Genomic DNA, 144179 nt, shown 5'->3' with positions numbered 1-144179 from the left:
ATGTGAATAGAACATGTTTCAAGAATGGAGGTGGGGCGATGACATTAAGAAAGTCAGAAAAAAAATCAGCAATTTCTTTTTGGATGTGCTATTTTTGTGCTACATAATGGATATCCCAATGGAAAAAGGTAAAGTAGGCAGTACATTATTAGAAAATGTATCAAACAATTTAGTAGAATAAAGAACAAAAGAATAAAGTCATTTTAGAATCTCAACAGGTGTAGAAGAAGCATTTCTTAAAGCACTTACCTATGAAAAAAAAGTGAGTTTTTTTTTTAGAAAGTCAAGTATGGGAGAGTACTTTATTAATCTGCAAATAATATATTCCAAAAACCTACTGTGAATATAACCCTTAGGTTAGTTTCTTTAAATTTTATAATTGTCATAAATGTCTGCTTTCTTAGATGTTTTTTGCATTATAATGGAAATCATGGCCAACAAAATGAGAAAAGGAAAAGGAACAAATGGTGTAAGAATTAAAAAGTAAGAGATAAACCATTAGTACTGACAACCCTTCAGAATGACCACATAATACAAGATCAATAGAGTGCCTCTACTCCATGTGCTGGCACACTTTTTCTGTAAAAAACAAGTTAGTCAATATTTTCACCTTTGCAAGCCATAAGTCTCCATCACAACTATTCAACTCTGCCATTGTGGTGTGAAAGAAAGCAGCCATAGACAATATGTAAGTGACCGGATGTAATTGAGTTTTAATAAAACTGTGCTTACTTACGAAAACAGGTTGGTGGGCCAGATTTGGCCCCTCAGTCATAGTTTGCCAATGTTATACCTTCTCTATACCAACGTTACCAACCAGAAAAGGGAATCAAAAATGATATACCTTTCTCGATAGCAGCAAAAACTGTGAGGCATTTAGGAATTAATTTAAACAATATGGCACAATACCTTTACAGAGAACATTTTAAAATACTCTCAAGGATATTGAAAAAGACTTGAATAAGTGGAGAAATATACTGTGTTCACAAATGGGAAATTTCATTGTGAAGGTATCACCATTTCCCAGATTAATCTCTAAATTAATGTAATCCAAATGGAAATTTTAGCCACATTTCGAAAATATGAAAACACTTTTTCTAGAATTTATATGGAATATAAAAACCACAAATAACAAACTCAATAAGGCAAAAATAAGAGCAAAGTAGGTTGCGTCTTCTACTATATTTTAAAGCTTTAAAGGCTTAGTAATAGAAACAAAATTATATTGGTGGAGAACAAACTAATGAAACTTAGGAGAGACAATATGCATGCATGCATATATATCCTATATATACATATACATATGTATTAAAACTATATGAGAAAAGGAGCATCAAAACCAGTGAGGAGACAATTCCTCATTTAGTAGATTACAATGGAAAAATCTCATTCAGTATACAGAGCAAAATAAACTAGATACCAATTTTGTTCGTTGTTTGTTTGAGACAGGATCTCCTGTCCCCTTTCGCTCAGGCTGGAGTGCAGTGGTGCAATCACTGCTCACTGCAGCCTTGACTTCCTGGACTCAGGTGATTCTCCTGCCTCATCCTCTTGAGTAGCTGGGACCAGAGGTGTGCACCACCACACATGGCTAATTTTTTTTGTTTTTTTTGTATTTTTAGTAGAGATGGGGTTTCTCCATGTTACCCAGCCTCATCTTGAACTCCTTGGACTCAAGCAATCGCCCACCTCAGCCTCCCAAAGTGCTGAGATTACAGGCATGAGCCACCGTGCCCGGCCTAGATCTTTACTTTACAAAATATACTATAATGAAAGCCAGATTAAAGACATTAATTTAAAATTAGAAAGTCAAAATAGTAAATATAGCGGAATATCTTTATAATCTTGTAATGGAAAAGAGATATATTTACACGAAACACACAAGATATGCTTATCAATTTGACAAAAATTAGAGACATCTTTTTTACAAATAATATTCTAGGCAAAGTTAGCAAACATGACAGAATGGCAGAGGATATCAGTAATATCTGAAACAGTCAAGGGATTAATATCTTAATAACAGGAAACTCTTGCACATCAAAAGAAAAGAAAATAGACAAGTACTGGAATAGAAATCACACAAAAAAAGGAAAACTGAATGGATTAGAGATCTTAAAACTCATCAGTAACCAAAGAAATGCAAATCAACAATATCTCTTTAGAACCATCAAATTAGCAAATTTTTAAAATTCAGATACTGCCCAATGCTGCTGAGAATGTAAGTCAACTGGAAGCTTCACGCCTAATTGATGAATAGATTTGAGTCACTCTGAAAAGCAGTCTGACAGTTCTTAATGAAACCTATTGTGAAAAAAGCCTGTGACTCAGCAGTCTCATTCTTGGGTATAAATCTCAGAGACATGCTCTCAAAGTCCATTATGTGATATTTGCAAGGATATTCATTGCAGCATTATTTGTGTTTCCTGGAAATACGAGGTAACTTATACAACAAAATGCCACATATGTACATTTAAAACTCTTGTAAATATCATGTTTTAGAAGGGTGCATACATATCCAAAAAGCTGATGTCTACTAGAGAAGGGAATGTGTTTACGAGTCAGGAATAAAGGGAATTAAGAAAAGGGGACAAGAGAAAGGTCTTAATTGCACTGAGAGTGATGGAGCTTCATAAACTGAGTGTATGATCAATTCTACACATGAGGCTCAAATAGAGAAATGTCTTGCTTCTATATTGCAACCAAAAATTGTTGAAAATCATAACCAAGAATCATGCAAAAATACAGACATACAAGGAAGTAATGTAGAAAAAAGCAAAGATTGGTGTGTCTGAATGATAAAATTATGTGAAAAAAATTTTCCTTTGTTGTTACAATGTTGTTAATGAAATTTCTCTTTAAACACAATACAAGGGAAACCCTAACAATGATGCTTGTCGTCAGTGCTGAACATTTTCCAGGGGCAGTGGATAAGCAAAATTAATAGTCTGAGTAAAAGTACTACTTAGTTATTTATTTGGAGCTCTGTTAATTTTTTTTAACCTCATAATACCATGGTAAGTATTTTGGCTATTTCTAATATGTCACAATAACTTAGTTTCATTCGTTTATGTAGCACATTTTTGTTCGGTTTTAATTGCTGAGTATGGTAGCCTCCGGTAATAAGCTTTGGGATTAAGGAAAGGCAGTGGGGCTCTGCTTCAACATCCACTGGCAGATAAGTCTTGACAGTGGGAAGACTTTGAATCCTGTACATGACCTCCTAAACCAAGAGCTGCAAACCCCTAGTCTAAGTTTTTCTTGATAAACCCAAAAACATGAAAGGACTCAGTCAAATCCACTACAACCTGTTCTTGTTAAATCCTCACAGAGTGGACTCACATATCCTTAGCCATCTATATCTAAGAACATTTGCCTCCCTCTCTACCTCATATTTTTTTGTTTTTTTGTTCTCCTTTTCTCCTGACCAATTTTGATTGCTATAACATATAAAACCTCTGTTCACTACCAGCCAGGGTTGTCCCACTTTGGGAATGACCTTCCTGCTAGCAGCAAATAAAGGTTTTCATGTGGTTGCTCCCTGTGGCAGTCTTTAGTTTAGGACCTTTCTAGAGTGGCCAATCCTGACATAAAGCTCTGGAATTCAGTCTATACCTATTGTGGCACACTTTTATAAACTTCGGAAAGTCTACCCTTAGGACCAACAGGTTTCAGACCAAATAGTCTTTTTGGACCAATAAGTTTTCAGTATGTCTACCATTCTGTGGCTTCTAAGTCTTGAAAAAGAGCAGATAATTTTTTTTCTTAAAGGGAGAGAAAGTGATTTTCAGGCCCATTGTGGCTTTCACTCTCCTCTTCTCTAAACTAATGGTCAAGCCTGAGCCTAAAGCCAGATGACTGAGTTGCAATACCATTTCCACCCCTTACTATCTGTGTCCTCTTGGGTAAGTTACTTGGGTAAGTTACTCTTGGGTAAGTTAACCTTTCTGTGTCTCAGTTTCCTCATATGCAAATTGGAGAAAATAGTAATAATCTCATAAATTTGATGTGAGGATTAATTGAGCACCTAAGTAAGTACTCATTGCATTTCTTCTATTATCATTGTTACTATATGCCAGCCACTTCAGGCTCTGTGCTAGGTTTGCCATGCTGAATCAGACATAATCTCTGTTCTCATATTGCATCTATCTTAACAAGAGTCATCAGTCTGTTATTTAGCAGCAAGTTTCCATTGACTAAAAGGCAAGGCCCTAGTTGCATATCACAAACACTAGGATTCTTTGTGCCTCCAACTACCCTCTTCTACTTCATCTGTTGGGAACAGAGCTTTCAGGGATTCCTATCCGCTAATCTCTCATTTGTTGTTTCTCAGCCTTCAGGGGTTCTTAATATCATAGCCATCTGTTCCAATATCCCCACTGTCTAGAAGGGCAGACCTAGGTATATAAGAAAGAGAACACCAGGAAGAAAGTTGTGAGCCTGTTTGTAAATAGAGCAAAGGCAACACCCTTATAGCCCCTGTAATGATAAGTCCACAACTTATGTTGCAATTGAAATCTTCCTCATTGGATTTATGTTAATGTGTCAATGAGGAAAGAGATTAAATGTAGTACCAAGGGTGAATTAAGAGTAGAAAACTTTTATGAGAAATTACAAATTTAGGCTGGGTGTGGTGGCTCACGCCTCTAATCCTAACATTTTGAGAGGCCAAGGAAGGTGGATTGTTTGAGGCCAGGAGTTAGAGACCAGCCTGACTAACAGGGTGAAACTCAGTCTACAAAAAAATACAAAACTTAGCCAGGTGTGGTGGTATGTGCCTGTAGTCCCAGCTACTCAGGAGGCTGAGGCACAAAAATCTCCTAAACCTAGGAGGTGGAAGTTGCAGTGAGCTAGGAGCATGCCACTGCACTCCAGCCTAGGCAACAGAGCAAGACTCTGTCTCAGAGAAAGAAAAAAAAAAAAAAAGAAATTACAAATTTAAATTTGGCCCAAGAAAAGCTGAAAGGCAAGTAGTCCAATCAGCTTGGCTACAATATGTGATCTAGGCAAGGCTCCATCTGATTTAGATGCATCCAGGTGTAAACCTAGTAACAAAAAATAAAACTAAACAATACTGTAGTACAACTGATAAGCTAGCTTCATCACAGATGAGAGATGCAGAAAAGAAAATTGATTATTGGGAAGAAGACACTGAATAATTCCAGTGAAGACTTGACAGCTGCAAAGGTTTATTCAATCCCTCTGGGCTTATGAAAATAAATCTCTAAGGCATATTATTAACACTTCAACCCAAATGGACCTTGCTTACCCACTGCTCTCCCTTGGAAACTACACAGAACAGGTGTAGTATGTGTGAGAGGGTTGTGTATGTGTGTATATAAATTTAGTAATGGAATAAGTAATGCAATCAAGACTTTAAAATTTGAAACTTGGATATCTTGGTGAATTATTCTAAACCTTATCCACCTCCCAACATGTCTTACACTTATAAAGTTACTATTTGCCTTTTACTTGCAAGAGGATAAAATTTGGAATCTTAGACTTCATTATGCTGAAAGGAAGCATCTAGATAGACTGATAGGATGGTGATGTGGTTGGGATATTATCCCCTTCAAATCTCATGTTGAAATGTGATCCCCGATGTTGGAGGTGGGCCTAGTGGGAGGTGATCTGGTCATAATGATGGATACCTTATGAATAACTGGGTGCCTCATGAATTGCCCCTCTCTCGTCGTGTAACAGGCCTACTCCCCCTTTGTCTTCCACCATGATTGTAAGCTTCCTGTGGCCTCACCAGAAGCTGAGCAGCTCCAAGCACCAGGCTTGTACAGCCTGCAAAACCATGAGCCAAAAAATCTCTTTTTAAAATAAATCATTCAGCCTCAGGTGTTCCTTTATAGCAACACAAAATGAACTAATATAGATGTCCTGTCCTTAGGGGAAATTTATCTAGGTCCTAGGATTAGAAATATATTTTCAATAACCTAGCCTCTGGAACAAATTATATCTAAAATGTAAAATATTTGAAGTTAGTTGAATCTAGAATCTGGTAGGTAGATAGACCTAGTGGGCCGAGAGGAGGCCCAAAGTGTGCAACTCATTTCTTTGATTAATGAGGTACTAATGGCTAAATGGTGTTCTAGAATCATATGTCTCCAGTCCTGCCTGAGGCAGGACTGTATAATGTATATATACTCATGCCTGAGTGTACTGTCCAACCAACAACAAAACAAACTGCTACATTTAAATGCTAACTTCTGCAGATATACAAATGACCACACACTGACAGTCAAATATTTATTCTTATTAATAATAAATCTCAAAGTCTAGAGTACTGGTACAGACACCCTGTTTATTTAAAAATATTCCAAGATAAAGCCACTGCTCCTCTTGCAAATATATGTGCTACTTTGTTGAATAATTTGATAGGAATTTTAGGTTAAATGACTATTACCTTTCCTCCCAGGCCGAGTTGCCCTTTACTGATTTAAATGTTGACTACAGCAAGTGGAAAGCATAAAAAATATAATGATATAGCCCTATAAAAAAATCAAGAAAGGAGAGGCACAGTCCTGCCTGAACAAATATCATTAAGCCTAACCATACCTAGAGAGCAGGGATTTGTGTCAGTTTTGCGTCTCCGGCGTCTAAGAGAATGCTTACAAGCTGGAGACACAAAATACATATTTCTTAAATGAATGGTCTTCAATTTTTAAATTCTTTTCCATTTCCAATTATAAACTCTACATCTCATTCTCTCATTTATTTTATTCCACTTTCTCCTTTGTATGTGTCATTCCTTCAGTATCTCTAATAAGCACATCTCTGTCTATCCCCAAGACACATGCTAAGCAGCTTAATGTGATGCCTATGCATCTCCAAGGCTTTTCCTAAGGGAAAAGGGAGATTTTGGAATCTTGCAGGATCAGATTTTGTTCTTCGGAAATGATGACTGAGTAGATGAAAATCTGTAAGACAATCACTCTTTAAAACATTTACTACCTTGGAAGACCGGGAGGAATGAGGGTTGAGTCAAGAACAAGCATCCTTACTAAACATATTTTATTTAAATAAGAAAGCTTTTGACCACCAACAAAATTGTTTTTAAAAATACAGCAACAACAACAAAAACCAGTGATCCTGTGAGATGTAATTACACCTCAGGACACCACATAATTTTAATTATGCCAGAATATGTTGGAATATGGTGAAATGTATAGAAAACGTGTCCATCTGAAACCCTTTACTGGGCGAAAATGTATTTCACAATAGCAAGCTCAAGCAGTAATGACACCTGCAGTGTATCAGGATGACCTTTCAGACTGTGCCAATATTGACAAAATCAAGGAACTCTTTGGAAACCTAGATAGGACAAGCAAATAAGAAACGCCAAGAGATCACACTACATATTTAAGTCAACCAAACCAAGTTTGTTTGCAACTTGACAATATTCCTATGAATCAGAAATTATAATGCCTTTAAAAAATGTGTTGGAGTTCTAAATTTTAAATTCGATCTCTTGGAATTGTTCATGTTATTTTTAAGAAATTCCCAGACTAGCAATTAGCTCAAATAGCTTTTTAAAAATCAACTTGCATTAAAATTAGTCAGCATTAAAATATTCTATATTATTGAAATATGTCAAAGCCACTTCAGGTGTTTGCCTGGAAATCATGGAATCATATGTATGCAAATGGTTATGTATGCATGTGTATGTATATGCATGTTTATGTATATGTATATTTATGTGTGTATATACCTATATATGTCTGTGTATATATGTGTGTGTATGTGTATAATGTTTAAATATCTTTAAGTATAAAAACAACAAAAAATTCCAACTCAGTGCTTGTTTAGGGCAAAATTAAATGCAGATTCTCAAGCCTTAGCATATTAATGCTCTCCAGCTCAAAAGATCAAATGTCAGCATCCACAGTACTTGTAGCAGATTTAAGACAACAGGGAACAAGAATCCCAGATGCTTTGCCTTATCAGCAAATCTTTTTCAGGTAACTAATCCTTAGATCATTATGCAGTTTTGCCACCTAAGAGATTTCTTTTACTCCCTCTCTTAAGTGTCTGTCTGATTGCATTTGTTCTAACAACTTAACTGCAGTGTCCTGTCATTATTACCTGATTTATTAAGTAGCCAAGGGTCAAACATGCTTGAATGTCTACAGTAGGTTTCAACAATGTGGGCAGCATAATAAAATGTGATCCAAATAAATGACTGTGTTATAAATATTTTATATTAGTGAAAAAAATGGTAGAAGCTTTTGGGCTTCTCTGAGTCCTTCTGAAAGGACGTGGTTTTTAAACAACAGAGCCACTTCAAAACCAAACTCTAATTTTAATTCAAAGATGATGTCTCTCAGTGTTCCACACCTGAACTCCAGTTGGTATGTAATTCCTAATAAAATTTCTAGGTAAAGGACATCACTGTTTTTGTCACTGGATAATGTTCTGAATACCATTTCCATCTCAGCAGCCTCTATTTGGCAGCTTAATAGTGCTGTGAAGTGAAAGGCATGAAAGAGGACTACAGTGCTGGTGTTTGGGGAATGAAGAATATTTTTAAAGCAGTTAAGGCAGGAAAGAATAGTCTGGGTCTAGGGAAAATAACTTATTCAAGATTATTTGAAAAAAAAATGCAGATAGCATCACAAATCTAAGTCTCCTGCTTTCATGTTAAGGATGAAGGATATTTCTTAGCAATTCTGAAAGTCAGCCAGCCTTTAGTTCTTTTGCATTATAATGAGCCACTTCCTTATTCCCTGTGTATGCACCCTGTTGTCCTTACTGACCTTCATTTCTTTCTATAATTGTGGTAACATTTAACATGAGCTCTACCCTTTAAATAAATTTTTGAGTGCACAATAAAGTATTGTCATCTACAGGTGCAATGTTCTACAGCTGATCTCTAGAGCGTTATTCATCTTGCCAGACTAAGACTTTATGCCCATTGATTAGTCATTATTTCCTCCTCCTCCCAGCCCCTGGCCACTATCATCCAACTTTTTCTATGAGTTTGACTACTTTAGATACCTGATCTAACTGGAATAACGAAGTATTTGTCTTTCACCCTGGCTTATTTCACTTAGCACAATGCCCTCATTGTCACATATGGCAGGATTTCATTCTTTCTTTAAGGCTTAATAATATTCCATTTTTTGATATATATCACATTTTGTTTATTTACTCATCCTTCAGTAGACATTAAGGTTGTTTCCACTCTTGGCTATTGTGGATAATGCTGCAATGAACTTAGTAGTGCAAATATCTCTTCAAGATCCTGATGTCAATTTTTTTTAATAAATACCCAGAGGTGGAATTGCTGGATAATAAGGAAGTTTATTTCCACACTTGCTCTCATCTTCATCAGGGTTATCCCTATTCACTCATCAGATCACATCTTAGCTGTCACTTCCCAAAAGAAACCTGTCTGGCCCCGCCCTCTCACAATTGTATTTCTTGACTACAAAGTGTCACAACTCAATAAGCATAGACCCAAGGTCACCACACTTCACCAAGCCTTCTTATCTCCTTCTGTGTTCCTCCCTCAGGGAATGGCTCCACATTCATGCAGTAAATCCATCCATCCGTGCAGAGGCCCAAGACAGAAATGTGGATGCCATCTTGGTTCCCCTGTTTTTGTTCCCAATATCAACTTGGTAAATAAGGTTCTCAGTCAAATCTGCCCACTTCTCACCATGCCTACTCTGACTCCTCCAATTCAGGTCACCATCATCATCTCTTACTTGCTTGATGGCAACCTCAAAGCTTCCTGTTCTTGGCTCCCTGATATCTGTTCTCTACTTTACTGTCAGCCATCCTTCTAACATGTGAATCTAATCATTTATTCTTCAGTGCTACCCATTTACTAGTCTCCACTGCCTTCAGGATATAATCTAAACTTCTCATCTCGATTTACAAGGTATTTCATAATCCCTAATCCATAATCTGTGTGGTAGATATTATCACCCTTAGATTGATTATACAGAGATACACCCTTGATTATACAGAGATAATCAAATTAGAGTCTCCATGATACTGAAAACCTTGATTAGTATCATACAGCCAGGAATTGGTGGTGTTAGAGGTGAATTCATAGTATAAGCTTGAATAATGCATTCAAGTTTGATTCATATTTAGAAGTTTTAATTTATTTTTTGCCCAGCAAGATATACATTCTAGGGTCCCACTTAACATACTTATGATTTTATACACAGAATAGCATTGTTAAATTTCATTAGAATGTTACTTGTGTGTAAGTTTTTAGACAACCCTTACTTGTTATGTTAGTTGGGTTCTCCTCAAAACAGAATCTGTTAAAGGATTTGTATGCAGGTAATTTACTTGGGAGGTGATCCCAGGGAGCAGGAGTGGGGAGGATTATGAGCCAGAGAAGGAGAAATATTCAACAGAAGTGTGTGTTAAGGAATGCCAATGCTATGACATTGGGGCTTAATTTTGTAAGGACCTCGTAAGAAGTGTCCTGGATGCCTCCCAGAATTCCTACCTGAGGGACAGAAAATGGAGAACTTTCCATCAGCTTCTGGCCTCATTGGCCAAGAGTAGCCTCAGGGGTATTAACTTCCCCCAAGGTTCTAAGCTGCACATATGCAACAACCAAGCAAGATCCTGCCAGCTCCTGGGATCTGCAGAACTCCAGGTCGGAAAGCAAAAACAGGCAGCACACATATAGTCTCTCTGCCAGAATGATGTGAATTGAAGGCCACACAGACCTGTCTAAAACAAAATCCAAGATGGTGGCCTTGAGGGTAAATCTGGGCACCAGGCATCTAAAACATCCATCTCAAGAATGAAATAATTTAGAAATAGAATGCTATTTACTAATATTTCTAGACTCAGAACAAATTTCAAGTTCAAATCATTGGTTATGGATTAACACAAATACATTTTTCACTGATTTTTCTCTGCAGAAAATAAGTATAACTGAATTATGTGTATGTGGTCTTGTTAAATGATTCATTTATTGCAAATAAGCACTAGGTATTTAGCTGCAAAGCTGGGGCTAATCAAGAAATCATTCTTTCTAGAAAAGGAACAGAATTCTCCACTATAATAGTCCATTTATGGAAATATTAAATATTAAAAACTCTAGGCCCTAAATTTTTCACACAGAAAATGGTTTTAACCATTGGTAAGAGCCTTTGAAGTCATATGACTGACATTGTTCCTTCTTTTTATTCTCAGTCAGTTCTCAAGGTTCTTTGCTGACATGTATTAGGGCATTAAGAATTATGTCAGGATCATCTATAACATTCAAAAATGAAATATTTCACATATTTTTGGAACATGAACTCTTTATATCTATTTCACTTCATTTAAAAATGTATGTTAATATATCCCTAGGCAGGGATAGGAACAAGATAGGAATAGGATGTAATTTAACATAATAACAAAAGTGACTGCTTGATGTTGGAATTAAAGGAATTTTATTTTCTTCCTTGTGTTATTTCTGGATTTTCTATAGGTCTTACACAATTTTTTGTAATATGAGACAATCCTAAACTATACATTTTTTGAAAGTTAAATTAAAAAGAAAATACTTTAGTAACCACTTTTAACTCAAATGTGGCCCAAGATACTTTTTATGAAAAACTCACCACATAAGCTCAAGTAGAAAAGTTTCCCTTGCTATGAAAAAGTCTCAACCATTTGATTATGTACTGAGTTAACTTATTTCCCATTTGTCAGAGATGTTAATATCTTTGGTTTGGAGCCCATGCAGAAAGGGCCTGAGAGGTGATGAACGATATGTATACAGAAGTGGGAGCTACAGTGGGGAAAAACCACAGTGTCCTTTTTGTAAGATAGGTTGCAGCAGAGCCTTCCAGGCAGGAATGAGGGAAGAACTGCAATATCCCCCTGGCCTTAATTTTGACTAGATAGGGACACATATAGCATTGTGCCATTTGTCATTTCATGTCATGCCTTTCTGGGTTGGTGATGACCTTGCAGTTTCTGGATAGATTTATCCATATGCTCCTGTTAGGAAGGTTCTTCTGGATATATTCCACTGTATTTCTCCTCCTGTGTTAATGGAAAATTCTGGGAAAGAACCAGAAACTTTTTACCTAAGGGAGCTGGTGAGCCCATTAATCATTAACCACTGTAATCACACCAAACCAGCCAGAAAAATAGGCTGATAGGCATAGCCAATAATTGCGTCAGGCTCACTGCTTACCACTGGCAAATCCTAGGTGGATCTTTATGTTGTTAACCATGAGTCACTTCCGAGGCTCTCCTTTTCCACAAATTCCTGACATTGGTCAGCTGTCGCAGCATTTCTAGAGCTGCAGCACCTTGTCCTTCTCTTCTCCACGACTGGCTGCGGAGTGGAGCTCTGCCTTTCTCCTCTGCCATGTCACTTTCAAAGACAGTCACATAGGCCCTTCAAGTTTGTCAGAGTTTTTGGTTTTTGTTTTTGGGGGGTTTGTTTGTTTGTTGCTTTGCATCATGAAAAAAAATGGGCATAACTGAAATAACAAACAAGGAACAAAATCTAGTTTCTGGTCATCATAGCCGTCATGCTACAATGCTGATGCATTACTGAGATGGTATCTAGTTCCAGTCTCTACTTTCATTCTTCAAGTTGTTGTTTCCCAAATATCCCATCATTTTCTGACCTCCTCATTAGAGAAAGGAATGCAGAGTCTTTCCTATTCAAAGTTTTTTTATTCTGTGTATGTTGGCAAGGAAAGAAACCAGGACAAAACAAATGTGCCCTTTTTCTTTAGTGATTGATTTGCCGCTCTGTGAATGTCCATACTAGACATTAGAGAGGCTTTACCTAATTCCCAATCTCCCCACCAATATATGCTCTCTAAATACTACGTATTTTCCCTTTACAGCAGAGTTTCTCAACCTTGGCACTGTTGACATTTTGGGCTGGATGATTCTTTGTTATGCAGGGCTGGACTATGCATTTTAAGATGCTTTGCAGCATCCCTGGACTCGACCCACTAGATGTTAGTAGCACCACCCCACCCCTTATCCTGGTCATTCGTTCCTCAAGTTGGTGCTCTCCAAACATCCCGATTCCGACCTTCTCATTAGAGAAGGGAATGCAGAGTGTTCCCTACTTGAAGTCTTTACTTCTGTGTATGTTGGCAAGCAAAGAAAACAGGACAAAACAAATGTGCCCTTTATCTTTAGTGGTTAATTTATGACAACCAAAAATGTTGCCAGACATTGCCAAAAGTCTTCTGAGGGGGAGGGGGCAAAATTACTCCTGCTTGAGAGTAAAAACCACGGCTCTAGAGAATTTATTAAATTTGTAATTATATGTTTATTTGTGTAATTTTAAGTAATTACTGTCTCTTCTACTAGACCGTAAATTCCAGAAGGCTAGGACCATCTCTATTCTAAAACATGCCTGACTTATCTTCCTGGCACATAGTAGCTATATATTAAATATATATTGACTTAGCTAATGAATAAATGATATGGTCCATTTTATGAGCGATTACAATAATTCTGAAAGATCCAGGATTAGTGTCTACATCACATTTCATGAGAAAAATGACTATTCTTGCTATGCAACATAAATTATATTTACAAACTTTAACGAGATATAAGGGGCATGACATTTGAGACATATGAGTAACTTTTTTCTTATATTATTATTTGAAAAACTTACAAGTAGAAGAGTTTAAAATTTTTTCAAAAATTGATTTGAATTTTAATTTATGTTGTATTTCTCCACAAATTATATCTGAATGTTTGTGAGTATGTAAGTACATTTATTAATGCTGATGGCAGAATAATTGTTTAGTTCTCTTAAAACATTTTATTAACTGTGTGTGGTGGCTCACGCCTGTAATCCCAACACTCTGGGAGGCTGAGGCGGGCAAATCACTTGAGGTCAGGAGTTCAAGACCAGCCTGGTCAATATGGTGAAACTCCGTCTCTACTAAAAATACAAAAATTAGCTTGGCATATGGCATGTGCCTGTAGTCCCAGCTACTCAGGGAGGCTGACGCAGGAGAATCTCTTGAACCCAAGAGGCAGAGGTTGCAGTGAGCTGAGATTGCGCCACTGCACTCCAGCTTGGAAAACAGAGCAAGGCTCTGTCTCAAAAAAAAAAATGTTAAATGTATTATAATTTTAAAAATTTTAATTACAAAATTAATATTCACACACTCTAAAAAAGTAATTTAAAAGAATTTGATAAAGTAAATCCCTTGACTGTTTCACAAACTAGTGTTGCCCTCCTAGTTGAAAACTGTAGTTTTGTTTTTTAATAAGTATTAAGATATTAAGGTTTCTTCCCCATATACACATTTATTTCCTGGCTCTTGACTCCATACAGTTAGCAGCATTCATCACCTTGGAGGAGAGCTAGCACACTCAAATGAACCAAACAGCAAGTCTAGTTCTTACATTTCTAAGCAAACTTTTAAAAATCATGACAAAAACCATAGTCTTGAACACTTTTTTAAAATTTTTGATTACAAATATGGTGTTTTTGGTTTTGTTTTGAGTTTTGAGACTCAAAAGTAAAATTTGGGCAGAGCTGAGTAAAAGGGAAAAAAGCCACAAACAGTAGCTTGAAAAGAGAATAGCTGAAGATTCAGAATAACTACCCCACCTCCATCCCTTCCCCCACCAGCATAGTAGATAATACCAGCCCTGGGAATGGAGAGAGAGCAACAGTCAGACGTCCATGTAGGTCTTGGGAAAGAGAAGACTTTGACCAGGTGCTACAAAATTGATAGAAGGAGGGCTGTTGCAATGATCTATTACTACATTACAAATTACCATGAAATTTTAATGGTTCAAAACAAAAGTAATTATTTTATTACCTCTCAAAGTTTCTGTTAATTAAGAATTCAAGAAGAGCTGGGCTGGGTGGTTCTGGCTCTGAGAAGCCTATATATTCATTGTCCATTCCCTGAGAATGGTATAATACCCCTGTCTGTGTGGGCAGACACCAAGTGGAGACCATTCCCAAACGTGATGGCCCTTTAGCACCTGTGAATGTACATGACAGCTAAGGTAAGAGAAAGTCCTGAATTGATATCTGGAAGTGACCAGATTAAGTTTTCTACCATCAGTCCACATTGGAGCTCAATATATAATCTCTATGTTGATTTACAGAAAAATAAAGAATGCTATTAATTTCATTTTCATATGATACCCACTATATTACTATTCCCTCTTGGGTGAACATTTAGATTGCTTCCAATTGTTTACCATAGAAATTATGCTGCAATGACAACTTGTACATGCTTATATGTGTACATGTCTATTTCTCTAGAAAAGATAAAATTCAAATAAAAATTCAACAGATTCTTTGTGCTTTTCCACAAAGAATTATCCTGCCCAACCGTTCATTGTATTACTAGAATGTGAGCTACTTGAGGACAGGGATTTTTGTGTGTTCTGTGAATATTATTTGTACAATAAACTTACGTTGAACACAGTTATCCTTTATGTATCAAATAACTCTATTCTTTCTTCTCAATATGTTTATCTTTGGAATAATCTCATCAGCCCTTTTTCTCTGAGAGCTCCGTGTTTCCTGAATAAAACTAATGCCACAAGCAGTCTTACAAACCAGCTAAGGAAGACTGAGTAGGAGTTTGAGTAGGAAGCTCGCTAGGGGACACTTGCTCAAGAATATCAACCCTGTCATCTTTGAAGTTGTAATTTTTACAGCATAATTGTTAAGGGTCTTGAGGAGGTTTGATCCTCTACTAAATGCAAGTATTCTCAGTAGATAATAAATCTTCTGCCCCCACCCATCACCACTAATAAATTTTACCATAATTATCAGCTGGTAATTTAAACATGGCTTGACAGAAACAAAGAGGACCAATTTTAATTGAGATTTTTTAAAAATAAGAAGACCAAAAAGAAGGACACCAAATACATAAAATCTCCTAACTTCATTTTGCCTGGAGCCCACTTTGCCTGGGATTAGAGATGACAAAAGTTTATACTTAGAGAACTTCAGTTGCTTGACAGTTACATTTCATTTGTGAATGTCACTCACTCTTTACTTCTCAGGTTTTCTTTTACCAATGTAAATCCACTGGATAAGTGCTATACCTACTTCTACTTAATGTATGAAGAAGGTTGCATTATTAGACATCAATAAGCATCTGCAATGTCACAATGCTGTCATTAAAATGTTCAGGTTTTATTTCTCTTTTCACACAGGACAGCCCAGGCAAGTAGAACAATAGTGTTCGCTCTCTCATCCACACAGCACCACCATAGTGGATATCGGGTTTTTAAAATCCCAAACAAGTCTGGGTGCGGTGGCTCACGCCTGTAATCCCAGCACTTTGGGAGGCTGAGGCGGGAGGATCACGAGGTCAGGAGTTCGAGACCAGCCTGGCCAACATGGTGAAACCCCGTCTCTACTAAGGATACAAAAATTAGCCAGGCATGGTGGTGCACGCCTGTAATCCCAGCTACTCAGGAGGCTGAGGCAGGAGAATTGCTTGAACCTGGGAGGCAGAGGTTGCAGTGAGCCAAGATCGCACCACTGCACTCCAGCCTGGCGACAGAGCAAGACTCTTGTCTCAAAAAAAAAAAAAAAAAAAAAAAAAGAAAGAAAGAAATCTCAAATAAATGACTAAACAGGAAAAATGCAGACCAAGGCTCTTTCTGGGAGATCTTAAAACTGTTGATAACTTTTGTCAGTCAGCTTCAGATTTACACTCTTAGCTAAATATAATTGTGGAATGAATAGACCTTTGGAAAAAGACAGGTGGGAGGGAAAGGGAGATTGCTCATGCACCCTCAAGGATGTTCTTGAGACTTTCAGGATTACAAAAGGCATTGTTTTCTACTTCTCTAAATCAACCAATAGCAAACGTTTCACATAAAAATGTTCTTGGGAAAAAAGCAAGACTAGTAAAACAAATAAAATAAAAATCTATATGAAAAGAATTATTTTTCATTCTTATTTCCCTTTGTCAATTGACTAATGATCAGTTAGAAAATGAGGATATGATAGCTCCACTGGCAGTCTAATAATTTAATTTTTTTTCTGAACTTGGCTTCCATGTGTGTTTCTAGAGAAGGAAGCTCTTGGCATTTCAAAAGAGTATTAATAACCCAAGACTTCATCGGATTGAACAGACCTGGATGATTCCTTCTCTTCCTTTGGCTCATTCTTAGCTGATCTTCGAATGTCATTTAGATGACATTCAACAGCTATTGTATGTCCATGCATATTGAATATTCACTGTGTGCCTCATAATTTATGCAGCTATCACATTTAATTATCATAACAACTTTATGACTTGAACACCAATGTTAACCCCGTTTTGGAGTAGAGAATGGAGGTGCACGGTGCTAAAGTCATATGTGTTTAGCTCTGTGTATAGGATTAAAATGCAGGTAGCCTGACCCTGAGGCCTATGCTTAACCTTCATGCAATCAATCCTTCAATCTGGCTATATGCTTTCCTATATGCGCCCATGGATCCAAGTGCCTACACTATCCTTGAACTTTTAAAATATCACTGTGGCTGCCTGCTAAATTGCCTGTCTCTCCTACAAGATTACAAGCAACTTGAAGGCATAAATATTTTCAGTCATAGTCATATTCCCAGTGCCTAGCACATTGCCTGACACATAAACAAAAGCATTTCAAATGAATATTTTTCCCTCTAGTGATAATAATAGTGAATAGCTTTAACAACTAATCTACCTGGATTCAAATCTTGGTGCTGATAGTTACTTGCTATGTTGACCATGGAAAAATCATTAACCTCTTGGTATCTGCTTCCTTAGAGATGGTAATAGTCTGCTTCATAATATTGCTGTATAGATTAAATGTTAAAATTAGAGAAATTAAAATAGTGCTTGGCACATAGGAATTCAATTCACAGACATTTTCTTTTAATGAAGAAGACAATACACTGACATTAAAGAAATAAAAGAAATTATATTATTAAAAAGAGTCTATTAAGATTCAAAGGAGGATCACATGCTAACGAATGAAAGACAAGATTGATATCTTACACAACAGACGATTATTCTTTGCAATTTAGCTATAATTAGAATTTTACATATTGGACAAATATTATCCTTGGCTGCACTTCATGCTTCGGAATTATGGTTATTGACCTCTAAAAACAACTACCCATAAATCTCAAAGCATTACCTCTAATAGTTCCTCAAAGTGGCTGATCATAAGAATAACTTGGGAGTTAAAACACACACACACACATACACACACAGACACGTTTCCTAGCCTTACCCCTAGAAAGTCTGATTCTTCAGAACTAAAGTGGGACCAGAGTTTGCATTTGGAGTGTTGTATTGATCTTTTTTCAATCTACGAGTCATTGATTCAAGAGAGTTCTACTCGGGTTAGCTACAATATGCTCCCTTCTTGACCCTGTTTTTCAAGAAATACCAGCAGAAATCAGGCCACAGCTGAGAGATCATGCTGCTCCAAACTCCATCCTGGATTTTCCTGATGGTGTTGCTCTACCCCGTTCAAGGATTTCCCACCAACCACATTTTGCCTCTTTTGCTGGGATTTACTAAATACTGAAGATTTTTTAAATACTTTTTAAGAAATGTATTGGAACCTAATATTTCATTTTGTCAGTAATTAAAACTGTCGTTGAAATTATTGACTAAAAAAACACATTTTTTTGGTAAACACTATATTTTTTCAAACAATTAAAGCAGGAAAATTATTCATTTCCATGAAATAATAAAGATACTAACATTACTGAGCATCTACCCTGTCTCAGACACAAGCTGATTTTACTCTTTATAATAACCCTGCAAAGTAGGCATGATTTTACTGTCTTGTTGATTAGGAAATTGACATTCAGTTCAGTTGAGTAACTTGTTCAAGATCCCATGGCCAGTAAAAGGCTGAGCTCAGGTTCCAATCCGGATTTCTGATTCCACATTCACAGCCATTTCCTCCTTCACTGGCCAGTAGGGGGGCTTCTCCCTTCTGCAGTGAAAATTACATTCAATTAGGTTTTTAAAAAATGTAATGCATTGTCAACATATAATAACATTTTTGGTAACCTTACTTTTTAATAGGCAATGTCTTTTTTGTTAGAATTACTCCACAGTGCACTGTGAATAGGCTGTGAAAATTGGCAGCACAGGTCAGAATCTGATTTAGTCAAACATCAATCTACTTGTAAAAGTTCTCAGAAAACAAAAAAATGCCTTTAACACTTTGCCAAGCAGTGGAGAGGAGGCTGGCTTGAGGGTTACATGTGCTTTCTTCCCACAGTTCAGAACAGTCTACTTCACACCTTCAAACATCAGTACATATATTTTTCCTCTTGTTTGATCACTTTGAGTACACTTGGAAATGCATTTGCTCCATAAGACACACGAAACTGCCAGGTAGCCCTCTGGGTGCCCACAGGTGCCCAAAACCCATCATTTTGGGCTAGGTGCCCTTCTCAGCTTGGTCAATTTGCTGCTAACAGGAAGGGAAACGTTCGCATCCTCTGAGTGGGCAGCCACTGCTCCCAACACCTGTTCCAAGACCTTTGTCTTTCTTCATTTAAAGCCTTTTCCCAAAGTTCCTTGGCTGAGCAAGATGAGGAAAATCTCCTCAAAATAGATGACTGAGCATTTATAACCCAGTTTAAAAATCTTGTATGGCTGAGGTGGGCTAGTGACTTGGGGTCATTTTCCAGCTTTATCCCATTTTCATTTACTCATTTATTCACTCATTCATTTATTCAATGCTTTTTAAGGGGCAGCTGTGCGCCATGTGCTCTGTAAGCACTAGGGATGATTAGTTATCCACTCTCCCTCCTCAAGAAGCTGCCTGAGAGATGTTTCATAAAAGGCAGCCTTATAAGTCCAGTGATGGAGGAATGTGCAAGGCACTGTGGGAGGAACAGAAAAGGTTTATCCATCTCAGCGAGAGGGAGGTGGGCCGAGGGTGAGGGAAAGCTTCCCGGGGAGGCAACCCCTTAGTTCATTCTGACAGGATGAGTGGGAGGAATCCATCTGGGGTGGGAGACTGGGACTTGCTGAGGGGCATTATGAACAATGAGGACAACATGAGCCTAGACTTTAAGGAGGTCACTCTGTGTATGTGTGTGTGTGTGTGTGTTTGCACCTGTATGTGGGAGCTGTGGGGATGCGTGTGGTACAATGTGTGTTGGGGAGGAGCAGGGCTGCAGCAGCTCTGCATGTCTAGGGTGGAGGCTGAGGTGAGAAGCCCCAGCAGATGAGTCTGGAAAGACAGGAGGTGAGGCCACCCTGGTGCTCCAGAGACAGTTAATGAAGTCAGTTCATCGTGTCATCAGGGAGTGGAACAAAAAAGTTAAGAATGAAAGACTATACTCATAGCTGCCTTGTTATTCCTCTGTAGTTACTGATCCGAAATTCTGAAGTGTTCCAAGATCTAACAGCTTCCGAAAGCATGAAAATTAAGACTGACACTCCGGAGGACCCTTTGCAGCTCTTCCTCAAAGGGCTTCTCTGGGCTTTCGTTTCTTAAGTGGGGAAGTGAAGAACCAGAATTCTGGAGTGATGATGCACGAAGGCTCTGAGGTTGACTGCGTTGGTCTGCATCCTCACTCCAATAGCAAGTTCTATAAGCTGAGGCCAATTACTTAAATCTCTTTGCCTCAGTTTCCTTGTTTATAAAATAAGGAAGATTATGGTTTTTATCTTTGAGTTGCCCTATTCACAAAATATTCATAAAGAGCTTAGAAGCTTACCTGGCACAAAAGAAGCACTCGGTGAATGTCCACTATTACTATAATTGTTGCTATAGAGACTCATCTTAAATCTAATACTTTAGGACTCCCCAGTTATCTCAGATATTTACTACATAATTTTCATTGTAAAAGTTTAGCAAAGGTTTAGAGAAAGAAAAAGATTTGTGGGCTAGAGTGTCATAAACTGCCACATTATAACTATGGAAGCATTTTTTGCCTGTTTTCTTATTGAAAATATAATTATAATACCAAAGCTCATTATACCTATATGTAATTCATATAGTTATTTTAGGATTAAATAAAAAGAAGTATGTAAGGATGCTGAAACGCTTGGTATAGGCATCTGGTATACATATTCAATATGAAATAAATAATTATATTCCCCTTTATACAAACATAAATAGTTACTATTTCCATTAGAGGAGAAAGAATATAAAGAATACAGCATATGTAACTTTTTGATAAGTCCTGCAAATGTAAGGACAAGAAGACACATGAAATTATAGGTATTTTATCAAAAACAAACAAGGTGGAAATACTTTTACAGCCACCTGTGGAATTGGGGTTATTGATAGCCACAGATACATATTTAATAACAGTGCTTTATGGATATCAGTGACATCCATGAGTGCTTTATGGATATCCGTGACATCAACATCATGCAAGCTGAGTGATGGCAATGACAGTATAAAACCTTCGGATGTACACCTGGAGGGTGCAGAAGAAATCCTCCCTCAATACAAAGCAAGAGGGTGGAGACTTATAAAACAAACTAAAAACAGGGGTGATCAAAAAGGTGTTCTTGGAAATGTTAATACTAACCATGATGCAACAGATATATTAAGAAAAAGTCATCTTGTAAATAGCATAGAATTATGTATTGAATAGAACCAATGCATATATTTACGTACATGATTAAGCTAAAAGAAGAGTTTTTAAGTGGGATCTGGATAGAAGGAAAAATAATCATGATGAGGCTTCCCCACACTGTCACTGAGGGTCCTGTGGGTGACAACAGCTCCCAGCATATGCTGAGAGAGTGGCAACTAATTATTTGCCAAACCTGTTCCCATGCCTCAGCCTTCTCTTACATCAGCCACTCCTTCTATTCCATTCCCTCACTTAAAAGTTACTTTCAAGACCCCTGCAATGAAGCAGACTAGGAAAATACTAACTTATTCTCTTCCTCATAGAGGCAGCCTCCAGTCCTGCCAGCCACAATAATGGGACACTTTTTTATTTAAATTACCAAACCCATACAGTCAATCAATAAATATCTGGTGTTTTCCCAGGAAGTTTCCCAGGGAGCATCTAGGACTCATGGAGATGGCAAAAAAATACATTTCATTGATGATGCCATCAGTTATAAGGTAAACAATAATTTTATATCAACTCAGAAGGGAGAAACACTTCCAACTAACTGATGACACAATGCCATACTGACAGTATGTATGCATGCATGAGTTGGTCATAACAACTTTCATTGAGTTACATGTTTTTCATCTATTAAGAGGTAATTAGCAATTTCTCCTTTTTTCATCACCTTGCCTTGCATATGATAAGCAGTCTTTTTGCCCGCATTTTAATAAAAAGTGTAACAAAGCTTCAACCACTTATGAATCTCTTTCTTAGGTCATGTAAAGCACTTCATAATTGCTTTGCAAGAAAACATGAAATTGCAGTCATCCCTCCAATCACTAATATCTGCTTCATTACATTACATGTATGCCCCCACTTTTCTATTTCTGCATCTTGCTATGTAGAAATCACTTTCATTTCATTACTGGATTATAATGTATTCTTTCTATATTCATTTTAAGTGGCAATTAAATTCAACACGTGGAGTATCAACAATGCCTCAACAGATGTGATGATATTGTTGAGAGCTACGACCAAGTTCACCCATGCGCAGGCAATGACAGCTCTGTCACCATGATGATGGTAACAATCCATAAATTATAAGACACATCCTGCTTTCAGAGATGCTAAAATATGGAGGTCTTGGATAAGCTCATCTTAGAGTGGATAAAATGTAATAATAAGCTTGATTCCTGTCTCCCAAATGTCCATACACCATAATTTGTAAATAAGACATAGGCATATAATATGACACCCACAAGTCAGTGACTTGCATAATTTCCAAAAGGCTGTCACAGACAGTAAGTTCTCTAATTTTTCAGTGCAGAAAGAAAATACTTAATATTGATTTAGATTCCTTCCAAAGGAAAGGATGGAGACCCAATTCTCTTTAGTATTTTCATTTCCTGTTGTCCTATTCCTACATGCCAAAATAGTGTACAGTAATATTTTATGCAAGGTAATCTGACACCTCCACCTTAATTCCCAGGCATTAAAGAGGTGTAGAGTGTTATAACACAATCCAGAGTGCAGCAAACATATATCACACAGGCGTTAGTGCAGCAAATAAAGAGGAATGGGGAGTGTGTGTTTTGAAGGTCAAAGTCTCTACACAGACCTCCTGCCAGGCAGGCCCAGGTGCTGTCTCCATTAGAGTTGGCATATATGTGGATCTGTACATATTTATTCTCAAACCATGTCCCCAACTCAAATATTCTTACCTAGCCTCAAACCACCGATCATTTAAAGAAAGCTCAACTTAAATCCTCAATAAGAAAAAATGAGGTTTGAGGATTACTGGCCACAGGAGGGTGATCAGGGCACTGGAAGAGAACAGATGGACCATTACCAATGGTATCACCCAGAGGACATTCAGCATCTACCAGGGCAGCAACCATCCATCCTCTTCCCATTCAAGCCCTTCAGCCTGCTTCCATAGAAGAAAACATTTAAATTTGTAAACCAAAGGGTATAGTCCTTAAATCTGAGCATAATACCTTTTTTGCATTTTGTGGTTATTTTGAAAGATGTGTAGCCAGCATGTTATGGGTGGAATTGTATCTCCAAAAAAGATAGGCTGAAGTCCCACACCCAGTACCTCAGAATGTGAGAATGTGACCTTATTTGGAAATAGTCTCTATAGAGGTAATCAAGTTAAAACGAGGTCATTAGGGTGGCCCAAATCCAATAGCACTGGTGTTATCATAAAAAGGGGAAATTCAAACACAGAGATGGATACACACAAAGGAAAAATGTTGTGAAGATACAGAGAGAGAATGCCATGTGAGGATAGAAGGTTAGAATGATGGTTTTACAAACCACGGAACCCCATAGACTGCTGGCAAATCATCAGAGGCTAAGAAGAGGCAAGGAAGGATCCTCTTTTTCAGGTTTCAGAGTAAACATGGCAATGACAACACCTTGACTCATGACTTTGAGTTTACAGAATTATGAAACAATAAATTTCTATTGTTTTAAGCCACCCAGTTTATGGTACTTCCCTCTGGCAGCCCTCCCTGGGAAATGAATACAGCATGATACAATCTTTTTTCTTTTTTTTTTTTTTCTGAGGCAGAGTCTTGCTCTGTTGCCCAGGCTGGAGTGCCCTGGTGCAATCTCAGTTCACTGCAACCTCCACCTCCCGGGTTCAAGCAATTCTCGTGCCTCAGCCTCCAGAGTAGCTGGGATTACAGGTGCACACCACCATGCCTGACTAATTTTTTTTTGTATTTTTTAGTAGAGATGGGGTTTTGCCATGTTGTCCAGGCTGGTCTTGAACTCTTGGCCTCAAGTGACCTGCCCGCCGTGGCCTCCCAAAGTGCTGGGATTACAGGCATGAGCCACCACCCCTGGCAATACAATCTTTTACTTAGTGGGCTTCTAAGAATGATAAAATGTCAACACTTCATCATTTGTTCAAAATATTTTTAAACACAGAGGAAAAGTGTGGAAAAGAGGAGCCAAAATACATCTATTTGTTTGTTACAAGCTACCAGAGTCCAATGAATGCAGTAGATAGCAACATTTTTGCCCGTGCTGTTTCCAATAGCTACCATAGGAAGTGCTGATGTAAATTTGGCTAAGTGGCTGTTTCCCACTGGAATGTGATTAAAACAAAAGCAATGCTAGACCACACCAAGGATTTCAGGCAAGGTGCCAGCTTTTCCAAGGGAGAAAGTTGAAAAGTACTTCAGTGGTTCAGAAACTGTGACAAACCAAACACGTCACTGTTGCTCTGAAAAGGAAAGGTCACAAGCATGGTGTTCCAGTGTTGAGGAATTGTGGATGTAGCTGCAAGTTGGTTCCCTGGGAATAAAAGATTTTTTAAATTGAAAAGCTTGTGACTGAAACCTAACACCCAATACCAAAAGCTAATGGATTTATTGTTAGGGTATCCATATCGTATTAACTACTTGAGCATTTTCTAGACTCTAATAGCAACCCAAAATTCATTAAACCTTTCTATAATTCAAAGAAACACAAAATCTGAGATATACAGGTTTCAAATGACAATCAAAGTATGCTATAACTTAAAACACTCTCAAAATATGAAGTTTCACCTTAATCCAAAAGATGCCAATTTTTCCAGCAAATGTAGCAAGATCTACAGATGTATATACTCTGTTTTTTGATAATACCAAAGATGAAATATACAGTAGGTTTTTTTAAAGAAAAATGTTATCATTCAAATATTTGTTAAGATGACATTTTAATCAAGTATCTTGAGAAATATACCAAAATCAGATTTTATTAACTGATATTTCAAAGCAGAAATGTATTTCAGTATTAAAGAATTACACAGCATGGAGACACTATAAATTCTCTTTAGAAGATAAAATGTTATTCAAGTTTTCACATATCTAAAATAGCACAAGGAATAGTTCCCTATAGGTTTAATAAGATGCTAAATAAAACTTAGTTTGTGTTTTAATACTGATTAAAAAGAAAATGGTAGATTGTCTATAACTGTCTCAATTCAGAACACTTCTTTCATTTGTTTCATTAGGATTTGTCACTACTTGGGAAAGGAACACTTTCACTTTCCGTTTTTTCCCTACCTGAAACTCTCCTGGACTTCTTTTGGTCATTACATTCAAGCCCAAATTGTTTATTCATTCACCATTTCTGTCTTCACTCTACAAACTCTTTATGTCATCAAAGCCATGTAGGAGTCTTTAGGTGTAACTAAAAGGAAGATGAAAAATTACTAATTTTTAACAGGTAGTAATAAAGTCTTCTTTAACCAAAATTCCAAAATTTGCCTCTTATCCCAAACAGCTTTTCTTCTATGTCTTATAGAGCAACTGAGGCAATGAGTTACTGCTCAGCCCTGTGTTTTCTTGGAGTCCTAATAAAGATCACAGTGATGCAGAGGCATGCAGTGTCATGGCTCTTGCTTTCTTCTTAGGAGCTAGCTTGTAGGTCCTCCTTCTGTGCTAAATAACTTTCAATGATTATTGCAAGGGCTGTGCACAAGTTTGGATGACACATGAAATCAATTTGTTAATTTTCACTTGTTTCCCAAAGAATAATTAATCTCTGTGATAGAACCAACTTAACACTTCCATTTTGAGGGTCCGTTACCTGAACCATGTCAATACAGAGATTATTTTCAAAGTTACTGAGTCAGTTTTTTAAGGGCCACTGGATAGGTTTTAATCATCATGACTTTTAAAGTCAATTAATTACAAGTAACTCAGATGTGTTCCGTTCTGAGACTGTTTCCACACGTTCGTTAAAATTGATTCCCCTTTGGGATCAGGTTGTACTTGCTTTGTTCCTGCTGAAATCAACATTTTGGACTCAATGAGTTTTCTTGAGTCCTCTTATTTTCAGAAACTTTGCTGTGGAAGAATTGCTTTCTCTAACACTCAGAGTTGAGATTCCATGAGACTGAGTATAACACATCCCCTACCTTCATCTACCCAAGTCAGGATTTACGCTGGGATCTGAAACTCATACCATCGCTCAGTTCAAAACATTGGTTTTCCCCAGAAGAATATTTAGGAGTCATGGAGTCAGAAGAGATTAGCACAAGGGAGGCAGAGGATGATGGCAGTGTGATCCTAAGAGGAATCTCAAAGGGCTCCTTCTCCAAAGGTCTCAAGTTTTACACCAATGATTGCCTGAACATGTGGGTAGAGTTGATTAAAAACTGGAATGAAAAATATGTTATTCTTAAGGAACCAGGAGACCCAATTTACATCTGGTAGGGCCTGGATACCATTTATATTCAGGAATAGAACAGCAACTATTTTTAGATGTAATTATTCATAATAATAAAAGGTAGCCTTATTATGTTCTTCACAGATTATACTCATACTTCTTTAGTTCAACCAAATCTAAAATGCATATATTATCACTTCGTATTCAATGTCATTAGTTTTTCCTCATGTTTAGTTACTGTATTGCAATAACATTGCTTGCTTTATTATCCCTTTCATTTTAGATGAACAATTCCACAACCATATTAAACACTTAATAATCTTTTGCTTGTTATTTTGGAAAACCAACCACCACGTATACAATTTCTGTTAGAATGTGCATTGTAATTTCAAATAAAAGATTTTAAAACAAAACTTTTCAGTATATCCATTTATGAACTGGGTCCTGATGGTCCTAACAGCTGAGTCCAAGAGAACTGCCAGAAGGGGAGAGTCAGTAGGGAAGGATGATGTGGCGGACCACAGAGATGAACTTCTTTTTATACGGAGACACATTTTTTTTTTCTTTTTTTTTTATTATTATTATTATACTTTAGGTTTTATGGTACATGTGCGCAATGTGCAGGTAAGTTACATATGTATACATGTGCCATGCTGGTGCGCTGCACCCACTAACTCGTCATCTAGCATTAGGTATATCTCCCAGTGCTATCCCTCCCCCCTCCCCCCACCCCACAACAGTCCCTGAAGTGTGATGTTCCCCTTCCTGTGTCCATGTGCTCTCATTGTTCAATTCTCACCTATGAGTGAGAATATGCGGTGTTTGATTTTTTGTTCTTGCGATAGTTTACTGAGAATGATGATTTCCAATTTCATCCATGTCCCTACAAAGGACATGAACTCATCATTTTTTATGGCTGCATAGTATTCCATGGTGTATATGTGCCACATTTTCTTAATCCAGTCTATCATTGTTGGACATTTGGGTTGGTTCCAAGTCTTTGCTATTGTGAATAATGCCACAATAAACATACGTGTGCATGTGTCTTTATAGCAGCATTATTTATAGTCCTTTGGGTATATACCCAGTAATGGGATGGCTGGGTCGAATGGAATTTCTAGTTCTAGATCCCTGAGGAATCGCCACACTGACTTCCACAAGGGTTGAACTAGTTTACAGTCCCACCAACAGTGTAAAAGTGTTCCTATTTCTCCACATCCTCTCCAGCACCTGTTGTTTCCTGACTTTTTAATGATCGCCATTCTAACTGGTGTGAGATGGTATCTCATTGTGGTTTTGATTTGCATTTCTCTGATGGCCAGTGATGGTGAGCATTTTTTCATGTGTTTTTTGGCTGCATAAATGTCTTCTTTTGAGAAGTGTCTGTTCATGTCCTTCGCCCACTTTTTGATGGGGTTGTTTGTTTTTTTCTTGTAAATTTGTTGGAGTTCATTGTAGATTCTGTATATTAGCCCTTTGTCAGATGAGTAGTTTGCGAAAATTTTCTCCCATTTTGTAGGTTGCCTGTTTACTCTGATGGTAGTTTCCTTTGCTGTGCAGAAGCTCTTTAGTTTAATTAGATCCCATTTGTCAATTTTGGCTTTTGTTGCCATTGCTTTTGGTGTTTTAGACATGAAGTCCTTGCCCATGCCTATGTCCTGAATGGTAATGCCTAGGTTTTCTTCTAGGGTTTTTATGGTTTTAGGTCTAACATTTAAGTCTTTAATCCATCTTGAATTGATTTTTGTATAAGGTGTAAGGAAGGGATCCAGTTTTAGCTTTCTACATATGGCTAGCCAGTTTTCCCAGCACCATTTATTAAATAGGGAATCCTTTCCCCATTTCTTGTTTTTGTCAGGTTTGTCAAAGATCAGATAGTTGTAGATATGTGGCATTATTTCTGACGGCTCTGTTCTGTTCCATTGATCTATATCTCTGTTTCGGTACAAGTACCATGCTGTTTTGGTTACTGTAGCCTTGTAGTATAGTTTGAAGTCAGGTAGTGTGATGCCTCCAGCTTTGTTCTTTTGGCTTAGGATTGACTTGGCGATGCGGGCTCTTTTTTGGTTCCATATGAACTTTAAAGTAGTTTTTTCCAATTCTGTGAAGAAAGTCATTGGTAGCTTGATGGGATGGCATTGAATCTATAAATTACCTTGGGAAGGATGGCCATTTTCACGATATTGATTCTTCCTACCCATGAGCATGGAATGTTCTTCCATTTGTTTGTATCCTCTTTTATTTCCTTGAGCAGTGGTTTACAGTTCTCCTTGAAGAGGTCTTTCACATCCCTTGTAAGTTGGATTCCTAGGTATTTTATTCTCTTTGAAGCAATTGTGAATGGGAGTTCACTAATGATTTGGCTCTCTGTTTGTCTGTTATTGATGTATAAGAATGCTTGTGACTTTTGTACATTGATTTTGTATCCTGAGACTTTGCTGAAGTTGCTTAACAGCTTAAGGAGATTTTGGGCTGAGACAATGGGGTTTTCTAGATATACAATCATGTCATCTGCAAACAGGGACAATTTGAGTTCCTCTTTTCCTAATTGAATACCCTTTATTTCCTTCTCTTGCCTAATTGCCCTGGCCAGAACTTCCAACACTATGTTGAATAGAAGTGGTGAGAGAGGGCATCCCTGTCTTGTGCCAGTTTTCAAAGGGAATGCTTCCAGTTTTTGCCCATTCAGTATGATATTGGCTGTGGGTTTGTCATAGATAGCTCTTATTATTTTGAGATACATCCCATCAGTACCTAATTTATTGAGAGTTTTTAGCATGAAGGGTTGTTGAATTTTGTCAAAGGCCTTTTCTGCATCTATTGAGATAATCATGTGGTTTTTGTCTTTGGTTCTGTTTATATGCTGGATTACATTTATTGATTTGCGTATATTGAACCAGTCTTGCATCCCAGGGATGAAGCCCACTTGATCATGGTGGATAAGCTTTTTGATGTGCTGCTGGATTCTGTTTGCCAGTATTTTATTGAGGATTTTTGCATCAATGTTCATCAAGGATATTGGTCTAAAATTCTCCTTTTTTGTTGTGTCTCTGCCAGGCTTTGGTATCAGGATGATGCTGGCCTCATAAAATGAGTTAGGGAGGATTCCCTCTTTTTCTATTGATTGGAATAGTTTCAGAAGGAATGGTACCAGCTCCTCCTTGTACCTCTGGTAGAATTCGGCTGTGAACCCATCTGGTCCTGGACTTTTTTTGGTTGGTAAGCTATTGGTTATTGCCACAATTTCAGCTCCTGTTATTGGTCTATTCAGAGATTCAACTTCTTCCTGGTTTAGTCTTGGGAGGGTGTATGTGTTGAGGAATTTATCCATTTCTTCTAGATTTTCTAGTTTATTTGCATAGAGGTGTTTGTAATATTCTCTGATGGTAGTTTGTATTTCTGTGGGATCGGTGGTGATATCCCCTTTATCATTTTTTATTGCATCTATTTGATTCGTTTCTCTTTTTTTCTTTATTAATCTTGCTAGCGGTCTATCAATTTTGTTGATCCTTTCAAAAAACCAGCTCCTGGATTCATTTATTTTTTGAAGGGGTTTTTGTGTCTCTATTTCCTTCAGTTCTGCTCTGATTTTAGTTATTTCTTGCCTTCTGCTAGCTTTTGAATGTGTTTGCTCTTGCTTTTCTAGTTCTTTAAATTGTGATGTTAGGGTGTCAATTTTGGATCTTTCCTGCTTTCTCTTGTGGGCATTTAGTGCTATAAATTTCCTTCTACACACTGCTTTGAATGCATCCCAGAGATTCTGGTATGTTGTGTCTTTATTCTCGTTGGTTTCAAAGAACATCTTTATTTCTGCCTTCATTTCGTTATGTACCCAGTAGTCATTCAGGAGCAGGTTGTTCAGTTTCCACGTAGTTGAGCGGTTTTGAGTGAGATTCTTAATCCTGAGTTCTAGCTTGATTGCACTGTGATCTGAGAGATAGTTTGTTATAATTTCTGTTCCTTTACATTTATTGAGGAGAGCTTTACTTTCAAGTATGTGGTCAATTTTGGAATAGGTGTGGTGTGGTGCTGAAAAAAATGTATATTCTGTTGATTTGGGGTGGAGAGTTCTGTAGATGTCTATTAGGTCCGCTTGGTGCAGAGCTGAGTTCAATTCCTGGGTATCCTTGTTGACTTTCTGTCTCATTGATCTGTCTAATGTTGACAGTGGGGTGTTAAAGTCTCCCATTATTAATGTGTGGGAGTCTAAGTCTCTTTGTAGGTCACTCAGGACTTGCTTTATGAATCTGGGTGCTCCTGTATCGGGTGCATATATATTTAGGATAGTTAGCTCTTCTTGTTGAATTAATCCCTTTACCATTATGTAATGGCCTTCTTTGTCTCTTTTCATCTTTGTTGGTTTAAAGTCTGTTTTATCAGAGACTAGGATTGCAACCCCTGCCTTTTTTTGTTTTCCATTTGCTTGGTAGATCTTCCTCCATCCTTTTATTTTGAGCCTATGTGTGTCTCTGCACGTGAGATGGGTTTCCTGAATACAGCACACTGATGGGTCTTGAGTCTTTATCCAATTTGCCAGTCTGTGTCTTTTAATTGGAGCATTTAGTCCATTTACATTTAAAGTTAATATTGTTATGTGTGAATTTGATCCTGTCATTATGATGTTAGCTGGTTATTTTGCTCGTTAGTTGATGCAGTCTCTTCCTAGTCTCGATGGTCTTTACATTTTGGTATGATTTTGCAGTGGCTGGTACCGGTTGTGCCTTTCCATGTTTAGCACTTCCTTCAGGAGCTCTTTTAGGGCAGGCCTGGTGGTGACAAAATCTCTCAGCATTTGCTTGTCTGTAAAGTATTTTATTTCTCCTTCACTTATGAAGATTAGTTTGGCTGGATATGAAATTCTGGGTTGAAGATTCTTTCTTTAAGAATGTTGAATATTGGCCCCCACTCTCTTCTGGCTTGTAGGGTTTCTGCCGAGAGATCCGCTGTTAGTCTGATGGGCTTCCCTTTGATGGTAACCCGACCTTTCTCTCTGGCTGCCCTTAACATTTTTTCCTTCATTTCAACTTTGGTGAATCTGACAATTATGTGTCTTGGAGTTGCTCTTCTCAAGGAGTATCTTTGTGGAGTTCTCTGTATTTCCTGAATCTGAATGTTGGCCTGCCTTGCTAGATTGGGGAAGTTCTCCTGGATAATATCCTGCAGAGTGTTTTCCAACTTGTTTCCATTCTCCCCATCACTTTCAGGTACATCAATCAGACGTAGATTTGGTCTTTTCACATAGTCCCACATTTCTTGGAGGCTTTGCTCGTTTCTTTTTATTCTTTTTTCTCTAAACTTCCCTTCTCGCTTCATTTCATTCATTTCATCTTCCAGGGCTGTTACCCTTTCTTCCATTTGATCGCATCGGCTCCTGAGGCTTCTGCATTCTTCACGTAGTTCTCGAGCCTTGGTTTTCAGCTCCATCAGCTCCTTTAAGCACTTCTCTGTATTGGTTATTCTAGTTATACATTCTTCTAAATTTTTTTCAAAGTTTTCAACTTCTTTGCCTTTGGTTTGAATATCCTCCTGTAGCTCAGAGTAATTTGATCGTCTGAAGCCTTCTTCTCTCAGCTCGTCAAAGTCATTCTCTGTCCAGCTTTGTTCCATTGCCGGTGAGGAACTGCGTTCCTTTGGAGGAGGAGAGGTACTCTGCTTTTTAGAGTTTCCAGTTTTTCTGCTCTGTTTTTTCCCCATCTTTGTGGTTTTATCTACTTTTGGTCTTTGATGATGGTGATGTACAGATGGGTTTTTGGTGTGGATGTCCTTTCTGTTAGTTTTCCTTCTAACAGACAGGACCCTCAGCTGCAGGTCTGTTGGAATACCTGGCTGGCCGTGTGAGGTGTCAGTCTGCCCCTGCTGGGGGGTGCCTCCCAGTTAGGCTGCTCGGGGGTCAGGGGTCAGGGACCCACTTGAGGAGGCAGTCTGCCCGTTCTCAGATCTCCAGCTGCGTGCTGGGAGAACCACTGCTCTCCTCAAAGCTGTCAGACAGGGACATTTAAGTCTGCAGAGGTTACTGCTGTCTTTTTGTTTGTCTGTGCCCTGCCCCCAGAAGTGGAGCCTACAGAGGCAGGCAGGCATCCTTGAGCTGTGGTGGGCTCCACCCAGTTCAAGCTTCCTGGCTGCTTTGTTTACCTAAGCGAGCCTGGGCAATGGCGGGCGCCCCTCCCCCAGCCTCGCTGCAGACTTGCTGTTTGATCTCAGACTGCTGTGCTAGCAATCAGCGAGACTCCGTGGGCGTAGGACCCTCTGAGCCAGGTGTGGGCTATACTCTCCTCAGGCACCGTTTCCTAAGCCCGTCGTAAAAGCACAGTATTCGGGTGGGAGTGGCCCAATTTTCAAGGTGCTGTCTGTCACCCCTGGAAAGGGAACTCCCTGACCCCTTGCGCTTCCCGAGTGAGGCAATGCCTCGCCCCTGCTTCGGCTGGCGCAGGGTGCACTCACCCACTGACCTGCGCCCACTGTCTGGCACTCCCTAGTGAGATGAACAGGGTACCTCAGATGGAAATGCAGAAATCACCCGTCTTCTGCGTCGCCCACGCTGGGAGCTATAGACCGGAGCTGTTCCTATTCGGCCATCTTGGCTGATTCTCCTATGTGCCCAGGGAGATACATTTAAAGAGGGTAGTAATTAGACTGGGTACGGTGGCTCACACCTGTAATCTCAGGACTTTGGGAGGCCAAGGTGGGCAGATCACATGAGGTCAGGAATTCAAGACCAGCTTGACCAACATGGAGAAACCCCATCTCTACTAAAAATACAAAAAATTAGCCAGGCGTGGTGGTGCATGCCTGTAATCCCAACCACTCGGGAGGCTGAAGAAGGAGAATCGCTTGAACCTAGGAGGCAGAGGTTGTGGTGAGCCGAGATTGTGCCCTTGCACACTCCAGCCTGGGCAACGAGAGTGAAACTCCATCTCAAAAAAAAAAAAAAAAAAAAGCAGGTAGTAATCGGTGAGGGAGTTTGGGGTTAGTGCTGATAAAGAGAAATTTATTGTGTTGAAGGAGAACCATAGATTAAATATGTGTTGTCAGTGAATTCTGAAGAACATATTTCTCAGCAAGACATTGAGACAAACAAACTAGATAAAGAGACTGTAGAATGTTTATATTCTTCTGACCAACCAAAGTAAGGCAGGCCAAGTTTATGGTTGGAATTACTCCAAATGGAGAGAGGTTCCAGCTACATTCAAAGCACTGGCACCTCTCCCAGTTGCTCTAGTGATTGAGCCCCTCCTAACCTTAATGATTTTATAATATAAGGTAACATACAAGCAAAATAAGTCTCACGTAGGAGTAAGGTCTGGGGAGGAGAGTGTATGGGTGAAGGATGAGATCGTGAGGGAAGACGCTTAGGTGATCTACACGGAATACTGTCACCCTGAGTGCTACAGCTTCTCACGTTTTAATGCACACACACATCACCTAGAGGTCTGGTTGAAATGCATATTCTGGCTCAGTAAGTCTAGGGTGGAGCCTGGGACTCTTGCATTTCTAAAAGACTGCTGCTGGTCCATAGGTCACATACCCTAGACGTCTTGCCTCTCCCTCTGGCATCAGTGTCAATAAATTATTCATTTCTGAATCCATCTCAACTGTTCTACTGTGTAGAATTGGTGTCCAGTAGGAAGTCCTGGAAGTGGGAAACAGTGGGAATCTTTCTCCCTGGGACTTTTGTGAACTGGCTTGACTGTTAGCTGTGGCCACTTGCTGTCTTCGCCAGTTCCTTGGCTTTTGCTGTCATCAAACTCATCCAAACGGGTTAGGAAAAGTAGAAGCAGGCCCCAATGGGAATATTATTTATTAAGTAAAAAATAATTTTGCTTGGATGAACAAGACACACAATATGATATTGCTAAGAGTAAAAAGATTTATCAGGGCCTCCAAGTCCTAAGAAACTTTTGGTTTAGTACAGAGGTTCTCATCCTCTGGGGAAAGGGAAGCTTCTATATTTATGTCATTAGCCATTAACTGAGATGTACTACTTCTTTCCAGTATGAAAGTATGTATTACCATGATATTAGAAGAATCTACAACTCCATCATTAATGGAAATCTCAGATATTTTTATACTACATTATTGTTGCAAATGTCTCTCTTTATATATGTGTATATATAGAGAAAGACTAATGACAATTCCATCACTGTTTTGGAATTGCAGTCATTATTATACTGACATCAGGGTTCACATGATTCTAGTCTTTCTGCCCACAAATGCTATTGTAATATAAGTCGGCCAACTATTGGGCAGTTTTGAAATTCATTTTGATCAGCCACCTGACAGTGAAGTCATGTGTAATACCTTGGTGACCTCAACATCCACATTTCTTTCCCCATCTACAATTTCGAATTAGTCAGTATGTGGAAAGAGATGGGTCAAGGACCACTCCACAGTTTGATAATCTTACTTTAGCTAAGCTACGGTAGCTGATGTTTTAAAAAATAAAACTAACTTGCTGACACTTTAAATGTCGTTTTTTTTCTTCAATGTGTTAACAAAAACATATGTACACTACTATAACACAAATTTTTTTTTTAATGTTTTGATTTTGATAACTGTATTTCACTATTTTAAATAATTTCTTTTATAATCGCATGCATTATATTTCATGCATTAAAAAATTACTTTGAGAAGGGGGCTGTAGGCTTATTGACTGCAAAAGGTGTCTATGGCCCAGAAAAATGTTCAGAACCCTTGATCTGGTAGAATAATGCCCATTTGAATAGTTCATTACCATAAAAAATACTTTTTTCATAGAGGTAAGCTAGTGACTAGAGCTACTCCAAGGTACTGGGCAGCTCTTTTGTTAAAAATTCTGCAAGAGGCCAGGCGCAGTGGCTCATCACGCCTGTAATCCCAGCACTGTGGGAGGCCAAGGTGGGTGGATCACGAGGTCAGGAGTTCAAGACCAGCTTGGCCAACAGGTGAAACCCCACCTCTATTAAAAATACAAAAATTAGCTAGGCACATGCCTGTAATCCCAGCTACTTGGGAGGCTGAGGCAGGAGAATTGCTTGAACCTGGGAGGCAGAGGTTGCAGAGAGCCAAGATAGCACCACTGCACTCCAGCCTGGGTGACAAGAGTGAGATTCTGTCTCGAAAAACAAAAAAAATCCACAGGAAACAGACACTGAGACATTAAGTTCTTGCCTATAATGTGGCGTAGAGTTATCCAGGGAGAAACTGGTTCTGTCTCCAAGGGATCTAGTTCATCCATTTTTTTTTTTTTTTTGAGACAGAGTCACTGTGTCACCCAGGCTGGAGTGCCGTGGTGCAATCTCTGCTCACTGCAATGTCTGCCTCCCAAATTCAAGTGATTCTCCTGCCTCAGCCTCCTCAGTAGCTAGGATTACAGGCACATGCCACCACACCCAGCTAATTGTTTGTATTTTTAGTAGACACAGGATTTTACCATGTTGGCCAGGCTGGTCTTGAACTCCTGACCTCAAGTGATCCGCTCACCTCGGCCTCCCAAAGTGGTGGGATTACAGGCATAAGCCAATGCACCCAGCCTCATTCATTTATTTATTTTTGGCTGGTCATGTGGCTCATGCCTATAGTCCTAGCACTTTGGGAGGCCGAGGCAGGCCGATTGCTTGAGCCTAGGAGTTTGAGACTAGCCTGAGCAACATGGCAAAACCCCATCTCTATAAAAATACAAAAAAAGAAAGAAAGAAAGAGGGAGAAAGAAAGAAAGAAAGAAAGAAGGAAGGAAGGAAGGAAGGAAGGAAGGAAGGAAGAAAGAAAGAAAAAGAAAGAAAGAGAGAAAGGGAGAAAGAAAGAAAGAAAGAAAAAGGAAGAAAGAAAGAAAGAAAGGGAGAAAGAAAGAAAGAGAGAAAGAGAGAAAGAATTAGCCAGGTATAATGGTGCATGTCTATGGTCCCAGCTACTTGGAAAGCTGAGGTGGGAGGATCACTTCAGCCCAGGAGGTCGAGGCTGCAGGGAACCAAGATCAAGCCACTGCACTCCAGCCTGGGCAATGGGGTGAGACCCTGTCTCAAAAAACCAAAACAAACAAAACAAAGGTTTCTTAGTTCCTACCTACCACATGCCAGGAACAATTCTGCCTGTTGGGGATAATAACAATAACAAAACAAAAAGACAAACAAAAATGCTATCTCCTGAAGCTTATATTCTAATGGGTCATCTTTCCTCCACTGCAGATACCTCAGATAAAGAAACCACACTTAAGAAAAACAGTGAGAAGGCAGGAGATAGAGACACAAACTTCAGCTAACAACCAAATAAGCAATACTCTTTTTGAAACAGCAAGAGACTATAATTTATTGCTTTCTTCATTCAAAGTGTCTTGTATTTTAAAAAGTTTCACTTTGGTCCTTTCAAAATAATTTATAATTATTTAAAATGAATAAGCAGAACACTAGAGTCAGGATATTTTCATGAGTTTTAGGTTTCTAGGGCATAATAATTGCAATAAATTTATCTGAGATAATTTGATATTTATACTACCTGAAATTATATTTTCTATGGGCACCTTTTTCTGAAATATTCCAGTGGCCACATAAATAATCTTTGCAACCTTCACCTTGAAAACTTCCAGGCCAAGTTGTTTGAAGTGATGATGTGTAACCCAGAACTTTGGGGACTTAGTCATTAGTGACCTACACACTGGAGCAGCAGGAGCAGTGTTTTCTGAGGAAGATCTTGTCCCGGCATCTAGGCAGTAGCTTCGCCCACCTTTCTGCTACTGTAGGGTGGCCATTCCTTTCAGGCATGTGTCTTAGTAACAGACTTTACCCCTACCCTCTGTTTCTTCCATATCTGCACTGCAGGTTCTTGGCAGAAATGACAACTTCAACCATTTGTTGTATAACGTCTCAATAATAGCCTCATTATGAGAACTAGTAAATGTGTAGAAATACTTGAAGAACATATTCAATTCTCCAGTGATTCTAAATGTTTTCTTCAGACCAAAACAGAAAATGAAAATAAAAACAACTGTTCTTTGAACACTTATTCCATATCACTGGCTAAGACATTTACTTAATTGTGTACTAATAACAATGCCATGTGTAGCTATTAATTATCTTTATTTTGCAGATAAGGCACAACGAAGTGATCTGCCTGAGGCTGTACAGCTAGTAAATGGACTACTATTCATATCAGTCTGTCTAATCATAAAGAGAGTTACCTTTATCACAGTAAAAGTTTCCACATTAGAGTACTACATGCTTAAATTATGTTGCTTCAGATCTTTATGAATTATTTTTACTTAAATATGGGTTAGCCTTCCTTTACCAGATGTCATTGCAAAGTGCTCCAATACATATCCATACAAACTGGCAATGTTGATGATTATTGTTGCATAAATGAGGACACATCAGAAATTATTCCCGAGGGTATTGATCAAATAAGTTTAAGATAATTCTGAATAACTTTTTTTTTAATCTTAAGGATACGGAATGTCATGTAACTGATCATGTTTTCTTCTTTACTTTGGCTACTAGGATGCACAAAGACAATTGATGCCAATCTCTAGCAACTGTACATATGCATTTCAAAATGTCAGTTTTACCATAGATATATTATTTTTCTACTCATACTTTTCCTTTATCCTAGTTCTCTCACTTATTTATTTTACGTATTTTTTATTGCATGTATTTTTAAGCCTACTCAAATCCTTGGTGAAAATAGGCATAGTAGATTAAGTGAATAAATGCAGCATATTCAAAGTGATTCTAATTACTGTATTAGACAAGAATTTATTAAGTGCTTACTATATTACCAAAACTATTCTAGGCACTGCATTTATATTGAAACCTAAAAACCAAAAAGCCTATATATTATTCTGATGTTTAAAATATAACTCCTACTTCTTATTTTACTACCCAAGCAAATGTCTGGCCAAAAATAAAAAACATGGACTAATAAAAACTTCCTAATTCTGGTATTCTGCTTTCTTGTACTATAATGTACAATGACCTTTTAAATTTTTTTTTTTTTTTTTACAGTTTCGCTCTGTCACCCAGGCTGGAGTGCGGTGGCACAATCTTGGCTCACTGCAACCTATACCTCCCATGCTCAAGTGATTCTCCTTCCTCCTGAGTAGCTGGGATCACAGGCACCCACCACCACACCCTGCTAATTTTTTTATTTTTAGTAGGGATGGAGCTTCACCATGTTGGCCAGGCTGGTCTCGAACTCCTGGCCTCAAGTGATCCAGCCTCGGCATCTCAAAGTTCTGGGATTACAGGCGTGAGCCACTGCGCCTAACCTTAATATGTACTTTTTTTTTTTTTAACTATATTGAATATTATCAGCTTGAGCAGTGTAATGGATAAGGCATGCAGATCATTTACAACCGAAACATATTCATGAATGAAGCTACAGTAGAGGAAAGCAAAAATAGAGTTTCTTTGACATCTTAACAACCATTAATTAATACTCAAAACTACTTTTTCTCAGCTAGATAATGTTCTTGCACCTCTAGGCCTGAGAAGAGCAATGCATTATGCTTTATATAACCTTTTCCATGAGATGAAAATGAAATGCAATAGCAGAACCCAGATGTAAGCCAGAGTTGCCTGTTATGACTACTAATCTTATTTTACAGAGAAAAGAAGAAATAAACTAAGAAAATTAGTCAAGATTACCCAAAACAGACATGTGTAATTCAGTTTTGTTATCCTTAAAGTTTATCTCACTGAGTGTTCTGACCACCTTTGAAAAAGTGAATTAATTATTAAGCAATTTCCGTAAGGCTACTTGGTCAGCTTTTTCCTCCCACCTCAAGAGCAATAATGCACACAAATGTATCACAGAGTGGGAGGCAATTAAACCTTCAATTGATTTCAATTATCGACAATACTTCAGTTAAATTAGGGGTTTAGGATTTCCTTCCCTGGCTATCTTTTATTTCCTAGAAAAGTGAGAAAATAGATGTTTTAAACTTCTTGGCCATTTACTTATAAAACACATATTTTAATGTTTTTTCAATACAGTAACTATTATCCACTGTTCTTTTATGAATAGAAACTTCTCTAATTAATGGACTTACTGATTTTTCATAGTTATTTCCAGAGAAGATTGCTACTTAATTCTGTCAAGACAAAACCATGTTCCTAAAAGGTCTTGAGAAAAGACAATGAAAATAACAAGCTAATATTATAATTATTGACCTCTAGACATATCTTCAATAATTGTTGAAATGTTCTGACTTTATCTGTGGTAGCCTGGTACAATGACTTTAGAATTAGATAAAATACATTTTTATTTTAAGAACAAAACTGAGATATACTTAGGAACTCAATTAAAAAATCTTTTTCTTATGTGCAGAATTCTATGTCAAAGTTATCAAATATTAAATAATGATCCACTCAAGGTAGGGTTTACTGTTGAAACAAAAACGTTTCTGTAGATTCATTTGGGCAACTCTTTATGATTAGCGTTATTGACAAATGAAAATTTAAAACGGTTTTTTGTTTGTTTGTTTCTTTTTTCGTTTTTTTGAGACAGAATCTTGCTCTGTGCCCCAGGTTGGAGTGCAGTGGCCCAGGCTGGACTGCAATAGTACGATCTCAGCTCACTGCCACCTCCACCTCCACCTCCCGGACTCAAGTGATTACCACCTCAGCCTCCCAAGTAGCTTAGACTACAGACGTGTGCGTCCATGCCCGACTAATTTTTGTATTTTTTGTAGAGGCAGGGTTTCGCCATATTGCCCAGTTGGTCTCAAACTCCTGGGCTCAAGCGCTCCTCCCTCTTCGGCCTCCCAAAGTGCTGAGATTACAGGCGTGAGCCACCCCACCTGGCCTAAAACAGGATTTTAATCACAGTTAAAACATACGCTGTTTGGGTTGTTTTCCGTTGTGGGTCTCCGACAACGCTTTCCAAACTCGCTTGAACAGTAACAAGAGGTTGATTGGCCCCAATAACTGACGTCTGCCGGTGCTGGGGCTTCAGCGTTTCCATGCCACTTTCTCGGGTTCCTTCAGCTGTGTCCTCTGCTGGGTTTTGGCATTGTCTTTAGATGGAACTCCTATCATGGAGACAAGATGGCTCTGATGTTCCAGACATAATATTCGTGGACCACAACATCCAGGAAGAGATCATTTCTTTGAGTAGCTTTCTCTAAAGAGAAGCAAGGGCCTCCGTGACCAAAGCTCACATCTCATGAGTTTGAACTGAGTCACTTACCCATGGGGCGGGGCTGCCCTGACGGGCGTGACCCAATCACAGCTCCTCACAGGGCGTGACGAGGGGCGACGCCCACCCAGACCACAGGCTGCCACGCGGGCCCAGGCAGGTTGGATGCCAAGCAGACAACTGCAGGGACCACTCCAGCCTCTAAACTTCTTTCTGCCTTCTTTCGTTCTACTTTATTTAAGGGTAGTGGGGGTTGGGGGCTATAATATGAAACCCAAGCATACCAAGAGAAGCTAAAAATAATTCTCATAGAGAGAAGCCTAGACATCATGTGAGTCCTGACTTTCCACTTGTGACATTTTACCAAAGACCCAAACACCGAAATTTACTTAATTCTAGATCAAAGTAAATGTGACTTTTCATAGTATTTTCTCACCATTCTTAAGAGAAACGTTACTGGCAAGACTTTACTGCAACTGGCTCCTGGGGTGCCTTTTTTTTGGGAAAAAGCAGCAGGCATGAGGATTCCCATCTCCTTAACAACTTCCTGGGAAAGGCTGCTGCTCGGTGACATCTCGATGTGAGAGTCCAACGGCAAAGAAGCTGCTAAGTGAGCCGGAGCCCGGAGTTAGGTGATATGTCCTTGTCATGAGCACAGAGACAAAGAGGCCTGCTGAGCCAGCAACTCCTCTTCAACAGCACTGGAAAATAGAAAGAATAGACATGTTGAAGAATGTATCTAAACAAATCTGTAAATGAGTCCACAGGGGCAAATCATTTCTGAAATAAAAACAATCAACTGTGCCACTAAACTTTATCACTGAATTTTATATATCTTAGCGACTGTTAGAAAAGACAACAGCAGTATCTAGGCATCTACTGAAGGATTCTAGTATCTCTCTTGAAAAGAAAAAGATATTGTATTCTAACCAAAATAATAAATAAATTTAGGAATTTGTCCATAGGAGTACGCATTACCTATTCATGTGACAAGTTGTCCTTTAAAACAATAGCATTCACAGTGTTTTCTATTTTGATTCTTTCATTTTTAAGTCTCTTAAAATTGAGTTACTAATAAATTCTGTCAGCTTCACAAAAAACACATCACACCCAATTAATGAAATTCCTGTCAGTGGCCAAGCAGCAGATCTGTTAGTGCCTAGAGGAAGCCAGAGAAGTGATCCATCTTGATTTAGGCAAAGCTTTAGACAGTCCCATTTGGCATGTACTGGAATAATCTAGGAAAATATGCTCTCTAGAATTCCACTGACTGCAGAATGGAATCTGTTCATTGATTTATTCATTTAGTCAGTCAGTCAACAAGCATAACTTGTGCACCTATTGCATGCCAGGCACTGGGCTTGGTGCAGTGGTCTCCAACTTCACCCCTCCCAGAACCAAATGGAAGTTGCAAGAGAAGATAGTGAGGGATGGAAAAAATTGGGGGCAGGAGAGAGGGAATAAGAAAGAGAAGAAGAGAATGAAGAAATAACAGGAGAGAAGAAGGAAGAAGAAAAATGTATCTATTAATGACCAATTAATGTTGCTGGCCAGACTTGTTTCCTGGCCAAGCCTTTGTTTAGTGAGAGTGAACAGGAGAAAAGGGAGAATGGGGTGGAGGCAAAATGTGAAGGGGAGGAAGACCTGCCTTAGAGGTCTCTACCACACCCATTCATTAAGTCTCAGTGTCATTCTTAATTCTCACATCAACCCACCTCCTAGATTCAGTGTCATGCCTCTAACACTGGTTACCTTATCCCAGATTGTTGGGAAGACAACTCTAGTGCCTTGAAACCATCAGTGATGAAACAGAAGATGTAGGCCTATCTCCTTGAGGCATAAATCTGAGCAAATATTCCAGTGACATCAGCTAGAGTCTCTATTACAGCATACAGTAGTCCTGTAGAGTTATTCTTTAATTCATTCACTCATGCATTGAAGATCTACTATTTCCAGTCACTGTTTCAGGCTATTGAAGGCAATGGTGAACAAGACTTTCCCTCTTATGAAACTTACCTATTAGCTGGGGACGCATAGAATGCACAAGGAAATTAACAAGAGAATATCAGGTGGTAGGTTTTTTTTTGAGTTATGCAAAGAATGGAAACATGATAACATGTTTAATAGAATGATTAGGTGGCTAATCTACACTGGGTGTCAGAGTAGGTTTCAGTAGGTGTCAGTAGCTAGGCTGAGTCTACTAAGCAGGTGCACCCAGTGACATTTTTCTTAATGTCTGGAGGAGAAGGAGTCAGAGAATTGCATTCTAAGTGAGAAAACAACTTAGGCAAATGCCTTAAGGTGAGAATAAATCTGACTTATTCAAGAATCTTGTGGAAGACCAGTGTGACTGGAGCACAGACGGTTAGGGGAGAGTGGTATGAGGTGAGGTCTGCAAGGAGGCAGAGGATGCCTCATGAAGGACATCATGGGATAGGGCAAGGGATTTGAGCTTTACTCCTAGGGTAAGAGGAGAGTATTGCAGTACGCTGGCATTGTACACCTTTAGCATTGTCCGTACATACTGCAAACATACAACATGCTAAAGAGGTTTGTGGGCTTTTCTGGGGTCCAAACCACCATATGAAAAATTGTTTCTATGAGAAATGCTTTCTGAATGCCAAACAAAAATTCTCACAATTTATTCAAAGCCTGATCAATTTATCATCAGTGCTGAGATCTTTTTCTAATATGTCTTGGGCATTATTTCAATATTGCTTTTATTCCTGATGATAAATTTGGAAAATGGAGAACTGCTGTTTGAATCTTCCAGGCCTCAAGAAGAAGGTGGCTTGTCATTTATCTGTCTCTTCCAGTGTACAACAAGGCTTACCACTTGCAGAATCCGTTTCGGGATGGTCCTTTATATTATCTACTACTGAGTCTACAATTCTTAGGCCATTTAGTTTGTATTTGAAATGTTTTCTGACAAAAAATTTAATTCACAGCATCTTCTCCTTCTTGATCTTAATTAAACCAACTTTCACTTTGAATTTTTCTGTAAGCCTTTTTGACCTAAAAAATATTAGAAGTAAATCTTTACCATTTTGAAAATTTCATTAGTAAGCAAAATGTGAAATGCAATTATATGTTTAGTTATTTGTGAAAATTATTCTCTAGGGTTCAATTATTTTATTTTGGGAAATACGTTTCTTCTAGGATAAGAGATTACTCTAGTATACATCATGGGCCACATCAAATAATTTGAAACAAGTTGGAACTTAAATAAATATATAAATGTAAAATGGTGTTTTCCACTAAGTCAATGACTATGTCACGCACAAAAGACTTCCCTTCAAGCAAGTTACTAGGACAGAAAATGATTATGTTTTTTATTATCATCTTAAATTGAAGCTCACTGTATCCTTACTGTAAATTACTTTCTGTGGGAAGAGATTTTGAGGAGTGTTTTTAAGACCTTAGATGGAGCCTTATAATGGAAGCTTACCATGTAAATTTCACAGACCCAAAAATCCAGAGGCTAAATAAATTGATCAAGTAATATAATAAAATTAAAATAAATTGTATTTTCCAGTTATGGATACTCACCACACAATATTATCAAAATACTTCTTTTAAACTTCATTTTATGGAAAAGTTCAAACACTTCCAAAAGTAGAAAAAATAGTATAGTGAACCCTCATTTATAAACCGTCCAGTTTCCATAATTATCAGCATATTGTCCATTTCTTTTAGTAACTCCTCAACTTTTGAGAACACTATTAAGAGCTGAAAATAATTATATGCATAAATTGGTCGTTAGTTTGAAGTTAACTACAAGATCACTCTGTTTCCTAACACCATATATCTCTTTATGGTTTTTCTATTTTTAATCATAATTATTAGATTTAGTTTTAATTTCTTAAGCAAAAATATGGTCTTTAGTGACTTCCTGTCATAGTTTTTCAGAGCATCACATCTTTCAGTGCCTCGTGGGAATTCAGTAAAAAATAAACATTAATGGTTTTGGTGTTTCAGAGCCATAGTGCTTAGGTTAGCAACAGAGCAAAGGTGTGAAATAATACCTGAAAAGGACAAAACAGGAACTCCTTTTTGTTTGATAATTGTTGAGTTTAGGCCGTGACGGCGTTAATGACAGGAGAGCAATCTCACGAAATGAGAATCAATGTAAAAGAATGTAATCTTCTTTTGTGCTTTTGCCTAATGAATAATCTTAGATTTGTTTCCCATACAGTAGAATCCAGTTTAATAAATCTTCACCTCTGCAGCATTATTTTATTTAGGATTTCTGTTATTTCTGCCTTGCAGCTCTGTGATTGACTCTCCCAACACCAGTACATTTTTGCATACTATGTACCTTGAGTCGGGGAAAATATTTATAAAACTCAATTTCAAACATGTTGAAATCCTGCAGAGGTTCCTTATTGACTTCAGGGTAACAGCCATCATTTTAGCATGACTTAGGTGAACATTTCAAATCTGACTCCAATTTCTCTGTCTGCCATCATAATATGTTGAACTTGTTGCATGAACTGGAATGACTGTCCAGAATGCCCCTTTCGGGTGAAAACTAATCACATCATCTATTTATTCTTCAGGTATTCCTTCATTTAGGGGCCCTGAGTCGTCATCTGTATGAAGTGCTCCTCCTCTGCTCTCACAGAACTGAGCAGGTTACGTTTGTTTGTTTTTTGAGACAGAGTCTCGCTCTGTCACCAGGCTGGAGTGCAGTGGTGCGATCTCGGCTCACTGCAACCTCTGCTTCCTGGGTTCGAGCGATTCTCCTACCTCAGCCTCCCGAGTAGCTGGGACTACAGGCATGCACCACCACGCCCAGCTAATTTTTTGTATTTTTAGTAGAGACGGGGTTTCACCATGTTGGCCAGGATGGTCTCGATCTCTTGACCTCGTGATCCACCCACCTCAGCCTCCCAAAGTGCTGAAATTACAGGCGTGAGCCACCGCGCCTGGCTCTGAGCAGGTTATGTTTTAAATGTCCATTTACGTCTTCATTCCCGACCACATAAAATACTCCCTGAGGCCAGAGATGGTGTTGTACTCATCTTTACATCCTCAGTGTGTTTCCCATTGCTCTGCATGTACTAAATATACAATAAAGAGTTGTTTAATAAATGGCTGAAGTAATGAATGAAAGATGCACAATTCTACTTTTATTTAGTAAAAGCATTTTACCAAAAGGAAAATGGAAAAGTCATCATTTGGAGTGTCATTTTCTGCCATAAAAGTTATGGTGGCAAGTTACTTCTAGGCAAGTATAGGATTCTAGATCTATTTCTTAAATATACCTATTCCAGATCTATAATCCTAAAATATTATTCATTGATATCAGATCCATGTTAACAATGTACCCCGTCAAGATTTCAACAGCACATGTGAGTTTAATAAAAGTCCTCTGCTCTCTCATATCACATGGGTTGGTGAGCCACAACCCAGATAGCTACAGGTTCCCTAAGAGAGCTCCAAGGAAACAACAATGAATAAGAAGAAGTTGAGTCTATTTTTTCCCTCAAGAAAGCAAGCAGACCTTTCCTAGAAACTGATAGACAAAAGTTACTTAGGTTTCTTGTGGGATTTATTGAGTTATGTTAGGAGTGTGTATCATTGCAAATTTAAGCCATGTATATTTTTATACACTGTCTCAAGTCCTTTCAGAAACAGACAGGAGCATAAATTTAAAATAAATAACAGTACAACTTAATCTATATATAACTACAAAATTGTTGTCACATGCTACATGATATGCTGGCATACTCGTTTCATATTTGTAAGATTAAATTGATCAGTGTTATTACCTGCATTATGGCTATATTGCTTTGCTTTATTTCTAAGAGATTTGAACCTTATTACTTTAAATAGAAAATGTGACTGCATCATTTAAATTGCTCTGATCGTAACCCAATGCAATGCATAACAGAAAAAAAGAGTTGAAAAACTGTACCCTTTTTAAGAACCCAGGGAATATGTAATTCTTTCCAATACATTTAAGAATAGTTTGTCTTGAATGTTGTAATTCAAGTTACAATTTATTCTTATTCTTTCTTATATGCCTTGTACAAAAAAAAATAAAAACAGTTTGCATCTGTCTCTAACAATGTGTGTTTATAATAAGGCTATGAAAGAACTTTCAGATTTAAAGTACACAATATTTTTTTAAAGTTCTCTAATCTTTGTTTTTTGTTTTGCTGTGTTTTGTTTTTGTTTGGAGACAGGGTCCTAACTCTGTTGCCCAGGCTGGAGTGCAGTGGTGTAATCACGGCTCACTGCAGCAGCGACGTCCCCAGCTGAAGCGATCCTCCCACCTCAGTCTCCCGAGTGGCTGCGACTATCAATGTGGGCCACCACGCCCAGCTAATTTTCTGTACTTCTTGTAGAGAAGAAGTTTTGCTATGTTGCCCAGGCTACTCTTGAACTCCTGGGCTCAAGCCATCCTCCTACGCTGGCCTCCCACAATGCTGGGATTACCGGCATGAGCCACCACACTTGGCCTTAATTCTCCAATCTTAGTCTAAGAATAATAGGAAGAATTATACGATTCAGATTCAGATTCCACAAACATTTATTGAGAAGCTACTACAGGCTGGGCACAGTGGCTCACGCCTGTAACCCCAGCACTTTGGGGAGCCGAGGTACAAGGATCACCTGAGCCTGGAAGACTGAAGCGGCAGTAAGCCATGATCCTGCCACTGCACTCTGGCCTGGGTGAAAGAGTGAGAATCTGTCTCAAAAAAAAAAAAAAAAAACCTACTACATGCCAGCCACTGCACCCAGTTCTTCCTATGGTATCTCATTTGCTCTTCATAACAATGTGGTGAGGAAGGTATTACTACCGTCTCTATTTTATAGATGGGCGATTGAGACTCATGCGGTAAGATGCTTACTATCACACAGGTAGAATGGAAAACACCCAGGAAACAGTCCAGTGCACAGTAGGCATCAGTAAATGTTTGCTGAATCTGAAAATACACTGCTTTTTAAGACAAATTTACTGCTTTTCAGCATTCTTAGATCCTATCACAGTGGGTGAACAAACATGAGGTTTGACAATCATTTTGGCTTTTTGTGTATTTATTTTTATACGTGTTTTCTTTATCTGAACAGGTTATTAAATTGTCTGCCAAATGTTTTACACTCTTTAAACATGTTCGAATTCAACCTTTTCAAATTATATTGTATTATTAACCCACTACATTACTCTGCCTTGTTGTTTTATAGAGTATCTAAGAAATTGAAGTAAAGTACTTTGAGTTTATTTTGATAAATCTGGGAAAACATCCCCTTATGTTCAATCAATGTTTATATGTTCTAACATTACAATTTGGACATGAAAATGGCAAATTGCTTTAAGGCCAACCTTTACGTTTTACTAATTTCTTGTCCCCTCAGCACATACCACAGTGCCTGGTACATTATAAATATTCAATATGTTTATTTATCAGATAACTAAAATAATGAATGAACAACTCTTATGTTGAATGCCACCTACATAGAAAACAAGTAATTCTTTCCTGCAATGTTTGTTTTGCTTGCATTCAATCTGGCTATTTAAAGACAATGTTCAAACTCTGCCACTTACTAGCTGTGGAAACTTGATCAAATCATAGAAAGAGAGTAAGCCCCAATTTTCTCCTCTTTAAAATGGGGACAATAAACTCTATTTGCAGAATAAATTATGAAAGTTGATGGAAGGTAGTTTTGAAGTTTGTACCTGTTGTGGATTGAATTGTACACTCCCCACAAGAATCGTATGTTGAAGTCCTAACCTAGATTACTTCAAAAGGTGACCTCACTCAGAGATAGGATCTTTACAGAGGTAATGAAGTTACAATGAGACTAATATAGTGGGTCCTAATCCAAAGTGCCTCGTGTCCTTACTCAAAGGGAAGTTTGGAAACAGGTGCACGCGCACACACACACACACACACACACACACACACACAGAGAATGCCATGTGAACATGAAGGCAGAGATTGGAGTGATGCGTCTAGATGCCAAAGAATATCAAAGATTACCCCAAAACCACTAAAAGGTAGGGAAGAAACATTGAACAGATTCTTCCTCACTGCCTCAAAAACGAATCAACTCTCCTCACACTGGATCTTCGACTCCTAGGCTCCAGAATTGTGAGACAATAAGTATGTTGTTTAAGCCACTTAGTTTGTCACATTTTGTTCCAGAAGCTCTAGGAAAGTAACACAGTGTCTGATTATGATTATTTCCTGAGTTAGGAAGTTATAATCGCCAGGTGCAGTGGCTCAAGCCTGTAATCCCAGCACTTTGGGAGGCCGAGGCGGGCGGATCACTTGAGGTCACGAGTTCGAGATCAGCCTGGCCAACATGGCGAAAACCCATCTCTACTAAAAATACAAAAATTAGCTGGGTGTGGTGGCAGGCGCCAGAAAGCCCAGCTACTGGGGAGGCTGAGGCAGGAGAATCACTTGAGCCTGGGAGGCGGAGGTTGTGGTCAGCTGAGATTGTGCCATGGCACTCCAGCCTAGGTGATAGAGTGAGACTCAGTCTCAAAAAAAAAGAAGTTAAAATCACCTTCTGGGAGGAAGGAGTTGGCATAGAGCTAAAAGCTTTAGAAGAGAGACTCGTTCTACCTGTAGTTACTGGACATCTCCCATGCGTCAGCTACTATGCTTTGTCACCAGAGATATAACTGTGACTAAGAGTCATGGCTACTACCTTCACAGAGCTGATTGCCCAGCAAAGATTTGAAAGTGCTGTGGTGGAGAACAGGTAAAGGAGGCAACTTGGGTTGAGTAAACTAATTGTTAAACCTTACCAAGCTCAAACTGTTGATAGTCACAACCTTTTATGACTTAGATTTTACCTGCTTCTTTGACTTCATTTTCAACCTTCAATTGATTTCTTCTCCATCACTCCACATATTGTGTACATACGTGCTTGTGCACATGTGCACACAGATGCGCACACACACGCGCACACACACACACACACAGAAGTTATGCTGCCACCACACTTACTTGCATTTCCCAAAACTCCAATATTTTTTGTCTGTCACCTTTGCACATTCCATTCTCTCTGCCTGAAAGTCCCCTCTCCCATTTTATTTACTTGGCAGGTTACCAAGTTTTCCTGTGTTCTAAACTCAAGCGTTATCCTCACATTTTAAATTTTCTGACCAGAGCCTGAGTTAGAGGTGTCTCTTCTGCTTCCATAACACCAGACACTCATTATTATACTGGATTGCAATTGGCTGTTGGTTTGTTTGAAACTAAAGGCTGGGTGTTTTTCATCTCTCGCCTTCATGCTGAGCACAGTACCCAGAACAACATAGATATGCAAAGCACATTTCTTGAATCAAATGAATAATTAATTAATGCAGAAAAATGTCATATGCAAAGCTATTCAGCAACCCATATACACATGGCAAAATACCCCTAGGGCTGATTTTTGGTATCACAGGCACCTGTTCCCTGATCCTGTTTCACTCTGTCCTGCAGGCTTCTGCACCCACCCTCCACATCCTCATCCACCACAAAGGTACCTCTCACCATTAGCCCAGCTTGCCATCAGGTGCTGAATGTGTGTCTCCACCCTTCACCATTCACTAGAAAAGCCTCTGGAATGCTAGCATTTATCTTTTGAAAAGTTGCCAAGCACAACAGTAAAGCTGTGTGGTATTTTTCAACTGTGCAACTTTAGCATGTCTCAAGGAGGCTCTGAAAAAGTCGTAAAGTATTAAGTCCCTCCTTAGTGATATTTCAATCCCTTTGGAAATAAGTAAATGTGTAAAAATAAAAGGAAAATAAAGTCTGTTGAAAGATTTCAATTGTTTTCTTTATTTTTAAAAATTTATTTTATTTTACTTTTAATTGACAAATAATTGTAGATATGTATGATTATAGTGTGATTGTTTTGATATATGTATATATTATACCACCACATATCTTCAGTGGTAGATACAAACAAGCATTTCCTAAAACAGTCATGCGAGAATTAAGAACCGTAAATCCTAATTTTTTACTCTGCCTCCTCATTGGATTGTGACTTGGCTTTAATCTCTTACATTTAGAAAATTTGGATTTTCTCCTGTTTATAAAATAATTCAGGTATTTCTCCTACAATGCATGTTCACCTCTGCAAAATTGGACACTAAAAATAAGAGAGCTTATGGAAAGAATAGAATTGGGGCATATTCCTTGTAAGCTATGGAATTTTGCAACCAAGACACTAATGAGAATAATTAACCCTCCTAATAGAAATACCAGCATTGTTAAGTCTCTCTTTGTATTTATGTCCAATCAGTTAATCTTCGCAATTTTAACTCCTGGTTCTAGTGATTTCGCTTTGAAGGAGAGATCCTAGAGGACACTCTCTTCTAGTAGATTATTTAACAAATATTAGAAATCTTATCCAGAGTGTAACTTTTTTTTAATAAAAGGGAAATGTCATTGCAGCTTTGTTATCTGCAGTAACAGTTTACCCAAGAAGCTTGGCATAGTAGAAAGTGTAGCAATTCTTGAAGCCACTAACCTAGTCTCCACCTGCAGTTCTGCAGATTTCCAGAGTTCATTCACAGATTGCTAAGGCTCTTTCTTTAGTTGTAAGAAAGCCTACTCTGACCACTTTAAAACATTAACCTGCTGGAAAAAAAATTATACGTGAACTAAGACACAACTGCTGTGTTATGTAGACATTATTCTCCTATTATCTCCTATTTGCACGTGGGAAGCAGTATCAATGAAACAGCTTTAAAGTAGAACAGATTGTAGTTCTAAACACTTACTTAGTTTATGAACAAAATAATTAACATGGCTTAATAAGATCATGTCAGAAAACTCTCTAAATTCCATGAGACAAATCTACTATGTAGCAATCGGTATCTCTTTGGAGCCTCACAAATAATAATTGCTACAATCACTTCCACTTTCACATTTAAAGGAAATGTATTTTTAGCTAGGGCAACTCCTACCTCGGCTACCTTCCCAGAAAGTTGTGTGTTAAATATATTGAGGCAAAAACAATGAAGACTTGGTCAATTTTTGCTGTTGAAGTTCTTTTGGGCTTTTCCAACAGGTACCTTACTGACCAAATGATTTGGAGGACACAGTTCTAAATTCTGCAGCTCAAAATACTTCCATTGTAGTCTATCATTTTGTTTCCCTCTGGAATAAGGACATTTAAGTACCATTGGAAAGGAATTGTGCTGAATCTGGCATAAATATAAGTCATCTCTTTCTAAGCCTACCAACTCGACTCAAAAACTGCTGAAATATAAGCAAGAATGATACTGGAGTGCATTGGTACAAAATGAAAAGAAGTGTTTCATTACAGCAGGGATACTTTTAATTTTGCGTTTTAGTCTGAAACTAGGTTACGCTTCTGGAAATTGGATGGTAACTTTATGTAGTATTCTTCTGTGAGGCTACTGTTTCAGAATAGGTATTTAGCATTTTTATCCTTCTGCATTGATCCTAGGTGAGTTTCTATAATATTAGATATATGTACTCACAATTCATCTACTCAGAGTTACAGATGTGCAGAATGTTAGAATAGATTGGATCTTAGAAGTCAGTTAGATCATCTGTAGTAGCTTCCTTTCATAGGCCACAACATTGAGAGTCACACAGAAGAAATGAATGGTGGGATATTATAATATTTCTTACAATATTTTCTGGATTTTTTGAGGGGTAAGGGTGGGAAGAAATTATTATCAGCTGGCAAAAAGGAGAGTGATAATGTGTGGTTTTCTGGTGTGTATATTAAAGCTTATGAATAAAACTACTAGGTATAAGAACTTACCCAACACGCAGTGAACCTCAAAGGAGATGGTTGCCCATCTGGTTTCAATTTGATTAAGTTTGTGTTCTATTTGATGCTTATTACATTGAAGACACTGAGCTAGGTGGTTGGCATACAAAGATAAGCAAGAGAGGCAAACATAATAACACTGTTTCTTGAAATTAGTCTTAACTTACTTTGAGATCCAGCTCTACCACCTATTAATTTATTATTAACTTATTATTAATCTTGGGCAAATCACTTAATCCCTTAGACTTTCCATTCGATTTATCTGCAAAACTAAGATCCAGTTTGTAAAGTTTGGTTTAAGCAATTAAATATCTCGTATGCAGTCGCTTAGCACAGTGTCAGGTATCCAAGAAGTATTTGTCTCCCCTAGATCTAGAGCCAGAAGCCTTAACTTTAAGGAACTCATAATCCAATAGAGACATGAATAGTGCCTTACCAATGCTGAAGAACAGGCATATAATGAATATATGGGAGCACATATGCAAGAGAGCGTGTTTCTGATGGAGAAGGATTAAATGTTGGAGAATAACAAAGAAGTGTTAGGGAAAGAAACCGAGGGATTTCTGATACGGAAATAGGCAGGAGATGGAAATATTTGGGACAGATTCAACACTGATGGAATAAATGCTGGTAGGACATAGACTACTTACATAGAGTACATCTACTTTGTTGAAAATTGGAAACTTTTAGATTAATAGAGAACAAAGAATTATGATTTGTATTATTTCATTTATGCTGATTTCATTCATTCTTTTCACAAATAGCTTCTACGTGTCAAGCAGTATACTAGGCACTGGATATCCAGAGGTAAGCAAAAGAAGACAGTTCTTATTTTCTTGTAACTTACAGTACTGAAGGACAAAGAGATCACTGAATTGATAAGTGCTGATAAAATGCAAAGTGCTGTGAAGGAAATGAAGATGCTGTTACGGCCCCCTTGGTAGAACAAAAGGATTTAGATAAAAGATGGAGGAATACCTTCCTAAGCAATGATGAATCCTGAAGGGAAAGAAGTAGCTAGCTACACTGAATCAGGGAAGAAAATTCCAGGCAGAGAGACCAGCAGGAGAGATGTAGAACTGGAAATATGTGTTGGTTCTAGAATACGTATACTGTATTGCTGAGAACTTCAGCACAATGCCTGGAATGTGCTAGATACTCCACACTTGTTGACTAAATGAGTGAACGAATGAATGAATTCTAAAAAGACTGATTAGTTAACAAAGCTGTTGAGCAGGAAAATGACATAATCAGATCAATACTTTAGAAAAAGCAATTCTACAGCCATCACCAATTAAGATAATTTTGCAATAGCACGAGATTAGAAAGACTGAGAGTATATCTAGGACAGTGTTTGTGAGAGACCGGAAGTGAAACAGTTGGGATGGAAATGACAAATAGCTTGATATTCCTACCAATGAAAGGCTAGCTCGGCCATGGTGATAGTGGTAGATCATGGAGGTCCTATGTGTGTTGCTTCAGGCCCTAAACTTTATCTTGTGGAAAACAGAAAGATTTTGAAGAGTTTTTAAGCAGGGGTGTAACTGCTTACAATTGTATTTTAGATAGGGCATTCTGTGACAGTATGGAAGATAAATTTGAAAGCTCCTCAGATGAAAGGAGGGTAGAAGGCTATTGTAATATTCCTGTGAGAAATAATAAATTAGATTAGTGGGAAGTAAGCAAATGTAGGAGGCTATTGTAATATTCCAGGTAAGAGAAACCATGAGTAAATGAAAGAAAGCTGTATATATCAGGTAGAAAAAAAGAGCATTGACTCAAACTACTTTGGAAGCAGAATACTCATTTTATTTTGTTTATTTTCTTATTTTTGAGATGGAGTCTCGCTCTGTCACTCAGGCTGGAGTGCAGTGGTGCTATCTCAGCTCACTGCATCCTCCATCTCCCAGGTTCAAGAGATTCTCCCATTTCAGCCTCCTGAGTAGCTGGGATTTCGGGCACCTGCCCCATCATGCCCAGCTAACTTTTTTATTTTTAGTAGAGACAGTGTTTCGCCATGTGGGCCAGGTTGGTCTTGAATTCCTGACCTCAGGTGATTCACCTGCCTCGGCCTCCCAAAGTGCTGGGATTACAGGCGTGAGCCACTGTGCCCGGCAGAATATTCAGTTTAGTGCTTAATTGGGTGTGCAGGGAGGAAGGAGTAAGAGGAGTTCAGGGCGATTCACAAGTGTATGACTGGGGTGATTGTGCCATTGAATGAGCGAGAAAACCAGGAGGAAGAGCTGGTCAGGATAGGAAAAGGTCATGGGGGTGAGAGTGAGATGTAAAGTCTGAGGAGCCTGTGGTATGTCCAAGCGAAGATGCTCATGAAGCGTTTGGATATTCAAGTTTATATCCCAGATGTGAGGGCAATGCTATAAAGATAGATGGATGGATAGACAGATAGATACATAGATAGGCAGATACCTAGATAGAGAGGATAGATACATACATATGATGGATGATAGATAGAGTCATCTTCATATGAGAGTTGCTTAAACCACGTGAATCACCCAGAAAGACCTGTTGAATGGAAGAGCAATGGGTAAGAACAGAACCTGGAGAAGCAATAGCTTCAGAGGGCAGGGTTAAAGGCCCATGTACCATAGTAAGAAGGAACGAGAAAAGAAACCAGAGGATGACCAGGGCGGACAATTTTTATGATAAACAAGAAAGTTAAGAGTTTTTATTTAAGAAAAAAAAAGATGGACAACACCATCAAATGCTACAAAGTGGTCAGGTAAGATGAGGGCTGAAGATAATCCAGACGTATTTGCAAGAATAAGGACTGAACATTTTGGAGACTATGGCCAGAGTAGGATAATGGAATTGAAGATTTCTAATAGGAATTAGTCTAGTTGGTGACCAAGTCCCAGGTGAAAGTATGACTGTATGTGGGACTGAGGAGGAGGGACAGTCAAGATCCTTAGAGAAGAGGAAGTCAGGGGACTGTGAGGGTCAGGATTTCAGACGGGACATCTACATGACCACTGAGGTCACCGATATGTTGGCAGAACATGAGGTACAAAAAAAGACAATTTTCCACATCCTTTATGTTTGAGAAGTGAGTAGGAGACCAACTGAAGAATTTATACTAAAGACAATGATGTTTTACACAGGGAAAAAGAAGCAATTGAGTTTTCTTAAATCAAGTGTAGTCTAAAGATGCCTCCTTGCGTATTTTAAGTTTGGCCTAAAGATTTCTCTGTACATCATGAACTATAACCTAAATGAAGTTGTATACAGACTGTAGTCTACTCTTGTGCCAATCACCAAGTTTTGGCCAATCAAAGGTGGCCAACCATTCAAACCATGTTCAAATAAGGCAAATGCTGAGCTGTAACCAACCTGGCTGTTTCTGTACCTCGCTTCCATTTTCTGTGTGTCACTTTTCTTTTTCTGTCCATAGATCTCCCACCACCTGGCTGCGCTGGAGTCTCTGACCCTACTCTGGCTCAGGAGGCTGCCCAATCTGTGAATCATTCTTTGCTCAGTTAAACTCTCTTAAATTTAATTTGGCTAAAGTTTTTCTTTTAACAATTTTGATACAAGAACTGGCATTTAAGAGATTATTCACTCCACTTTGTAATCTCATAGTTCATGAGGCCCTCATGATATATGAGTTCAGGATTGGACTGAAAAGGAAAAATGAAATATTGGCCATAAATAGGAGGCACAGAACAGCATAGGTTGAGATCAGAGACAAGCCAGATGGTTTACATTTAAGGAGACTTATCGAGGGCTAGTGAAGAGCTTTCAGGACAGCAAGAATTAGTGAGGACAAAAAATTAAACCGTGGTCCCTACCCTCAAGGAATATATACTATTGGGGATAGATGTTATCAAAGACTCGATACATGTAAGGTTATAGCAAGATAAGGGATAGGAAGGAAGTGAACATGGGATGGGAAAGCAGGTTATAGGAGGGGTTGGTCTGCTTAGGGAGGAGAGGCTTCCTGAGAAGTAATAATTATGCTGGGTTCTGAAGGAGCTAGTGGTCTGGGGAGAGGGCGCGCTAAGGGGAGGGAGTGGACTGGAGTAAGACAATAGTGCATGCAAAGGCCTGTGGTAGGAGGACCAGGAGCATTCCATGTGGGGTGGGGCACACAGCACAGCGAGCATGTGCCATGGAGTGAAAAGCTGGAGTTAATCATGCCAGGCCTTAGCAGCTTCCAGGAAGGGTGGTCTTTATCTAAGGGCATGTTTTGTCCCTGTGACAAGAATCCCCAAACTATCCCTGTAAGGCAGATGGGGAAGCCCAAACACATCCTATTTGTTCTGATTGACAAGTCAGTTGGCAAGCACAGAGAAAAAAATTTATCCTTTGCTCCAGTGAAGGCTATTGTGATGCTCACAGTTGACACTTCTTCAAAAGGATTATAATATCTTGGGGATCTTACACAGTTGGTTCTTTGTATCCACAGGTTCCACATTGGTGCATTCAGCCAACCACAGATCTAAAATATTTTTTAAACAGCAATAAATTATTAACAATAAAAAATAATAGAAATAAAATACAATACACTGTAACCACTATTTACATAGCATATACATTGGATTAGGTATTATAAACTAATGTAGAGATCATTTAAAGAATATGGAAGGATATGCATAGGTTATGTGAAAATACTACACCATTTTATTAAAGGGATGTGAGCATCCAAGGATTTTAGCATTAGTCCAGGAACCATTCTCTGCTCTGTGAATACCAACTGTACTTGTGAACAAAGCAGACAGTTTAAAGTGTCACGTGAGCCCATTCTCCCCACGCCGCTTCCTGTCTCTCTCCCCTTCATGGGTAAAACAGCTTCTTTTGCCTGGACAGTGGTGGAGGGGGGAAGTGAATTAGAAGATGACAGAGATGTAAGATGCCTTTTGATAGAGCAGTTTCAAGAAAATTGTGTGCATAAAAATCAAGTTGCTGAAGGTAAACAAGGAACTAAAAGTGTTTAGCTAGACAGTTATTTCCAAAAATGTCAAGAGAATGAGAGGGAGAGAGATGAAAATGAACCCTGAAGAGAAATGAGGTTAAAGGAAACATACTTGTTCATATGGCCTTTTGCAATAACTCTTTGAAGAAAAAAGTTCAAACATACACAAAAGTAGAAACAATAGTAAAATGAACCATCGTGATTCACTCAGACTAAACAGTTATCAACAATCAGATTGCTACTTTTGCAACATTTTTCTTTTCTCCTGCTCTTTGTGAAACTGCCTTTGCAAAATTATGACAGGTTGAGAAATCTGACATGACTGACTCCATGTTGCTTCTCTCTTTACAGGCTGGCTGTTGTCATTCATTCCTGGACGTACACCAAGCTAACTTTGGGGAAAATTTAGTTTACAGTTTAAATGATAATAGGCCTTTCCAAAAACTAAACTACCCTTGTAAAACTAAAGAAAGGCCACAAAGTTACAAGGATGAGAGGGTCCTGAACTGTACTACAATGTAGGCACAGTTAAATAATTACCAGTCATTATTCTGGAGGTCCCAAGACTTGTGTCTTCCCCAATTACTCCTGCAGATAGCATCATTACTGTAGAACCTAAGACTGGCTTTTTGAGATGTCTTTTCAGGCTTTTGCATTTCTGACAACCAAATGGCCCCACTGGGACTCACGAGTAGTCCTGTGGCCCCACCCAGGAACCAAATCAGCGCAATTGAACAGCTTCAACTCCCTGTGATTTCATCTCCTACCCAATGAATTCCCAGCTCCCTACCCACCAAACTATCTTTGAAAAACCCTTAACCTCTGAGACTTTGGTGAGATTGATTTGAGTAATAATTCCATCTCCCACAAGTCATGGCCAGCCTCCCGTCAATTAAACTCCTTCTTTACTGCAATGCCATGGTCTCTGAATTGATTTTATTTGTGCAGCAGGCAGGAAGAACCCAACAGGAAATTATATCTTTTCCCTAAGTATTTTATGGCAAATCCCAGACATCATGAAATTTAACGTAATCTTCATATTCTTACCTATGCTTCACTAAAAATATATTTTTTCTTATATAAATATAATGCTATTGTTACGTCCAACCAAGTTACCAATAATTCCTTGTCACAACCGATACTCAATTCATATTCAAAATTCTTTCATTGTCTCAAAAAATATCCTTTTACAACGAGCTTATTGGAATCAAGATTCAAACATGTCCCAAGTATTATATTGGATTGCTATGTCTCTTTTAAGTTTCCTGCCATCTAAAATAGCCCCTTCTTATTAGTTTTTTTTGTTGTTGTTGGTTTTTCATGCCTTGGATTACCTGATAAAACCAGTCAGTTTTTCTACCTCCATATTTTTTATAAATAAAAGTTAGCTTTAAAGCCTTCATGGGTGGATTTCATTGGTTTGTTTGTTTTTAGTGATGAGGAGGGCTTAAATATGTCAAACACAGAGTAAAATAAAAAAGTCGAACATAGAAGGAAAGGCAAAATAATTTTTAGTGCAAAATGATGAGGAGGTGAGACATAAAAGTTACTGTTGGACTGAAATCAAAATTTTCTTTTTCTGAAACAAGAGAGAGATAAAAATGAATAAATATATTGGTAAATTTTGAAATGGTAACAGATGTGATAGTCAAAATATTGATTAATAAGCACAATAGTGATAGTCAAAATCAGCTTGGAAACGAATTGAATTACACAAATCAGTCTTATGCAGACTGGTCCTCGTTATGAAACAGCATGCTGGCAACTTCACAGCATCCAGCTAGTTCCAGCAGATTTGGGAGGCCTGCCAGTTCCTACACACAAGTCCCTTGTAGACTAAAAGACGTAGAACATTCCTCTTGTGGGCCCCTCTCACCTCTCCACACCAGAATGCCTGCCATGTTTGACATGGACTTCAATCATATGAAACAGATTGATGCAAACAACCCATGTATGTAAAGGTATTGGTTCACATCCATTACATATCAGTTCTCAGTGATGGGAAGGAACATTGATATTTGTGTCTAATGGCCTTTATTTTCTCATTGAAATAGAAAGTTAAGTTATTGGATCAAAGGGAAAGTTAGGGTATGGTTGGAATTTTTACAGGTGGGTATTTGGGGTGACTGTAGTAGTGAATGAGAAAGTATATTAGCCAAGGATGAGGTAAAGAGTTCCTATCAAAATCAAAGACCCAGAGAGAACAATTCAGTTTTGGGTCTTGAAGGTACTTGGTTGACTGGTTATAGAGACAAAGTGAGTGAAGTTATTAACATTGGTGAAAAGGTATCCAGGAATCAACAAAAACAATATGACTTGCATATATACAAACCTTACTGGTGTTGTTTTTTAAATTAGTAACTGAGGAGAAAAGACAAAGCAAAAATAATTAAATATTAACAAGTGTTAGGGCCTGGCACAGTGGCTCACGCTTGTGATTCTAGCACTTTGGGAGGCAAAGGCAGGCGGATCGCTCCATCACTCCAGCTCAGGAGTTCCAGACCAGCCTGGGCAACCTGGTGAAACCCTGTCTCTACAAAAAATACAAAAATTAGCCAGATGTGGTGGCACACGCTTGGAGTCCCAGCTACTCAGAAGACTGAGGTGGGAGGATCACTTGAGCCCAGGAGGCAGAAGTTGCTCTGAGCTGAGATCATATCACTGCACTCCAGCCTGAGAGACAGAGCGAGACCCTGTCTAAACAAAACAATATGAAGGAAACCAATTGTTAGTAGAAGATGATGAGATATGGGTATTTATTATATTTTGAATACTTTTCTAGTTTTCACTATTTATAAAATCTTTAAATAATTGACAGATGAAAGCTAGATTACTAGACATACAAAGTTGAACTAAAAATCAGCTTTAATGAAAATTATTATGAATATGTACTTCTGTTTTTTAAATTAGATACTCATAATAAAAATATAAATAATTAAAGAAAGTTAGAAGTTAGAGAAAAAGGAAAAAAACAGCCAAAGCATCATAATATTAGCACCCCAGTTTATGTATTTCTATTCTCACTTCTTAAATGGATTTTCATTTGGGGAGGGGCACTCAGTGTAGCACAAGTTTGTGTAAGTTTTTATTTTAAGAATATATAATTACAATTTCCATATTATTGTATACATTTTGTAGCAATTTTTCTTACAGTTTTGTCATAATTTTAACTATTTTTAAGGAAATAGTTAACTATTTTTAATTAAATATTGTACTTAACTATTACCCTGTTGAGGTTGCTTTTAGATTTATACTCTTATAAATAAGTGAATATCTTTTTTGTTAAGTTTATTTTCTGAAAATATAGATTTTTTTGGATATTTATGAGTCAAAGGATATGAAAATTACTAAGGTCCTTCATAACAGGTTTAAAGTCTTGCTCCACAAAGCCCAATTGCTTTCTAAGAGGATTTACATTTCTACCAGCAATGTATGAGACTGTCTATTTCACCATACCCAATTCAGCATTAAATAGCATTTACTACTATCTAATGGATAGCTAATTTTCTAGAAGAAAATTTACATTTTAATAACTACGATGGCTAACATTTATAGAGTACCACTCTATAAGTACAGTTAAACACTTTACAAACATTCATAAGCTATGCCTTGCTACTGTCTGGATCTTACAGAGAATTAAAGCATCCAGTCAGCCAGCCAACAACTACAAATGAAAGAAGCTCCTGCTAAGTGCCAGACACTGTTCTGCGTACTGGTAATACAAGGATCTCACATAGCACAGGTCAGAGAAACAACATAAACAAAACATGTAAATAAGTACAATAATATCAAATAACAGTAGGTGCTTTGCAGAAAATAAAATAGAATGATACACAAGAAAGTGATGGAGGTAGGGCACTGGGGGAGCTATTTTTACTAGGATAGTAAAGTAAAATCTTAATAAAATGGCATCATTTCAGCTGAGACCTCAAATGAGAGGGAATAGCCATTTGAAAATCTCAGGGAAAATCATTCCAAGGAGAAAGAATAGCAAGTGTAAAGCCCTTGAGGCTCTGGAATGCAGGGAAAGAGAGGAGGTCAAAATGTTTAAAGACGAAGGCTGGTCAGATCATGTAAGGCCTTGGGGGCAGGGGAAAGAGTTTGGATTTCCTTATTGATTCAATGGGAAGCCACTGAAAGCTATCATGGAGGGGAGTATATGATTTGATTAATGCTTGTTTGAGGTCTCTGCCTCCTGTGTAGAAAATAAACTTCAGAGTAGCCAGAGTAGAGGGAGAGAGACATGCTGAGTTGTTATTGCAGTAGTTCACGGAAGATATAATGATAGTTTGGATAGGGTTGCATGAAGAATGTTAGACAGAGAGAGGAATCAGATGTGATTTGCAAGTGTTTGGCTTCAGAAACTGGATGGAAGATGATGCAATTTACTGACTTGAAGAACGTTGAGAATGAAGAAGATTGCACAGACAAGCTCAGTTGGTCTTCTTTGGTCATATTAAAGTCTAAGATGCCTCTTAGACATCCCAGTGGCAAAGCTGAATAGACAATTGGACATGAGAGGCTGTGGTTCAGCAGGGAGGAAGGATACAAATGTGACAGTCTTCAACATGCAGGTGGCATTTGAAATGGAAATCCTGGATCACTCAGGTAGACAGTGTAGCTAGAGGAGGAACAACAAAGAGTAGGTGCATAGGGAACTCCATTGGTAGGAGGTCTGGCAGAGAAGGAAAAGCCAGGAAAGTGGGTAGCAAACCAGAAACTAGATAATGAAGCCACTGAAAAAACATTTAAACACAGAAAAAGCAGGGGTGATGAGCTGTATCAGTTGCATCATGATGTCAAGTAAGATTAGGACACAGAAGGGAGAGTTTGCTTCATTTAGATCTTTGTGATTTTTGTGTGTAGGTCTTTGTGATCTTAAATTAGTGCTATTTCAATGGTCTAGCAGAGACAAAATGCTGATTGAAGTGAACCAAGGAAAGAAGAGAATGGGGAAGTTGAGACAGCAAGTATGAGCAACACTTTCGAGGAGATTTGCTGTGAACAATGACATGGATTTATAGGTGAACTGGTTGACATAACTTGTCCAGGTGTGCACAGAGAGCAAGCCTTCAGATCTTTACTTGGAAGCAAAAATGTTCTGACAAGCTCTTAACCAAATATACTGTTTTGATTTGTATCTAAAGAGCACTTTCTAAAAGTATTTACTTAACTGTTTCTTTAATTTTTAGAAAATGATATTACTATAGTCATTGAGACAGTTGCCTGATGTTGAGATGCTGCCAATTCCTAGATAAGAAGTCTGGAAATACTAGATAGCTGGGAGAGGCCCAAAGAATGCCAGAGTGTGGCGCAGATTGTATCACTGAAGAGATCCATGTCTGTCACAGGAAGATTTAAATGTATATTGTACACTATTGGCTTCCAATTTCCAAAAGAGAAATAATTCCCACTTCCCAACTGCATGCAATACTTTATTGTAGAAAAAGTAGAGCTAAAAATGATTTCATCATACTTTGTCTGAAAGCTTTTGTATGACCAAGAAAATGATTGCTCTTCAGTTTGTATTTAAGGTCTGCCAGTTATACGTGACACAGGAAGTGAACATCACATGAAGTGGGACTGACTCAGAATAATAAAAATATATGGCATCTAGGTTTGGGGATGTGATTCTTGATGTAAAACTTAAAAGGAGACTTTAAGACTGCATGTGGCTTTACTGATAAAAAGAATTGAAAGGAGGAAGGGAAGGAGGGAGGGAGCAAAGGAAATTAACCAACAGTTATTGATTAGTCATGTGCCCCAGCACTATGCTAAGTACTTAAAAATGCATTATCCTTTTCAGTCCTCACAAAAGACCTTTTAAAGTTACTATCTACATTTTTCAGTGTGGTAAAATTGAGGCTCAGGGAGGTTAATTCCCTAAAACCACATAGGTGAATTAAAGAGCCAATGCATGGTCTAACTAAATTCTAGTTCCAGCAATTAAATATAATACCATCATACACTAGCAAAAACTTTGTCAATCATCTATGGCGTATTACGTTATTTCTTGTTCAAGTTTATTTTGAAAAAGAAAAATAATGGCTGGAATTCTTAGAACGGTATTCAACAATGTTCCATTCAACCTTAGATGTAATTGCTTGTCATGTGCTGTTCGTGGGAACATGTCACATAAGGGAAGAAATCCTTGCACCCCTGGCTCACAATGGGCTTGTAATTCATTCACAAAATCTTTCTGGAACACAGAAATAGAGACTGAGTACAGTTTTGCTAATAGAAGAGACAAATTTAAGTGGTCTCTTATATCGATTTTTAAAAAATTAATTAAAAAATTTCTTCTGTGTACTCCAGGAATACTGGAAATCTCCAGCGCAGAGCCCAGCACCTAATGGGTAGTGGGGATGGGAGGAAGGATCTCGGTAAATATTCATGGAGATAATGTGGTCTCTGATTATGCATATGTAGACACTTTGGATTATTTAAAGGAAATAATAAGTCAGGCCACCTTAAGAGATGGGAGGCTAAGAATTTACATAAACAGATCAGACAGAAACAAAGAGCTGTCAGAGAGACACAGACAGCTCTGAGGACTAGCTTCTTCATCCTCCCTTCTGAGTTTTGGGGGTTTTGTCTTGAAGCCTCCCTGTGCTGTGTTGTTTTCCCTTCTTTGTTACACCATCCTCTTTGTAGCCTTCAGGCTGTTTGTAAAGGAAGACTACCTGATAGGCTCACCTATTCATTGTTCTCTTCTGGGGAGAGATCTTGATTTCAAGTCACTTCTTGGTCCAAATTTGAGTTAGGTCTCTTCCACAATCCAATAAGTGGTCAATGGTGCTCAGAGAAGAGCAGACCACTGCTTTCCTGAAATTATTGAGAAACAACTTTAGCTGGAAGGGGGCCTGGCCAGGTGACTATGACCAATTGTGGAGGCTAATGCAACTCCATCTTGGATGCTAATCTGCCATGTTGGCTTCTGATCAACCTCTGTTCCTGGAGGGCCTCTAAGATTTCCAGTTTATCCATTGCTTCTTGCGTAAGCAGAGGTATTTACCGTAAATCTTACCCTTAGGTCAAACAACCTAATATACTTCAGTTATCATAATTCAGATGTCCTACACATCCTTTTGGAATTATCCTTTCCCTGTGGTATATAAGCCCTGGGTTGGTGGGGTAATAGCATGAGGTTCCACCATCTTGTCCCACCACCTCCTGAGATACAGACCAGACACAGCTTCTGATCATAAGTTCCTATTAACTGTTTCTTTCTAAGAAACTGATCTGTCACTCCTCTTTTGGCCTCTCAGTTTCCTCGAATTTTGGGGTTGGTTTGCATAGACCTGCCCAACATGGAATACCACAGCATTAGTTTCTATGATCTCTAACCTAATGATCTGATTTAATTTGCATCAACAGCAAGGAGTTTGCCTAACTCTCTGCCCAAAGCCTTTTCAATACAAGTCTAACTCATTTTTTTCCAGTCTTTGAAGAACAATGGAAAATTATATGAAGTGTTGCTTCAGAATTCTTTAAAAAAAACATAATATTTGAACTTCAGATGTGCCAGAGTAGTAGTTACTGAAGAAAAAAGCTTGAAAGTGAATTGTTTCTGTGTATAGAATCGATGAGTTGACACAAAACCCAATTCATGCTTACTTTATACAAAAAGTACTTTTGTCACCTAACAAGACTGTGACAGCTTTATTTTACTAAAGATTAAAGAAATTTGATGCACTGATAACAATGTCATGTTCTGACATGTATAGAAATAGCTTTGCAGCCAGGCGCTGTGGTTCACGCCTGTAATCTCAGCACTTTGGGAGACCGGGGCGGGTGAATCACCTGAGGTCAGGAGTTTGAGACCAGCTTGGCCAACATGGTGAAACCTCATCTCTACTAAAAATACAAAAATTTGCTGGGTGTGGTGGCAGGCACCTGTAATCCCAGCTACTTGGGAGGCAGAGATAGGAGAGTTGCTTGAACCCGGGAGGTGGAGGTTGCAGTGAGCAAAGATGGCGCCACTGCACTCCAGCCTGGGTGACAAGAGCTAAACTCCTCTCAAAAAAAAAAGGAAGTAACTTTGCTCTCATTGTAAAAGAACAAGTCTTATAACTATAACTTTATATGGATAACAAACACACAGGTGAAACACAGGACATGAATGAGACGCACATTGCTTCCTGAAAAATGAGGTTTGTAACAACATACATTTGAAGACATCAGGGACATGAGTGCAGCTTGATAAAGTGTTTAATATTTCTAACTTGGCACCTCCACAAATATTCCGTAAAAATTTTCGCCAATCGTGAAAGATTTACATATAGTATAAACACATGGTACATTAAAATGTGCTTTTTTTCTCCTTTTAAAATTTATATTGAATCTGTCACAGTAATTAAAACATGCCATATATATTTTATGATGTTTTTTAACAGGAAGCAACAATGAAATAAAGTGTAGGCCCAATTAAGACACGTTTAGCAATTAGTGAAGAATAAAGTTTCCCTTTGTCATGTAACACAAATTTTTGTGTGGAAGATATTTTGAATGGTGTTAAGGGTTGAATTGTGTCTCTCCCCTCAAAATAATATAATGTTAGAGTCCTACTCATTGCCGATGGAATTAGTTAAGATGAGCTCATCTTAAGTAATGGAGTAGAGTGGGCTTTCCATAGTATAATCCAATATGACTGGTGTCTATAAAAAGAGGAAATTTGGACATAGATACACAGGGAGCATGCCCTGTGGAAATTGGTGGTATGCTGCCACAAATCAAGAAACTGCCAGAAACTAGGAGACAAGTCTGGAACAGAGCCTTCTCTAGCACTTTCACAGACCTGGTCAACACCTTCATCTTGGTCCCAGGGTACAGAGTTGCAAGACAATAAACTATTGTTTAAGCCACTCAGTTTGTGGTACATTGTTACAGACACTCTAGCAAACTAATACATGGTCAACCACAGTTGGTAAGAGAATATAGGAATCCCCTCTCACTCAGTGAATCCGTAAGAAGGTTAAGCTTATATGCTGAGGAGGAGCAGAGTTAGACAATAGCCCAAGCGTCTGTTAGAATGAATTAGTGTATATAAGAGCTGAAAATCTACCTGCCTTTGAAAAAGATACAGGAACACTGACCTCATTGAGATTCAGCTCTGTAAAAATGCATAAACTGGGGTGATATGTGATTGAAACCAGATTGCATCATGAAAGGGAAAGCACCAACAGGGAAGATGATGCCTGGACCCCAGGCTGTCCTCAGTGTGAAGGCCAAATGAGGCCTGTGCTGTGGGAGTACTAGAGAGACAATGACGTGTGTGTGTGTGTGCGTGTGCGTGTGTGTGTGTGTGTGAAAGAATTGTGCCTGCCAGCATTTAGGGGCACAGACAGTTCTAAGCCAATACATTATAATATAGATAATATAGAAAGAGACAAGAAGGGATTCTACTCACCTCTTTTTCTTTTTTTTTAAATTCCTTGTGTCTTTAAAATAATTTTTTTTTAATTTCTGTAGGTTTTTGAGAAACAGGTCGTATTTAGTTACATGAGTAAGTTCTTTAGTGGTGATCTGTGAGATTTTTGTGCACCCATCACCAGAACAGTATACACTGAACCTGATTTGTAGTCTTTTATTCCTCACCCTCTTCCCACCCTTTCCCCGAGTCCCTAAAGTCTATTGTGTCATTTGTATGCCTTTGCATTCTTATAGCTTAGCTCCCACTTATGAGTGAAAACCATATGTTTGGTTTTCTATTCCTGAGATACTTCACTTAGAATAATAATCTCTTTTCCCATCCAGGTTGCTGCAAATGCCATTAATTCATTCCTTTGTATGGATGAGTAGTATTTTATCATATATATATATTTATCATATATACACACACACACACCTCAATTTCTTTAACCACTGGTTGATTGATGGGCATTTGGGATGGTTCCACATTTTTGCAATTGTGAATTGTGCTCACCCCTTTTTCAAGAGCATCACAACTTGTGTGAGTTGAAGGAGGTATGCACTAAGGTCATGAGACTATAAGGCTCAGCTAGAAGCCCTGGCAATGGTGACAGTGCTACCAGAGATGTGAGTGGATCCCTAACCCCAGGACAATGGCAGATCTCCCTTTCTCTCACTGGTAGCAGGAGTGATGGGAGAAGACAGAATCAGAGACCTTTCAGGGGACCATCACCTGCGGAATTTGCCCACAAGAAATGTCTGTGACTTCTTACTTTATCAGCAGGCAATAATAGTGAATTATGCCCAATGAATGTTTCTTGAAGAGATGTATATACCTCTCAGATCTGAAGAAATCTCTGGAGAGAAAGAATCTTTCGCAGATCAAACTTTCTTGTGAGTCTCTCAGGTAGGATTGAAACATCAAAAAGGTAAAACTCAATGTAAATGTTTTCTGATTTGTATGCAAATTTAGATATAGCAATCTCACTAGTGTACATGTAAAGTCAATTTCTTGTCTTCTGTACAAATATAAAATTAATGATTTCAAGGACAATGGCATTTTTAGAAAACATATATTATGTTCTCGTGGCTATAGCCACCATTTTGTAGTTACTCAGTAAATTTACCTGAGAGATAGGTAAATGAAAACTAAGCAAGACATTGAATTGCTTGCTACTGGCACAGTAGAAAAGCCTATGAAAATGCTTGGGAGTGTCCCAAGAAAAGTGCGTTTTGAACTCTACAGGATCCGCTGAAAAAATAAATGGTGGAGCCTATCAGCCCCTGACAGCACTGTCTGCCAAGGAAGGCATCAGACACTTGTGTCTTCACAAACTCATTCTAAGGACTGTCATTCCACAGGGACCATTACCTGCTAAATGACTTCCATTCTACGGTGAGTGTTCCTTGAGCTATACCCAGAAGAATCAGGCATTCCACTAGGCTTGCAGCATGACCGAAGTTTGTTCTGAAGTAAAAGAAAAATTCAACGTGGTTGTTGGAGGCAGCCATATATTCAGTTATTTGGCTACACATTTCTAGAAGCCTGGAAAAAAACCCCAACTGCCACATCGTGAAGTGAATTTCTGCATGGTTGATTCAATGAACTTTTAGTAACCTCAGATAGCATTTACTGGTGTTAAGAGTTTTACCTAAATTATCTTTTTTAAATCCTCAAAACAACCCTTAAGAAATAGGTACCTTTATCATTTCCATTGAATGGATGAGGAAACTGGAGCCCAGGAAAGTGACAGCTAAGCCAGTGTTTAATCGTCAGCAGTCTGGCTGACCTCACATCTTACTGTACCTGAGTCAGCCAGAAAGAGGCTGATGTGATCCTTAAGTAAGACTGTTGTTTGATTGGAAAATATATCTCATTTTGAGTATATTTATAAGAGTAACCATTTATTGAGCACTTACTATGAGCCAGACTACACTGTTGCTGTTTGTGCATAATTCCATTTGCTTCTTACATTGACTCACTGAAATGTATCACTCTCCTCATTTTATACATGAAGGAGCAGATCTGAGTCATTGAGTCATTAAGTAACACATTCAAGGTCACACAGTTAAAATACAAGCCTCTCAGTCGGATTCTAAAGACTACATTTCCCACTCTAACTTCCTTCTTTTACTAAAAAAATTCTCATTTAATCAGTTTCTGATATTTTACCTATTATCCCTGATTAATAATAATGCTGCATATGAAATATTTTTCCTCAAATATGATATTTGTCTTTTCATATTACATTAGACTAAGATAAGCTGAGAAATTGCTCTCAGTTCATTTCACCACAGTGGTCAGTAAGTAAAAACAAGTTAAAATGCCAATCCGAAATAGATTAATCATCTCCCTTTCAAAAAATAGAAATTAAAGCAAAAGTGAGAGAAGGGGGAGAGGGAATCCTGGCAATATGGAGTTTGTATTCAATACCACCTTGCCCATGAGCATTGGAATAGTTCTGCAGGTTCCACTGGGGGAAATCGAGTGTGGCTTACTTGATTCATACAAATTTTTAAAATATAATCTGTAATGTATTTGGGAAGACAATGTAATAGGAAGCAATTGGATTTTATTTTCTGATTACATAAAAGCTTTCTAGACTTTGAAATAAATGGAGAACATACTAGATATTTATCCATCTACAATTCACTCGTTCCTATACTCAGCAATATTTCACAGAATGATCACGAAAGGCATGCATTCTTGGGGCATTATTCAAGAGGGCAGCACAGAGAGTATTCTATACCTAGGAAAAAGAGAGGAAAGATGACACACGAAGTCACCCATAGCTGTTTACAAGCAGGAGCCTGGTTTGAGTTAGACTGATGCTGAAGGCCCTTCATTTTTAGTCACTTTTGGAGCCTTACTAATCATAGCTGGGATTTTTTGAGTGCTTTCAAAGCATGATAGTTTGTCTCTTATCTGGATTAGCTCACAAGAATCTTATGTGTTAGGTAGTATTATAATCTTCATTTACAGATGAGAAAAAAAGAGGTTTAAAGAGATGAAATAACTGGTCCCAGTTCATACAGTTAAGAGACAGAAAGCTAGGCATTACACCTAGACAATCTAATTCCAGAACTCACTGTGGTCAACCACAACATTTTTCACCCTTAAATCCAGGTCATCTGGATGCCACATCTTATTTAAGATCTTATCCATCTTTTTAAGTTAGATTTGTATATATCAGTTTGTTTTGTGCAAAATATGACTGCTTTCAACTGGCAGGGAACAAATGAATAATAAAATAGTTGATAATATAAAGTAAATTACTTTATATGGCTTTATATGACCCTCTCCAGTCTCCCCGTGCACATTTGACTTTTTCAAAATTTTTGATAAAATATATTTAACAAACAATTTACCATTTTAACCATTTTTAAACTTACAGTTTGGTAGTATTAAGTACATTCACGTTGTTGTATAACTATCACCAACATCCATCTCCAACTTCTCATTACACTTGAATTTAAAACACATTTATCTGTTCATTCAGCAGTGCTATTGAAGTCCAGTTGAACCTCTGCTCTGAGCCAGGTGCTGGGCAAAGTCTGGCCCAATTCACTTTCACAAATTCCCCTTACAGGGCTGGCTGGCCCCGCCTGATGAGCCTTAGTCCTTATAGTTTGGTCACCAAAACCAGTAGTTAATTGAAAGGGTGGGAATGGGGGGACGGTTTGACACAGTTAAAGAATAGGCCCTGGGCCATCAAGTGTCATCCTTCATGTGGTGCTCTAGAGAGGATGTGAACACTAAAGCTTGGGCTTGCATCTCCTTTTTGCCTCATTTGCTATGGGATTTGGGCATATTTCCTATCCTCTTTGAGCCCCCAAGTCTCCATTTGTAAAATGGGAATAATGTCAGCTGGGTGCAGTGGTTCACGCCTATAATCCCAGCACTTTGGGAGGTCGAGGCAGGTGGATCAGCTGAAGTCAGGAGTTTGAGACCAGCCTGGCCAACATGGCAAAACTCCGTCTCTACTACAAATACAAAAAAATTAGCTGGGCGTCGTGACGCGTGCCTGTAATCCCAACTACTCGGGAGGCTGAGGCAGGAGAATCGCTTGAACCCGGGAGGCTGAGGTTGCAGTGAGCCGAGATTGTGCCATTGCACTCCAGCCTGGGCAACAAGAGTGAAACTCCATCTCAAAAAAAAAAAAAAAAAAAAAAAAGGAATAATGTTTATTTTGTTGAGAATATGACAGATAATACAAAAGTGATTGCTGACAAGAAAAATAAATATTTGTAATTCTCCTGCCACCTTTATGGAGAGACCTTGAAACTGGAAGAAATTACCTTTGCTAGCCTTTAGCATGCTTAAGTGTGGTAAAGTAACAAGAGACAGCTATGTGTATGTGCACGTGTGTGTGTGCATTCACATGTGCCTGAGTTTCTCGGTGTATGTGTGAGAGTGTGTATGTGTGTATTGGGAGCGAGGAGGCAGGGAAGGTGTAACTAAATTGCTCTGTGTTAGAAATAGAGAAGAAAATGAGCCCCAAGGGAGGCTCCAGGGACAGGGAACTGCAGCCAGGGGCAATTCCAAGTCCTTGAAGGGGAAGGAGAGAGGATGGTGAATGGGGATTTGGGCCATGAAATGCTGCACACTGTGTGATATGAAACCTCATTCCTTTTTCATGGCAACTGTAGTCTACATTGTTCTGCAATACTTACATTTTCTATTTTTGGGGCTATATGGCTAGAAGGTGATGTTGGAAGAGATGAATCAATAAATCCTGCTTCAACATTGGCTCCTGAAGGAACCAGGTGGCTCATCAAGGTAGCCATGTATAAAACATCTTACATATCATAAACACACATATTGCCAGCCTTTATCTCGCTCTGTCGCCAGGCTGGAGTGCAGTGGCGCCATCTCAGCTCACTGCAACCTCCGATTCTCTGGTTCAAGTGATTCTCCTGCCTCAGCCTCCTGAGTAGCTGGGATTACAGGCACGCGCCACCACGCCCAGCTAGTTTTTTCGTGTTTGTAGTAGAGACGGGATTTTACCATGTTGGCCAGGCTGGTCTCAAACTCCTGACTTCAGGTGATGCGCCTGCCTCAGCCTCCCAAAGTGCTGGGATTACAGGCTTGAGGCACTGCGCCCGTCCCCCGTGTACATTTCTATATGCTGAAAGGCATCACTGCATCTGCCAGAACTTTCCAAGCATGCAGACTTGAATTCTTCAGAAAGTAGAAACGCAGGTGGAGTGAAAAGAGGAAATAAATGACAGTCCAGTTATTGAGCAGTAGACGGACCCCTTCTGGGAGGGCAGGTTGCCCTCTGCCAAACATGTCAGAATCATTCTTCTAAGAGAAGGTGAAAATACTTCTCTAAAAACATCAGGGACAATCTTTCTTCCAAAGACCAAAGGTATGTGGGAGAAATCTTCAATGTCTAGGTCCTGGTTTGGAGTATGCAGGGTGCCCAGGACTGTGCTGGACTCACTCTCTCCACTTGCACCTGCAGGCCCCTGTTAGCTGAGGGCTCCTTCTGTTCCTAAACCTCTTTCCGGGCATCTCTACTTGAAAAACAGATCCTTGGTGGTGAGGGGCCATTCTGTTCTACAGAATGTAACTCCATCAGGGGTGCTGCATCCAGCCGCAAGCCAACGGTTGAGATTCTCCCACAAGTCCCACAGAGGGACCATCTCTGCCCCTTCTCTGTTTCCTACACAAGGAAATTGTGCACTGTTCTATTTGTGGAACATGAACCTTTCAGTATCAGAGCCTTCAGAGTTCTTTTTTGTTTCATTCCATAAAACAAATTGTTAAAGATACCAGATGAAAAGTAATAATGTATTTTTTGGATTAAGTTGGTGGATAGGAGGCAGGACTAGCTTGCAGCTCCTGCTCAGAAGGACAGAGCAGCGTGTGGAGACTCACACTGTAGCAGGATGAGCCGCAGACAAAACTCCTCAGACACCAGATTAAAGAAGGAAGAGGTTTTCATTCAGCCGGGAGCATCGGCAGACTCGCGTCTTAAGAGCCGAGCTCCCCAAAAAAGAAATTCTTGGCCTTTTTAAAGGCTTACAACTTTAAGGGGTCCACGCAAAAGGGTCATGATACATCAAGGAAGCGTGGGAAACGTGACTGGGGGCTACATGCAACAGCTAACAGAAAAAAAGTTTAACAATGCTTTTTTCATACAGTGTCTGGAATTTAGAGATAACACAAGTAGTTTAGGTCAGGGGTTGATGTTATTATTATTACTTTTTTTAACTCCTAGGGCCAGGTGGTGGTGCCTGGTTTGTCTGGCTATTTATCTTACTTTTGTTTTTTTCCAACTTTTTGCTTTTTCTCTCCTCCTGTCTTGTGAACTAGGCAAGGTGGGGGGAGGAGGGCAGCAGGAGTAGTGGTGGTCTCCTTCCTTAACATCATGAACTTTTGCTCCAAGAACTACCGCGGGAACATACCAGGAAAGCCGAGAGAATCCACAGACCCTTTGAAGGAACTGGATCACTGCTGCAGGCTCCCTGAGATGCTGAAAAACTGTGAGTCTGCTTTCTTTCTCAACAGGGAGGCCTGTGGTCTGGGGCAAGTTCTCAGCCCTGGTCACTGGCTGCCTGGAAATAGACTCGGTGCTGCTGGGGGGTCACAGTGGGGGTGAGACTGGCCTTTAGGACTATGGTCTGTGTGGGAGTGTAGTGAGGCCTTTGACTGACAGCTCTCCCCCACTTGCCTGGTGAATCGTATGACTCAGCAGTGGCAGCCATAATCCCTCTGGGAATATAACTCCATTGGCCTGGGAACCACACCCCCATCCCCCATAGCAGACACAGCAAGCCCCACCCAAGAAAAGTCTGTGCTCAGACATGCCTATCCCTGCCCCCACCTGGTGGTCTTTCTCTACCCACCCTGTTTACTGAAGACAAAGGTCATAATCTCTTGGGAGTGCTATGGCCCTGCCCATTGCCTAAGAAGCCTGAATACTTAACCACGTGTCCCCAGGGCAAGTTTGCATCATCCTTATAGGATTGCAGCTGATGCACTCTTGAAAGTGCCACCTCTTGGCTGAAGGCCAACCAACACAAAACCAGTACACTAAACAAAAACACAACCAGGGACCCTCGCAGAGTCCTCTGCACTCCACTGCTACCTCCACTGGAACAGGTGCTGGTATCCATGGCTGCAAGACCTGAAGACAGATCACATCACAGGACTCTTTGCAGACACTCCTCAGTGCCAGCCCAGAACCAGGTAGCTCTGCTGGGTGGCTAGACCCAGAAGAGCAAAAACAATCACTGCAGTTTGGCTCACAAGAAGCCCCATTCCTAGGGAAACAGGGAGAACACCACATCAAGGAAGCACCCCATGAGACAAAAGAATCTGAACAGCAGCCTTGAAGCCCAGATCTTCCCTCTGACATAGTCTACCCAAATGAGAAGGAACCAGAAAAACAATTCTGGTAATAGAACAAAAGAACAAAACAAGGACCTTTAACACCCCCAAAACATCATAGCAGATCACCAGCAATGGATCCAAATCGAGACAAAATCTCCAAATTGCCAGAAAGAGAATTCAGAAGGTTGATTACTAAGTTAATCAAGAACACCAGATAAAGATGAAGTCCAACTTAAAGAAATCAAAAACATGATACAGGATACGAAAAGAAAATTCTTCAGTGAAATAGATAGCATAATTAAAAAACAGTCACAACTTCTGGAAATCAAGGACACACTTAGAGAAATGCAAAATACACTGAAAACTCTCAGCAATAGAATCGAACAAGCAGAAGAAAGAACACCAGAGCTTGAAGACAAGGCTTTCCAATAAACCCAGTCCATCAAAGACAAAATTTTTTTTAGTGAACAAAGCCTCCAAGAAGTTTGAGATTATGTTAAACATCCAAAACTAAGAATAATTGGTGTTCCCCAGGAAGAAGAGAAATCTAAAAGTTTGGAAAACATATTTGAGGGAAAAATTAAGGAAACCTTCCCCAGCCTTGCTAGAGATCTACACATCCAAATACAAGAAGCTCAAAGAACACCTGGGAAACGTATCACAAAAAGATCATCACATAGGCTCATAATCATCAGGTTACCTAAAGTCAAGACAAAGGAAGGAAACTTAAGAGCTGTGAGATAAAAGCATCAGGTAACCTATAAAGGAAAATGTCTCACGTGTCCGTGTGAAGAGACCACCAAACAGGCTTTGCGTGAACAACATGACTGTTTATTTCACCTGGGTGCAGGTGGGCTGAGTCCAAAAAAGGAGTCAGCAAAGGATGGTGGATTATCATTAGTTCTTATAGGTTTTGGGATAGATGGTGGAGTTAGGAGCAATGTTTTGAAGGCCGGGGGTGCATCTCTCAAAGTACATTCTCAAGGGTGGGGAGAATTAGAAAGAACCTTCTTAAGGGTGAGGGAGATTACAAAGTACACTGATCAGTTAGGTTGGGGCAGAAATAAATCACAATGGTGGAATGCCATCGGTTAAGGCTATTATCACTTCTTTTGTGGATCTTCAGTTGCTTCAGGCCATCTGGATGTATATGTGCAGGTCACTGGGGATATGATTGCCTAGCTTGGGCTCAGAGGCCTGACAGAAAACCTTTCAGATTAGCAGCAGATCTCTCAGCAGGAACCCTACAAACTAGAAGGGATTGGGTGCTATCTTTAGCCTCCTTAAACAAAACAATTATCGGTTAAGAATTTTGTATCCAGCAAAACTAATCTTCATTAATGAAGGAAAGATACAGTCTTTTCCAGACAAACAAATGCTGACAGAATTTGCCACTACCAAGCCAGCACTACAAGAACTGCTAAAAGGAGCTGTAAGTCATGAAACAAATCCTTAAAAATACACAAAAATAGAATCTCCTTAAAGTATAAATCACACAAGACCTGTATATCAATAACACCATGAAAAAAAACCAATGAGGGCAACAAATAGCATGATGACTAGAATAGTACCTCACAACTCAATGCTAACATTGAATGTAAATGTCCTAAATGCTCCACTTAAAAGATACGGAATCGTAGAACGGATGAGAAATCACCAACCAAATTTCTCCTGTCTTCAGGAGACTTACCTAACACATAAGGAGTCACATAAACTTAAGGTAAAGGGGTGGAAAAAGATATTCCATGTAAATGAAAACCAAAAGCAAGCAGGAGTAGCTATTCTTATATCAGATAAAACAAACTTTAAAGTAACAGAGATAAAAAAGACAAAGAAGGACATCATATAATGATAAAAGGACTAGTCCAACAGGAAAACATCACAATTCTAAATATATAGGCACCTAACACTGGAACTCCGAAATTTATAAAGCAATTACTACTAGAGCTAAGGAATGAGTTAGACGGCAACACAATAATAGTGGGGGACTCCACTGACAGCACTAGACAGGTCATCAAGATAGAAAGTCAACAAAGAAACGGTGGACTTAAACTATATCCCATACAAAATGGACTTAACAGATATTTAAAGAACATTCTACCCAGCAACTGCAGAATATACGTTCTATCCATCAGCACATGGAACATTCTCAAGATAGACCATATGATAGGCCACAAAACAAGTCTCAGTAAATTTAAGAAAATTGAAATTCTATCAAGTACTCTCTCAGACCACAATGGAATAACAATGGAAATCAACTCCAAAAAGAACCATCAAAACCACACAAATACATGGAAATTAAATAACCTGCTCCTGAATGATCGTTCAGTCAACAATGAAATCAAGAAACTAAAAAATTCTTTGAACTCAATGATAATAGTGACACAACCTATCAAAATCTCTGGGATGCAGCCAAAGCAGTGCTAAAAGGAAAGTTCATAGCATTAAATGCCCACATCAAAAAGTTTGAAAGAGCACAAATAGACAATCTAAAGTCACACCTCATGGAACTGGAGAAAAAATTCAAACCCAAACCCAGCAGAGAAAAGAAATAACCAAGATCAGAGCAGAACAAAATGAAATTGAAACAAACAAACAAACAAAATAAAATAACACAAAAGACAAATGAAACAAAAAGCTGGTTCTTTGAAATGATAAATAAAATTGATATACCACTAGTGAGATTAACTAAGAAAAGAAGAGAGTAAATCCAAATAAGCTCAATTACAAACAAAATGGCAGATATTACAACTGATCCCAAAGAAATACAAAAGATTATTATTGAAGGCTACTATGAACAACTTTGCATGCATAAACTAGAAAACCTAAGGGAGGTGGATAAACAATGCTGCTAGATTAAACCAGGAAGAAATGCAAACTTTGACCAGACCAATAACAAGCAGCAAGATTGTAATGGTAATAAAAAAATTGCCAAAAAAAAAAAATCCAGGACCAGATGGATTTACAGCTGAATTCTACCAGACGTTCATAGAAGAATTGGTACCAATCCTATTGACACTATTCCAAAAGATAGAGAAAGAGGGAATCCTCCTTAAATCATTCTATGAAGCAAGTGTCATCCTAATATCAAAACCAGGGAAGGACATAACAACAAAAGAAAACTACAGACCAATATCCCTGATGGATATAGATGCAAAAATCCTCCACAGGATACTAACAAACAAAATCCAACAGCATATCAAAAAGATAATCCACCATGATCAAGTGGGTTTCATACCAGAGATGCAGGGATGGCTTAACATACATAAGTCAATAAATGTGATACACCACATAAACAGAATTAAAAACAAAAATCACATGATCATCTCAATAGATGCAGAAAAAGCATTTGACAAAATCCAGCATTGCTTTATTATTAAAACCCTCAGCAACATCAGAATAGAAGGGACATACCTTTAGGTAATAAAAACCATCTATGATACACCCACAGCCAATATTATACTGAATGAGGAAAAGTTGACAGCTTTCCTCCTGAGAACTGGAACAAGGCCAGGATGCCCACTTTCACCACTTCTGTTAAACTTGGTACTGGAAGTCCTCACCAGAGCAATCAGACAAGAGAAAGAAATAAAGGGCATCCTAATCCATGAAGGGGAAGTCAAACTGTCGCTGTTTGCTGATGATATGATCGTATACCTAAAAATCCCTAAAGACACCTCCAAAAAGCTGCTAGAACTGATAAAAGAATTCAGGAAAGTTTCAGGATGCAAGATTAATGTACACAAATCAGTAACTCTGCTATACACCGACAGCAACCAAGCTGAGAATCAAACTGAGATATCTCAACCTCTTCACAATAGCTGCAAAACAAACAAACAAACAAACAAAAAAACTTAGGAATATACCTAACCAAGGACATGAAAGACCTCTACAAAGAAAACTACAAAACACTGCTGAAAGAAATCATAGATGACACAAACAAATGGAAATACATCCCATGCTCATGGATGGGTAGAATCAATAATGTGAAAATGACCATACTGCCAAAAGAAATCTACAAATTCAATGCAATTCCCATCAAAATACCCCCATCACTCTTCACAAAACTAGAAAAAAAAAGGACCTAAAATTCATATGGAACCAAAAAAGAGCCCACATAGCCAAAGCAAGACTAAGCAAAAAGAATAAATCTGGAGGCATCACATTACCTGACTTCAAACTATGCTATAAGGCCATAGTCACCAAAATAGCTTGGTACTGATATAAAAATAGGCCCATAGACCAATGGAACTGGATAGAGAACCTAGAAACAAAGCCAAATACTTACAGCCAACTGATCTTTGACAAAGCAAACAAAAACATAAAGTGGGAAAAGGACACCCTATTCAACAAATGGTGCTGGGATAATTGACAAGCCACATGTAAAAGAATGAAATCGGAACCTCATCTCTCACCCTATAAAAAATCAACTCAAGATGGATCAAATACTTAATCTAATACCTGAAACCATAATAAAGATTCTAGAAGATAACATGAAAAACCCTGCTAGACATTGGCTTAGGCAAAGACTTCATGACAAAGAACTCAAAAGCAAATGCAACAAAAACAAAGATAAATAGTTAGGACTCAAACTAAAAAGCTTCTGCACGGCAAAAGAAATAATCAGCAGAGTTAACAGACAACCCACAGAGTGGGAGAAAATCTTCAGAATCTATACATCTGACAAAGGACTAAGATCCAGAATCTACAAAGAACTCAAACAAATCAACAAGAAAAAAACAAATAATCCCATCAAAAAGTGGGCTAAGGACATGAATAGACAATTCTCAAAAGAGGAATTACAAACGGCCAGTAAGCATATGGAAAAATGCTCAGCATCACTAATTATCAGGGAATACAATTCAAAACCACAATGTAATACCATCTCACTCCTGCAAGAATGGCCATAATCAAAAGACCAAAAAATAATAGATGTTGGCATGGATGCAGTGAAAAGAGGAGACTTTTACACTGTTGGTGGGAATGTAAAGTAGTACAATTACTATGGAAAAGTGTGGAGATTCCTTAAAGAACTGAAAGTAGATCTACTGTTTGATCTTGCAATCACACTACTAATTATCTACCAAGAGAAAAGTCATTATATGAAAAAGATATTTGCACATGCATGTTTATAGCAGCACAATTTGCAATTGCAAAAATATGAAACCAGCCCAAATGCCCATCAATCAACAAGTGGATAAAGAAAATGTGATATATATATATATGTTCCATGGTATGTGTGTCACAGAGGTATGTATGGGTATGTGTGTCACAGAGGTACGTATGGGTATATATATATATGAGCTGTAGCAAATAAAGCAATATATATATATACCCATACATACCTCTGTGACACACATACCATGGAATACTACTCAGCCAAAAAAACGAATGAAATAATGGCATTTGCAGCAAACTGGATGGAATTGGAGACTATCATTCTAAATGAAGTAACTCAGAAATGGAAAACCAAACATCATATGTTCTCACTTATATGTGGGAGCTAAGCTATGAGGACACAAAGGCATAAGAATGATACACTGGACTTTGTAGACTCAGGGAAAAGGGCGGGGCAGTGGTGAGGGATAAAATACTAAATGTTGGGTACAGTGTACACTGCTCAGGTGATGGATGCACCAAAATCTCAGAAATCACCACTAAAGAACTTATTCATGTCACCACCTGTTCCGCAAAAATCTATTGAAATTAAAAATTAAAAATTGAAAATTAAGAAAATAAAATAAAAGTAATGACGCTGCCTTTGTTAAACATATGGAAGCACTATAGATTACTTATAGTAGAAGCAGAGGTCAGGGGCGGAGAGGAGATGGAGAAAGGAGAAACACAAGTTGAACTTCTAGATTTTACCAAATGGGCTAAAGAAATCCCACTGAGTCTTTGGCAGCAGCACATTGCTACGTGTAACATGGGTCCTAATTTTGAAATATTTTCTGATGGCCCTTCTCCTATTGTAAAACCAATTTTCTTTCTGTGCATTTTGTCTGCTATTATGACTCTGGGGAAGGCACCAGGTGAATGCTGCTTTCAGAAAGAAACAGGGTACAAGAGAATATGCCTCCACACAGGGAAGAATTACACAAGGACAAACTAACCTTTTCTGACCGTGTGTGAAGAAGGAGAGAGAAGAATTAAGCAAAGATGTCAGGTACCAGTGTCCTTCTTTGCCCCCATTCTTTAAGGGTGCAATCTGGGTGATGAGGAAAAGCAAGGAAACTGGTTCTTCCTCAGAAGATAGGTTGCTTCTGTGTGATTCTTCTTGTGTGACAGAGGCTTCCCTTTTACTGTTTCTTTCTGGAAATAAGATTCACCTGGACCCCTCCCCAGGGTCATAAATGAAGAGTACTAGACTTCGCAACTAGAGGCAATGGTGGGGATAAGCCTTCAGCTATTAGTACCTTCAAAGACCAGATGGAACAGACCGAACACCAGCAGACACAGATGGAGCCAGGGCCAGCCTAGGCCACCCAACAACAGAGGCTAGCAAGGATCTAGGGGGCATTATACAGATCCTGGGCCCTCTCCTCTGTCACCCAGACACCATCTGTGTGGGCTGGTGTGAGTGGGGAATAAAAACCTAAAAAAAACCTGCTGAAACCTGAACAGACTGAAATGCCCTTTACTGACAGGCTTTAATTGCCGGCCACCCTGCCACCACTGAGTGGGGATTGGAGATGAGGGTGGGCCCAAGGAAGATGAGATGAGCTGTAGCAAATAAAGCACAACAATCCAGCCTGGGCAACGTGGTGAGACCCTGTCTCTACCAAAAATACAAAAAAATAGCCAGGTGTAGTGCTGCACACCTGTGGTCTCAGCTACCAGAGAGGCTGAGGTAGGAGGATCACTTGAGCCCTGGAGAAAGAGGTTGCAGTGAGCTGAGATCAAGCCATTGTGCTATTGTAGTCCAGCCTGGGCCACAGAGTGAGCTCCTACCTCAAAGAAAAAAATAAGAGCAACAATCCTGGGTGTCACTCTCTATATATACCCAGGACCAGAGAGGTTGCGAAGAGCTGGGATTCAAAACAAATAATCAAACTCAGTATAATTCTTTAGGAAAACAGGTGGGAATGTAAATTGTTTTGGTTACTTGATCTACAAAGGTACCAAAACAATTCAGTGGGGAAACGATAGTCTTTTCTACAAATGGTGCTGGGAAAGTTGGATCCTCAGGCCAAAAAACTGAACTTAAATTCTTACCTCACACCATATACAAAAATTAACTCAAATTGGCTCTTAGACCTATGATCTGGTAGAAAACACAGAATAAAATCTTTGTAAGCTTGGGTTAGGTAAAGATCTAAGGTGAGTTTAGGAAATTTTCTATCTAAAGCAACAATGAATTTTTATTCCCTGACATGTAGAACCTGAGTTATGTGTTCTATTTGGTTTTCCAGAATAACTCATTAGCCAAAGACTCCATGGTCAAGGCACAGAGCTAAATCCAGAAAAGCATAATAGTAAGAGATTTTTATTTCATTTATTCACTCTTTCCTATCTGTAATAGTTGTATAACTCATCTTTTATTTGTTTGTTTGCTTAGAGACAGGGTCTCACTCTATCACCAAGACTGGAGTACAGTGATGCAATCATAGCTTACTACAGCCTCGAATGCCTAGGCTTATGTGATCCTTCTACCTGAGACTCCCAAGTAGCTATGACTATAGGTATACAACACCACACTCAAATAATTTTTACATTTTTTGTAGAGACAAGGCCTCACTATGTTGCCTAGGCTGGTCTCAAACTGCCAGCCTAAAGCAATCATCCTGCCTCAGCCTCCCAAAGTACTGGGATTACAGGAGTGAGCCACCGTGCTCAGCTTAATTTCTCTTTTTAAAATTCAAATTATTCTTTCACTTCTGGGTATCACTTGAATTCCCTTTTTGAATAAAATGAACTTTTATTTATTTTTTTTCCCAAGGGGCTTATATTGATTCAGTGTGCACACTCTTCCCCCTTCTCTACCTTGCTACTTTTAATGTAATAATTTCTCTTGCAGGATTAATCTTCATAGGATTGTCATGAAGATCACATGAATGCTCAGAAAGCACTTAAAACAGTACTTGGCATAATAAGTAAATGACTTCCAGAGTTTTTCCTTTTACGGAGACTTCTTCAATTATCAGTAAGCCAATTAAGATGGCTCATTATTAATAAGGAATTATTATGAATTGTAAAAGTAGACATTTGTTCCTCCATTACTGTATTACCTACCACTCAGTACACAATAAAATAACCCAGAATATTTTGACAAACCTGACAAAAACAAGAAATGCGGAAAGGATTCCCTATTTAATAAATGGTGCTGGGAAAACTGACTAGCTATACGTAGAAAGCTGAAACTGGATCCCTTCCTTACACTTTATACAAAAATTAATTCAAGATGGATTAAAGACTTAAATGTTAGGCCTAAAACCATAAAAACCCTAGAAGAAAACCTAGGCAATACTATTCAGGACATAGGCATGGGCAAGGACTTCATGTCTAAAACACCAAAAGCAATGGCAACAAAAGCCAAAATTGACAAATGGGATCGAATTAAACTAAAGAGCTTCTGCACAGCAAAATAAACTACCATCAGAGTGAACAGGCAACCTACAGAACGGGAGAAAATTTTTGCAACCTACTCATCTGACAAAGGGCTAATATCCAGAATCTACAATGAACTCAGACAGATTTCAAGAAAAAAACAAACAACCCCATCAAAAAGTGGGCGAAGGATATGAACAGACACTTCTCAAAAGAAGACATTTATGCAGCCAAAAGACACATGAAAAAATGCTCATCATCACTGGCCGTCAGAGAAACGCAAATCAAAACCACAATGAGATACCATCTCACACCAGTTAGAATGGCGATCATTAAAAGTCAGGAAACAACAGGTGCTGGAGAGGATGTGGAGAAATAGGAACACTTTTACACTGTTGGTGGGACTGTAAACTAGTTCAATCATTGTGGAAGTCAGTGTGGCGATTCCTCAGGGATCTAGAACTAGAAACACCATTTGACCCAGCCATCCCATTACTGGGTATATACCCAAAAGATTATAAATCATGCTGCTATAAAGACACACGCACACATATGTTTATTGCAGCACTATTCACAATAGCAAAGACTTGGAACCAACCCAAATGTCCAACAATGATAGACTGGATTAAGAAAATGTGGCACATATACACCATGGAATACTATGCAGCCATAAGAAAGGATGAGTTCATGTCCTTTGTAGGGACATAGATGAAGCTGGAAACCATCATTCTCAGCAAACTATCTGAAGGACAAAAAACCAAACACTGCATGTTCTCACTCATAGGTGGGAATTGAACAATGAGAACACATGGACACAGGAAGGGGAACGTCACACACCAGGGCCTGTCGTGGGGTGGGGGGAGGGGGGAGGGATAGCATTAGGAGACATACCTAATGCTAAATGACGAGTTAATGGGTGCAGCACACCAACGTGGCACATGTATACATATGTAACAAACCTGCACGTTGTGCACATGTACCCTAAAACTTAAAGTGTAATAAAAATAAATAAATAATCCAGAATAGAATTCTGAATTTTATTAGAGAATATATCTAAAATACAATATTTATTAAGTTATGATATATTGTCTGAATGGAAATATACTCTGTATCACAACTCTAATTATAACAATTTTTACAGATAATACTTCATTTACATCTCTGTAATTCAAGTCACTAAATTACAACAGAATTCATATTTAAGATAACTTTGCTATAAATATATAATAATTTTTAAAGTTTTTCTTTAATATAACATCTTGAAATCATGAACATTTATTTTTTCTGGTTTACATTACATAGAATCATGACTATTTTACCTGATCTGCCTTAACTAGCTCAATTTATCATGTGCTATGGATTTGCACTCAACCATTCTACTTTCCTATGTTTTAAAAGCAGCATTTTAGTGAACAATTGTGAGTGCTCATCACCCTACATGCTGTGAACAAAGTCAAGGTACTTTATTCTTATTTCTTATTCTATATTCTGTGTTACAGAAAAACTACTACCATAAACAAAGCACCAACCAGCCACAGCAGTTGTGTCAAGCATGACAACTGGTCTAGTCTTCACATTTTATTAGTAAGCCTATCAAGTAAGAGATGAAGGGTCTAGAAAACCAGACACAAAGCAACCAGGGTCCAAATCACCAAGGTAGATCTGTGCTTAGCTAAAGGGAAACACCCGAAGATTCATTATTTGGATACAGACTATAGGACCATCTTATTTGAAGGAAGCTTTGATTTGCCTCTTCTTCAGTGGCTGAGCTGGGCGCCAGTTGTCCACCATCAGTTCTTCGGGTTCGCCCTCCCCATTGAAGTTAAGTTTACGGAATTTCAACATCTAAAAGACACAATAAAACATTGATAATTAACGTTTCACAATAGTATTCAGTTATATACTTGTGTTACATCTTTAAATACATTCCCCAGCCAGGCGCAGTGGCTCATGCCTGTAATCCCAGCACTTTGTAAGGCTGAGGCAGGTGGATCACTTGAGGTCAGCAATTCGAGACCAGCCTGGCCAACAAGGCGAAACCCTGTCTCTACAAAAAAAAAAAAAACAAAACAAACAAAAAAAAAACATACACAAAAATTAGACAGGCATAGTGGAGCACCTGTAATCTCAGCTACTCAGGAGGCTAAGGCATGAGAATCATTTAAACCCTGGAGGCAGAGATTGCAATGAGCTGAGATTGCGCCACTGCACTCCAGCCTAGGCGACAGAGCGAGGCTCTGCCTCAGAAAACAGAAACAAAAACAAACAAAAATTACATTCCCCAACATTCAGTGCTGTGCATCAATGCCCAAAATTCAATTTGATTCCTAATAAATACATAATCACATATAGACTATGTATGTATGCTTTAATATAACAAACCAATTTATACAAAATACACAAATTCGTTGGGGTCATTTTTAAGGGAAATTTTCAGTGACCTTCTAGTTTAAAAATCTAACATCAAAAGTCTATAAACTCATACCTTTAGATGCAAAATAATAACAATTTTAGTTCCAAATTAAAGCTTTGTTTTCTGCCCCAGGGAAGACAAACTACCACATCTATACAATTAGATCAAGTGATCAGGACCTGTAAGCTCTATGGGCTGAGTGACGAGCTGGCATCTCACAAAAACACGGAAATGAATTTGCCTAGGCTGATTTGCCTTAAGAAGCTCAATTTATCTCATGCTATGGATTTGCACTCAACCATTCTACTTTCCTGTTTTAAAAACAGCATTTTAGTGAACAATTGTGAGTGCTCATCATCCTACATAGCCCTACTGGTATTTTGCCAATATATGCATTTAACATTAGAACCCCTTGTCACTGGTTGATTTTTATTCCCTTATAAACTTGTTTCAGTTTACTGGCCACCACTGAGATATAGGCAGCTGTTAAACAGTTTCCCACTTCTTCAAGGTTCTCAAAAAGTGCTACTTTCCTCCCTTTAACCAAGACTTGATCCAAATGAAAAAGGGTGGTTTGGACAGTAATATAGCATAGCAGCCCATGAATCAACAGCCTTTAACCTGATCTCTTTTGTCCAGTAATAGTCCCTCAATCACTCCCGTAGAGCCACCTTCCATGCACATACATTATAACATGCACAGCTGTGGTTACTGAATGCAAGGGAGTATTCTAAGAATATATAGGGTTGATTCATTACAACAGAATCCCAGCAATCTGAAAGAGAGTCTGTTCATAAAGTGTAATCAGGTCAAACTTTTGATCAATCCAGTATAACCGATTTCTGCTCCTCACTGCACCAATTAAATTACACTGTCACATTAGTCAACTTGACTCATTGTTTTAGTATCACAGAGACAGAGCCTGGGTATAGAAAATAAAGGTAGCAGAATTAGCAGACCCATTTATACTGCTTACCTAAAATCCACGGCCCCCCATACTTCCTCATTAACAGACATCTGCCCTCTCCCTGTAAGCCTCAGTGGGGTAAACCTGCAGGTCTTAACTGACCGTGATGATCACATTCCCAGGCTAGGGACTGAGCAAGAAACACAATTCTAGCCAGTGAGAAGTGAAAGGCTTGCTAGGGGCCTTCAGGGAAAAGCTTCTCTGCTCTTAGGAAGCCAGTGGAAGAGGTATTCATTTCCTCCTCAAGAAATGGTTGTATTTAGATGTGATGCTTAAAATGCTATTACAACCACCTTGAGGATGAAGTCACCAATTGGCAAGGCCAAGCAAGGGAATCAGATAGAGGAGGACCTGCAGCCCTAGCTTCCTGAGCTGAGCATGACCCTCCCTCCAGACTCCACGTTATAGGACAAGAAAAATAGCCCTATTGGTATTTTGCCAATGTATGCAATTAACATTATTAGTTTAATACCACTTTCAACTTTGAAGAGCAAACTAAGGGTACAGGGATTAATGCAGTAGGTTCAACTGCCCTTATCTATATGTGTATTTCTGCCTATGGGTGTGTATACACCATAAATCCATTTGTTATAATGGCTTTAAATGTCAGACTATCGCTTTAAAGTTAGATTGCTTTCAGTGAAAGAAGAAAAAATATTTCATATTTTAAATTATAATGTAAACACTGCATCTACAAAAAGAGGGGCATTATAATCTTTCCTTATGCTACACTTCAAGAAGCTTACTCAAATATGTTATTACTATAAGGTCAATCTTCAAGTGACATACCAAGTATGCTATTTTTTAGGCCCACTTTGATATGCTACAAGTAATTTTCCAGTCAGATACATATTTCCTTTAAAGAAAGATATGAAGTATCTTCAGCATTCATAAGTTCATATTCTAAGGGAGGACACAGGAATAGAATCCTTGCTCCCAGACCTGATTCTGTCCCAAGGTAGCTGAGTGGAAAACACTTCAATTTTCCTGCATCTCAGACTGTTGATCAATGTGATTCAAGCCAGTGAAATGAGAAAGTTGGACAACATGATCTCCGTCGCACATTGCAGCTCTAAACCTCTATTATGCAGGATTTTTGTAGGTTTAAATCACACTACCACTACTCACATAGTTACCATCTTCAAGACTGTTAGCTCCTAAAGCTATCCTTAAATTATTCAGGATCCATCCTCTTGTGAATCCTAAGGAATGTTCACTTTCTACATTTCAACTGTGCGCTAACAGATAAGTCTAGGAAAAATTCATTTGTATCCACTTTTGTGGCTGCTCATCAGTGACTTAGAAGCTGCACTAATCACTTGAACATCACACACTACATTGTATTGGAAATGTAAGAATACCTGCTCTAAGCCTCTAAAGCAACCTGGAGTGAGTTTTAATAGATACATGTTTTCCAAGGGATGACTCTCACCTGTCAGGATTCAGAAATGCATTCTGATATAAATAAAATGGCAGAAAGCCCTTATGTGAGTGAGTAGTAGACTGGGAATTCACTGATACCTACGTAACCTTGAACATGAACTCTCACTTTTCTAAGCCTTAGTTTCCTCATAACTGTCAAAAAAAAAAAAAGCATTTATTAGGTGACAGACATCTTTCTCATCGAATCTTTACAATGACTATTCAATTTTACAGACTAAACAAACTGTCTAAGTTTATAGTTAATAACAACAAACATTTACTGAATGCTGTTTATTTGCTAAGCACCATCAAAGGCACTATTTCCACAGTCAGAAGTAGCAGGAGAAGGATTAAATCTCAGGTCTCTCTCAGTCTGGAGGCCAAGGTCTTCTGCCTTGACTAAATGCTCCACCTGTAAACAGACCTGTCATTAGAAAACCAACCTGCTCGCTGCTGACGCTGATGGGTTCCTTGAGCACAATCCAGGTCACACATTCCAGAAGAGGAGGGGTGGTCAGTGAGCCTGGGTAGGTCCAGTAATCCAAGGATTCAGGAAGGAGGCCACGAGGATCGAAGTTAGTGAAGTCAGCACACTTGCCCTAGAACAAAGCAAATATGCAGTTTCAAACTATCACATCGACAGAGTAGGAGGAAGGTAGGAGAGCAGGAGACACAAATAGGTATACTCCCCTCTGATGGTCAAAAACAGTTTTTTAAAAAGAGGTCCTATATTCACTGGCAAACAAAATAAAAAGAAATTAACAGAAGACATTCAACTTGAAAATATGTGGCAAGTCTTAAAAAAAAAAACAACTATTTTCACATGTCCATTTTTCATCTTGGCCTTTTATCTAAAATGATCCCTTACATTCTCCATTAAGTCATTAGCTGATCACACCCAGTGTTTAAAGTGAGACTGCTGCCACTAAAATGAGGTGACTTCAGGTTGCGATAACAGAAACAGGGTATCCTGATGAGGAGGTGATTTTCTTGCTCTAGGTCAGAATCAAATAACTACATTCTGTTTTGGACACTACACTTTTCAAGCAAACAGGAATGATTTACTGGAAGAATGACAAGGTGGTGGCAAAGAGAGAAAACTGTGTCATATGAGAATAGTTAAAGGGAACTAAAGATAATTAGCTTGGAGTAGGTGAAAAAACAAAGTAGAGAGAGAGTAGACTTATTTGGAAAACAGATCAGGTTTATTCTATGAATTCAAGGGGCTCAAGCCAGTGAGTGAGCATTTCAGAGGATAGATGCTGCTTCAATGTGAAGATCAGCTTTATAAAGCCAGGACTGCCCCTGGTGATAAGTTCCCCATCACCGGAAGTGACTGTAGTGTTTAAACAGATGCTCAACGACCTCAACACAACTATGCTGTAGAGAGGATTTAAATGCAGGATGGATGAATGCAAAGAGGTCATAGAATAGAAATCTCCATGAAACAGGGCCTTGTTTATCTTGTTCACCATTGTGTCTACTAGTTTGCAAAGCGACTGGCACATAGTACACACTTAACAAATATCTGCTGTATGAATGAGTGAATAATTTGACTAGACGACCTTTGAACCTCCTTGCAGTCATAAGATTCTCTGACTCTTACATATGGATGTTCAAATGATGGGGGAGCAAGATTAAATAAATACAAGTCTTAGAATTATGCTAGCATTAGGATCAACTTTGTTGAAAGAAATGTTAATTAAATATTTAAGTAATATTCTACCTTTACTAACTGCTCATCCAAACACCGCATGTCATTGAGACTGTGCAATTTGATCAAAAGAAATTTCTAAAACCAATGGAGTATTGAAAATTGGTATCCTAAGGAGGTGGCAGAAAATTCAAATTTACCTTTGTTTTAATGGAATCCAGCACATCAACAACTTTCTGAAGGCCCGGTTTAGCGCTGCCAACCTAAAGAAAAACATAAAGGGCAAGATACTATTACCCAGTTGGTACTGTACAAGTTTTTTTTATTTGGGTAGCTCTATTAGAAAACATCCAAATCGTGAGCTCAAATTCTCCACTTCATACATGACACCCGTCAGTACTGGCTTGATGACACTGACGCCATAGACTTGCCTACTTTCACTGAATCTTCAATCTGCCTTGACTTCCACTCAGATAGTAGTCCTGAAACCACCAGCTCAATTGTCCCCAGTGACCTCTAACTGCCAAAGGATACTCCTCAAGGGCTTGTCTTGATTTCCTTGTAGGACTTTACACTATGGTCTTCCCTTCTTTTTAAAAATTATTTTCTTCTTTGGCTTTCCCTATGCCTTCCAGCATCCCAAATCTCTCTTGACTCTTGCTTTTTTTTTTTTTTTGAGTCAGGGTCTTGCTCTGTCATCCAGCTTGTAGTGCAGTGGCATGATCATAGCTCACTGCAACCTCAAACCCCTAGGCTCAAGTGATTTTCCTGCCCTGGCCTCCCAAGTAGCTGAGACTACAGGTGTACACCACTACGCCCAGCTAATTTTGTTTTTGTTTTTGTTTTGTTTTTTGTTTGTTAGTTTGTTTTTTATGCCCAGCTAATTTTAAAAAAAGTTTTGTAGAGATGGAATTGCGCTATGTTGCCCAGGCTGGTCTTGAGCTCCTGGCCTCAAACTATCCTCCTGCCTTGGTGTCCCAAGGTGCGGGGATTACAGGCTTAAGCCACCACGCCTGGCCCCTTTTAAGTCGTTTAATTTGCATCTCTCCCCTTGTAAAGGCCTTACATTTTGCAGTTTCTCAGGATTGCTCCCTGGGCAGCTTTCTCATCTCCCTCTTCGTGCTGTACTTGGATGATTTCATACACACCTGTAGCTTCCACCTCAACATATGAATCAGAGCTCATAAATCTCCAGCCCAGACCTTTCTCCATTCCCCTTTACCACTGTTTAGAGGGCGGCTCAACCGGTTCTGTCCCAGTGTTGCCTGAAATTCACTGTCCTTCCCCTCTTCAGAACCTGATCTTACTTTGTCATGATATAGTACTGTCTAGCCTCAAGTTAAATGAAAAGAAAACAAACAAACACCTAGCAGTCACCCACGTTGATCTCTTTATGTTCTTCACATTTACATCCAAACAGTACCAAATAAATAACTCTCCTATTGTCTTTCTGCCCTCCATCTCCACTGCAACTAGCAGATACGAAAGGAGGAGATAAACTTGAAAACATTTCAGGGACAAAGGCATTTCCTAAGCTCTTTTGTAGAATGTCCTGTATGTTACAAATGTTCTGTCTGGTCATTCTTTATTAAAAATAGGGAAAAAAAAGAATTGGGTCATCAACTAACCTTCAAAAAAATACCTAGAACGGCCAGTCCATCAGGTTGCTGCACAGCTTTCCCAAAATCCCCATATTTGGTGTTCCAGTGAACCAAGTGAAGCTAAGGCCGAAGAGACAAAGCCACAGTGAGTGATTTACATAATCAAAGCCGACAGATTTTATTTAATGGTCTTTTTCTCACAGTAAAGGTTACTTAGGAAATTGAAAATATGGATAATTTTAAATCAAAACTTTCCTTTCATTTTAATTCTAACCGTCCACACAGTACTTGATATAACAGCAAGTGTTTTCATCAATAACTCTAAGACAAAGAAATGTACAGTTTTGACAGAAGGCACACATTTTATTTCCAAATTTCTGTTAAAACAGGATCCTCCAGTTTGAGTCTGTTTACTTTTTGCAAATGGTGGAGTTGGAGACAGTAGAGAAAGTTTTGCACCATTAAGTATGATGTCACAATTAAAGGTTATAAAAAGCAAATGTGAAGATCTTTTGTAAAAGAAGTGGTTCACTGGGCGTAAGTTGAATTTACAAATTAAGCTTTTGAAATTAATGCTAAATATCAGCTTATAAACATTTTTCCCTGGAAAGAAAAAAAAAGTATATCTTACCTCTGCAGCATATTTCTTTTTATCCACAGTATGCTCTGAACCTTGTCCATCAAGCGAACCCCAGTGAAAGTGAAACTGAATCAATCTGTAAGTGCCATCCAAGGGTCCTCCCTTGAGCACTAAAATTAAAAACATATATATATGTAACATATACGTATGTGTCTGCATGCACATATATACATATGTATACACACATACACTCATACATACACACACACGAAACACACGTCTAAATATTACAATCTTAATTCTGTTTTACAGTACTAAATGTTTGCCTTTAATCACATTTTACTCTGAAAATTCAATCCAGAGTCAAGTTTAGTCTATGGTGCTGAACAAAATCACTTCACCGGTTTTTATTCCTCATATGCGTTGTCTGGAGAATGGATGCTTTTCACATCTTTCTTTCTGAGCATACTGATTCGTTTTTCTGGGTTTGTTTTAGAGTCATAGATTCAGGTCCAGAGAGAGAAAATTTTAAGTGAAACTAATAATCTGTGAAACATTTAGGAAGTGCCCATGCAGCTACTGGCCAATAAATTGGTCATTACACACACTTGCAAACGTGAGACCCTCTCTTCTACCAAGGCCTGATTGCTGCCATACAGCCTGCTTTGCTAACCTCTGATACCAGTTCTTACACACCTGAATTTGTGAAATCAGTATTCCATTGATCTTAATGTTGCAAAATCCAATTATCCTTATATACGCTTCCCAAATTCTTTAGAATTTGGACTGTCACTGCTGCTGGCTAGCTTTGTTCCCTTAACTTTTTTATTATTTATTCATTTATTATTATTATTATTATTATTATTTTGAAACAGAGCCTTGCTCTGTTGCCCAGGCTGGAGTGCAGTGGTGCGATCTCAGCTCACTGCAACCTCCGCCTCAAGCAGAGTTCAAGCGATTTTCGTGCCTCAACCTCCCGAGTAGCTTGGATTACAGGTGTGCACCACCATGTCCAGTTAATTTTTGTATTTTTAGTAGAGGAGAGTCTTGCCTTGTTTCCCAGGCTGGTCTGGAACTCCTGAGCTTGAGTAATCCGTCCACCTCGACCTCCTAAAGTGCCGGGATTACAGGCATGAGCCACCGTGCCTGGCCAAAAATTTTTATTAAACCTCTTTGACCTTAATTTACTCATTTGTAAAGTGGATACACTAAATCATTTACCATTTCACTAATAATTTATGGATCATCTTCTATATGCAGTGTAATGTGCTCTATTATCTCCAAGAACTTAAAATTCTAACTTGATAACTATTCCACGATTCTACTATTCTGGCATTAATGTAAATTTATTAAGCAAAATAAGTACTAAAAATCACATCCTTGGGCTACAAACTATCTGTACATAATTAATCAGTTGCGTCCTGACAGAGGATTAAAATAGTGTGGAATCACTCTTTCTCCCATCCACCAAGAAACTCGGTACCTAACTTTATATGTATTAATGGGATTTAACCAATATATTCAAAAGCTTTTAAAAGTAGTTTAGTTCTACAATTTAAATTTTATTTTTCTAGTACTGGGAATTAAACATCTGTTGCTATAAGTGTATTTTATTAGCTTTACTTTATAATTCCATAAAATAATGAGCCCAAATTTACTTTGGCATTGCAGAACAAAGGGATAACTTCTGTACAACAAGATTTGTTCATGAGCTTCACCTAAATATGCTTACATGGTAGCAATAGCCATTCATCTATTCAAAGTGAAAGGCTGCTTTGAAGGTATTTAAGCAGTGGGGTCTTTCTATGGTTCCTGATAAAACCTCTGGCTGCCAGATCTGCTTTACAATAGGCCAGGAGAAAAAAGGAAGAATGAAAACAGAAAGAATTATAAATGGTGTTATGTTAAAGATCTGCTAAGAAATATGAATTTGGATGTATTCTGACAAAGTCACTTCTCTTGGAACACAAAAACAACTTTTTACAACAGCTTGTTTCCTGATAATTCTATAAGGAAATATTAGCCTCTAATTCTAGACTTTTTTTTAAAAGAATGAAAGAATTCCCTTTTTTCATAATAATATATAAAAATTAAATGTATGTTCATGAAATAAATTAATACCGAAAAAAATCGTTTATAATAACTCTTTAAAGCTAGCAACCAACTGGCTGATAATAAGAAGCAAATGTCATTTGTCAAATCATTAATTCTACCAAGTGGTAAAACTAACTAACTAAAATCATACTAAGAATCTGAGATAACCAATTTTCTAAATGTATCTTCTTTCCCCCCAATGAAGAATCATAGCAGGATCTTACATTTTAAGGAGAATAAAGTTTATTGCTATTTCTTATTCTTTCTCTTACAAATCTTAAAATTTCATCTTAATTTGTTTCTAAGAACATTTAGAATTAGGCAAGAGTGTGTGCAAACCTTTATTAAACAATACTTGCTAACAGCTAACACTAAAAAAAAAAAAGATAAAGTGCTCTGGGCTCAATGATTAAACACATTCAGTGCTAATCTATTATCACCAGATACCTGTTTTAGCCCCTGTTAAAATAAAACTTGTTCCTATGAAGATTAGAAACCTACTGTAACTAGAAAAAGTTATTAAATCCTTAAAGTTTACTTGCTACAGAAGGCAGCAATTCTGGCAAACTCTTAGCATGGAGTTTAGTCAATGAAGTCCTTCAAAAACATTGTTATAATAAATTGCCATAAACTCAAACTTTTTATTTGAGAAACATAAAAGATAATATCTTGGTTTAAGTTAGGGACTTTATGCTATATTCTGGATCTACTTATTTATTTAAATGACTACACACCATTTTCTAAACTGTTGCGGTTTAAAATGAAATCTATTTTCTAATGTAAAAATAATTTTTAAAAATAGCAGAAATTGCTAACTGCAAATTTTTTCTCTGTAAAATCCAGCCATGGCAGTGGTGCTTTAAAGAGTCAATGATTCATTGTGCCCCAGAAATGTGTTCTGTGAGGGATGGAGACATAAATACAGTTTTCTATTCTAACTTTTTTTTCAAGACCCCCCACAATTTAATTTAAATTCAAATCTCAACACCAAGAGCTCCAGCTAATTTTAATTTTCATGATTGTCATCAATTATACATAGTCTGTGTATAACACAAAACAAGCACTAAGTATAATGTTATAGAATAATCTTTCTTCCTATACATATTATTTGAGGAAATTATATAAATTACTTTTTGAGAAAAATAAGAGATCCAGTAATATTGAAATGAATCACATTACTTATACAAATTAAAAGCTGAACATTTAATATTTTTTAATTTTTTTCTCCCTAATCACTTAAACTAAATTAAGATGCACTGGAGTAACAGACTAAAGACCCTAATGAATGTCAACAGTTTCTCCTAAGACCAAAATATAAATAAACTAGTCCCAGTAATGTTTAGTTTAAAAATAAAATTTAAATGATTTCCTACTAATAAAGCAAAAGATTAATTCTACAGAAAACATGTCATTTTTGGTACCATCTTTTCTATAAATAACCTGAAAAATTTTAAATCAAGCATTACTGTTTTGCCTGTTGGCAGCAGCCAATAATCCTAGGGCTACATGCCAATATAGACAAATCTGGGGAAAAAAAATACACGTATTACATTTGTTTTAAAGCAATAAGATGTTTAGCTGTCACTTTTGCTAGAGTAAACAGTTGAAATTCAACAGAAGTTGTGGTTTAAACTATGTGGCAATTATATAGGAGTAAAAAAAGAAGCTGTTTTGATGTGACTATAGTAACTACAGTGTTTAGAATATGTTGGTCCTTTTTCTAGATATTTAAGGTTCGGCTGACACCATTATTGTGTGCATGACAAGCCCTTTCATTTGTTGTTATGCTTTCTTTTAACTTAGGACTGCTGTGGAAGAAAACTTTCAGAGCTTCAAAAGCAAGTCCCTGAAAGTCAAGCAGGATCCATGTATGAAGATCCATTATGTCATACAGACAATGGGTCACTTAAAAAGAGCACAGGTAAACTCATCCAGCTTCCTTTACTCTTTTCTTGAAATAACAAACAGATTTTAAAAATTCCAATTTCTGAAAAACAGAAATGATGTAACACTTGGATAAGAGTTGGCCCAATAATTCTGGCATTGGCTTTCAATATTTGTCCCTAACTTTGCAATAAAGCAAATAAATTAATAAAAGTTAATAAGTTAGCAGGAGTTAATAATTTGACTACTATTCTTTTCTCCCAGATAAGGCCATTAATAAAACATCTCAAGCAGGGTGAGTTATTTTTTAATAAGTTTTTTAAAAACCTAAAGGGATTAGCAATTTTTCATTAACTTAAGGTGAATTTAAGGTGGCTTATTTTCAAAGGAATTTAGAAAATTGATGAGAGCTCTAACCCAAGCTTCTAGTTAAATCCTATTAACTCCATAGTTTAAAAAACTCTCTCAAGCTTAAATCAGCAATAAAGTCAACCCGCTCAGTTCCTGATACCCAAGTACTTAAATTTGGATATAAGAGAACATTTAAAGCATATTGGAAAACCTCAATCTATGAGAAGTTCTAGAAGGCTGAAATCTCATTGAGGCAAAGAAGACAGGTAAATGAACTGCATTTAAATGCAGGAAATAAGAGGTATAGGAAATCTAAAAATGTTACCACCACAAAAATAACTCCTAATAAAAAGAGATGTTAAACTGTCGATTTTTTAAAATTAAGTGACTAAAATAAATAACTTTTTGACTTAAGTGTACAGAAAAAAAATGCCAGCTTTAAAAAACATGGTATGTACAAATTAAATGTCAGATAAGGTTATCCTTCAAATATTTTTATTCAAATTCTATTTTTAAGTGATTGCTATTTAGTCCCTCCAGCAAACTAGCAAGGAGACGACTTAGCAAGTTATTTAAACTCTTCGGCTTCTGTTTCTTCATGTTTATTAAGGCGAATTTAACTAGAGTATCTCTACTCTTTGTTTTGGCTTTGAGAGTGTAGGATTGTTTTATTTTTTAAAAAAAAAAAAAGAAAGAAAAGTCTAAAGGGAGTTTTTCCACATGGTTTTTGTGTGTGTGTGTGTGTGTGTGTGTGTGGTTTTTTGTTTGTTTGTTTTGAGATGGAGTCTCGTTCTGTCACCAGGCTGGAGTGCAGTGGTGTGGTCTCGGCTCACTGCGACCTCCGCCTCCCGGGATCCAGCGATTCTCCTGCCTCAGTCTCCTGGGTAGCTGGGATTACAGGCACATGCCACAACACCTAGCTCATTTTTTGTATTTTTAGTACAGACGAGGTTTCACCCTGTTGGCCAGGCTGGTCTTGAACTCCTGACCTCAAGTGATCCGCCCACCTCAGTCTTCCAAAGTGCTGGGACTACAGGCATGAGCCACCGTGCCTGGCCCCCACATGGTATGATTTTTAAAAATTTATTCTGTAGATGTCTTTTCCCTTAATATTGACATTTTAATATATTCTGCATCCTTGTTTAACCAAAGTAACTGAAAATGTGGAAAAGAGAGGCAAAATTACAAAGGAATCTTTCATATGCAAAGGAGGGCAAGTCCTTCCTGGAGCACGTGCTGTGCTCTCTTAAGTCCCCTGGTATTTCCTATCTCCCTTTGCCTGGACTCTCGTCCAAGACATCAAAATCCTTCAAGCCTCCACATAAGCCTTATTTACCCTGGAAAGTCTTTCCTGTCTTATCAGTTAAACTGCTAAGCCTCCTTCACGTTTCCATAGTTCCTTGGAATACTTCCTTTCTGCACTTGTCAAAGTGGCAGTCAGGGTCTACTATTTCTATGTCTTTCTACTTCAGATATTTCCAGCATGGGCTCCGGGGAACAGGAGAGGGACCAGGCCTCCACCCTGCTTTCATGATGCTTAGCTTCCCATGCATTTAAGTGGTGTTAGGAATGACTTTTTTGTAGAACTAGGTGGATAATACATGTGTCTCTAAAGGCATGGGTGGGAGCTCCTACCTAAACCCTGTGGTTTTCATCTGTTTCACAATCTAAATGTGGCCAACTTCTTTAAAAATGTATGCATTGCTCTCCAGAAGAAATAGCTGGGAAAAATGTAGCTAGATCTAATTAGTTACTGCTTATGGAGAAATCTGTCAAAGTTTAACAGATTCATGGTAAAATGTATAACTATCTAATAACTTCATACATAAAATAAGTACATATTCAGTATGATAAACAGTATGCTTCAGAAAATATAAAAATAAAATTTTAAAATACATCAAATGATGGGAACTAATCTTAAAGCTGTTAAAGAAAAACTTTATTCAGAAATCTCATCTCAGGTGCAACATCTACAGCAATGGTCTAACAGAGGTGGTTGAAGGGTTCAAGTTGTGACAACAACAGAGGCCATTTATTGAGGAACTTCTATGCGCCAGGCACTGGGCTAGGGGCTTTACATATACTGTCCCATTTCATCCTTCCACTGTGGCAGACACTATTGTTACTCCAACTTTATAGTTAAAAACAACTAAAACCTAGACAGTATTACTCCCAAAGTCTCTGAGCTAGTTGTCGGCAGTGCTAGAACTCAAATCCAGGTCTCTCTGACCCCAGTCTATGCTGATAGCCACCAGACCATATGTTCAAATCCACTTTCCAGTAATATATATTACTGGAATAACTTATTTCACTATCCATTTTTTAAGGACTATAAGGAACCTCATCTGCTTTCATTTGTTGGAGATTTGTTTCTTCAGTGTTCCAAAAAAGACTTAAACTATCCAATTTCTATGTAGCATCCAATGAGATACATAATTTGGCAGACATTACATCTATTGAAAACAATGACATCATTGTGGCTCTTTAAAAAAGTACAGCTACAGACTAAAGTAGCTCACTTCTTTTGGTTTGTAAATGACTAGACATGAAATGTTATAGTATTCTTTCTGTGTGTGTAATACCTTGAGACCTTTGGCCTTGTCGTGTTATAAATATACAGTATTCTTTACAAGAAAAAATTGTTTAATTTAATTATATGAGCACTGTTCCTTTGCAGTGAGAGGAATGCTTGGGAAAGCAATGTAGCAGAATCACTGAACTGCCTTCAATGTACAACCTTTACTTGATTCTAATAAATCATCATACTATGCCAGAATGTGTGAGTATGACTGTAAGTGTGTGTGTTTGTATGTATGTATGTATGTATGTATGTGTGTACCGGGGAGGGGTGCACACAGGCAGGCACAGGTAGGTTGAAAACATTTCTCAGATGATCTCCACATTATCCCCCATCAAATTGTCTTCCAGAATCACCATTTCAGAAAGCCAGGTGTTTGCAAACTTTTTTAAAGTTGAAAGGAGGGAAGAATTCTGTTTTCAAAACCAAGCTGACTATATAGGATAGCTGCTGACAAAGAATAGTCTACCTGACTAAATGGTTATAATTACATGTTATATAATATATTAGTACCGTAGGTCACTACTCGAAAACTTTCTCATTTTGTTCCACCACTCCCCTCACTCCCACACCACCACCAAACAAAATGTGTTTGCAGCACCATTTCATTCTATGACTTTCAGAGGAAAGCACTCAGGAAAATAGGGCACTGGCAATTAAATTAACTGCTTAGCAAAGAAGGCAGCTACTATGTCTGAATGGGATTGTTCTCTTGTTTCAAAAGACGGAGAGATTAAAAAAAAAAGCAGCATTTTTTTCTTTCTTTTTCTTTTTTCTTTTTTTTTTACAGTGAGCATCCTGTAAACAGCTCTATTACAAATAAATACAGTAATTGGATTTGTCAGTAATGGGCCAGGTACGTCCACCAACTCTAAAACATCTTCGTTTGTGAAATGAATTTCTGAGTAGATATCAAAACATGCTGCCATCTTTATCACACTAGCCCAATACTAAGAAATACTCATAAGTAAAACATTTTCCCAGAATTTCAGTATTTTAAATTGGCACGTTTTTGTTACTTTTCTCGCTGCTAACTTGAAGATAAGGCTCACTAAGATATACTTTTTAATGGATACACATCAGCTCTGCAAGACAAAGTATTTTACAATCTTAAAAGTTCAATTAGTGCAAATCTCATCGTGACTGATCTTTATTGCGAGGGAACTTTGCGCCTTTTGTGATTTTTCACAAGCATATCGCAGTTATTCAATGGCCTACATAGAAGCCAAGGATTTTACAGGGGAGAAACGGCCCCGGGACACTTCAAACTAATTAGACTACTTCTCAGAATCTGAGACCTAATGAAAATGATCAGGGTGGCATCCTTGAGTCCTGAGACAAACTGTACTATTAAGAGGGTTTCTGCGACTGTTCCTGGCTCCTTCCATTAAGCTCGGAAAACAGCTACTGGCTAAAAGACACAAGTTATTTTCTAAACACTGACCTGCTTTGTCCTGAGAGTCATCAAACTCCACATTGAAAGAATGACCATTGTTCAGGATCCTCAGGGAAGTTGCTTGATCATAGCAAACAGACAGGGGCTTCAGGGAAGGGTCATACTTGGCTGTATGAGTGTCGATGTCAACAGGGGACTGGCGCTCTCCCTTGGCAATGGGGAAGTCCTTATGCCAGTGCTCAGGTCCTGGGGGAAAGAAGGCGTGTGAATCCCCCATTGTGGGGAAAGGTACACCCAGACCCCTAGAGAAGAGCAATCATTCCGGAGCCAATCTGCTCAGTTCCAATTTTAGAAGCACCACTTAACAATGGGGTAAATTTTGGGAAAACACGTAATCTGTGCCTCAGTTTCCACATTTGTAATATGCGATAATTAGAAATCTACCTCATAGATGTCGCTGTAAGAATTAGAATCGATATATGTAAAGCTCTTAGATCACTGAGTGCCATATAAATATTAGCTATTTTAAAGTCGTTTTACTGAAATTCAGCAACTGAAATCTGGCAGACACTAATGTCAGGGCTTGTGGTTGCGATTTTGGGATATGCAAGCTCACTTAAGACATTCAAGGAGGTCCGGATCCTTTCCTCACTGCCCAGGCCCTGGCCCACCCCTCCCTTTAACTGTCAGGGTCCGCACTACCTGGGAAGCCCCACACCCTCCAAAGATGAGCTAGGTGCGCCAGACGCATGCTTCTCTGCTCCGCTGGCTCCGAAGAACCAGATCTGAGGCCAAGATAAAACCCGATTCCTGGTGTCCGACCCCCTAACATTAGAAGTCGAGAGATGAAGGGAAAACTCGGAAGTCAGAGCCATGGATTCAAACCGGCACTGGAAAATGCCCCGGGACAGTTCGTGCTGAGCGCCTTAGCCACAGGTGGTGGTGAAGCTGGAGGGGTGGGGGGGTGGAAGGTGGGAGAGGAGGGAGGGGAGTCTCTTAATTTCTCTGCGATCAACAACTAGAATTTTCCGTTACAACCCTTTCCCGCCTCCTCCTAGGTCCGGTTAAAATGATCCCCAGGTCGGGACCCGGGAGGGACTGTCCTCGGGTCCCGCGGCCAAGGCTGCACCTCCCCTCCCTCGGGCCCTACGCGCCTCGGGCGGAAGCGGGGATTCCTCGACAGTGGCCTCGCAGCTGGGGCAAGGGGGCATCCCCGGCGCCGGGGAGCCGCAAGCGGAGCGAGCGCCCGGGACGCACCTGAGCCTCCAGCACTCCCCGCGGCCGCGGTAAACAGCATGTGCGGGCGCTGCGGGCCCCGGGCCGGCATCCGGGCTCGCGGATCGGGGATCCGGGATCTGGGCGCCCCCGCGCCTGCCGCCGCCGGCACTCACCGTTGTGTTTGCCGTACCCCCAGTGATGGGACATGGTCGCGCTGGCGGTCGGGGCAGGGCAGGAATCGGCACCGATCTAGCGGCGGCGGCTCGGGCGCCTGCACTGTGTGTCCGCGGGTCGCGCCGGCACCAGCTTTTATAGGCTCCCGCCAACTTCGTGCTCGAGGGCGGCCCGGGGGAGGGGGCTCGGGTGGACCTAGGCGACAAGGGGAGGAGGTGACGGGCGGAGGTGATCTCCCCGCGCTCGGGGCGGGCCGGGCGAGCGAGGCTCCGGGGGCGGGGAAAACGCCCTCTCGGCTGGCGCCCGGCGGGGCTCCGGGGCTCCTCTCCCGCCGCCCGGCTCCCCTCAGCCAGCAGCAGGGCCCAGGTGTTCTGGGCTGGCAGCGAAGCTCGGAGCTCTGGGCGTGCGGCGGCTGCGGTGGTTCCTGGGCTCCTCAGTCCAACCCGGGCCGCGGAGCGTCTACGCGCACCCCATCCCCCTCCCGGCCGCGGAGTCTGGCGGCGGCGGGGACTGCTCGGGACCCGGACCCCCGGCGCCTTTCGTCATCCCCTGTCCCCATTGTGATGTGTCTCCTGGCCCCGGAGCCCTCCCGCCCCACCCGCGCTGGGGTCTCCAGCGCGAAGGGCTCAGTCTCTGGTGTCCCCGGCCTGGGGCTGGCAAGCTGGGTTAGGAGCTATGACCTTGGGGCAAATAGGGATACGATCCTAGAGGCGCAGGGGAGCGCGCAGCACTGAGTGTTGAGAGCCACGCGCCCTCTGCTGCACGGCCGTGGAATAAAACGAGACAGCGGCGCCACAGTCCCCTGTCCGCAGCCCACGCTCGGGCGAACCTGGAAGATTGCATTTCCTCGTAGGCTGGCAGAGCCTTACATGAAGTGCTTATCTTCTCCTACTTTCCTCCTCTTTAAAAAATTAACGTGGGTGAGGAGACGTCCTAGTTGAGTACATACTGATTTGAAATAACCAAAACTTTTAACAAATCATTTTCTCAGAAGAATCTAGTAAGAGAAAGATAATTTCTTCCAAAGACATGAGAAGTTCCCTGGCTGGCCAAGAAAACTTGGCATCTGGCATACCTAGGAATCATTCAAAATAGTTTAATAGGAAGGACATTTTGAGGCCAGCCAGCATTATGACATTTGTGGGTCCTACGGCATTTCACCTTGGTGGGTCCCTTTTTCATAAACACGCATTTATACCCACACTGACATAAAGATAAATATCTTAATATTATATATTTAAACATTTTCCTTAACCAAAACCTAATTTTTTTCTTTTTTGTTCTTATTTTAAAAGGAAACATTTTCCTGGGCATCTAAATCTATTGTGGACCTGAGGCACTGTGCTTACAGGGCCTACTGGGTAAGTGAGGCTGTTTTGAGATATAGACAGAATTCATTTCCTACAAGGGACTTTGCCACAGAAAAATCCGTGGGAAGGAGTTCAGTTCTGTGGTCTCTGCAATCTCTGAGGGCAATAGTATTAGAGTTACAGGTGGGGAAGCAGGACACAGTTTAATGTGATTGTGTCGGCCTTGACATCACATTACTTACAGTTGAAAATATACAGATAAATAAAAGGATAAGTTATTAGTGTACCTTTTTGCAATATCTATCTCAAAATCACTCTTTACTATTTATTTCAGTCAATTTCACCCAAACAAATATGATTCATGTTTAGACTTACTTGTTCTTGTTCTAAGATTCTAGAAAATTGTGTACTTCTGCTCGTGTGGGTTTTGGGTTGATGTCACAGGGAATTCTTAGGCAAGAAAGCAGCAATAAACTTTTTAAATTGTTAGGACCATTACAAAATGGAGTTTGTAGCAAAGAAGAACCTTTTATTTGTGCCTCTGTAGGTGCATTGTATCTGTTGGGGCCCATTGATGTAATTTTGTTTCTTTACATAATTTTCAAATATTAACTTAGTTGCTATGAGACCCTCACTTGGCTCTGGAGATATGGCGTTGATAGGTGCCAAGAATTGAGTACAAAGTTTATGGATGTAGAGTGGCTTCCCGGGATTCTGTGGAGGGAGCCAGGCGATTTGATCAGCAGGAATCCTTGTCTTTCATTTTCCGTGAAACTGGATTGTGGCTTTCCTAACAGGGATGAAGTAAGAGCATGTTTGATTCTTAAATATGTGTAAAACTTCAAATACCACCAAACTGCAGTTCACCAAATGGATTATTGTTACGGGAATTTTCCCTTATCTCTCACTTCTGGAAAGTGAATTAATTCTCAGTGGGAGCAAGCTCTCCCCACAGAGCTGCTGTTAGGGAGAGTGTCACATGTTCACCACAGGGTGGAGAGTGGTTCACCTTTGGTTACTCAGAAGCAATCTAAATTTTTTAGTAGCGTTTTTGGTATTACAGTGGTTGGCTTAGCATTGTTTTATTTTCCTGGTCAATTTTTTTTAAGAGTTAACTTTATGCATTCACGTCGGTCAGTCCCAATCTAACTTTATTTTACTGAAGGCATTCTTCTTAGCAGGCTGTCATGATTCACTGGCTGCAAAAGACTACTCTAATACTGGATTTGTTGAAATAAAAAAAGTGCTTATCTTATTATGTACCTATGTTTCCATTAGAGGGAAGGATAGGTTCATTTCAGAATAATCCTAAGTAAAGGAACTGACAGTAGCTGAAGAAAAGTACTTTTCTTTGCCCCAGAAAAAAAAAAAAATTCAGACAGTATATCAGGAAAATGTAATATAAAAAACTTAAAGTCTGTGTTCCAATTATTGTAATAAAAAAGCTTCTAACATATTATTCTTAGTAAAAATGTAAAAGTACTTGCTTTTTCTCAAAAAAAATAAAGATATTGTTAAAATATTTTACAAAGTGAGATATACATTATTTATTAAATATTTAATTAAAACGCTAATAAAAAGCCAGATATTCTCATATTTGTTACCATTATAGTGTTTAAGTAAATATCTGTGGCTGGACTCAGTAGCTCACGCCTGTAATGCCAGCACTTTGGGAGGCCAAGGCAGGCGGATCGCTTGAGGTCAGGAGCTCAAGACCAGCCTGGGCAACATGGCAAAACCCCATCTCTACAAAAAATAAGAAGTTAGCCAGGCATAGTGGTGTGCCCCTGTAGTCCCAACTGCTTAGGAGGCTAAGGTGGGTGGATCGGAACCCAGGAGGTCGAGGCTGCAGTGAGCCATGATCATGCGACTGCACTCCAGACTGGGAAACAGAGTAAGACACTGTCTCAAACAAAATAAAAATAAATAAATATCTATGGCGGCCAAGAGCCACTTGTTTCTTGGGGCTCTCATAGGTCTTTGCATACACATCCTTCTATCCTAATATTGGCAATTCTGCATTGTAATCAGACACTCTATTGTAATCATTGGGTTATAATCCAATGCCCCAATAAGCTGTTGACTGCTCATTTGTAAAGCAGGAATAATGACACTCACCTCATTGTTGTAAGAATTCAGTCAGTGAGCATAGATAAATCACCTGTCACGTATAGGCACTCAGTAAATGATGGCTATTCAGTCCCTCCTAGACAGTGCTAAACAGTTAGAATATAATTTAAGGAATGCAAAATTAAACACCTGGGCCAGGTTCATGGGAAACATTTAAGAGGAATGTGTCTCCACAGCAGGAGGTGGTTTTTTTTTTTCTGTGAGAGGACAGAGGGGTGTTTGGGTCATGGAGATGTCAGTTCTACCACACTTAAGTTTTTCTTCTTAAACTGTGCCTCCTGAAGTTGAGCACTGTGTCATATTATTTATCTCTGTATCTTAGGCACCTAGCACCCTTTACCCAGCCTGAGTCCCAAGATACATATAGTAGTTACTCACATAGTACTCCTTGAAATTATAAACTTTGAAAAATCCAAATGGAGATAATGGCAGTTTCACTTTGCAGAAGTTAGTAAATAATTTTGTTACAGATTATAGTTAGCAAATAACATCGTGCTGAAATTAGGTTGGTTTTGAATCTGGGTTAATTTACTAGCTTTGTGACTTTGGGCAAATTGCTTGATTGTGCTAAGATTCAGTTTCCTCATCTATAAAACTAGGATAATAATAATACCTACCTCACAGAGTTGTGGTGAGGACTGAGATGATACAGTGTGTGAAGGATTTAACCTAGTGCCAATAATTAGAGCTTGATCAATGTCAGTTATCATTACTACCATTACGTGTTTCTCAGCTCCTATTTTGTGCTTAATATTTTCTATGTGCTAGGTGAGCTACACAAGATAACTTGTCTCATCATCCATTCACTCAGCAAATCATTCTGAATGCTATTATGTGTCAGGCATCAGCACAGAGGCTATAGCCATAAACCAAATCAACATGACTCCTGCCCTCACAGAGTTTACATGGGGATGGATGGGGGTACTATACAATAAATGACTCAAAATAAACAACAAAAGTAAATTTCCAATACTGAAAATTAGTATGAGGAAAGTAAAACAGGAACGAGGTAAAGAATAATGAGTGAGGAAATCCTACTTTAGATGCGGTGGTTATAGAAAACCTGTTGAAGGAAGTACATTTGAGGAACCACTGAAAAAAGATCTGGGGGAGGGCATTTCAGGCAGAGGAAACAGCAAGTATAAAGGCCCTGAGAAAGGAAGTTTCTAGAACAGAAAAGCTTGTGACTGAAGCATGGTGACTGAGGAAGAAAAGACAAGCAGTGGAGTCAGAGACAGTCAGGGGCTACAGCCTGCAGAGCCTTGCAGACAGGTAGCAAGAAAGGATTTTATACTAGTTGCACAGGGAAGCCACTAGGGAGTGGCTTATGCACAGGTGTATTATGCGCTGGGAGGGTATAATGCAAACCATAACAATATCTCATTGTAGAATTAAAAGAAGTTTGGAGGTTACCTGGTCCAACTACTTATTTTATAGATGAGGAGACTTGTAGAAATCCCCAGATACAACACGCTGTTGCCTAGCTCCTTGCTTTTATTCGTCTGACAACTTCCTTTACAGAAAGATCCAAACTTCTTCTTCTGACTATAAAACTATTTAATCCTGTCTCTGGCTTCCCTCTTGGACTCTGAGTCTCTCAGTATCCTTCTTTGGTAAGATGGGAGGCAGCATCACACGTGGCCAAGAGCCCAGGTTTTATAGTTTGGATTCAGCTTCGAGGGCTTCTTCACTACATGATCTTATATACTTATTTCACCTCCTCAAAGCTCAGTTTCCAAAGGTGAAATGTAATAAGAGTACCCAGGGCTGCTGATCGTGGTAAATGGACTAGTTTGTGTGAATTGATCATGTGAATGAACATGATTCCTGGTATATTGTTAGCTGCTCCATTAGGATTATTGTTATTGTATTCAAGAACCATAGAATTGTGAAATGAGAATCGACTTTGTAATAAGACAGACCCGAGTTCATACTCTGACTTGAACACTTACTTGCTGCATCACCTTGAGCAAACTAAGCAATCCCTCTGAACTTCATGTGCTTTATTTGTAAATGGGGACTGGGCGGAACGGTGTGAAGGGAATTCTAGCTCTACAGCGTGATGAGAATGAATGTCTGGAAGATGCTAGATACAATCCTGGCATATTTTCTTTGTTGAATAAATGGTATGATTGTCATTACATATAATATTTTCCATTGTCAAATAACAGGTTGACTTTCCTAGTTCTCTAACTGGGATGAAAATTCACATGTATTTAATTAACATTATTTGAGTTCCTGATCTATAAAAATAGCTAACACTTACTGAAAACTGATTACACACCAACACAGTTCTGAATGCTTCACATAGTCCTACTCTACAGCTGGTGTCACTGAGGCATAGAGGTAGGTCAGATTACCCCAGGTAACTCAGCTAGGAAGTGATGGGGCCAGGTATGAAACCAAACAGTTTGAACTGTTAGCCATCTGCTATGTGGTCTCCCTGAGGGCCAGCGAAATACCTTCAAGGAGCTTATGAAGGCAACTGCCTCGTGGTGATGTAATAGCAATGCATTAAGATTATGTGAGCAGTACTCCTCTATAAAATAGAATGTTCTATCAAAATGCTGGCCATTTTTAGGGTTTCCTGCGAAACTCCTTTTAACTATTTAGGGTAGCAGGGGATAACAATAACTTTACATATGATAAACAGCTGAATTCAACTTCCCTTAGTAAACAGCTTTTCAGACTTTTAAAAATTTAGTTTCTGAATGTGTCTTTGTTTTTTCATAATAACTAGTAACACTTAACTCTTCTATAAGTAATAGAATCTATTTAGTTTTGAAGAGTAGTGGATAAATTCCAAGCTCATTACCTAGTTTCACTTTCAGCCAGAACTGGAAGAAATATTAAGTGGGACAATTACACTAAAAATATGCAAAGTATACATTTTAAGTATTTTATATTCCAGAACAGCTGCCACATGTGATACTATAATCAATCTAATAAAAATAAAAGTCCACGTCTTCTTAGAACATAGGTTCTCCACTGGAGGCAGTTTTGCTCCCCAGGGGGATGTTGACAATGTCTGGACACATTTTTGGTTTTCACAGCTGGATGAGAGAGGGACTGTGTGCCATTGGCCTCTAGTGGATAGAGGCCGGGGATGTTGCTAAACAGCCTACAATGCAGAGAATCACCCACTGACAACAGTGAATTTTTCTGTCCAAAACGTTAACAGTACCAAGATTTTGGAACCCTACCTTAAGAGTATACATAAGGTAATGCTTTTGTGAAAGGTCTGTGTTAGAGTTGCATATGTATCCAGCAACATGTGAGCCCTAGGACAGGGCTTTGCCCATAATACTCCCTCACTCATCTTTTGTTTATTGGATTGAGTAAAAAAGAACAAAATCCAGCCTCTACGCCTAAAGATTATTGTCTATTCACTTTTCTTCAACACATTTCCAATGATGGCTTTCCACCTAAATCATAGTGGTTTGGTTAAGTTAATATTAGCTTTGCCACATGATTAAACTTCTCTTTTGCTTATAAATCACCATTTTGTATAGGGGAATTTCTGACTTCCCTTTAGTTATAAGAACAATTTAACATTTTCCATGCAACGGGAATTGTAGGCATTACAAATACGTTTTTTCCTCCTGTTCAAGGGCAGGAGTCCTCATTCGCCGGTGTCACTAACTGACAACAGTCTTAAGAGTATACAAGTGGAAAATCAGCACTTTATAATCCTATAACATATGTGGATAGGCTATAGGAAACAAAGATAATTACATTTTATAACTCTGTAGTTTTCTCATTTGTGTTTATCCAGGTTGATTCTAAAGAAGAATGAAAATCTATATACATGAAAAGATGTCTTAAAAAGTTTTGAACTACTCAAAGTTAAGATTTGGGGAAATAGAAATAGTATATAACCTAAGAAAATTGCCACTGGCTGTGAAGCCCCATGGCATTTTCTTTGCACTTCTTTGCTTCTCGTTAGATTGTGTGTGTTTTTACCATTTCACATAAACTTTTAAAGATTATTCCACACCATTAGCTCTGTGCTTCTATTAGTGTCTCTATCTCTCTTCCTCTCTCTCTTCCATCTGAGTACAATGGCTAGAAAATAATACACACTTGAATGAATAAATGTCATTTAAATATTTTAATGAACAGAAGGACTACTACAATATATTTCCCTTGACCAATGTATTGTGATTGCTTTTTTCTTTTTTTTTTTTATCTTTTGCTGTCTATGACCAAGCCGAAAGAGTTACAACCAAATTCAAAAAGCCACCCAACCCAAGATCAAAACTGATGAGTCAAAAATGTGTGCTATTCCTCCAAGAACTCATTGACATGCCAGTCTCTGACCTTCCTAGGATGAGGCCACAGCTCCCAGTAGCTCATGAACCTAGACTGGCATTCAGTATTTTAGGAGTTTCATTGCACCATCTGTCCATCCATCCATCCCTCCATTCCTTCAACCATGCAACAATTCACAGCAGTCTTAATGGCTCTTTTCTTTTTAAAGATTTGTTATAGAATTATCTCCTTCTACTTCCACTCTCAGTTAATCCCCACTCGGTGAGTCAGTGAATAAGACAGTAAGCCAGCATGGCTGGTGAGAAACCGCAGGACAGAACAAAGTGGACCAGTTGGCAGGAGACTCTGTAGCCTGTTTTGTTAGCATTCAACTCTGCACCAGCTGCCCCCCACATGACCCTGCACACACTTCAGGGGTGCACATGATGACTGCTCCATGACAGGAAGAAAATATGAGAAATCCTACTTATAGTTAATTTTTTAGCCTCTAAAATTTTCTACTTTGTTTATATTTTATAATATATAAAATAATAAAATACTGTGAATATATACTTTATTTTTTAAAAATGCAATGTTCTGGGAACATGTGGAAAAACTGTGTCCCAGGGGCCTTACATCATTCAAAAAGAGTCTGGAGTCCATTGCTGACCCAGAGACCCAGGTGACACAGAACCGTGTTTTGCAGGTCGCCTGTACCTTCAGTCCTGCTATCTGTTCCTTCTTTCCTATGGCACTGATATCACTGTTCGACATGTATTTCATGCCCAGTGTGTTGGGCACTGTGCTTGTGCCCGATAAGCCCTTTCCTTCAGTATTCACAGCCATGTCTAGTATCATTTCTCTTGAGCAATGTTTGGAAGTCGCCTTTATCTTTCAATTTTTTTCTTCTCCTTGATGCTTCTAGGTAGTTCCTTAACCTGCTTTTATCTCTTCCGTGCTTGACACATAAACACTTTTGAAAAGCATGAAAATTTTTCAAAAAGAGCCTTTCTTATGGCCGGACATGGTGGCTCACACCTGTAATCCCAGCACTCTGGGAGGCCAAGGTGGCAGATCACTTGAGGTCAGAAGTTTGAGACCATCCTGGCCAACCTGCTGAAACCCCATCTCTACTAAAAATACAAAAATTAGCCAGGCATGGTGGCACGTGTCTGTAATCCCAGCCAAAACCCCGCCATTGATTGCACTCCAGCCTGGGTGACAGCAGAGTGATACTGTGTCTCAAAAAAAAAAAAAAAAAAAGCCTTTCTTTAGCCATCTGTGTATGCTTTTTAAATTATATACCAAGTAGTGAATACTTTTGCCCAGCTGAAAGCATTACCCTGGAGCTATAAACTTTCTTCTTTATGCCTTGTGGTTATTTCATAATTCCTCTGCAACTCTCCACTCCTCTTGGGGCCTAATCAATGTTTCATATCAATTAAGCTCCCAAGAATAAGAGACTTAGTACACCTCACAATCTTGACAACAGGCCCTTTGTTAGAGAAAACAAATTAAAAGGAATGAATTAGACCTTCTCAGATAAGGTGTCATTAAAATACTCTCTTAATTAAGAAATATTTATAATAGGCTCTCTGAAATTTACATATCAAGTTACAAGTTAAGCCACAAAGTACTTACTATTCCACCCTGCCACTCCCCAACCCACCACCATCATAATTGACTGTGACTTCTAGTAATTTACTGTCTGAGGTAAAGCTTTTTTTAAAAAAATTCTCAGCTATCCTATAAAGCTCAAGGTAGTAATTATCGGTACCTGAACATACATGGGGTGTATATGCCTATATTGTCTGTGGAGGAAATTTACCTGAATTTACCATCTATTTGGCTGGTATGGACTGGAATGTGTCAGTTGGAAATGCTTTTTGGATTTTCAAAAGTATCATACTTTGCTAATCATGACTGTGAAACAAAGATTTGTGTTAGGAAGAGGTATCTTTATTATGTATGTGAACTTGCCATAAGCATCTCTACACAAAACTGAATGAAATGGAGAACTAAAGTCACTAATGAGAAAATTAGGGCAAACTTAGAGAAAAGAGAGAGTGGGTAAGTTCAAGTACCAGCATGAATCATGCCAATTAGTGTCATCAGAGTCTAATGCCACAGACTCATTGCTAATCTACCTCTTCAACTTGCACTTTAGAAGCATGAGTGCTAAAAGAGATAAATATGTGGGGAGAGACTCTGCTGTTATATCTCCTAAAACATGTCTCTTTTATACTAAGTGAAATTAGTTATTAAAATTAAAATTTGCAAATGATAAGCTTTGGATATATGTAAAGCTGCTTCTCTTCTTCCATGCACACTCTTTTTATAGAGAAGCCTGTGTTGCAGCAACAGACATCTGTATATTTCTGCAAGAACTCTTTGAGAAGCCAGTCTCTGGCCTTCCTAAGATGAGGCCACAGCTCCCAGTAGCTCATGGACCTAGACTGGCATTCAGTATTTTGGGAATTTCATTGCACCATCTGTCTGTTCATCCATCCATCCCTCTATCAATTTATCCATCCATCTATTCATTCCTTCAACCATGCAACAAACATCTTTGAGCTCCATTCTAGGTTCCAGATACTGTGTTAAGTGCTGGGGCTTCAATAGTGTAATGAAACCAATAAAGTCTTTACCTTCATAAAACCTCCCTGTCACCACTACTTATCACACACACACACACCCCAACAACATAATTTAAAAGTGTTGTTGTTACTCCTAAAGTTCCCAGTGTGAGAATCTGAGCTCCTATATATTCACTGATGTGCAGCCTTCTCAGTTCTTAGTTCTTCCCAGCACTTGGCCTTGCCCTTACATCTGCTGTGCTTGGCTTGTACAATTTTCCTACCCTTAATAGGCCCCCTTCTTTGGGGTCCTGATCCATCCACGTGCCCCTTGTGATGCCTTAGATCTTGCTGTAAACTGATCTCACAAGAGCAGAAGTGTAAATTCTGTGAGCGCAGTATTTTCAAACACTTCCATTTGTATTATAGTTCCATGGGAGCCAGGTTCCTTTTAGGGTAAGAATTCCCTTGAACAAATGCATTTGGAACCATCCAAATTTCAAATGAGCTGAGTACATATTATAGAAATGTATGGACATGTTTGAACAGAAAATGTGTACACTTAATGGCCAAAATATTTCCCTGGAATTCCAGTCTCCTCTACCTGAGAAAGATTTAAATACAAGGGAGGATCTGATTCCTGTTTACTGCGCAGAGTCAATTCTAACCTGGCTAAAATTAGCTTTTAAATCACTGGGTTTTATGCTGCTGCAGTGCACATGGTCCCCTGTGATTACACCATTAGATTCGCTCTTAACTCCTGCTGATTACCTGTGATTACTTACGTGGTCAAGTTGTCAAGTGGCAGTGCCTACTAAACACCTTCACATCTAAAGTAGTTCTTTAACTCTCTACTTAATTCCTTTATGCTAGATTTTATGCCTAGACTGTTTTATCTCCTTTTTTGTAGTCGAATCACCCCCAAAGTACAAGCTCTTCCCTCAGGTGTGACTTATGCATCTCATTTAGGATTCTGACTTTATGGCATGCTCAGACAAGTCCAAAATTAATTTCATGGCAGGAGACTTTCTGTATTTACTATTAAGATAGATTTTTCCACTTCGCACTGCACTCCAAGGGATTCTATCTTGCCAACATTTGAAAATCAATATTGAACTAAATGAATGCTATGGTTCTTCCAACTCTCCTTTTTGGTTTATTTTCTGGATGTTTTGCTAACTCCATATGCTTCTCAGGAGAGGGGCAGAACTCCTGGAGCAGAAGCTTCCTCAGGAAAGGTTATCTGGTCCTCCTCTGAATCGCTGCTTCTAGTGATGTGCTGGTTTCCAATGTGACCACATCTTGTTTTGCCTGCTATATATATGGGACAAAATTTATTGTTGTTTAAAATACCATTTTCCCCAATAACAAGCAGAGGTGAGCCTGTTATAGAAACTCTTTTAATATTACCTGTTGATGAGGTGTGGATTCATGATGTTACTAACGGATACCTAAAGAAAGAAACATGATTTTAGGTATTGAATAAGGCATCCGATTTTTTCTTGGTTGATGTAAAATTAATTAATAAAGGATCATCGTCAACTCTTATTGCGAGTTATGTCAGAAGGACCATTCTAAGTGGTTTACAAGTAATTCTTAAAATCTCCCTGGAGGCAGGTATTACTCTCATTCTTGTTTACAGATGAGGAAACTGAGGCATAGAGAAATTAACTTGCCTGATGCCACACATTCAGCAAGTGTTGTGTGACTTCAATCTAGTCCTCCTGAGAACTGAAGAGGGCTTTAAAATGTTAATTTCCCATTATTTAAGTTTCAGTTCAATACCTACTATTCTTTTATCCGTCAGGCCTTATTTTTCGCTGTAAAGACTCAAAAATATGTAAGAATCCTTCACTGTCTTTTCTTTTGCATAGATATTAATGGCTAATACTAAACATTTGAAAAACAGAAATAGGCTGCCAAAAACAATTTTTAAACCTTATTGCTCTGCAATTAGTGTGAATAAAGAACAGCATGGCTTTTAATGTCATAGTCATTTTTGTAATTATTTTGCTGCCATCTAGTGACTGACATGAAATTTTTAAATGTTTTGCTGCCATCTAATGACCTAAGTGAAAATAACATTCAAACATGATTTTGCTTTCCATTTGCATTTTAAGACTTTAAGAATGACTTTAGGGGTAGGTTTTAAAAAAAATCATTAAATTTGTATACCCCAAATATGAAATTTTAAAAATCTGAAATTCACAGTTATCATTCATTTTTCTTACCTCTTCTCACTTATTCTTCTGCTAAAATAATATATTTTGCTCATAACTGGAGCTCGTCTTTAATATCAGATAAGAAGGCATTAGAAAAGAACCTAGAATCTAATTAATTTTCTTTATGTGTGGTCTTTGATGTGGGTTTAGACCGTATGTATTTCTCTTAGGCCAATTTTATTTGTGCCAATTCTCATCTTAATAACTGTCATATTATTTTTTCCACATGTATCCAAGCTTGTTAATAGCTGATCAATTTCAACTACATTTAATTACATAAATGATTATGGTTAAACACTGAGAGCTCCAGTTCTGCATGTTCTATGTAGAATACTTCTCACTCATCTACATAAATATTCACTGACTGTACAGTTTAAATAATTTTGGATCAATATTCCTGAAATTATTTGCCTTTTCATAAATATATCCTGTTTGCTCATTTAAAAGGCAGGTATTATATTAACAATATATTTGCACCCTTAGTCTTGGCCGGGCATGGTGGCTCATGCCTGTAATCCTAGCACTTTGGGAGGCCGAAGTAAGCAGATCACCTGAGGTCAGGAGTTTGAGACCAGCTTGGAAAACATGGTGAAACCCCATCTGTACTAAAAATACAAAAATTAGCATGGCATTGTGGTGCAGGCCTGTAATCCCAGCTACTCAGGAAGCTGAGGAACAAGAATCGCTTGAACCCAGGAGGCGGAAGTGGCAGTGAGCCAAAATCACACCACTGCACTCCAACCTGGGCAATAGAGTCAGACTCCATCTCAAAAAAAAAAAGATATATATATATGTAAATATATATATTTGCATACTTCTAGCAATACCCTATGTTAGATAAATTCTTGTTAATTCTGCTCTATTCATAGGCTTTTAATGATACGATCATCAGAATATTATGAAACACAAATTCAAATTAGTTTCTGCCCTATTTTCAAATTTTAAAATACCTACAATGATTATACCCTGAAGAACAAAAGTTGGCAGATGCTGAAATCTTTTTACCACAGCAGTTCTTGGCCATGCCCCTTTGTAAGGCTGTGTGTATCTGAAATGCAATTGTTTGGGGGCCTGTTTATGATCAGGAAAATGATCCCCCTGCTGAATAAGGACACAGTATGTCTTTAATATTCCAATGGACATCTATAATATCACATATCACAGAACTCTGAGTTTAGCACTTTGAGAAGCTGTGAGGAAATTTTAAGATGGGCGATAATTGTGAGCATTGTCAATGACTCAGACTGGAGGGAGGGGGAGAAGTATGTTCTACTAGAAAGCTCCCACTTGAAGCTAGTGAGATCATTTTCCAAGGAAATTTAAACTAAGATAAACAAGAAACAATATTCCTATTAACCATGTGATGTGTTGTTCAAGAAGGTACGTATTTTACCCGAATTCATCTATATTCATGACATCACTTATTCAACAAATATTAATTGAGTAATTATTATGTGCCAGACACAGTATCAGACAACAAGGTGAACGTCAGCATGCAAGACGCATATTTGTGCCCTCATAGAGCATATGGTCTATGAAGATAGCCTCTTCTGATGGGGCATTTTCCCTCAAAACGGTTCTAACCTTGTTCAGCTTGTGTACTGGAATAAGGACCATTCGTAGCTGGCGTTAAGTCATATGTTCCTCCCCCACATAGAGTCAATACTGGATACATCTTTTACAGTGCATAAGCATTACTAAATAAGTACCTTGAGAGAATCAGCTTGTGTATTTTCACTCATGATCAAAGCTCCACACCTCCTAATTTCAAGGGATTTAATTAACACTTCTAGTTCGCACTGACCAACCTGGCTTGACTTCACCTGGGTGGTAATCTGTTAAATAACTTTAGCCTCATAGGACTCTGTTACGTGATTTGACTTCTGGCATCTCAGGACTCTCTTGACCCAATATTATTTCATTCTTTAGGGTAATGAACTTATTCCTGTCACTTTCTAAAGTAAGTTAACATATTGGCCAGTGAGGTGATGAAAGATGTATCAAAGCCACTAACTGTAAACTTAGACTTTATGTCTAAAGATATTATATTAAATGGTTTAAAGGTCTAAATATATGGATTTTTGCAGTGTTAGGCCAGCATCATCCTAAAGGCACAATTTTTAAAAATATGGATGTAAAAGCTACAGTCTGACTTGATTTCATGCCCCTAAAACCCATTGCACTAGTCTGAACCCCAGAATCCTAAACCAATTTTGAGACCTCTGGAAAGTATTTCCCACTATCAGATATATGGCCATACATTCCTCTTCTGGTCTGCAGTTTCCTCAGAAGGCCTTCACTAATTGCTTTTTTATTTTTTTTTCTGGCCTTCCTTGACGAATGTAGCATCCAAACTCAGAATTTCAGCCCTTAGTGCCATCCTTCAGCTAAAAAAACAAACTTACAAAGTTTGTTGCTCTTAGTTAAACTCCATTTTTGTCATTTATGATGGCTTTCCATTTAAAAAAACACAACACTCAACGTTTTCCATTCATGTCTTTATTGGTTCTGGTGATCAGTACAACTGCTTTGACTTCAAGTGTCATCATTCACTCTTTTGTGTTCTAGTGATCATTCATTCCAGCCTCCAGTGAGAAAGACAACAGAGGCAGTTTTTATTTTAATAATCATGCAAAGAAAAATGTAGTGGAATTAAAAATAAATGACCCTCCTTCAGGTAAAGAAAAATACTAGGATAAATTCAACTACATTTATGAAGAAGAAATTCAAATACTGAATCAAAAATTTGAAAACTCCTGATTGTATTGTGTTTTCTTTTCATTGGTAATCAAAACCAAGTAATCTTAGTAGCTAAAACTTCAATAAATGACTGACTTCTTGCTGGTGTTAAGAGTTAAAACATATTAGCTCAATTCTTGCTGTCCATAGTCATTTTAATTTCTGGCTTATGTTTAATTGTTATATGATCTTCATACACCTCTACTACATGTAGAATTACTCATATTTCTTTAAGATGGACAACTCATAATATAAAAATAAAAACAATGAAGTTCTGTAAAATTTTAGATAACAGAAAAACTGGTGCCCAATAGCTAGCCATTTTAAAAATATCTTTACTCTTCCATCTCTGGACATCTTCTTCTTCTTTGAAACTTTACTAAACTTTACTAAAAATGCTGCTTTTATAGGAAAGATGATTATTACAGAGATCAAATGTGAAATCTATGCTTTCATATTAGATCTTGTCAAAAGTAACTTTGGTTTCTTGGTGACCACATCTCTCATATTCATTGCTCAGTGTGAAAAAATGAAATACACTTGAAGTAAGGAGCACCAGAAGGAGGCAAGGAACCAAGCTCTCCAACGGCAGGTTTCCTTTCCTGAAGAGGGCAAGATCCAGCAGCCTCATTTGAAGGAAGCTCTCACCACCCTGTTATTGATAGGCTGTGGAGGTCGCCAGTTGCCCACAAGGGGCACTGGGGGCTCGTTCTCAGCACTGGACAGGAGGCTACGCAGCTTGGCCATCTGCAAAGGGCGGGGGCAGACTGTTAACAAGACATTTGGATCAACTGGACACACTATGTGACAAAGAGGTGTAAACTGGTGGGGTTTTTTTTGTTGTTGGTTTTTGTTTGTTTTTTTTTTTTTTTTGAGACGGAGTCTCGCTCTGTAGCCAGGCTGGAGTGCAGTGGTGTGATCTTGGCTCACTGCAACCTCCACCTCACAGAACTCAAGCGATTCTCCTGCCTCAGCCTCCCGAATAGCTGGGATTACAGGTGTTCACAACCTTGCCCGGCTAATTTTTTGTATTTTTAGTAGAGATGGGGTTTCACCATCTTGGCCAGGCTGGTCTCGAACTCCTGACCTCAGGTCATCCACCCGCCTCGGACCCCCAAAGTACTGGGATTACAGGCGTAAGCCACTGTGCCTGGCCAATACTAGTATTTTAAACACAACAAGCAAACCACACAACCTGTCCCCAGTGTCCAGTCCAGAGCTATTTAGCTAGCAGCTCCAGAGTGACACACATTTTTTCTTTATTTGTAAAGCCCTTTTCTTCATTCTATACAGGATCACTATGCCCTCTGATCACAACCTTTTCCTCTTGAATCTGGAAACATTTATTTTTTATTTCAGGGGTCAGTATGAACTACATACTTTGTTGGAGAGGATGACCACATCCATATATCAGTGTAAATAAAATGTAATAGACCTTTATTGTATAAGTTTATGGAGTCAATTATTTTAAGAGCAAAAAGAAATCAAACTCATACTACATTTTCAATTTTAAAATGACTTTTCTTTCTTAAAGGATAAGAAAATAAGAAATTCTGATTAATAACACTATGATTCTATATTAAAATATTTTTAGATTTCTCCTTGAAAAAATTTCATTCTTTCAAAATAGTTATATCACTGAACAAGGTTGTTATATCTGATCTTTTAATAAAAATGTCTTTATAAACTTGAGTTTACAACTGACATAAATATGAAAGCTGTTGCCTTATGCAAGAGACACACACTGGGAAACTGATTTTACTATTAGAGTACATGCATGCTCTAAGTTGTGAGTCCCTGTGTTGCTTACTTGCTTCAATCTGTTTTTCTCCATGTTCTTGCCCACTTATTTTCTCCTGCACAGCTTTTCCTTGATAGTGTTTTTAATGAATGTTACTAGGACACTCTTTAGATCGAACAGTAAGAAGGGAACCTTGAGAAGAGATGCCAAAAAGTACTGGAAACAGTTTGGAGGTGGGATTAGAATCCTGCACTTGGCTGTGTGATCACGGACAAATTACTGAACTTTTGAGCCTTGAATTATGTATCTGTAAAACTGCAGAAATAATATATAGCATACAAAATTGTTAAATCCTTTCCATTAGCACCCTTCTCTTCTCCAGGTCTGTATTTAGCATCCCATCTCCTTACCAGTGCTCAGTATTTGGCAACATCCAAATTAACAAAGACTCATATTAATCTAAACCCTTTAAAGTGTTTATAGAGCATAAACTCAGTCATGTTCGGTATTAAAACTACTTTTCAATGAGTTGCATTTATCCTGGTACCCTTTGGGGGCCAAGTTTTAGAAAGCTGAGCAGGCTGGTTGTAATGAACCAGGGCAGACCATGAAATTGCTAGCCATAGAGCTGTTCAATGAGTATCCAGTTAGTAGCTATGTATTTTTGATTTAGCATCTGTATCTTACATAGGCAGACAGCAACATAAGCCCACGTGTTCACAAAGCTGCTCACCTGGTCAGAGCTCACGGTCATGGGCTCCTTCAGCAGCAGCCACACAATGCATTCCTCGCAGGGTGGCGTGGTGAATGAGCCCTGGTAGGTCCAGTAGTCCCGGCATGCCGGGAACAGGCAGGATGGGTCAAACTTTGTGAAGGGCGCCTCCTTGCCCTGGGTAAGAGCAGGTTGCAGGTGCAGTGAGTGCATGCATGCACATGCCCACTGACCCCAATGCCCTCACCACTTTATTTGTGAGAATGGATTTCAAATGCAATAGAGAAAATAGAACTTCTAAACAAAGTATAAGCCTTTCAGAAATAAAGATCAAAGCAGGGAAGCTGGTTGGCACATTATTACTTGAACTGACACAATCACTGTCATACTGTGTTCCTTAGTGTTTTAGCTGTGAGTAGAACTATAATTCTGTCACTCAAGAAAAAGGAGAAACTGATATCTCAAGTCTAATTGAATTATTTCATATAAGTTAATGTTTTGTTCTTGATGATACCAAAAAATATCAGGCTTGCATTTTTATTGAATGAGCTACTTGGAATACTTACTTTCTCTGTTAATAAAACACAATAATATTTTATTAGAACGGTCACAAAAAAAAACAATTAAAATGTTTCTGTTACTTACATGAGTCTATTGTGAAGATTTTAAATGTATAAGTGCTTCCCAGAAAGCTCATCACCAAGACTCAAAAGACCAGCACCAGCTGACATTCAGTAGCTCCGTGATGGTATGCGTGCATATATGCTGTGTGTGTGTGTGTGTGTGTGTGTTGGGCAAGGATACAGTGACCACTCAACTTCTCCGACTTTCACTTACTCCACTGAGAAAGTGATTATCTGACAGGATGACTATGACCATTAAAAAAAACTGATATATGTGAAATTGCTCTAAAAACTGTATGCCATACAAATAGCATTTATTTTTATATGTATGCTTAGCATATCCATCAAACTTAGTAACAGATTTTAGGTGAAAAAAATACTTGAAAATGTGTAAAGAAAATCTGCATAATCTGCTTTATGTTTTAGGAGGGAAAATGATTTTTGTTTACCTTTGTCTTAATCTTGTCCAATGCATCAAGGAAAATCTGGAACTCGCCATTCTCACGTCCTATCTGTAAGAAAATAGAAATCCAAGTATAGTTCTTTTACTTCTCCATAGTTTAGGATTGTCTTCAAAGCTGATTTTGATCCATCCATCTGCAACTAGTGTTTATAAATCTGCCAGAATATCTCGTACTAGGCAAAAACATAAGTTTATTTTTCCTCAAGATTTTAGAGTATATATTTTCTGATCTAAATTTGGACTCCAGGCTTCTGAAGTACAGGACCGCAAAATTACACATTCATCTAGTTCTGTGTCTTTGACCTTCTCTGCAAAGTCATTCCACTTTTCTAAAAAACAGATTTAGAACCAAAATGGACCCTATGTATCCCAAACTAAACTCATTGTCTTTCTTCTCAGACCTACTCCACCTCCTGCTGTGCTGTGCTCAGGTACCAAAAATGACCCAATGAATTAAGAACCTAAAACAAATCAGGTCATTCAAAGAGAAAGAAGCCAGATTTTCACCTCTGGCTTGAAATCTAGATTATGTTACCACTAACCTCATGTGTTAATGACACTAAGTCTTCTTTAAAGCAAGGCTGGCTCAACAACACACACAATCCATGTGCTGTCTTAGCCTGGGATCATGTGAGTGGTGACCACCTCAAGCCGAGGGGATGTCCAGCCAGGGACTTGGAATCATATGGTTCCCAACACTGACTTTTCTGGTTTCCAGTGCAATTGAAGTTGAGCAGTGAGAAAAGAAAATGAATATATGCCACCTTTGCCCTTACCACCACCGTAATAAGCTCACTCTAAGGCTCTGTCCCCAACACCTACACACACACACACACACACACACACACACACATCCCACATCTGGGGAAAATTTAGAAGTTCTAGGGGTCCTGGAGTGTGGTAAAAGATACACTTTTAGAGAAAAGCAAGACATTTTGAGCTGATCTTAGCAGAAATATCTTGATTAGTTGAATGAATAATAAAATGCATATAGAAAGAGGAAGGTAAAAATGAGGAAATGAAACTCAAACTATGCTAAGCATTAGTAGGGAAATAAAGTCTGGAAGAGAATATATAGTCAATTTTTACTTTACCTTCAGAAAAATGCCAATCACAGCGATCCCATCGCGCTGCTTCAGGGCTTCTTTAAAAGTGTTATACTTCGGGTTCCAGTGAACCAAATGAAGCTGAAACCATAAGACAGATTAGAAGGTAAATTCCTGGAATATGGAAATAAGTACAACATTATCCACAATAAACTCAATCATTGTACAGGCTAAGCTTGCTGAGCACTCTCATAAAAGCTGAGAACATTTGAAAGAGTAGCATGTAATATTTTGGTAACATTTCTAGTGGCTCAAATAAAAAGCATATAAAATTATTTATTTATCTCCTTTTATCAACCAGAGCTCTGAAACCTGGTGGCAACCTGATCTTAATTTAGAACATGAGCACCAGTTAGGTTAATCAAACTTTCTATGCTGAGTTACAGAGAATGGCAAGAGGATACAATCATTTGCAGCAGTTAAAAAATGTTTTATTCAAGACCAAAAGTATGAAATAATCCCATGTGCAAAGGTCAAACTGAAAGCCTTGCCTGCATCTGTAAGAAATATACTCAACTTTCCCCATTTGGTTGGGGAAGATGTCTAGAAGGCATTCTCAATACTTAATTTATCTTGCCATGGCTCTCTAGATTGGCTGTAAAGAAACAGAAAGATCACAGTGAAGTACTCTGGGTTTCGCAGAATTTAATTTGACCAAGAACTAAGGTGCCTAATGATTCTGCTTAAGAACATGTTCATAGAGTGTTTCTGAGCTTCTGTCACAGCCCCTATGTTAACCAGACCCTATCTTTGGAAAAGAGTAAAGCAGGAAAAATGAATTGGTCCTCACCTCCAAGGCAATTGCCACCACTTATTGGTTTGGCTTTATAAAGAGAACATGTCAGAGGCCTGTCTTAAACCCTTGTAATTTGATGCGTTGATCTGAGTTACAGTTCATATTTTTCTTTAATGAGTTAACTGAGACAGAGAGTAGTATGTGCTTAGATTAAATGGTATGTGTGTACACATATCTCTATGTGTGTGTAAATATGTATGCGTGTGTATATATAGATATACACACACATATATACGCACACGGTTCATTAAGAGATTGGAACATAAGCATTATTCAGAATTTCTAAATGCTATTTCTAGAGCACTATATTCTTATAAAATAGGCAGCATAGGGCACTGGATAAGATGATGAACTCTGAAGCCAGTCTGTATCAGGTAGAGCACTAGCACTCACCAGCCGTGTGACTTTATTATGTGTCTTTTCTATGCCTTCTGTTTCCTCATCTGTAACCTGTCTCATAAGGTAGCTAAGAGGATCTAATGAGTTAATACATGTAAGCATTTAAGAAGTATTAGCTATCCCTTTTCCAGTTCCATTGAGGACGCCGGGCTTTCTTATTAAGTAGCTATCCAATTTCTAACTTTTAGGGCTTTTTTTTTCGAGACAGGGTCTTACTCTGTTGCTCAGGCTGGAGTGAAGTGGTGCAATCACGGGTCACTGCAGCCTCGACCTCCCAGGCTCAAGTGATCTTCCCACCTCAGCCTCCTTTGTAGCTGGGACCACAGGTGCACGCCACCATGCCAGGCTAATTTTTGTATTTTTTGTAGAGACAGGGTTTCACCATATTGCCCAGGCTGGTCTCGAACTCCTGGGCTCAAGCAATCCACCTGCCTCAGCCTTCCAAAGTGTTGAGATTACAGGCGTGAGCCACTGCACTCGCCCCAGTTTCTTAACGTAACCTTGGAAATCTTCATGTTTGATGCCAACTCACCTATACCCTTTTACCTGTCTAGCCTAGAATGTTCGGCAGCTTCAGTTTAGCTAAAACTAGTACAGCTCTTTTCATAACTATAGACTTGAAACAAAAGCAGTGGATGATGCTTTGTTGCTGTGGTTCTTATTTTTAATTTTGCAGTTTTCACTGTATGAGACCGAGAATGGATTATGGCAGTTCCTCTTACCTCTGCTGCGTACTTGACTCCATCCACGGTGTGCTCAGAGCCATGATCATCCGAAGAGCCCCAGTGAAGATGAAACTGGCGAAGTCGGTAAGGTCCAGGGAGAGGACCCCCTCTCAGCACTGTGATTCAGATAAGCTTGGTCAACAGTGAATTCATGCTTCTTTTACAGAGCTCTACTTTAATCAAGTGCTCTTAGAGCCAAGGCTTAATGGACAAAATGTGGTCAGTTTGCTGGTGGATGGTGCCACTCCCAGGACACTGGACTCCTCACAAAATGAAGTCTGGGGATATGTCAAGATAAATGATTGTTCTTTTCTGTCTTTCTTATTTTGTTTGCTTGTTTCATTATTATTGAAACATCATTTTAACATTTAGGAAAGTAAAATTAAAACAACAGATAGACAATGAGGATGCATACACCCAAAGAACAGGTCAGTAGTGTGGTGCAGTGGGAAGAACTGGACAGTTGAGAACCAGGTGGATGTAGGTTTCTAATGCTGGCTTCACCCCTTGCTAGTTCTGTGATCTCAGGCAAGTTGCTAAACTTCTCTGAACCCACTTTCACGTCTCTAAGAAGGTGATAATAATACCAAACTTTCAGAGCTGCTGTGAAGATTAACTGAGATTAAGCACCTTAAAGTGCTCATCATAGTGCCTGCACGATGATCACTGAGCAAATGTGAATTCCTTCTCCACGTGTTGCTTCCAACTACACTTTTCTTTAAGACAACGAGCAAGAACTTTCATCTATGTCTAATTTAGACTGTGTCTATTCAAATGAGATGAAATGGAAAATTCAGAAATTTCCCAGAAAACCAATCAATGTGGATGATTAAACTAGATAATTCTCAGCAGCATTAATTTGGGCTTGTTGATAAACATCTCAACCCATTGCAGAGTGATTTAGAGGTTCAAATGTCTTCCAAAGTATATTGGAAACTATGCAGAAACCCTAAGATCAAGATTTGGCAATATAAGCTAGATCAAAATAGAATTCAGAGCATAGCTATTTTGGAAGAGGTTGCCCACAATAAGTGGCCCAGAGAAAGCCATAAACATAGACCTCAAACAATGAGGCTAGGCCTATATGAGTTTGTTCATGTAGAAGCGGAGTGGTTCAATTCATTGCATTTTTCCTGTCCAACCACTCAGAACAGTTATTATAGGGACATGTGAGTCCAATTTATTAGAATAAACTATATGAAATTGACAATATTCAACTATTTTTGCACACAAAAATGGCATTTTCATATGGTTCAACCTAATAGATATGTTAATTTTGTTATGTTGCTTTCAAAATGGTACTTAATATATAAGGAGAAGGGGAAAAAAGGAAACAATAGCAATACGAAACCACTGTTTAAGAAAATTTAAATTTCTGTGACTTGGAACCTCCTAGTAGGTAGGAATTATGAATATCATTCTTCATGACAACATCATTAAGAATGTTCATTTATGTATATCAATAAATACAACTTTATTAGAAATGGGGCTATAAGGAATTATTTTGCTGTACATCAAGCACCAAAATATTAAAGGAAGATTCTTTCTTACCTCATTTATCGTGAAATAAAGTATTTCTGACTAGCCTTCTTTTATTTTACTGATTTGCTTACTAGTGTAGGTGAAATAAAGAGATTTGTTTTTTCTAAACATGTATTTTTCAGTTGCTGTCTCACACACAACTACTACTCAAGAAGAAATTGTCAGATATTTCAAAAATACTCACCAAAATGATTAATCAGATGAACCCCACTGAAGGCTTGAAGGCAAGTCATCTTGACACCTTCAATGGCCCTATTCTCTCCCCTAGATTGGTCACCTCACAGGCACCAAGGGAATAAAGTGCCTATTTAGGGTTTCTATTGTATATCTGGCTTTGTAGAATGGAATCTATGCAATTTAGAGTGGAAGCCTGGTTCTCCAGACCATGGACAAGAAGCACAAGAACCCTCAGGTATAGGCTGAAGAATACTCATTTGAGTTTATTGTCATCTCTGTCCTATCATGTTCCATTTCGGGAATGCATTGCCAACTTTTAGCTTAGACATGGGGCCGTTTTCACAGAGACCAAGTTTGGAGGGTGCGACATTTCTCTTCAATACATAAATATAATTATTCATGACTAAAGCAAAGTCAAATGTCATCTGCATTTTAAGAGATAAAGTGCTCCCTCTCCCCATTAATTCTGGTACTGTGTCATAAACCACATCTTGTCAATATGACATTGAAAACATCCATGTGATTCTACCTCACTGTCATACTTACTTGACCTATCATAAGTATCATCAAATACAACTCGGCAGGTCTTCCCGTTATTCAGGACGGTCTTGGCAGAGCCGCCATCATAAGACACTGACCATGGCTGCAGAGAAGGGTCATGCCTGATGTCTTTAGTATGCAGCTCAACGGGCGACTGGTTTTCCCCCTTGGCATTTGGGAAAAGTTCATGCCAGTGGTCGGGACCTAGGAAATAAAGTCGAGGGGATGTATTTATTTGGTGGCACAACCCAAGGCCTCTTTCTAATTGACTAAACCAGCAAAATACAGAGAGGCTAGACAGTGATTTCAAAAAGGTCTTATGTTTCAGACTGGGCAATAAGAGACTTAGAATTCATTTCAGGCCTATTGGTAGTTTTGTGAATAGCACACATGGAGACTATTTAACTCAATGTGTTCACTCTGCTTGCTCAAAGGCTTATTTTTGAGATAAACTTTATCACATTTTTTTTTAACCAATGCCACCTTCCATCATACAGTTGGAATAAAATAATATTGACCACCTACATTTGAGCATTATGTTGTGGGTTTCAGAGCACACCCATATTCCTTTGCCTTGGATTAGGGAGAAGCTTAGGCAGAGCAGAGATTCTCACACCGGCACCACCCTCAGGTTACGTGCTTGCCCAGTGTAACAGAATAAGAGCCAGTCACACCTGACCTCGGGCTGTCTGACTTCTCAGAGGCAATGAGATCTTAGGCAAGTGATCCAACTTCTCTGCACTTCAGTTTTCTCCAAGGGAAATAAAAACTCCATACTAGGGAGAACTAAATGAGACGAAGGAAAAAAAGAAGCAGCAGAATTTGGCAGTTGAAAAGCCTCAGTAAATGTTAGGTCTTATCCTACTCCTACATTTTCCACTGCAGTCTCTGAAGTTGCCCATTTCTGTGCAATGGCAGGGCTCTCCTGGACTGGCATCCCTTCCTGGCCGGGTCGCGGCTGCCTGCACTCACCGTTGTGACTGGCGTAGCCCCACTCCTTGGCCATGGTCGCCTTCCTCCGCGCTGGACGGCTCCTGCTTTCTCTACCCCTGCGTGGTGCAGAGTCTCCGCGAGCCTGTGCTTTTATGTAGCTCCCCCCCGCAGGCTGCATGGCCATATTAGGTCAGCGAGGGTGGGGCGGGGGGCTAAACTAGATTGGGGTGGTATTTGGGAGGGCGGGTAGAGGAAGCCAATGAATTCCAAGAGCGGGACAGCTGTCGAGGTGACGGGGGCGGAGGTGGGCGAAGGGGCACCCACGCCCCTCCCTGCGCTCTCCCAGGAGTCGTGGCTCCTGGCCCCTCCATCTCCTCTTCTTCTCTTTCAAAACTGCAGGGCTTTCTAACCGGCGCCGACGTGCAGAAATGCAGGCGGCCCTCACCTCCTCCTCTCTACTTCCTCCATGCATTCTTGGGGATGGGGTGGGGGCAGGGACAAGGTGTCGTAGTTTTGCTCGGCCACGAACTAAAATCTACATCCCGGCGGCTCTTGCAGCCTCACTTAAAAGTTGCTTCAAGCGCAGGCTGGCGGTCTGGCTACGATCTCTGGACACTTCTGCGAGTTTATTTCGCTCTAGCGATCCGGTTACAGAGGCTGGCATGAACGTGTTCGTTTGCCTGCCCCCTAAGTTTGACTCCCTTTGCAGGCGACACTTAAAATCCTAGGAGCAAAGGATGGGAAGAAAGAGTCCAGAGCAGGCTGGGAGGGTGAAGAGGCCCTCCAAGTCCTTTATCCTTAAAGAGATGGCCCTCTCTGGAATCGCACCAGGCGGCATTTCCCAACCTAGCGGATCCTTTTGGTTTGCAGGAAGCCGAGAGCTGGATCTCAGAGAGCTCCGGGTATCCAGGAGATGTCTGGATCCCAGGTTCACGCGGAGCTGGAGACTGGGACTGATTTAGCCACACTCCCTGCGCTGTACCTCTGTTCATGAAAAATCAAGAATATTCTGAAGTATTGGAAGGCCACTAACATAAAATAAGTCATATTTCTTAAAACCTGTGGTCTTGCTCTCCAAGATACAATGAGAGATTGCAAGAAAAGAAAGAGGGAAAGATTTACAGAATGACTTTTAATTTTTTTCTCCCCCTCCTAAGTTGTTTGCTTATACATTGAACCATGCAAAGGAGAATAAAAGTGGCATATCTAGTGTGTCCACATGACAAAAGTATATTTTTAAAAGTCTGGTTATGGTTCATATCAAAAAAGTCAGTAGTAGATATTTACAATTTTAAGAGTATATTGTAAAATTTCTCCTGTTTTAATTCAGTAATTTTTTTAAGACAATGAGGAAAGATAAACCTAATTTCAGTGCTATCTTGAACAATATTTCAATATACATTTCCTTAATTAACTTTTATTGATAATAGTATTTAGTATTTGGGGATTACAAAACTCGAAAAGGAAATCGCTCGTCATGGCAAAGATAGCTCATCCCTAAGGCATGTGGAATGACTGACCACACTCATAACCTGGACGCCAGGGGAGTCATTCCCCAGGGTATTTTTGTGACAAGGGATTATTTGATCCACACAATAGCAGTGTGGAATCAGGAACTAAGGCAGTTCGGAAAATCCAAGCAAACATAGTAAACAAATGCCCTTAAACTCTGAGCTCCTATCTGTCACTGTTTGATCAGAAAGACTGCAGTGGTTAATGGAGATGTTTTATAGTTCTTATAAAATGTATAATTATTTGTATGAGTAAACCAATGCATTCAATCATTAAAATATTCTTTTTCTGGTATGAGTGGTTAGAAGATTGGTAAATAAATTTCATGTTATTTGATATAGTCATACAGAGAAGACAATAACATTTATACCAAGAACGATCTAGAAATTCATCATGTTATTATTTATGCATAGAAGGATACTTTTGTTAAAAAAGGTGCTATTTATAATTAATTTTAAACGTGCACAATAGCACATAATTTCAAATAAATTCTAGGTAAACTTTGCAAAGTGAAATATTTAATAGCTTTAGATGTGTGGCCTTTAAAATGACGATTTGTATTGCATTATACTTTCTCATAAGAAGTCAATAGAATTTCAAGACAATTTATATTACATCATGTAATTTTAGGCCATAATAAGTTTTTCAGAAACTTTATCTAAATTTTTCTGCAAATACATTTTTCAAAAACCTCATCGACAAATTTACTATCTGCATCTTAGTTGATTTACTCCAGCATATATGCCTATACATTTCAAAATTCTCCGTCAATAAACAGATAATTCTAAACTGTGTGTTCAAGACTTTGAGATTTCTGGAGTTCACTTGAAAAGGAAAACTGTTAGGTATACACTGAGATAAATAATGCCAGAAAAAAAAAAGAGTGAGCAATGATTAACTACAAATTATCTTCTAGCATATTGGCAGCATTTCTCACAGTGCCATTATTGAAAAGTTGATATATTGGGCAATTTGTAGGAAATGACTGTACACATATAGAGAAAGAGAGAGTAAGAGAGAGGAAAATATTTAAATAAACAAAAGTTATTGGTGGGGAAATAGTGTCCAATATAGAAGTTTCATCTAGGATTGCACATTAACATTATAAACTTAAAAGAGCTAAGGATATAAAATTTAACTGTATTTTACTCATGACTTTGCATTTTGTTTGGCAAGATATCAGGTAATATAACTAACTCAAATCTTCTACAAGTTACCATGTGACATTTCTATTGCACTACAAAAAAAAAAAAAAAAAAGAGGGAGAAATTGCCCACAAAGTAATTGCAAAATTTTGCCTAGATATTTTACATATTATAGAGGCATGCACTTTCTATTACATTTTCATTTTTATGAAACAAGTTCTGGCATAGAAAGGTGAAAATGGCTGATAAAAATTAAAATTGTTGATTAGTCTACTGAACTGTCACAAATAACGTAACTTTTACGTTCCTCCCGGACAATGTTATTTTCCAAAGCTTGACTCACTAGGTTGTATAAGAACATGATAGGCCCAGCCCCTGAGTGTGTCACCAGTGACAGCTGGGCCACTTGAATCAGGTCTTAGAGTTTGGCTCCTGTTCATGGCAAATTTGTAGGAGAGCAGCCTAGGCCTTGTCCCAACTGGTCTCCCTCACTGGAATGTATCAACCTAAGGTAGTCACTTTATTTGAGAGTAGGAGCATGAATACAAAGACGAAGTCCTCCCAAATCTGTGCAGCAAGATTTCATCATCAGGGTCAGCAAATGCAAACTATTTTCTTTCAAAAACAAATTCTTCTCTTAAAATATAGTAATAACACCTTAAATGGAGAAAAGTTCCTTAAACTTTATGATTTTTTTAGGGTTAATTTAAATGCTCAAGTTTAGTTTTCAATAACTTGATGGCATTTGCTTATAGAAATAACAAGTGAAATTTTGCTTTGACATTTCAGAAGCATTTAGGTGGCCATTTGCTTGAATTTTTCTTTGACCCCAGTCACCTCATCTTTGAAATGGAGAAAATAACACCCCTTGCAGGGTTCTCGTGAGGCTTAAACAAGATGCTATATGTAAGGCAACTGACAAGGCCAATGTAGTTAGCACTCAGCAAAGTTAGCGCCCTTCTCTGGCCTTATTCATTTCATCTAATTTCTCTCTGGGCAACCAGCTACCCTAAATAATACTTGTTCCTTGTTGGCCATAAACAGTGCCTCTTTGCATGTCATAAAGCATAGGTGCTAACCTGCAGACATCACTTAAATGAAGGACACATCCTGCTTATGCAGGATAAAAATTAATGCTCACAGCATTCACCCTTTTCTTCAGCTGTTTGAGCTGTGTAATCTAATCACCGTTTACTCTTCCCATAGTGGGAGTCAAAGTAAACATTTTCAACCATATGTGACCAGTTATGCACAAAACGCCTTCATCTAACATAATTAATGGAAACTAATAGAATCTAAACAATAAAAATCATATAATTCTGATAAAGCTTAAAACTGCTTTGGCATATTATTTGAATAACAAGATTTTTAAAGTGAAATTCAAACACCTCTAAATGGCATTCAGGAGTTTTCGGAAGCCTCGTAGCCTACTTACTTTTTAGCCTTATCCCAGCCTTTCTTCCCAAATTTGCCCACCTTCTGCTTCAGCTACAGAGCATCCTTTACTCTTCCCATAGCACACTTTACTCTTTCCCGCCTCTGTGCCTTCTCACACATTATTCCCTTTGGCTCAGTTGTCCTTTCCTTCATTTATACCTGACAAATTTCAGCTGTTTATACCTATAGCTATTCAGACTGTGTAGGTAGTGAGTATTTATGTAATATTTTACGTGGAAAAGTTATCGTCTTTTTCAAATATGCATACTTCATAAAATTTCTCATAGATTCAGAGGGTACGTATGCAGATTTGCTACATGAATATATTACGTAGTGGTGAAGTTTGGGCTTCTAGTATGTGCATCACCTGACTAATGAACATAGTGCCCAATGGGTAATTTTTCAACCCTCACTGCCGCCTCACTCTCCCCTCTGTTGGAGTCCCCATTACCTATTGTTTTCCTTTGTATGTCCATGTATACCCATTGTTTAGTTCCCACTTATAAGTGAGAACATGTGACATTTGATTTTCTGTTTCTGGGTTATTTCATTCAGGATAATGGCCTTCAGCTCCATCCATGTTGCTTTGAAAGATATGATTTCATTTTTTTTATGACTGCATAGTATTCCGTGATATATATACGCCACGTTTTCTTCATCAAATCCACCATTGATGGACACCTGGGTTCATTCCATGTCTTTGCTAATGTAAATAGTGCTGCAATAAACGTACAAGTGCAGGTGTCTTTTTGATGTAACATTCTTTTTTTCCTTTGGGTAGATGCCTAGTGGCAGGTATTGCTGGGTCCAATCGTAATCCTGGTTTTATTTCTTTGAGAAATGTCTATATTATTTTCCATAGAGGTTGTACTAATTTACATTCCCACTAGCAGTGTATAAGCATTCCCTTTTGTCCATAACCTCACTAACATCTGTTTTTTGACTTTTTAGTAATAGCCATTCTTACTGGTGTGAAACAATATCTTTCTTTTTTCTTTTCTTTTTTATTTTACTTTAAGTTCTGGGATACATGTGCTGAATGTGCAGGTTTGTTACATAAGTATACATGTGCCATGGTGGTATGCTGCACCTGTCAACCTGTCATCTAGGTTTTAAGCCCCGCATGCATCAGGTATTTATCATAATGCTCTCCCTCCACTTTCTCCCCACTCCCTGGTAGGCCCCAGTGTGTGATGTTCGCCTCCCTGTGTCCATGTGTGTGAGACAGTATCTTATTGTTGTTTTAATTTGCATTTCTCTAATGATTGGTGAAGTTGAACTTTTTTTGTGTTTGTTGGCCACTTGTGTATTTTCTTCTGACAAATGTCTGCTCATGTTCTTTGCTCACTTTTTAATGGGGTTATTTGTTTTTCTAGACCCTATCTCTCACTATATACAAAAATTAACTCGAGATGAATTAAAAGACTTATATCTAAGACCTGAAACTATAAAAATCCTAGAAGAAAACCTAGGAAAAACTCTTCAGGACATTGGCCTATGTAAAGAATTTATGATTAAGACCTCAAAAGCAAATGAAACAAAAATAAAAATAAACAAATGAGACTTAATTAAACTAAAAAGCTTCTAGACAGCAAAATAAACAATCAATAAAGAGATAACCTACACAATGGGAGAAAATGTTTACACACTATGCATCTGTCAAAGAACTAATATCCAGAATGTATAAGGAACTCAAACAACTCAATATGAAAAGTTATTGTCTTCAACCTGCTTTCCTTGGCTCCCTGCAGCCATACTAATTCAAGGCCAAACCACTGTTGGAGTTGCATTGACTCATATTTGGAGGGTGGAGGTGGGAGGGTTCTATTTTCACTGTAATATAAATTATTTTGCTTCCTTGGAAAAAATCAAGCATCTACCTCATGTCTATAGCAGCTAGGAAAACAAAACAAAACAAACAAATAAACTACCAAAAAAACTTCAATTTTACATCTGGAGCTTCCTTTAAAGTATTGTTACCCTAGGCTGGTTGGCTAACTTCTCAGAATAATAATTGCCCTGGATACTTCACTTGGTTTTTAACACTAAATGAAGAAATACATGTCAAGCACTTGAAAACTAACATTTTGCATTTATTCTTCTCATTTTATAAGTTTAATTAAATAAATACTTAAGATCTGGGAAGTTTTCATGCAGGAAGCACGATTTTTTAAAATTACGTCATTTAAAAAATAAAGCGTCATTTAAAAAATTGCAAGTGCCATTTTGCAAGGCGAAACCTGGTGAACTGAAGATCATAACATCTAAAAGACATTAAGAGACATTAGAGATTGCCTTTCATCAAATTTCCAAATAACAGTGCAGAAAAATATCTGCACTGTTTTCTTGAATTTTATAGCTCTTTAATGTTAGGTATTTCTTCATTTTTCTAAAATTAAGTAATGAAGACTAATAGAAATCTTTCAATTAGTATAATGTCCCACAAGCTATTTTGTCTCATTTACTCCAAATAAGTAATAAAATTTAAATAATATATTCTTAAAATTTTTTAAATACTGATATAATGAGGCACGCAATTTTCAGTATTTTAAGGGTAAACATGTCTGCTGTAAAAATGCTACTCAAAGCAGGACCACAGTATATGATTGGTCTGTCATACATATTTTTAAGAAACATGGCATTGGTTAAAGGCATGATGAAGAGCACAATGAAACAAAATGAACAGATAAAATACTGTTAGATAAATTTGAATCTCACATTAAAAAAATCAAGATTCCAATCAATTAGCAGCAATTAACTCTTTCCACAATTCATTACTTATGGTTTTCAGAGGTTAATTTTAAAATCAATGATCTGTATCTATATATCTACATATCTGTCTAGCAATATATGCCTGTTGCCATGGATGTATATCTGTAAAGTATTCTGGAGAGTAAACAAGCTTCATAATCATGGACAAAGTATGTTCTTTATGTTACTGGAAACGGTTCCTGATCAGACTCCAAGAGAGGGTTCTTGGATCTCATGCAAGAGAGAATTCAGGGTGAGTCCATAGAGTAAAGTGAAAGCAAGTTTATTAAGAAAGCAAAGGAATAAAAGAATGGCTACTCCATAGACAGAGCAGCCCTGAGGGCTGCTGGTTGCCCATTTTTATGGTTATTTCTTGATTATATGCCAAATAAGGGGTTGATTCTTCACGCCTCCCTTTTTTAGATCATATAGGGTAACTTCCTGATGTTGCCATGGCATTTGTAAACTGTCATGGCATTGGTGGGAGTGTAGCAGTGAGAACCACCAGAGGTCACTGTTGTTGCCATCTTCGTTTTGGTGGGGTTTAGCCAGCTTCTTTACTGCAACCTGTTTTATCAGCAAGGTCTTTATGACCTGTATCTTGTGCCAACCTCCTATCTCATCCTGTGACTTAGAATCCCTAACCGTCTGGGAATGCAGCCCAGTAAGTCTCAGCCTTATTTTACCGAGCCCTTATTCAAGATGGAGTTGCTCTGGTTCAAATACCTCTGACATTTATATGAAAATAAATTAACCACCCCATACCCTATATTACAATGGGAACAAAAAGAAAATGCTACTCAGTATTTCTACTTTGTCCACTGATCCTAAGATGAACTTATTTTATACTCATCTACAAAAAAAAATGCTGTCAATTAAACCATAACACATTGCTTTTTAAAAATCTCACCAATAGTGTCTTAGCACTAAGACTAAGATATGATTAGTTTTTATCTGTTGGCTTTAGAAAGTTATTTGGACACTTGATTTTGCCTCTAAATGATGAGGAGCACCTTGTCATTGTAAAAAAAATATGTATTTTTTCTTTAGATATGGCTCTATAATGTTTGTTACTTTGCTTTACTTAACCTAATCCATCTTCTTGACTTGTGATGTTTTTATAAAAATAATTACTGTGATATAATATGAATTACTCTTATAAGTTACAGTCAACTGAAATCCTACAAATATATATTGGCATATGGTTTGGTATTTGGTATTTAAATAATTTTAAACTGGTATGAAATCCCTAAGTAAACTTTTTCAAGCCAGAGACATCCATTTTTCAAGCCAGAGACACCCACTGATACTAGTTAACAACTATCAATGTAAAGAAGAATGCCATTATGGAGTATAATATGATAAGCTACATAGTCTGTGAGATGGTTATAACACATACTCATTTATATGGAATGTAAAATTGAGAAAGGGAATTTCCAATTTGAGCATGAATAGCTATATGAAGCTAATTGCTTCTATGTGCTCTGCTACGTAAATGATTTACTTTGTTTTAGCACAGGAATGTTTTTAATGAAACAGGAATGTTTTTAACTATATCTTCGAAAAAGATAGAGAATTCTTTTTCTATGACCTTGAAAAGCACAATGCAAAATGAATACCTAATGATTTGAAATTCTATGATACTAAAAGTGTTGAAAGAGATCAGTATAAATATTGATGTCTAAAACAAATGTGTTTTGTTACATGCTAGAATAAATGCTTTTTCTGGAGCCAATTCAGTATGTAAACAGAATTGAGATCTTTGGAATTATAGTTTCTTATCTGTATATCTATAGTTTCTTAGCTACAGTAAGATGTGTTTTTCTTTGTACATCAGAAGTATCAGATGAATTCAAAAGACTGAGAAATTTAGATTCAACACTAAATAAATTCCTTTGTAGGACCCAGTATAGTTTAACCTTGAAACACACTATTACTTACTAGAAGCAAGAGCTAGTCTTTGTAGTCTTAATTTCTCAAAATATCCTATTGAAAAAGGAATATAACTGAATGAAAAGCACTTGCATGACATGTAAAAGTGAATTGCAATGCTTGGAGCAGCCAGAGAACCTTTCTCAGGGCAATGAAGAGACTCCATGTGTAATTCTTTAAACTAGAGCACCTAATTATCGTTAGTTAATATTTATAAATATTAACAAGATGGAAAAATTAGAAAGCATATCCACAATTCAGGAGCCAAAAAAGTTTCAATCTAGACTTGATACTTAATGTGGACAGACAAGAACCAGTGGGGAAATGGTGGTCGTGTGGGGAATAATATGATGTAGAGACATGAGTTGTCTTGCTCCTGCTTGAAGATCTATTCTGCCACCTCCCCACTGCTAATCCTTCATTAAATTCTTAGGTTCTATTGACATTAACCTTCAGGACAGTTGATCCTTCTGTAAGGTCAGAACTTGAATCCTCAAGGGAGGCTATCCTGACCAGATTTTTGGTTTTTAGTTTCACACACAGAAGTAATCATTTATTGTTGATGTTAAAGACATTCTTCTTTTCAGAAGGTGCCAGGGTAGAGAAGACAGACAATTCACACAGAGAAATCACCATTCAAATGAGAGGGTGAACCATGCTGTCCCTCTTGGGCAGAAGCAAGCATATAAACACATTGCTTACAGCCAGACTGATGCACGCGTCTCTTCCAAAATAAACGGGGCTAGATTTTTTGTTTGGGAACCATCGTATTAGGACTCACAGTTACTTTTCTAAGGTATTCTTTTTTACCCAAAAGGATCAGAACTGAGCCAGAGAGGAACAGCTGTTCGGATCTTTTTATCTTTGGCCTAAGTCACAAACTTCCCACGTTGATATTTGATTGAAAGAATGAGTAATGGGTATTGCTGACTAGGGTTCAGTACTCAGATTGCAACCAACGACACTGCCTCGACTGGGACAAGGCGGCGAGAGTAATAAATGGCAGGCCAGTGTGTCTGATGTTGCGCATACTTTCCCCTTAGCGTAATTAAAAGGTGGCATAATCCCCAAACTGAACTTTTTGAAAATGAGTCCATTTGTTCTGATTTAGGAACACCCATTTCTTCACACTTTCACGTTGCTGAAATGTTGTGTTTCAGCAACAAAAACGAAAGTTTATGTTGTTTTTTTTTAAATGTTGCCTTGTTTAAATAAATTAAGGAAGATCTCTCTTTGGCAGTGGTAAACTAGAAACAGTTGTTCATTACTTCTTATCCTGTAAAAATTTCAGGGAGGGGAACAACACAGGGGGTGGGAGGCAAGGGCAGGGAGAGCATTAGGACAAATACCTAATGCATGTGGGGCTTAAAACCTAGATGACGGGTTGATAGGTGCAGCAAACCATCGTGGCACGTGTATACCTATGTAATAAACCTGCACATTCTGCACATGTATCCCAGAACTTAAAATAAAATAAAATAAGACTTTATTGTTCTTTCCACAAGAATAAAGAAAAGAAATTCAGAAATGTAAGCATTTAATCACATGGAAAATATAAATTATAATAATTTATTTCATAAATTTAATATTCTTTGACTTGAGCATATATTTTAAATTTAAATTTTCCTGCAGATATAATAAATGGCATGCATAAATCTTAGTGCAAATCTTCAATCTCTCAGAAGTGGTTTCTTTGCCAACAAACAAACAGAAACTTATGAGGCACTACATCCCATTCTACAATTTCTAACTCATTACTGTATAAGTATATTATTTTGTTCAATGACTAGACCAACACTTTTCTACAGTCTGTGATACTGGTGACTAATCATAGTAAGCTACTACTTTTAAAGTTCCTATGGATATTGGAACCACGTTTGCAAAAATTATGTCAGTGAGAAAATTATGGCAGTGGGGGAGATCTGATCCAGCCAACCCTCCCTCTTGCCTTTAGCTTTCAAGCTGATTTAATTATTCCTAGGCTTGGGCTGAATTAACTTTGGAAGATATAGAGATTATAGTTTATTTAAATATCTTGCAGTTTGGGCCTTCCCCAAAACTCAATCACCTTTAAAAAGTTAATAAGAGATCAGCAGGCTAGGGGGAGGAGAAGAGCCTGCATCTTGCTAAGGTGTAGACTGGTCAAAAGATATGAAGTTTCTTTAATTACTGCTGCAGAGAACATCACTGTTGTAGATTGACCTTTTGAGATAACTTTTCTGGTTTTCTGCATGTCGGACACCCATTGCTCTACCACCTGATCCCACTTACCAATGGCTTCTGTGGCCCCACCCAGAAGCAACTCAGTGCAAGAGGACAGCTTCAACTCCCTATGATTTCCTCTCTGACCCAATCAATCAACAGCAAGCACTCACCCATGGCCTAACCATCTCCACCCCTTCCTCTAAAGTACCTTTGAAAAAACCCTAACCTATGATCCTTTGATGAGATTGATTTGAGTAATAACTCCATCTCCATGTAGCATGGCCAGCCTTGCGTCAATTAAAGAGTTTCTTTACTGCAATGCCATGGCCTTTGTTTGTGCAGTGGGCAGGAAGAACCCCTCAGTTGGTTACAGTGTCTTTGACATTCTACATTCAATAAAGTCCAAATGGAATAATATTTTAGCAAAATCCAATAGGTTTTTAAAATATATCTAAAGAATGTTATTAAAATAATATCATCTATTCATGCATTCTACATATTTATTTAGTGCCTTCTGTGTGCCAAGTTCTGTTCTAGGAACCAGCACTATATCTGGGAGCAAAAGAGAGAGTTTCTCCTCAAGCTTACATTCTAGTTGAGTGGTACTGACAAAAGTAAATAGACAAATATCCATTGTGGCTTGTGATACATACTAGAATGAAAACTAATGAAAAACTGAGATAAAGAATAATCAGCTGGTGATACTGAAAAAGAGTGATCTTCCCTAGATAGATAATTATGGAAGTCTTTCTGTGAAGGTGAAATAAAAGAACTATAGCATGGAAAAACATTAGCCACTTGAATCCAAGGAAGAGCATTCTTGGCCATGGGAGCTCCAAGAACACTGTGGCTGGAGGGTAGTAATCCAAGGAGAAGGTGGTGCAAGGTGAAGTTAGGATTGATGGTAGGAGACAGGACACCCAGGGCCCTGCAGGTTACAGCTGATCTTTTCATTTAGGGCAATGGCAGGTTGGAGAGTATAATGCTGAGGAAGAACACAACCTAATTCACCTTTGCAGGTCACTGGCTGGTATGTAGGAAATGGAGTGGAAGGGGAGGCAGAAAGCAAACAGAGAATAGTAATTCCTGTTATTATGATTCCAGTAAATAATTTTCTTTATGTGATGAAGCTACAGATTTCAAATAGAGTTTCAAATATTCAAATAGTGAAATTTGTCTGGCTGAACATGGAGGAAGAAACAAGAAACAAAACTCAGTTCTGCATTTCAATATTGTTATCATTAAAACAAGACAATGGAAATATTAAACAATGCTTTGTATTCCTCCACATTAGGATATGGGACGTGGTTGTCAGTTAGAAGTTCAGGTTAACTAATAGGTCATTGATATTGCTCCTGGTGATCTCATTGTATGATTTTTTTCTTTTTCTTTTTTTTTCTTTTTTTTGAGTTGGAGTTTTGCTCTTTTTGCCCAGGCTGGAGTGCAACGGCACAATCCTGGTTCTCTGCAACCTCTACCTCCCAGGTTGAAGTGATTCTTCTGCCTCAGCCTCCTGAGTAGTCGGGATTACAGGCAGGCTGCCACACCCAGCTAATTTTGCATTTTTAGTAGAGATGGAGCTTCACCATGTTGGCCAGGCTGATCTCCAACTCCTGACCTCAGGTTATCTGTCCCCCTCAGCCTCCCAAAGTGCTGGGATTACAGGCATTAGCCACCGCACCTGGCTGACTTCTCTTAAAATAGATCTTAAATCATGTAGACCAGAGTAGCCTGAGAAAGGGTAGTATAAAGCTTTCCAGCTCTCTCCCCATTAAAGGAAGCAAGAAATGGGTAATTCTAAAACAAGTTTTTATTTCTTCATTTGTATGCTTTTATTTATGTATTTGGTTAGTTAGCTTTAAAATAAAATTTAAGATGACATAAAGCATTGCAATTGAGAGCTGGAACTCTGATTTCCAGAGACCTGAGACTAAGGCTAACTCTGCCACTTACTAAGGGCCATCAATTTCCCTGAGCTTCAGCTTCCTCATTAACAGAATAGAGTTTTAAGGATTAATTAAGATAATACATGTGAGGAGCGACATCAGGAAAATGGCAGAGTAGAAGATCCTAGCCTTCACACACACACACACACACACACACACACACACACACAAAATTAGCTATCCAAGAATGAAAATAGCTCTAGGAGAGCTCAGAAGTGTAGTTGAGATACTATCACAACACAATGGAGCAAAAAAAAAATCAAGAAATAACTGCATAAAAATGGTAGGAAGAACAGTTTTATTTTGCTGCATTATCTCATCCCCTAGGCCATCACAGTTCAGCAACCAGTGATAACTCTCCAGCCCATGCATGAGCTTCTCAAACAGGGAAAAGAAGAGCAGGGTGAATGCCCAGCTTCCCCAACCTTTTGGGCAATGCTTGAAGGACTCACTTTGGTTTCATCTACCCAGATTGCTGGGGAAACCAACGCAGCTGAGACATCTGGAGATGGCTAGAATAAAAGAAGAAGAGCAGGGCCTATCAGTATCAGCCACATGGCAGAAGACACCATGGTCCCCAGTGGCCTCAAAGTTGTTTTGACAACTTTAAGAAAATTGAGCTCATATCAACTATCTTCTCAGTAGAATGAAACTAGAAATCAAAAATAGAAAGAAAACAGGAAAATTCACAAATACATGTAAGCTAAACCACACATTCTTAAACAACAGTTGAGTAAAACAGAAAATGAAAAGGGAATTTAAAAAATTATCCCAAGACAAGTAAAAATGAAAATACAACTTACCAAAACTTATGGGATGCACAAAAGCAGTACTAAGAGGGAATTACTTTAACACCTAGTATTAAATGCCTATGTTAAAGAAGAAAGATATCAATTTAAAAACCTAGATTTATACTCCAAGAAACTAGAAAAATAAGAACAAACTAACCCAAACTTAGCAAAAAGAGGAAAATGACAGAGTGATGTAAAATAGAGAATAGAGGAAAATTGATTGGTTTTTAAAAAGTTAAATAATCAACAAATCCTAAACTAGGGGGAGGAGCCAAGATGGCTGAATAGGAACAGCTCCGGTCTACAGCTCCCAGCATGAGTGACGCAGAAGATGGGTGATTTCTGCATTTCCAGCTGAGGTACCGGGTTCATCCCACTGGAGTGTGCCAGACAGTGGGTGCAGGACAGTGGGTGCAGTGCACTGTGCACGAGCCAAAGCAGGGTGAAGCATCACCTCACCTGGAAGTGCAAGGGGTCAGGGAATTCCCTTTCCTACTCAAAGAAAGGGGTGACAGATGGCACCTGGAAAATCGGGTCACCCCCACCCTAATACTGCACTTTCCCAGTGGGCTTAAAAAACGGCACACCAGGAGATTATATCCCACATCTGGCTCAGAGGGTCCTATGCCCACAGAGTCTCGCTCATTGCTAGCACAGCAGTCTGAGATCAAACTGCAAGGTGGCAGTGAGGCTGGGGGAGGGGCGCCCGCCATTGCCGAGACTTGATTAGGAAAACAAAGCAGCAGGGAAACTCGAACTGGGTGGAGCCCACCACAGCTCAAGGAGGCCTGCCTGCCTCTGCAGGCTCCACCTCTGGGGGCAGGGCACAGACAAATAAAAAGACAGCAGTAACCTCTGCAGACTTAAATGTCCCTGTCTGACAGCTCTGAAGAGAGTAGTGGTTCTCCCAGCATGCAGCTTGACATCTGAGAACAGGCAGACTGCCTCCTCAAGTGGGTCCCTCACCCCCGAGTAGCCTAACTGGGAGGCACCCTCCAGTAGGGGCAGACTGACACCTCACACAGCCGGTACTCCTCTGAGACTAAACTTCCAGAGGAAGGATCAGGCAGCAGCATTTGCAGTTCATCAATATCCGCTGTTCTGCAGCCACTGCTGCTGATACCCAGGCAAACAGGGTCTGGAGTGGACCTCTAGCAAACTCCAACAGACCTGCAGCTGAAGGTCCTGTCTGTTAGAAGGAAAACTAACAAACAGGAAGGACATCCACACCAAAAACCCATCTGTACATCACCATCAGCAAAGACCAAAGGTAGATAAAACCACAAAGATGGGGAAAAAACAGAGCAGAAAAACTGGAAACTCTAAAAATCAGAGCTCCTCTCCTCCTCCAAAGGAACGCAGCTCCTCACCAGCAACAGAACAAAGCTGGATGGAGAGTGACTTTCACGAGTTGAGAGAAGAAGGCTTCAGACGATCAAACTACTCCAAGCTACAGGAGGAAGTTTGAACCAACGGCAAAGAAGTTAAAAACTTTGAAAAAAAATTAGACGAATGGGAAACTAGAATAACCAATGCAGAGAAGTCCTTAAAGGACCTGATGGAGCTGAAAACCAAGGCATGAGAACTATGTGACAAATGCAGAAGCCTCAGTAGGTGATGCGATCAACTGGAAGAAAGGGTATCAGTGATGGAAGATGAAATAAATGAAATGAAGCGAGAAGAGAAGTTTAGAGAAAAAAGAATAAAAACAAATGAACAAAGCCTCCAAGAAATATGGGACTATGTGAAAAGACCAAATCTACATCGGATTGGTGTACCTGAAAGAGACGAGGAGAATGGAACAAAGTTGGAAAACACTCTGCAGGATATTATCCAGGAGAACTTCCCCAATCTAGCAAGGCAGGCCAACATTCAAATTCAGGAAATACAGAGAACACCACAAAGATACTCCTCGAGAAGAGCAACTTCAAGGCACACAATTGTCAGATTCACCAAATTTGAAATGAAAGAAAAAATGTTAAGGGCAGCCAGAGAGAAAGGTCGAGTTACCCATAAAGGGCAGCCCATCAGACTAACAGCTGACTTCTTGGCAGAAACTCTACAAGCCAGAAGAGACTGGGGGACAGTATTCAACATTCTTAAAGAAAAGAATTTTCAACCCAGAATTTCATATCCAGCCAAACTAAGATTCATAAGTGAAGGAGAAATAAAATACTTTACAGACAAGCAAATGCTGAGAGATTTTGTCACCACTATGCCTCCTCTAAAAGAGCTCCTGAAGGAAGCACTAAACATGGAAAGGAAAAACTGGTACCAGCCACTGCAAAAACATGCCAAATTGTAAAGATCGTCAAGGCTAGGAAGAAACTGCATCAACTAATGAGCAAAATAGCCAGCTGACGTCATAATGACAGAATCAAATTCACACGTAACAATATTAACTTTGAATGTAAACAGGCTAAATGCTCAATTAAAAGACACAGACCGGCAAATTGGATAAAGAGTCAAGAACCATCAGTATGCTGTACTCTGGAAACCCATCTCACATGCAGAGACACACATAGGCTCAAAATAAAGGGATGGAGGAAGATCTACCAAGCAAATGGAAAACAGAAAAAGGCAGGGGTTGCAATCCTAGTCTCTGATAAAAAAGACTTTAAAACAACAAAGATCAAAAGAGACAAAGAAGGCAATTACATAACGGTAAAGGGATCAATTCAACAAGAAGGGTTAACTATCCTAAATGTATATGCACCCAATACAGGAGCATCCAGATTCATAAAGCAAGTCCTTAGTGACCTACAAAGAGACATAGACTCCCACACAATAATAATGGGAGATTTTAACACCCCACTGTCAACATTAGATAGATCAACGAGACAGAAAGTTAAAAAGGATACCCAGGAACTGAACTCAGCTCTGCACCAAGTGGACCTAATAGACATCTATGTTACTCTCTACCCCAATTCAACAGAATATACATTCTTCTTAGCACCACATCACACTTTTTCCAAAATTGACCACATAGTTGGAAGTAAAGCACTCCTTAGCAAATGCAAAAGAACAGAAATTACTACAAACTGTCTCTCACACCACAGTGCAATCAAACTAGAACTCAGAATTAAGAAACTCACTGAAAACCGCTCAACTACACGGAAACTGAACAATCTGCTCCTGAATGACTACCGGGTACATAACGAAATGAAGGTAGAATGAAGATGTTCTTTGAAACCAGTGAGAACAAAGACACAACATACCAGGATCTCTGGGACACATTTAAAGCAGTGTGTAGAGGGAAATTTATAGCATTAAATACCCACAAGAGAAAGCAGAAAAGATCAAAAATGGACAATCTAACATCACAATTAAAAGAACTAGAGAAGCAAGAGCAAACATATTCAAAAGCTAGCAGAAGACAAGAAATAACTAAGATCAGAGCAGAACTGAAGGAGATAGAGACACAAAAAACCCTTCAAAAAATCAATGAATCCAGGAGGTGGTTTTTTGAAAAGATCAACAAAATTCATAGACTGCTAGCAAGATGAATAAAGAAGAAAAGAGAGAAGAATCAAATAGATGCAATAAAAAATGATAAAGGGGATATCACCATCGATCCCATAGAAATACAAAATATAATCAGAGAACACTATAAACACCTCTATGCAAATAAACTAGAAAATGTAGAAGAAATGAATAAATTCCTAGACACATACACCCTCCCCAGACTAAACCAGGAAGAAGTTCAAAACCTGAATAGACCAATAACAGGCTCTGAAATTGAGGCAATAATCAATAGCCTACCAACGAAAAAAAGTCCAAGACCAGAAGGATTCACAGCTGAATTCTACCAGAGGTACAAGGAGGAGCTGGTACCATTCCTTCTGTAACTATTCCAATCAATAGAAAGAGAGGGAATTCTCCCTAACTCATTTTATGAGGCCAGCATTATACTGACATCAAAGCCTAACAGGGACACAACAAAAAGAATTTTAGACCAATATCCCTGATGAACACTGATGCAAAATCCTCAATAAAATACTGGCAACCCTAATCCAGCAGCATATCAAAAAGCTTATCCAACTTGATCAAGTGGGCTTCATCCCTGAGATGCAAGGCTGGTTCAACATACACAAATCAATAAACGTAATCCAGCATATAAACAGAACCAAAGACAAAAACCACATGATTATCTCAATAGATGCAGAAAAGGCCTTTGACAAAATTCAACAGCGCTTCATTCTAAAAACTCTCAATAAATTAAGTATTGATGGGATGTATCTCAAAATAATAAGAGCTATTTATGACAAACCCACAGCCAATATCATACCAAATGGGCAAAAACTGGAAGCATTCCCTTTGAAAACTGGCACAAGACAGGGATGCCCTCTCTCACCACTCCT

General features: G+C 38.7%; 2 protein-coding genes and 2 long non-coding RNA genes across 4 annotated transcripts; 1 reads left to right on the top strand and 3 right to left on the bottom strand.

Annotated features, from left to right (window-relative positions):
• Window positions 1-56848: 56848 nt before the first annotated feature.
• LOC129042671 (uncharacterized) lies at window positions 56849-69641 on the bottom strand. The gene is made up of 4 exons (XR_008504182.2): window positions 69522-69641; window positions 68266-68361; window positions 64179-64307; window positions 56849-57008 (listed from the first exon to the last, which is right to left on the bottom strand). It is a non-coding gene; the product is annotated as an uncharacterized LOC129042671 (long non-coding RNA).
• Window positions 69642-84345: 14704 nt separating this feature from the next.
• On the bottom strand, window positions 84346-101252 carry CA2 (carbonic anhydrase 2). Its single transcript, XM_054498913.2, has 7 exons — window positions 101114-101252; window positions 99771-99968; window positions 91471-91589; window positions 90867-90959; window positions 89439-89501; window positions 88028-88183; window positions 84346-84627 (listed from the first exon to the last, which is right to left on the bottom strand). The coding sequence occupies exons 1-7, from the start codon at window positions 101145-101147 to the stop codon at window positions 84508-84510; spliced, it is 783 nt and encodes a 260-aa protein (XP_054354888.1). The 5' UTR covers window positions 101148-101252; the 3' UTR covers window positions 84346-84507.
• A 424-nt stretch (window positions 101253-101676) lies between these two features.
• On the top strand, window positions 101677-123224 carry LOC129042670 (uncharacterized). Its single transcript, XR_010127253.1, has 4 exons — window positions 101677-102279; window positions 102410-102475; window positions 122859-122991; window positions 123074-123224. It is a non-coding gene; the product is annotated as an uncharacterized LOC129042670 (long non-coding RNA).
• On the bottom strand, window positions 116087-126385 carry CA3 (carbonic anhydrase 3). Its single transcript, XM_054498911.2, has 7 exons — window positions 126139-126385; window positions 125173-125370; window positions 122905-123023; window positions 120976-121068; window positions 119868-119930; window positions 118817-118972; window positions 116087-117089 (listed from the first exon to the last, which is right to left on the bottom strand). Exons 1-7 carry the CDS (start codon window positions 126281-126283, stop codon window positions 116970-116972), a joined length of 894 nt encoding a protein of 297 aa, XP_054354886.1. The 5' UTR covers window positions 126284-126385; the 3' UTR covers window positions 116087-116969.
• Window positions 126386-144179: the final 17794 nt, after the last annotated feature.

The sequence above is a fragment of the Pongo pygmaeus genome, chromosome 7 (genome assembly GCF_028885625.2).
Source record: "Pongo pygmaeus isolate AG05252 chromosome 7, NHGRI_mPonPyg2-v2.0_pri, whole genome shotgun sequence".
In the NCBI taxonomy this organism is placed as follows: domain Eukaryota; kingdom Metazoa; phylum Chordata; class Mammalia; order Primates; family Hominidae; genus Pongo; species Pongo pygmaeus.
The sequence above is the reverse complement of the archived record's forward strand: the minus strand, read 5'-3'. Positions and strand labels throughout refer to the sequence as shown.

Coding starts and splice junctions, on each gene's coding strand:
- CA2 (XM_054498913.2), bottom strand. CDS start 101,147: ATGTCCCATCACTGGGGGTACGGCAAACACAACG. Junction 88,184..89,438: donor TGGATTCCATTAAAACAAAG/GTAAATTTGAAT, acceptor GCTTTGTTCTAG/GGCAAGTGTGCTGACTTCAC. Junction 84,628..88,027: donor TCAGCGTCAGCAGCGAGCAG/GTTGGTTTTCTA, acceptor TGTGTCTTTTAG/ATGTTGAAATTCCGTAAACT.
- CA3 (XM_054498911.2), bottom strand. CDS start 126,283: ATGGCCATGCAGCCTGCGGGGGGGAGCTACATAAAAGCACAGGCTCGC. Junction 123,024..125,172: donor TGATACTTATGATAGGTCAA/GTAAGTATGACA, acceptor TCTGAATCACAG/TGCTGAGAGGGGGTCCTCTC. Junction 121,069..122,904: donor GAGTCAAGTACGCAGCAGAG/GTAAGAGGAACT, acceptor TTATGGTTTCAG/CTTCATTTGGTTCACTGGAA.